At 34.9% G+C, this 144,179-nt stretch overlaps 1 protein-coding gene across 5 annotated transcripts; it reads left to right on the top strand.

The window, feature by feature from the left end:
* Positions 1-28,978: 28,978 nt before the first annotated feature.
* Positions 28,979-117,788, top strand: Ano5 (anoctamin 5). Of its 5 annotated transcripts, XM_047517493.1 has the most exons (23): positions 29,338-29,475; positions 33,542-33,656; positions 36,600-36,646; positions 49,564-49,611; positions 52,189-52,230; positions 55,365-55,478; positions 65,840-65,908; positions 67,430-67,714; positions 72,072-72,185; positions 74,964-75,079; positions 81,666-81,800; positions 82,162-82,267; positions 82,373-82,433; positions 89,332-89,483; positions 92,653-92,727; positions 94,337-94,559; positions 96,408-96,577; positions 97,219-97,316; positions 105,827-105,957; positions 107,904-108,109; positions 109,669-109,847; positions 111,365-111,473; positions 114,943-117,788. In XM_047517493.1, exons 3-23 carry the CDS (start codon positions 36,638-36,640, stop codon positions 115,162-115,164), a joined length of 2,664 nt encoding a protein of 887 aa, XP_047373449.1. In that variant the 5' UTR covers positions 29,338-29,475; positions 33,542-33,656; positions 36,600-36,637; the 3' UTR covers positions 115,165-117,788. The 5 variants fall into 5 exon arrangements, with proteins under 5 accessions (XP_047373446.1, XP_047373447.1, XP_047373448.1 ...); XM_047517490.1 differs by lacking the exon at positions 33,542-33,656 and having other exon boundaries at positions 28,979-29,475; XM_047517494.1 differs by lacking the exon at positions 52,189-52,230.
* The last annotated feature ends 26,391 nt before the right edge of the window (positions 117,789-144,179 follow it).

The following is a 144,179-nucleotide window of genomic DNA, read 5'->3' as shown; positions in this document are numbered from 1 at the left end:
TATTCATTCACCTATTTTTATTGGTATGAGCTCATAGCTTCTTTCAGTGATTGGAATATAACCTGCAAGTATCATTTATTTTAATATTCCGATCTCAGATTCGGGCTCTGGGAGGCCTTTCAGGCCAGCCCCATTGCACTGTGCAAATAGGCTGTTATGTTTTTCTTTGAGCACTTTGAGCACTTATTAAGTGCTCTGTGCTCATCTTGCATTTTTCCTTTTTTCCAAAATGCTTTGGAAAATTCCCATACAACAGTACTAGGTTCCTCCTCTACTTTGTGTTCACATGATAACTCCACGTGTACACATGCCAGTGTCTTTACTCATTTGCTCAATCCTGCAACATACAGAAAGCAGTTTCACAACTGCTGCTAACATACTACTGAGAAATACAAACATACCAAGCAGCGTTTTTAGTTTGTAGTTTATTTTATCCTTGAACTAAGGCACTAAACTGTCCAAAATTTATTTGGTTTTAAATAATACATTTAAAAGTTATTTTGTTAGTACTTTTATCCCCTTCAGTGAAGTTATGCTGCTGAAAGTTTCTTTTTTTACAAAGATAATTATATTTGATTAAATTTAATTTATTTTAAAAAGTCCAATTAAAAGTTCTTATGTGCTTGTTAATGCATTTTCATTTGATTCCAAATAATAAATATTCAATCTTTTTTTCTAATAAAAAGGATCATATAACCCAAGCATAAAATATCCATGAGTCTAGACTGATAAAAATACATTATTAGATAAATAAATCAGAGAAGAGACAAACGTTCTATGCTGAACAATTCTGAATAATTTATGTAGGCACTTTGTCTTCAACGAAGATAGTACAACTCCCCATTCTCTGAAGTATGAGCTGTATGTATATAGTGGCTTGCTTTTATATTGCACGAAAAGTATAATAATGGATTAAAAAGAGTAACATCACATTAGAGAAATCCAACAGGCCCTATCAGCCAGGTCCTCAAGGTCAATATCCACAGTGACTGTCAGGTTCTATTTGTTCTTTTTTTCTTTCTTTCTTTTTTTTTTTTTTTTTTTTGAGACAACAATTTAATGCATTTTTCCAAGACACAAGATAAATCAACAATCCAACCTCCAAGTAGGCAGTTCATCTGACAATGAGTTCAGAAATATCCCCCAAATTCTTAATTATTAAGAATAGAGAACTAGGCACTCAAGGCACTCAAATACGTGTGTCACAAGTAAACAAGTTTGTGACTCAAGTTCACCTTTTACGTGAACCCTCCTATGAGGACAGATTTTTTTTTGGGGGGGCGGGGGGTGCTTACTGGGATTGAACTCAGGGGCACCCGACTACTGAGGTTCTATTTACTCTTGATAAGCTGTGAAGAAAATGACTTTTACCTCTGTGATTTTCTTCCCCCAAATATAGTGCCTCAATTTAACCGTAAGAAAATCATCAAGTAATCCCAATTGAAAGAAATTCTACAAAATGTCATACTAGTACTCCTCAAAACTATAGAGGTTGTCAAAAAAATGAGGAAAACCTGAGGAAGCGCCACAGACTCAAGTTGGCTAACTAGGAAAACCAACTACATTTACTTGTAGCACTCTGGATAGCATCCTAGAACAGAAATAAGTCACTGGGAAAAATGTAAAGAAATTTGAATAAACAAAGTATGAACTAGCTATTGAAAATATATCAATTTTGGTTAATTAATTATAATAATGTACTCTACTGATATAAGATGTGAATCATAGAACATAATGGTTGTAGGATATTGGAGGAATCTTCCGGCTATTTTTGCAATCTCCCTGTGAATCCCAAATTATTCTAAACTACAATTTTTATTTTAAAAATCATTGTAAAATACTTGGAAGATTCGAAATGTATAAAGAGAAAAATATAAATCATCTTTTCCACCAATAATAAATACTTATTTTAAAAACATTTGTAGCACACTTTGGCCTCTCTCTCTCTCTCTCTCTCTCCCTCCTTCCCACCACCCTTCTTTTTTTCTCCCTCCTTATCATAATCCCTCTACTTCTATTTCCATTGTTAATATTTTTAGGAGACTTCTGTTTCTTCCTCACACTCACTGGCCCTCTTTGGGTATGTGCCTGTGTTGTGACCAGACACCCAACATAAAATAGATGTGAAATTTTAACTGAGTATTAAAATCTCTACCAAATCAAGAATACAGAAGGACTGGAGAGTAGACAGAAAAATTAACAGAGAGATTTCCTTGGAGAAAGCTGTTTCTACAGTGTGAATTCTTACCTACTCCACCCCAGACCTGGATAAACTGTCTACTTCAGGTTTTCTGAGGCAGGAGAATGCTCCTAGGACCACCTTGCAGGACTCAAAATGTGTTCCTTCAATTGTGAAATCTTGAGGACTGTTAGTTGATTTGGATCAGATTGCCACCATAGGTCGTGGCAACATAATTGAGGGGATTGCATTGGTATAGTCTTGAGTTCTCAGACTTGGCTGGAGCAAGAAAATAGAGAGATTTCCCATTGACCAAACGTAAACTCCCCAGGAGCAAATGTCAGTATGGAGTTACCCTTGGTCCTGACTAATAAAGCTAACTAGAAAGGCGGAGGGCCTGAACTGCAAGAAGTTAGATACAGCCAGATGGTGGTAGGAGTCTAAGAAAATGATCCACAAGCAGTCACTTGAAATAAGGACAGGTCAAGAGAATTGCTGGAGAGAGGTGAACTCATTCCTGGTGATCACTAATGTATTTTGATGATTAAGGTAATCACTTAAACATTTACTGAAGCCTGAGAGCACAGAGTTGTCCAGACCAATGAGCCAGGACACCTCTGTGCCTTTCCTTACCTCTACTTCCTTTCTTCACTCTTTGCCTCAGAAGCAGAAACAGTAGTTAGCAGGTAGCTTAAAATAGGGCAAACAGGTGAAGAGACCTATCACACACTCTTCTCTAAAGATAGACAGCTGCCATGTATCAACCTTAGCACAGAGGGAGGACATAGAAAATCCTGACCTCTAATGAGTATTGAATCACTCAATTAATATTTGCAAATGGGCACAACCTAATTACTGAATTGAAACAATGTTTTGTGCACTCAAATGATCTTTTTAACTCTCTGAAAGCTAGAAAATTCTTGGACTCTTTCCAAATGCCTTTTTGGCTCAGGAATGTTTACTCCATTAAATAAATGTTTAAGGGACAGCAGAAAACTAACATGAATTAGCATTTATATTGTACTGAAAGCATGTTTGTTCATTTTATTGAAATTGTATCTATTATGGGCTGAATTGTATCCTAATCTTCAAATTCATATGTTGAAGCCCTGGTGCTTCAGAATGTGTATTTGAAGATATGAACTTTAAGAAGGTAATTAAGATTAAATGAAGCCAAAGGGTGTAGTCCTAATGCCACAAAACTGATCTCTTTATAAGAAGAGAAAATTTGGACACACAAAAAGACACCAGGGATGTGCAAACACAGATGTGCAAAACCACAAAGAAAGTAGCCAGCTAACTGCTTCCCAAGGGAAAGGCCTTGGGAAAAAGCAAACCTTGATCTTGGATTTTAGCTTCCAGAACTGTAAGAAAATAATGTGTTCTCAAGCCACCCAGTGAGTGGCATCTTATTACAGCCACCCTAGCACACTGTCACCAGAATCAAATGTCTGAGTTACCAGCTGCTAGCACACCCATACTTGAAGAAAGGAGAGTTGGTGGGAAGGAATCAGATTTATTCAATGGGAACCTTGAAGACCATAGAGGGCTAGTTCCTCAAGGCTGTCCCTTTCTGGACTAGGTGGCAGGGAGACTGTGGAGGGGAGGAGGGTTCATGGAGAGAGAAGGAGACAATGAGCACTGTGTCTTCTCCAGACGATCACAATGGATTTCCACTTCCTGCACTAGTTACTAAAGAAGGGTGTTTAAAAGTCTATCTGATTTCTGTGACTCTAAAGAAAGGTTTAACAGTTAACATCTGGGGTAGGGGTGGTGCTTCTCTTCAGCTGAAAAATTAGGGAAGAATAAAAGAGCTAAAGGAAAGGGGGAAGGAAGGACAATTTAAAAGAGTCCCTTTGTAAAATGAATACAGTATCACCTATTTTGGTTTGCAATATGTCTTAGTCCATTTATGCTGCTATATCAAAATGTCAGAGACTATATAATTCACAAAGCACAAGGTTATATTTCTCATAGTTCTGGAAGCTGGGTAGGTCAATGTAAAGGTATCAGCGAGTTTGGCGCATATTGAATGCTCATTTCTCACTGAAGGCATTCTAGGTGTCCTCTCATGGCAGAAGAACAAAATAGACCAAACTCCTTCCCTTAAGTCCTTTTATAAGGATGCTAATCCATTCATGAGGGTGGAATCTTCACAGCCTAATGGCTTCCTAAAAATCTCACCTCTTAGTTAGTACTGTTGCATTAGGGGAATTAAGATTCAATCTGGGTTATAGGAAGGAAACAAATGTTCAAGCTAGCACAACACATTGCACTTAATTTCCTAACACATGCCTATTATCTGTTTCTGACTTTGAACTCATTCTTTAAACTTAACTCAGTATCATTTTTTCTCACTGTCCTTTTTGTTTTTCTGCTGTTTTTCTTGTTTTCTTTCTTGAGCTGCAATTGGTATTCATCTGTTCTCTCACATCAGGCCTGCTTTTAGCCTCTATAGATAAAATTGATCTAAATGGGTGCTGGCACCTTTCCTAAGGCCTCTTTCATAGGGCTAAAGCAATGACCAAATTCCATCATTTTCGTTTTCAACCTGAAACCTGTGGTTGTTTGAGCCGAAGTCCAGAAAATATATCTTATGAACTTCTCATCAATTAACAATCTTCCATCAAGACTTAAGAGTAGTTTACTTTCTCCTGAGCATTGAAAATAGCAACAACTCACACCAAGCATCAAAGTCTTTGATGGTTCATCAACACAAACAGGATTGATGATAGGAAAAGAGTAGTTTATCTCTGAGAACCTTATACTTGCTCTGTACCAACAATCCTTTTGTTTCTTTTTTTAAGATTTTTATTATTATTTGGTTCATTGTACACAAATTGGGTACAACTTTCATTTCTCTGGTTGTACATGAAGCAGAATCATACTGTTTGTGAAATCATAAATGTACATAGGGTAATGATGTTTGTCTCATTCCATTATCTTTCCTTCTCCCACCCCTCCCCACCCCTCATTTCCCTCTACAGAATCCATCCTTTCTCCATTCTTCCCTTCCTCCCTTCCCCCCACCCCTTGTTATGTTTCATCATCCACTTATCAGAGAAAACATTTAGCCTTTGGTTTTTTGGGGGATTGACTTATCTCATTTAGCATGATAATTGCCTTATGTAATGATTGTTTTCTGGAGTGGAGCTGGGTGTGGGTAGAGAACATTCCTCCCTTTTTTCTAGAATTCCCTTTACATACATGTTTTTTTACAGGATATATATTTACTATATATGTAAGGAGATACATATATATATGTACATATATATATTTATATATCCTTATTGAAGGATATATGTGTTTGTGTGTGCATATATATATGTAAATATGTGTAATATGTGTGTGTCTGTGTGTGTGTGTGTGTGTTATGGCTTGGATGTGAGATGTCCCCCAAAAGCTCACATGTGAGACAATGCAAGAAGCTTTGGAGGAGAAATGATTTGGGTTATAGCCTTCAGCTAATCAGCACATTAATCCCTGATGGGATTAGCTGAGTGGTAACTGGAGGCAGGTAGGGTGTGTCTGGAGGAAGTGATTCATTGGGGCATGGCTATGGGTATGGGGTATATATTTGTATCTGGCAAGTTGAGACCTCTCTCTCTCTCTCTCTCTCTCTCTCTCTCTCTCTCTCTGCTCCCTAATCATCATGTGAGCTGCTTCCCAATGCCACATTCTTCTGCCATGATGTTCTGCCTCACTTAGAGAAACGGAGCCAGCCTTCTGTGAACTAAGACCTCTGAAACCATGAGTCCTCAAATATACAGTTCCTCCTCTACAATTGTTCTGGTCAGGTCTTTTAAGTCACAGCAACAAAAAAGCTGACTAAAACAGAAATTGGTTCCAAAAAGTGGGGTCATTGCTGTGACTATCCTGACCACGTATTTCAGAAGCTTTTTGTGCTTTTTTGGATTTGGTGGGAGAAATTTTGAGATTCTTAGCAGTATAAGCTGGAAATGCTTTAAATTGTTGTAAGTGGTGCTTAATGACCAAATCCCGTGGTAACTCAGAAGACCAGAATGCCAGAAGAATAGCGGACAGTGAAGAGAGGACTCAAGAGGGTTTAGAAGAAAAGGAGGACATTGTTGGTAATTGTACTAGAGGTAAACAATGTTATGCTCTGGCTAAGACGTTGTCTGCATTTTGCCCCATTCAGAGACTTTCTTTGAGGCTGATTTTAAAAGGAATGGACTTCTTAATCTGGTGGAAGAAATGTCTAGGCATCATAACATTCAGTAAGTGGCATGGGTATTGCTGGCACCTTTTAGCCAAGTTTATTGTGATATTCAGGAGCAGAAAGCAGAGCAGTAATATTTGAAAAACTTGAACTTGAAAGGCAGAAGTAAAACTGAAAGGAGCAGACTTGGATGTCTGATGAATAAATGGCAAGCCCCTAGTGGACAGCAAGTCAGAAAGACCTAAGTGTCATGAGAGCGCTGCACCAGGGAGATAAGACACCATCTGGACCAGAATTGGAAACAAGCCAAGAAGAAGGATATATAAACTCACCCCTCAGACAGCTCCTCGGCTCAGCCCAGATCTCCTGATGAATCCACGTCAGCCAGGTTCGGGAGCCCCACCGATCACCCGTCGAGACTGCCGAGACTCCGCTGCTCTGACGGCTTCACGACCAGCGAAGCCTGCCTGTCCTCGATCCTCTGACCATCGGCCCCCCGAGACCAGTCGTCGTCTCTCCGACTAAGATACGTCGCATTCGAGGTCGTCAGAACCGACAAGACAGAGAGGACTTTGGACTATTTGATTGAGGTGTGTTTATTTGCCATACGATTTGATTGAAGTGTGATATTAGGGATATTAAGGTTAAGATACAGATTGTGTTGTCCGGAGTGTATCAAATAAAGCCAACTTGTTTGGAACCAAATTCTAGTCACTTGCCTCTCTGCCGCTCACGACAAAACTGGAGCTAAGGAAGTTGCAATTGTTAAGACATTACCTCCACTAGAGAAATGTTAAAGACTTTGCCCAAAACCAATAAAAAAAGATGAGTTGAGGGCATCTCAGGAGCTGGCAAGACAACACCCATCTCAGGTTCTAGGGAGTAAAAGTGAAAATTCTCTTGAGAAGAGACCAGTGGGGAATCCTTCTTGCACAAGGGGCCTGGGAAGTTTTTTCAAGTTGCTCAACCATTCAGACACTCAGAGGCTGCTGCAGTCAGGGTCCCTGGAGGCTTGGCTACTGCTCAAGTTACTGCTCAGCAGACTTTGGCATCAACCATATGGTCTGGCTCTGCAGGAATACAGGATGCTGAAGGTAGCGGGTAATGAAGGCTTCCATTAAGATTTCAAAGGAAGGTCTTGGAGCCCAGGCAATGTGTATTAGGGTCAGAGTCCCTGAGGGCACCCCCTGAGAAGGCAAAGTGTAGAGATTTGAACAGGAAGCTGAAGCTGCAGTAGAGACCCCTGAGATTAAGAAATGCCACTAATGGGGGATATCATCCTAGGAAAGATGCAGAAATTGAGCAGAGAGAAGCCAACAGAAAGACCACTTGGGCTGCAACCAGCGGCCACAGATGCAGAATGCACAGTTGCCATGTGTTCCAGATGCCAGACACAGAGCTATGGGACTTGTTGACCCAGTTGGATTTTGGTCTTGCCTTGGTCCTATCCTTTCTTTCTGTGCCCCTAATTTTGTGAAATGAAATATTTACTCTGTACCATTATGTACTGGATACTTGTAAATTGCTTTTGATTTTTACAGGAGCTCACAATGTGAATTTGCCCCAAGTTTCAGAAAAGACATTGGACTTGAACTTTTGGCCAGACTTGGAACTGTTGAGACTATGGGGACTCTTGGAAATGGACAAAATGTATTTTGCATTGTGACATGATTGTGAACTTTTAGGGGACAGGGGCAGAATGTTATGGTTTGGATATGAGATGTCCCCCAAAAACTCACACGTGAGACAATGCAAGAAGCTTTGGAGGAGAAATGATTGGGTTATAGTCTTCACCTAATCAGCAAATTAATTCCTAATGGGATTAACTGAGTGGTAACTGGAGGCAGGTGGAGTGTGGCTGGAGGAAGTGATTCATTGGGGCCTGGCTATGGGGTATATATTTGTATCTGGCAAGTTGATCAGCATGTGACTCTGTTGCCATGATGTTCTGCCTCACTTAGAGCCCTGAAGAATAGAGCCAGCCTTCTGTGGACTAAGACCTCTGAAATGATGAACCCTCAAATAAACTGTCCCTCCTCTACAGTTGTTCTGGTCAGGTATTTAAGTCACAGCAGCTAAAAAGTTGACTAAAACTAAATGTGTGTTACACACACACACACACACACACACACACACACACCAAGTCAATGAATGAGATTAGAGCAGAGGAATTGAGGCAGTGGGATTGTGCTTGCTGCTTGCTGCCCACAGAGTGCTTGTGTGAGAGATGTCCTGGGGGAGAGAGGAGATAAGACTAGCGCATGAGGGAGACTCTGACATGATGAACTTAGGAGCTGGCACTGCTACTGTGCCATGGTTGCCAGAAATTTGAGACGATCATTCCCTTCCCTTCCTTAAATACCCTGCTTTGGGCTCCAGCGACATCAGTGATTTGACTTGACTTCTTGTGTATACTGTTACAAGTGTGCTGAGGTTGCCTCACTTCTGACTCTCAAGGTTCTGAATCAAGACAAGGGAGTGCTGAACAAGAGGCAGCAGAGGATATATACTGGCCGTGGCTGAACCAAGAACCTGCATTTTGAGCATGTTCTACAGATGCTCTTTGAGGATCTCTAGACATGGCAAGAGGAGACACTTTACTGGAAGAAGGAATATGGGGGGAAATGGGAAGTGATGACTGAAGACAATGTAAGGTGGGGAATCTTTTTAATTTTTTCCCCATGTTTCCACATAGAGGGACCTATGATCTCATCTCAAGATCCTCAACTGAGTTTTATCTGCAAATATCCTATTTCCAAATAATGTCACATTCACAGGTCCCAAGGATTAGGATTTAGGCATATATTTGGGGGAAATACACTATTCAACTCTCTATACCCCATTATGGAAGTATTCCTTCAGTTCAGAAGCAATGTATTTTCCATGAATTTCTTCCCTAGAAGGTACCCAGAGTAATGGGGAAATAATAACATTTAAATATGAGGTCAGAAATGATTTTAAATCCATCCTCAGCTGTTTAACATCTGTGTGACTATGGGGAAATTCCTAACCTCTCTGCTCGTTAGTTTACTCATTCACAAACTAGGGCACATAGTAACTATCTCAGTGTTGTAAGAGTTCAATCTGATAGAAAAGCCTGTTTTTCCCCCGCTCTATCTTCCCCTTATCAAGGCACCAGATCCAGCCCCAACTTCCTAGCAGTTCTCTAATAGGATTTATTTTCTATCTTATTTCCAACCCTTAGATTCTGGTCTAGCCTAATGTTCTCATCCACCATATCTATCTAAAATGAAGCAACTTGAGCTGAAGCAATAGCTCGTGTTGGAGAGCGCTCGCTTAGTGTGCACAAAGACCCGGTTTGAATCCCTGGCCACTCAGAGGGGGAAAAATGAGCCAACTTGTTATCTGTCATAGTTTGGAGCCATAATGTCCTCAAAGGCGCAGGTGGTGAAGACTTTATCCCTAATACAGCAATGCTCAGTTGTGGGAATAGTGGGAAATGATCAGATCATGAGGGATCTAACCTCATCAGTGGATTAATCCATTGATAGATTTGTAATTTGATAGCACTATTGGGAAATAATGGAAACGTAAGAGATGGAACCTAGTAGAAGGGAGTAGGTCCTTGGGGAAGGGCTTCGGGGGACTACCTCTTATCCCTTCCTCTTGTCTCTTTGCTTTCCAGCTACCATGAAGTGATCAGCTCTACTCTGCCCCATGTTCTCTGTCATGATTGTCCATCTCACTTCAGGCCCACAGCAATGGAGCCAGATGAAGACAGAATCTGTAAAAAACAAACAAAACTTTCCTCCTTTAGGCTGATTTTCTATTATTCTGATGCAGTGATGAAAAGCTGACTAATATGATACCATCGTTTACCTGTGACCAGTTCTGCTCCCTCTAATGTTGAAGTTTAAACACTAGAGAAGCATGCCAAGGCAAGCACATTAAGCAAGTTTTATTTAAATGTAATAATATAGACTTCTCCCGGGAGGGAGAAGGGGGCCATGACTGATGTTCTAAAGTCCCAAGAAGTGAGCACACCCTACCTCTTTTATAGGCTAAGGTCTCTTTTGTTCTCCAGTTCTCTCCCCGCTTATCTCTCCTTCCTGCCTACATGACTAGGCCTGGTTTTGCAGGTGAGGTAAAAAGTAAGAAAGTGGATGGGGCAGGGGGAGGGCCAAAGTGATTCAGCCAGGCAAGGACCCAGGGGGCATTAACTAGCAGCTCCTTGCTTGCAGTCCTTGATAAGGGCAGGTAAATTTGGCAATCAATGGGCTCTGGAGATCCTTGACATTCCATTCTCCCGGGGGCAGTCTCCAACTTCCAGAGGCAGATGGCTTTCATGGCCTCCATTTCCTCGATTTGACCTGATCCCCTATTTCTACACTAACTGCCTGTCCCCAATTCTGGCTTCAAATACATGATACAAATGAATGACACCCTAATGGTACGATTAGAGGCAGTTAGTGAGTTATATTATTCCCAGTAGTCAGGGGATCCCCAATGGTAATTCTAAAATGTTAACTGGCAATCACTTAGGTGTAAGAATGCTTCTCCTTGATAGCAGTAGTCTTCAGCTAATAAAGTATAGAATTAATAATTTTTTAAGACATTAAGAAACAGAGTTGCACAAAAAAGAACAGTGTAATTTTCTGGAACCTATCTACCTTTGTGAAATGTAGGAATCATGTGTTCTTGAGAAAGTTACTAAGACCATCTATGCCTCAGTTTCCTCAACTGAAAAATAAAGAGAATAGCATGGCTATGATTTGAATATGGTTTAATTGTGTCTGCCCCACAGAGGTTCATGTAATTGAAGACTTGGTCCCCAGAGCAGTGATATTGGGAAGTGGTGAAATCTTTAAGAGGGAGAGGGAGATCCTTGAGTCACTGGAGACATGAAGTGGCTCCCTTGCAACCCCTTGATAATTCTTATTTGATTTTTGGTATTTCTCATGAGAGGGTTGTTCTAAAAGGAGTAAGGCTGGCCCTATCCTGTTCTCTGCTCCTGGTTCCAGTTGTAGTTTCTTGTTCTTGAACATACTCCTGTCATTGCTGCCCGTGCCACAAGGTGATACAGCCAAGAAGCAATCCTTGATGAGCCTGAGCTGTGCTGCTTGAATTTTTACCCTCCCAAACTGTAAGTTAAAGAAACCTCTTTTTCTTATAAATAGCCTATGTCACATATTTTGTTGTAGTGGTAAAGTGCAGACAAGAGAAGCATCTATTTTTTGAGGTTGCTGTAAAAATTTGATGAGTCAATATATTAAAGTCCTTAGAATACTATCAGAATCAGAATTGAAATCAGTTGATTAAAGTTATTAAGGGAATCAGATTCAGTGGCACTTGCCTGTAATTTCAGAGGCAGAAGGATCCCAAGTTCCAACCTAGCCTAGGTAACATAGTGGTACCCCAATTCAAAAAAAAAAGAAAGTTAAGGGAGAGAGCTTTGAAAAATCAAGAAGATGAGGGAAAGGAGCATATAGGAATATTGCTGTATGATAGAGTGCTTGCCTAGCATGTGTGAGGCCCTGGGTTTACTCCCCAGGCTGAGAGAGAGAGAGAGAGAGAGAGAGAGAGAGAGAGAGATAGGAGAGAGAGAAAGGGAAAAAATAATATATACTATATTCGTGGACTATTATCCTTCTTTTATTCAAAACAGCTAAACCTACTAGGTAAGCAGATTTGCAAACTAACTCAGAGATTAATGCACCACCCTCTCCATGCTCCTACCAAATGAAGGGTTAGGACCACAAAGATTTATCAAGTATGGCACATACTTGTCTCTCATGCATGCATTAAGAAGAAAAATAGATGGTCCAAGTCAGACGAAGACATCTTTAGCCTCTCCCTCTCACACTCACGCAAGCACCATCATTCTTTTTCCTTTCTCCTTTACTAGTTCTATATCCTGTTGTCCGAAGACTGTAAATTTTTCTGCAAATTGATTTTATAGCTGATATAAAAACTGTAGTATACTGTAGCAGTTATAAGCATGAGTTTTGGGCCACATTTATGTCTCCTTGTCTGTAAAATAGGAATGGTAATAACCATATCTGCCTCATATAATTATTAGGGAGATTAAATAATGCAGCAAAAAGCTTTAAATTGATTCATATAAACACCTATCACAGTTATTTTGCCTGTTTTGAAGATGAGTGGATTGAGATAAAGAAGTGTTAAGATACTTACATAGGTGATTGGGAGGAAGAACTCCTTTTATTGTTTGCAATGGGCTAGAGATTGTAGAGATCTCTGCTCACCCAACCTTCATGCCAATACTCCAAAATGGGCATCAGACCCTTTTTACTACTGAGGAATCTGAGGACCAACTAAACTTGCAAGTTCATACAAGATTGTAAAACTAGTAAGGGCTTTGATTTAGACTTGGTTAAGGGCACCGAATGTCATGCTTTTCCCCATGGTGTCTCAACATTTAGATGGAATCATGTGAGACTGATGCAAAATAGGTAAAAAATGGTCAAATCTGCCAACTGTGTGTAGCTCAATGTACACTTAGAAATATTTTGCAGAAATCATCCCAATTCCTTTTTACCACTTTTACTTCTATATCTTTTGTTTTACTTTCTTTCCCAAATTCAGGACTTAATATCCTACAGGTATTATAGCAGGAAATGAGGGTCAGGACACTGAGATCTGGAAGCAACACTTTATTACTGGTGCCATAGCTCAGAGGGATAATTCCCATAGTCTGAGCCCCAAGCAGGGCTTTTACTTTCATACATAAGCAAGTTTGGGGTACATCAAGGCAAGGAGTTGGTGCAATTCTATTGGAGGATGCATTCAACATTTCTTATAGGAACTCAAGCTTGTCAACAATGGAGGGACTCTCAACTCATATTGCTTAGGGACTTTAACTGCACTAAGCCTAAAGCGGGATTGTTCTGTCGCCATTGCTTTGTTTCCTCCTTCTGCTACTGTGGTTATCTTTTAAAGGTACCTGTTAGCCACTACAAACCTCTATGGTTAAATGTCAGTAAGCAGTGCTACTGTGTGTCACATGCAAAACCACAGCCTGTTAGCTCCTAAACTATTAAAGTTCTCATTTTGCTCTCCCACGCTATCAACAATGATTTGGAAAGAAGATCAGTAGGAAGATTTTTGGGGGAATGTAAGATGTGGTCTCAACTCTCAAATGATTACAATCTACTTGGGAAGATAAGAAATCACATAAGAAAATACCAGAGAGCAAAACAAGGAAGGGAAGATTCAATTGGTCATCAGTTGATGGATATTCCTATATTTTCCCCATGCTTGTCTATGGAGAATGCAGGGATTAGTAAAAATGACATAGTTCTTGCCCTCATAAAACATGGTCAAGAGAATAGCAACCAAATAACTAAATAATTGTAGATGTTAACTTTTTTTTTTTTTTTTTTTTTTTTTTAGCGTACCCTGGTTGTTTTCTGGTTCAATTTCTTACCTGGACAAATCCGGTCATTCAAACCCTGCCCTGAGTTTAATCTGCAGGGCTGTTACAGTGAGGTGGATGGTGACTGGCTAATGTTAGGAGTGGCCTGTATTGTTTTTCAAGATTCCCATTCCTTGTTTTTTTTGGCAATTCTGACTTAGAGTCATTCCCTCAATGTAAAGCAAGTATATAATCAGGCTGGGTGGGCTCATCTCCCAAGGAAAGACTGCTTGCTTACAAATAACTAGCTTGGGGGAACTAAATAAAGAACATGATCAACAATTTTCTCCTCAAAATATGAGATTACAAAGCACTGCAGGCTCAGTTACAAATGTATCATCATTTGGGAGGAATCGAATATATTCTTGATGCTTGATATTACACTGGTAAAGACCATGTAGCCCCTGGGTGGAGCACATACAAGATTTAATTAGGAGGCTTAAACCTCAGATTTCACCACTGAGGCAATGACACTCTTTAATTTCACTTTCTTTCTACCACACGGTGATATTGTGTATAAATTAGACACTTTGAAAATAGATTGTGTTTTTTAAACATATTTTATAAATGGCCTGACCAGTTTTAGTGCACATAAATTTATGCTTTCACTAATTTGAAGCTTCTATATTTCAATCAAGTTTGTTTTTCTATTTAACCCAAGTTGTTTCAGGGACGTTTTTAGAACATTAGTAGTAGCTATAATGTATTTTTGGGAACATGAATTGGCTAAGAGCATATTTGAATTTTAGCATGAAGTCATTTTTTAATGGGAACCTGCTCTATTTTTCAGGAGTCTTTATTTCATTTCCACAGCACTAAAACTCATCTGAACACTGCTTAATGGAGCACTTCAATCAATATGTGATTCCATTGGGTCTTAAGAGTTACTTCCATTGCTTCAAGAAATATTTGTATTGACATTTTTTATGCATTATGTACTTACAATGTTAAAGTTCAGAAATCTTTGGTTTTGCTCCACAGATTACTAGAAGCATTACAGACTAAAAAACCCTTTCATGAAAATGAATGGAATTAATATACATTAAACAATAAAGTTCCAACTTCTCCCACACTCTACCATTTAAATTCAACAACAATGAACACAGTGAAATAAAAATGGCATCCTGTGTTTTAATATTTGAAGAAATGAAGACATGAATTATTATATTAATTCACCAAACAACCTTGCAAGAGAGGGTTTTTCTTCTTTATATAAATAAGAAAACTGGGGCTCAGAGAAAATATGAGGCACAACAAATATCACACAGTTAAAAAGTGAGTGAGTTAGGATTTGCTATTAGTTTCATAAAGCTATTAAATGATTAAATTTCCAATATCACCTCCATTAAACTATATTGCTTGGTTAGAAGAATAAAAAATCAACTAACAGGCTATTGTAGGAATCAGAGAGGGAGGCAGAAAAGTGACAACAGCAGAAAAGGTGAAGCAGTAATTGGTTCTGGATGTTCCCCCAAATTATGCACTATGGCTTCCAACTAGATCAAATTATGTTCAATAATTGATGAGTGAGAGTTTTTTTTGTTTGTTTTTTGGGGGATTTTTTGATGCTGGAGATTGAACCCTGGGGTGCTTTGCTACTGAGTTACATTCTCAGTCCTTTTTTATATTTTATTTTGGAATGTGGTCTTGCTAATTTGCTTAGGGTTTTGCTAAACTGTTGAGGCTGGCCTTGAATTTGCAATCCATATGCCTTGCCTCTGGAGTTGCTGGGATTATAGGTATATACCACTGTCACCTGGTGCATGAGACATTTTTAAAAAAATGGCAAAAACTCTGAGAGTTTAGATATAACTTTTTCAAATGTTGAACAAGATCAAAATTAACTTTTTTCCCCATTGAAAAGCAATATGGTGATTAAACCACAAAGAGGGTGGTTAGTTTATCCTGGGATTCAGGATCTTGCTCTGTTTTTCAATAGCAATGTTTATTTGGGAAGTTATTTAACCTCTTTTTAGCCTTGGTTTCCTAAATGATTTTTAAAGGGATATAATTGTAATGCTATTAAGCCTGAATTTCCCCTCATCTGAGAACCAGAGATAGACTTGTGTAGATAAAATTTATTTGGGGGAAATGACCCTTTGGAAGAGGAGTTGGAGGCAGGAGCATGGAAGAATCCAACATAAAAAGAAAGCCAAAGACTGTACTATTGAACTGGCTACTACTGAGAGCAGATAGGAACCAGTCATTCTGAGGAACCCTTAGAGCTGTGTGAAATACATTTCATAACTGCCCCTCCAAAGAATGGAAAAGAGGAATACTTACCCATCATGTTCCTTGTTCGGAGTTGCCACACATTGTACTTTTTCCTGCTTATAGGTTTGCATATGTCAGAGCTGAGGCATGGACATACACAGGAACCCCACATTGTGGTAATGAAGAAGCCCTGGGACAGGAAGTACAGGGTATCAACAGAGTTGAGGAAAGGACTAGCCAGGTTATATGTGTTCACACCTAGCCATGATAGTAAAAACTGAAGTAAAAAATTAAGCCTAAAAACACTGATACCTATTAGCTATTATAATTACAAATAACTAGCTGATGCTACTCCTGGTACTAGGGATTGAACTCAGGGCCCTTTACCACTAAGCTACATCCCCAGCCCTTTTTATTTTGAGGTAGGGTCTTACTAAGTTTCCCAGGCTGACCTTGAACTTGCAATCCTCCTACCTCAGGATTCCAGGTCTGTGAGATTAAAGGATGAAACACCAAAACTGGCTCTCCTGGTGACTGAGAGAAGTGGAAGAGTTGGGAATCTCAGCTAGTTTGGAGTATGCTTGATGGAGCCTTAGATATTCTTGTATTAGGTTAAGAATATTTAAGTAACTTTCAAATCATGTTAGGAATTGAGAAATCTTCAATGAGAAATTAGTGGGGAGATGAATGTTTGAGAGATTCAATAAATGATAGTTAATGGAAAAGAGTAAATGATAAAAAAAATAGAGACTTTGGTGGAAGAAACAAGGAAATCATAGCAGCTACAAAAGAAGGGTAAAAACTAATATTCAGTTAATATCTGCTGAGGCCAAAGAGAAGATTATTGTTTAATTTTAATAACCATATTCTTTGGTGGATACAATTGTTTCTGTTATATAGATTAACAAGTTAGAATTTAGAGACATTAACCCACTACCTCAAGGTTACGCAGCCATGATGTGGCTGAGAGAAGATTCAAGACTGAGGTAAATTTACCTGATCCACAATTGTCTGACTTTAAAGTGCATGCTGTATCTTCCATGTGACCCTGTCTGAAATGGAAGGGTAAGAGTTATCGGAGAAGATTGAAAAAGGTGCAGGCCTTGAAAGCCATTGTGGAGGGTTTGGAAAGAGGCATTGAATTTAATGACTGTTACAGGACAATAAAGAATGACTTTTGGTAATAATAGTCTCTTCCAATGTCATGGTACAGTTTTTTTCTTAAAAAGAAAAAGATAGAACTTCTCAGAGGAGGGCAACCCAGCGAGAGACTTCCTCACAGGGTGAAGCTCCCTGGCCCAGATGGTAGTTCTGGACCCCAGGAAACGTCGCAGAGGTGCGCTGCCCAGCGAGAGACTCACTCACAGGGCGAGGTTCCCTGGCCCAGGCAGTAGGTCTGGATCCTAGGGAACATTGCAGAGGAGGGCTGCCCAGTAAGAGACTTCCTCACAGGGTGAGGCTCCCTGGCCCAGGTGGTAGTTCCAGACCAAAGGGAACTTCTCGGAGGAGAGCTGCCCAGCAAGAATTCCCCACTGGGTGATTCTTCCCTGCTGGGCGAGGCTTTCCCACCAGGGAGATAGAACCAGAGACCCACTACCACACCAGCCGTGCCCCAGCCCACAGTCCAGTCCCCTTTGCCTGACCTGACCATTGGTGTGGCAAGCGAGACCTGGGGCCCAAGGTTATGCCACATGCATCCAAGATGGCGACTGACAGAGAGCCAAAGGTGTGCTGAATGCGCCTTGAGAAAAACAGGAAGCGTTTACCATTGGCTGTATGATAATTAGTTCAGCCGCCTAGCGCGTGGACAGATATATCTTACATGTATGCTTGAGCTCGTGATTGCTTGACCTTTAATAGGATTGGATGGACATATCTGGTTACATTTGCATATGCATGAGACTGCTTATATATTGAGGGTGTTATCCGAATAAAGCGGAAGTTGCTTCATGAACTTCTGAAGAGTATGTGTCATTTGTCCCGCTGGTCGGTGGCAAGCGGCGGCAAGCGGCAAGGGGCAGCCGGCGAGCGGCACCTTGGTCAACAAGTGGAGGCGCCTCTGACCACTAGCAGGGAATATACCCCACATGAAGGCCACCACCCCTAGAGGAGCAGCTTCCTTGTGGATCACTGCATTATCAAGTTCCTCCACGACTTCAGGCTACTGAAGGCTAGGAGGTGAGTTATTAGAAATCTACAGGGACACTCTAAGTCAACAGGGGAAATCTGCAGTATCTCAGAGTTTCACTACTAGAGTGGAAGATTCCTGAGCAATATGAGAACAAAAGAGAAGAAAATGTCCCAAACAAACCTAGATGCAAACCTCGATGGACAAATCCAAAGACAGCATGGCAGAAGAAATGTAAGAAAGTGAGTTCAGAATGTACACAATTAAAATGACCAGAGAAGCAAGCAATGAGATTAAAGAGCAAATGCAGGATTTGAATGTTCACACCAATCAAGAGTTAAAAGAGCAAATGTGGGAAGCAAAAGATCATTTCAATAAAGAGTTAGAGATACTGAAAAAAAAAAAAAAAAAAAAAAAAAAAAAAAAAAACAAAGGGCAAACAGAAATCCTTGAAATGAAGGAAAAAATAAACCAAATTAAAAACTCCATAGAAACCATAACCAATAGGATAGAACACCTGGAAGACAGAACCTCAAACATTGAAGAAAAAATATTTAATCTTGAAAACAAAGTTGATCAAACAGAGAAGATGGTAAGAAATCATGAACAGAACATACAAGAATGATGGGATATCATGAAAAGGCCAAATTTAAGAATTATTGGGATTGAGGAAGGCTTAGAGAAACAAACCAAAGGAATGAACAATCTATTCAATGAAATAATATCAGAAAATTTCCCAAATCTGAAGAATGAAATGGAAAATCAAGTACAAGAGTCTTAAAGGACTCAAAATATACAAAATTACAACAGACCCACAACAAGGCACATTATAATGAAAATACCTAACATACAAAATAAAGACAGAATTGTAAAGACTAAGAGAGAAAAAAATCAAATTAAATTCAGGGGGAAACCAATACAGATATCAGCAGATTTTTCAACCCAGACCCTAAAAGCTAGAAGGGCCTGGAACAACATTTTTCAAGTTCTGAAAGAAAACGAATGCCATCCAAGAATCTAATACCCAGCAAAACTTACCTTCAGATTTGGTGATGAAATAAAATTCTTCCATGATGAAAAAAAAGCTAAAAGAATTTATAAAAAGAAAGCTGGCACTACAGAACATTCTCAGCAAAATATTCCATGAGGAAGAGATGAAAAACAACAATGTAAATCAGCAAAGGGAGGAATGACCCTAAAGGAATAGCCGAATAAAGGAGAAATCAAGTCATGTTAAAAAACAAAAATGAGTCAAATGACCGGGAATACAAATCATATCTCAATAATAAACCTGAAGGTTCATGACCTGAACTCATCAATCAAAAGACATAGACTGGCAGATTGGATTCTAAAAAAAGATCCAACAATATGCTGCCTGCAAGAGAATCATCTCATAGAAAGAGATACCCACAGACTAAAAGTGAAAGGATGGGAAAAAACATACCATGCACATGGACTCAGCAAAATAGTTGGATTATCTATCCTCATAACAGATAATGTGGACTTCAAGCCAAAGTTAGTCAGAAGGGATAAGAAGGACATTTCATACTGCTTAAGGGAAACATAAATCAGCAAGACATAACAATCATAAATATCTATGCCCCAAACAGTGGCTCATCCATGTACGTCAAACAAATCCTCCACAATTCCAGGAATCAAATAGATCAGAACACAATACTAGTTGATTTTAACATACCTCTCTCACCACTGGACAATCTTCCAAACAAAAACTGAACAAAGAGGGTTGGGGAGATAGCTCAGTTGGTAAAGTCCTCGCCTTACAAACACTGGGCCCTGGGTTCAATCCCCAGCACCGGGAAAAAAAAAAAAAAAAATTGAACAAAGAAACCATGGATCTCAATAACACATTCAATGATTTAGACTTAACGGACATATATAGAATATGCCATCCAACAAAGAGTGAATACACTTTCTTCTCAGCAGCACATGGATCCTTCTCTAAAATAGACCATGTTATGCCACAAAGATACTGTTAGCAAATTCAAGAAGATAGAGATACTACCTTGTATTCTATCAGATCATAATGGATTGAAATTAGAAATAATAAATGAAGGAATAAAAAACAGAAACTACTCCATCAACTGGATATTAAATAATATGCTATCAAATGATGAATGGCTAACAGAAAACATCAAGGGGGAAATAAAAAAAATTATTAGAGGTAAACGAGAACAAAGATACATCATATCAAAATCTCTGGGACACTATGAAAGCAGTTCCTAGAGGAAAATTTATTTCATGGAGCACATTCAATAAAAGAAAAAAAATCAACAAATAATGACCTAAAACTACAGCTCAAATCACTAGAAAAATAACAAAGCAACACCAAAAGTAGTAGAAGACAGGAAATAATTAAAATCTGAGCTGAAAACAATGAAATTGAAACAAAAGAAACAATCAGAAAAATTAACAAAATAAAAGTTGGTTCTTTGAAAAAATAAACAAAATTGATAAACCTTTAGTCACACTAACAAAGAGAAGGAGAGAGAAAACTCACATTACTAAAATCCGGAATGAACAAGGAAATATCTCGAGAGACACGATTGAAATACAAAACATAATTAGAAGCTATTTTGAAAATCTATACTCCAACAAAATAAAAAATCTCGAAGACATCAACAGGTTTCTAGAGACATAAGAATTACCTAAGCTGAACCAGGAGGACATACACAATTTAAATAGATCAATTTCAAGTAATGAAATAGAAGAAGTCATCAAAAGCCTACCAACAAAGAAAAGTCCAGGACCAGTTGGGTTCTCAGCCGAGTTCTACAAAACCTTTAAAGAACTCATTCCAAAATTCCTCAAAGTATTCCATGAAATAGAAGAGGAGGGAACCCTTCCAAACTCATTCTATGAAGTCAATATCACCATGATACCTAAACCAGACAGAGACACATCGCGGAAAGAAAATTTCAGACCAATGTCCTTAATGAACATCTATGCAAAAATTCTCAACGAAATTTTAGCAAATTGCAAACAAAAATATATTAAAAAGATAGTGTACACGGTCAAGTGGGTTTTATCCCAGGGATGCAAAGTTGGTTCAACATCCGGAAATCAATAAATGTAATTCACCATATCAACAGACTTAAAGTCAAGAATCACAGATTATTTAAATAGACACAGAAAAAGCATTTGATAAAATAGCACCCCTTCATGCTCAAAACACTAGAAAAAATAAGGACAGTAGGAACATTCCTTAACATTTTAAAGGGTATCTGTGCTAAGCCCATGGCCAATATCATTCTAAATGGTGAAAAACTGAAAGCATTCCCCCTAAAAACTGGAACAAGGCAGGGATGCCCTCTTTCACCACTTCTCTTCAACATTGTCCTTGAAACTGTAGCCAGAGCAATTAGACAGACCAAAGAAATTAAAGGGATATGAATAGGAAAAGAAGTACTCAAACTATCCCTATTTGCTGATGGCATGATTATATATTTAGAGGAACTGGGAAATTCCTCCAGAAAACTTTTAGATCTCATAAGTGAATTCAGTAAAGTAGCAGGTTACAAGATCAATGCTCATAAATCTAATGCATTTTTATACATAACTTCTCAGATAGAGAAGTTAGGAAAACTACCCCATTCACAATAGCCTCAATAAAAATAAAATACTTGGGAATCAATCTAACAAAAGAGGTGAAAGACTACAATGAGAACTACAGAACACTAAAGAAATAAATTAAAAAAAAAAAAAAACCTTAGAAGATGGAAAGATCTCCCATCTTCTTGGATAGGAAGAATTAATATTGTCAAAATGGCCATACTACCAAAAGTGCTATACAGATTCAATGCAATTCCAATTAAAATCCCAATGATGTACCTCACAGAAATAGAGCAAACAATCATGAAATTCATCTGGAAGAATAAGAAACCCAGAATAGCTAAAGCAATCCTTAGTAGGAAGAATGAAGCAGTGGGTATCGCAATACCAGAACTTCAACTATACTACAAAGCAACAGTAACAAAAACGGCATGGTATTGGCACCAAAATCAAAGGTAGATCAATGGTACAGAATAGAGGACACAGAAACAAACCCAAATAAATACAATTTTCTCATACTAGACAAAGTTGCCAAAAACATGCAATGGAGAAAAGACAGCCTGTTCAGCAAATGGTGCTGGGAAAACTGGAAATCCATATGGAACAGAATGAAACTAAACCCCTACCTCTCACCCTCCAGAAAACTCAACTGAAAATGGATCAAGGACCTTGAATCAGACCAGAGACCCTGCATCTTATAGAAGAAAAAGTAGGTCCAGAGCTTCAACATTTTGGCTTAGGATCAGACTTCCTTAACACGACTCCCATAGCACAAGAAATAAAAGCAAGAATCAACAACTGGGATAGATTCAAACTAAAAAGCTTTCTCTCAGCAAAGAAAACTATCAGCAATGTGAAGAGAGAGCCTACAGAGTGGGAGAAAATCTTTGCTACTCATACTTCAGATAGAGCACTAATTTCCAGAATATATAAAGAACTCAAAAAACTTTACTCCAAGAATACAAATAACCCAAGCAACAAATGGGCTAAGGAAGTGAATAGACACTTCACAGAAGAAGATCTATAAGCAATCAACAGATATATGAAAAAACGTTCAACATCTCTAGTAATAAGAGAAATGCAAATCAAAACTACCCTAAGATTCCATCTCATCCCAACTGAATGGCAATAATAGGTGTTGGAGAGGATGTGGGGAAAAAGGTACACTCATACATTGCTGATGGGGTTGCAAATTGGTGCAGCCACTGTGGAAAGCAGTGTGGAGATTCCCTAGAAAACTTGGAATGGAACCACCATTTGACCCAGCTATCCCACTCCTTGGCCTATACCCAAAGGACTTAAAATCAGCATACTACAGAGATGCAACCACATCAATGTTCATAGCTGCTCAATTCACAATAGCTAGACTGTGGAACCAACCTAGATGCCCTTCAGTTGATGAATGGATAAAGAAACTGTGGTATATATATTCAATGGAATATTACTCAGTCATAAAGAATAATAAAATTATTGCATTTGCAGGCAAATGGATGAAATTGGAATATATCATGCTAAGTGTGATAAGTCAATCTTAAAAAACTAAAGGAGGAGTGATTTCGCTGATATGCGGATGATGATACATAATGGGGGGTGGGAGGGAGGTAAGAATGGAGGAAGAAGGGACTGTTTAGAGGGAAAAAGAGGGTGCAAGGGGTGGGGGGAAGGAAAAAACAGAATGAATCAGACACCATTTCCCTATGTAAATGTATGATTACACAAATGGTACGCCTCTACTTCATGTACAACCAGAGAAACAATTTGTACCCCATTTGGTTACAATAAAAAAATAAATAAGTAAATTTAAAATACTAAACAAATAAAGTGTCCCCCAAAAACTAAAAATAGAAGTACCATATGATCCAGCTATACCACCGCTGGGAATTTATCCAAAGGAAATGACGTCAGCATGCAAAAAGCTATCTGTATATCCACATTTATTCTAGCACTATCTGCAACAGCCAAGATATAGAATCAACCTATCAATAGAAGAATTGATGAAGAAAATATCACTCACACATGTGCACCTACACACAGAGAGAGAAGATTATTATTTAGTTGTAAATGATAATTAAATCTGTCATTTTTAGGAAAATGGACAGAGCTGGGGGACATCATGTTGAGTGAAATAAATCAGACATAAAAAAACAAAACAAAAAACCAAAAAAAATCAAAAACAAACAAACAAAAAACCACATTAAGTGTTTGTATTTTACAATTGCATAGAAATTGTTTCTATTTGGCAGTATTTTCTTATTAAATGTTCATTTGCAAAAATTAAAAAACAATGCAAAAGAAAAAGAAAAAGACATAGTGGTAAAGAAAATATTTAGCCATTGGGAATAGATTCTTGATGGAAGTTTATTCATGAAAAATCAAAGGGAATTTGTAATAGAGATGCATCCACTCAGAACCTAAAGTCCAGATACTTGCTTTTTGATGCAACCAGCATAGATTATTTGAACTCACTTTTGGAGTCCTGTTTATGTGTCTGACAAAGAAATATAACAATTCTAAGTGTTTCCCATTTAAACAAGAGGGGGTAATCATACTAAAGCAAACTTATTGCTTCAGAAATAGAGCATCACTAACGGTGAGATAGTATTAGTTTACCTCCTCCTGTCATTTGCTCCCATTGCTTGCTTCCTTCACAGGGAAGTGGAGTTTGGTCCCCAGATGGTGAAGTGAATTCCCAATTTACTGTCTCTAACTCTGCTGAGTCTAGTAGTTCCCTTAAGTGCACGTTATAGTTATTTAGCACTTTCGGAGCCAGTCCAAGTATGTAATATGATTACTCTCCCAGCTGTTTGAAAGCAAGGGACATTGGAGAAGTCAACCCTTAGCCAGACTGAGGCAATGGGAAATTTGATGATATCATGGGGTCAAATCATTCCTTTAATAGATATTCACTGAGAACCTTTTTTTGTCACTACCATTCCAGGTGTCACCGATATAAAAGTGAAGAGAAAAATTCAACCTTCATGGAGTTTATACACAAATAAATAAGCATAAACAAATATAAAAAGATAGGAAGTGTTAAGTGGCATGAACAAAATTGACACAGAGTAAACAGATAGTGATGTGGGATTGTTTTCTCCAGGTGGTTAGCAAAGTTCTTTGCAGAAAGTGACATTTGCTTAAGAAACTAAGTGCTGTCAGAGTGAACCATCAAGTGTCTTCGTGAAAATCTTTGTGAGGGAGAGAGAGGAGGAAAATAATGATGGAGACTAAACCAAGCCCAGATTATGTGATGTATAGCATTTGCAAACCTACTGACAAGAAATGTGTTTGGATTTTTCCCTATTTGTGATAAAAAGCCATTAGAAGACTGAAAGCAAAGAAGTTTATTTGTAACTTCAGTCACATAGAGACATGGGAGAGCACAATGCCTCCTTGCTGAGAAGGTCCCCTTTATCTCTTTAGTCAGGAAACATATGTCATTTTGCATTCTAGTTACAATGCAGAAGGACCATACCATCTTAAGGCATTTAGACTGGCAAATATCAAGCATGTATGTGAATGCTAAGTACTAAAGTTTTTTCTAGGAGAGGGAAGAATGCCAGGTGTTAGTGATGAAGGCACTAGTAAATAAAACTAGGCTCACAGTAAAGAACCAGGACCTAAAAAGCCAGAATTCAGCATGATGAATTCTGCAAATAAAGAAACTTGGTCCCTGCTCTAAAGCCAGGAGTTAGTAAATGTATGCAGTCAGAAAGTACCTACATATTTCAGAGAAATAGTGAAGTTGCATTTTTTGAAGGGAAGCAATACCCCATCTAGTATTTCTATCTAGTGGTAAATCTATTATTTTACCTCTGGAAGTTGATAAAACTTTCTCATGTTTGTTACATTTTTATTGTTTCCAAAATACTTTAATGCATATAATTCATTTGACTTTCACAACAATGTCAGAAGAAAATTGAACCAAATAAGAACCTTTATATTTCAGAGATGAGACCTGGGCTTCAAAGAAGCCAAGTCAACTGTCCATTGTCATTGTACTGCTCACATTCTTGTGGGGCAAAAATGGGTTTGCAGGTCTTTTGAGTCCTTTCACAAAGCTCCATACATTAGAGTATACTATTTTTTTGTGGGCTACAGTGATGTTGAAAATACATGAAGTAAATGATACTTTTAGGGGTTAAAAAAATTGCATGACAAATAATTCAAAAGGAGGAAACTTATTCTAGGAGTCAAAGTTTGACATGTAGAGAAATTGAGATTGATCCAGACCAGACTAGAGGTGCTGTATCTTTGTTTTAAGTATCAGAAGGAAGAAGGATTCATTAGTTGGCTTCCTGAGTCTTTTTTTGGCATTCAAATTCTACCTCATGAACTTACACTCTTCAAAATAAGTCCACTGATCCAATTGACTGGTAGAATTAAAAAAAAAAATCCACATGTAGATGTTGTTTAAGTACATACCAGTGACTATTATATACTCAAACTTTCTTTCATACACTATATGTTGAGAACCCAAAGGTGCCTTTCCTTTAGCAAATTCATACTTTTCCACATCAGTTGGCAAACGAGTATTTTAAGTGGTCACTAAGTAGCTTAGTTTCCAAAGTGTCACTATTTATAGCTTTGTAGATGTTTGTATAATAATTAATAATTTTGCATACTTTAGAGGACCTAACAAGAAAGTTAAATAAAGGTGTTACCAGATGCTTGTAATAATTTAAACAAAAAGTGAAATCATTTGGGGTGGGGGAACCAAGCCAAGCCAAGTCTTTTGGATCCCAATACAGTACTTAACTGTGTATTCAACTACATTCAAGGAACATGTATTCAGTATTTAGAATATTGTTCTGGAAATGAATGATTGAAGTCTGTGTGCAAAGAGGCAAGGTGCAGTGATGGAGGAAATTGTAAAATTTTGTTGGATAAGCAACAAAAATATTTCAGTGATTCAAATACAGAGAATATGTCTCAAGATTTAAAGAGTTATGGTTAACATACAGAACTTTGTGAAAAGAACACAGCTGGTTTTCAACATTTTATTAACAAAGTTTAAAGAAAGTTGACAAAATATGAGCAAATTTGGTTTCAAAAAATATTTTATTGAATTTTGGGCAAAATATCAGTACCTAATATCTTTCCTATATGTCACTTCAAATATTCTGCAGAATCAAGAAATATAAAACAATTATACAAATTATAGAAAAATAATTTTGTCTTTACATTTATTTAATCTATGTAAAGCAAAGATTCTACCCACCTGTTACTCACAACATCCACAGCATCTATATGTAGAATACTTATCATATAGGAAGAACATTTGAAATATTCACGTTATCAAACATTGATTAGAATGAAACAAAGTTTAAAAATAAAGAGATAAAGAACATTTTGGTCATCATTAGCCATTTATTATAATTACATGTAATTCTATTTCTTGACTTGCATATATTCACCTTTCAAACACAATTCCAGAACACATCAACTAGGGAATTGCGCATAGTCTTGAATCACTTGGCAAGAACTGATATATTCCTAGAAGTTTAAGTAGGGAAGACACAGGTGAAAAGTGATTTCAGTTCTGTAGTAAACCATGACCTTCGCAAATTTTAAAACACCTCTCTCTAGGCCAGTTCCTCATCTGCAAAAGGTGATTCTGAGTTTGAAAATATCAGTGGAATGGGGGGAAAGTACAATGAATAAAGACCAAATTTTCTTGGGTCACTTCATCCTTATTCTCAAATCAGTTCAAAACTCAGGACCTCCTTAACATTCACAAGGCTCTCCCAGTGAAACCAGAATTGGGGACAGGCAGTTAGTGTAGAAATTGGGGATCAGGTCAAATCGAGGAAATGGAGGCCATGAAAGCCATCTGCCTCTGGAAGTTGGAGATTGCCCCTGGGAGAATGGAAAGTCAAGGATCTCCAGAACCCATTGATTACCAAATTTACCTGCCCTTATCAAGGACTGCAAGCAAGGAGCTGCTAATTAATGCCCCCTGGGCCCCTGCCTGGTTGAATGAATCACTTTGGCCCTCCCCCTGCCCAATTGCTTCTCACTTTATGTATCTCACCTGCAAAACCAGGCCTAGTCATGTAGGCAGGAAGGAGAGATAAGGGGAGAGAGAACTGGAGAACAGAAGAGACCTTAACCTATAAAAGAGGTAGGGGTGTGCTCACTTCTTGGGACTTTAGAACATCAGCCATGGTCCCCTTCTCCCCCGCCCCCCCCAAAAGTCTGTATTATTACCTTTAAATAAAACTTGCTTAATATGCTTGCCTTAGCGTGCTTCTCTAGTGTTGGAACTTCAAGATTAGAGGGAGCAGAACTGGTCACTGGTAAACCGCAGTATCACCAGTGAGCTCAGATGTCTGCCTCACCTTTGGGTTCATCACCTCTCATCTGTCCTCCACTCCCCATTGGACCTTAATTCTTATCTCCCGACTACAGTGGAGCTGGCAGTTGACAGGGTCTCAACAACACAGAACCAATTCAGAGAGGTCTGTAAGCAGTGGGGCCCACTCACTCTGCATCAGGTTAAAGTTCTCGGGGCACTAAGGGATTGAGGTAGAGCAGGGCTCAAAATGATACGGGCTGATTTGAATAATAGCCAAATTTATAACACTTTCTGTGCCAAATACTCTGCTCCTCACAACACCCCTTCAGGTGGATACTATTATTCTCATCTAAAAATGTGGAAACTGATGCTTATAGAAATTTGTCCAAAGCTATTCAACTTTTAAGGAGCAGAGGCTGACCTCAATCTCTGGCCTTTCAACTAGAAAAGATTCTGTTCAGCGTTGGGGCAGCTGGAAGTGCTCAGAGAAAAGTGCTCAGACTTAGGCGGGCAGGGTCTGCTGAAATCTGGGCGACCCGGGCCTTAATGGGGTGGGGTCTCTTTAAGGGACGGGGACTTTTCTCACCCTACAAAAAATAACTCCCGAAGCGGGAGGGGGTTCTCTCCCGGTGGCACCCACGGAGGGTGAGGGCCAGACGGATGAATGAGGACCTGGCCAACTGGCTGAGGCAGTGTTTCGCCCACCTGTGGGGCTCAGAGGAAGGTTCAGAGAGGAGGGCGATCGTCGCCGAGAGCCAGGAGTCAGGGACTAGGGTGGCCCGGGGAGAGGACGAGCGGAGCCTGTTGAGAATGGAGCAGGAGGATCCAGAGGGTCGGAGGCTGGAGGGCCAGGAGGCGGGCGGCAGGCAGGAGGGCAGGGAGGCGGCTGGCCGCGGGCAGGGCCCGCAGGTGGAGGAGCCCCGGCCGCAGCTGGCCGGCTGGCGGGGTGGAGAACAGGAGGGGGCCGGCGCCCGGCCAGAAAGGCAAGAGCCCTGGGAGATGGCGGTTCCGGAGGGTGGGGCGCCGGCGGGTCCTGAGGTTGGGCTGCAGAGAATGGGGCGGGGAAAGAGCGACCGAGTGCAAAGGAGGCGTCTGGCGAGCAGGAGCGGAAAGGACCCGAAGAGGCAAGGCAGGCCCAGGGACTGGTACTGGGAGGCGTACTTGGAGAGGGCGCAGAAGCGCTACCGGGAGAGGTCGGTGAAGCGCAGGGTCAAGGGCGAGGAGTCGGAGTCCCCGGACGAAGCCGAGTGGACGTTCCCGCTGGAGAGGAAAGCCAAATTGCACTCGATCCCGAGGGCGGAGGAGAAGGGGGACAGCGACGGAGAGACGTCCGGAATTTTCAAGGTACCCAAACAGCAATCGCGGCGGCCCAAGATCCGTTTCAGCCTCGCCCCCAAATTGTCTCGCCGCTGGTCGCAGTGGTCTGCCACTGGCACCCGCCCCCGGAGCAGTGTGATCAACGAGCTGGCGAAGATGGGCGATCCCGACCTCCTGGAAATGGTGGAGCAGGAAGGTAGGACCCCTTGGAGAGGCGCCGTGGAGGGCGGGCTGCGCGCGAGGACCCCTCCATCCCCAGCACATGGACCCCGGGGGACGTTGGCGGCCCTGCCGCCGGAGAACCGGGGACGTTCGCAGAGTGGCGAGCCCTGCGCGAGACAGACAGCAGTACAGACATTCCGTGCTTGAGCTGGGTGGGGTGGGTTTCTGCGTCCCACTATATCCCGTGCCATCCTCCTTGCTTCCCTGGACTCTCCTGAGACGCCTAGCAATTCTGGGGTCCTAGAGCGTGCCCTGGGGTCTGTTTGCCTACCTCTCTGCTGATTACAAGTCATGTGTGGAGACGCTCAATTATGGGAGGCGTAGACCTTAAAGTTTATCTGCTTGAGATTCGCGTGTTCTTGGGGACACTACTGTTTTAACAGAACAGCTTTAGTTGAAGGCTTAGTTCTGTAGAGAACTATTTGTCCCTTCTTTGCACAGACCTATGCTCTGTGGATCTGTTTTAGTAAACACATTCTCTTTAAAATGCACTTATTTTTCTGAGGCTGTTTCCGAGACAATAATTTCATGTCCTGTTTAGAATTTGAGCTAAACCTGAAAGCAGCTTTTTTAAAGTAATAAAATACATGAGGATAGTCTTACTATTCAGTTTTCATAGGCCAAGAAATAGTGTATTATTGCATCCTTCTCCCCTTTTGAAACAGCTTTAAGTATAATCTACATACCATAAAATTCACCCATTTAAAGAGGAAATCTCAATTGTTTTACAAAGTTTTGTAATCATCACCGTAAAGTAATTTTAGAACACCTTCATCACTCCAAATAGAAACTGCCTATGCAGTCATTCCCCACCCTCCTCAGTTTCCATCCCTAGTTTCAGGCAGCCAATAATCTATTTACTGTCTCTACAGATTTACCTATTCCAGACACTTCATATAAGCAGAATCATGCAATACATGGTCTGTTGCAATTGACCTCAGTCTCTTGGCATGTTTTTGAAGTTCATCCATTTCTCAGTTCATCATTACTGTTAATTGCTTAGTAATATTCCATTATAGAGATGTATCACACTGATCCAGTCATCAGATAGTGGTCATATAGGTTATTTCCACTTATTTTTTTTTTTTTTTTTTTTTTGCTACCATGAGTAGTGCTGCTATGAATGTCTATCTACAAGTTTTTATGTGAACATATGTTTTCAATTTGAGGAGTTATACTCCTCGGAAGGGGATTTCTGGATCATGTAGCTGCTCTGTGTTGAACATTTTCCAGGTGTCTGTACACCAGTAATGTATAAGGGTTTCAATTGCTCCACATCCTAACACTTGTAATTGTCTGCTTTTATTATAATTATTCTAGTGGTTGTGAAGTGGTGTCTTAATATGATTTTGATTTGCATTTTCCCAATGACTAATGTGTCAAATATTTTATATGCTTATTTGTCATATATATGTATATATATTTATATATGCTTATATATATTCTTGGGAGACATGTTTATTCAAATCTTTTGCCCATTTTAAAATCCGAGTCACTTTTCCTTTCATTATTTATTGCTAAGAGTTCTTTATATATTCTAGATACCAGTCCTCTTATTATTCTTTCACTCTGTTATCTTCTTTTGTTCTCGTTTTAGTTCATTTGAACCTTATGCCCCCCTTTTTAAAAATAAAAAAATAATTTGAGGATAGAAGAAAATAAAGTTATTAAAAACTCTTAAACTTTGGATAATGGCTCTGATAAATTATATAATGTATTTATTAGGAAAAATGATTGTTCAGTGGTGCAAAAAAACAGTCAAATAGCTTTTATCAGTATAAAACTGAAAGTCTTTTTCCATATTGATTTGAAGGAAGGTTTAGGCTTTTGTTGAGAGTTATTTCCTGTTGTAATTCTAGTAATTGAAGAGTCTAAATGGACTTGTTTTTTCATTCACAGCATTCAGTAGTTTCTTAAAACTGGTCCTTCTCAGATAAAACTATGAGAGACAAAAATTGTATTCATTATTGAAGGAAGAGTGGAGGGAACAAATGTATACGATGAAATGTTCTCTGTATAATGATTTTATTTATTTATTTATTTATTTATTTATTTATTTATTTATTTGGTGCTGGGAATTAAACCCAGGGCCTCATATGGACCAGGCAAGCACTCTATCCCTGATCTATGTCCCCAACCTTCTCTATATAATGAAAAAAAGATATTTCAGTGTAATATTACAGAGATTAACTAATACTGTGTTTTGGTTGTTTGAAATCTGATTTTACTTACTAGAATCTATACTTAGAAGTACTATCACTTTAACATGAAGTTATTATGCAGCATTAAGTTCATTCTATGAAGGTTTTACTACTTTTCAAAAATGACTTGGGTTTTCCCTTTTCTTTTCTTTGTAAAACTCTTTGTAATATTTCTTTATTTATTTACTAGTTCTGGGGATTGAACCCAGTGATACTGTACCATATAGACAGTCCCAGTCCTTTTATTTACCCCTCGATAAGTTGCTGAGCTGATCTTGAACTTGACAACCTCCTGCCTTAGCCTACTGAGTTGTTGGAATTATAAGCATGCACCAAAGCCTTTGTAATTTATTTATGCTCCCTTATCTGATTTTGATGTAGGTGGGAGAATAGGACATTGATGAGGAATACATATATTTGATCAATGGGCCCATGACTTTATTCTGCCCAATTATCTGTGCCCAGATTTGTTCACAGATCTAGAATCCACGTTGTGGAGAGGTGTAGCATTGGTGAGAGCAGGGCCTAAGGAGCAGGGTGGACAAGGCCACTCAGATAACTCTTATATTCTAGATGTTAAATCAAAATGTCAATTACTTTGCTGGATTGGCTTTGTTGCCCATTTTTTTCCTATTATTTACTAGGGTCTTATGAAAGTGCATTGTGATGAAGATGTTTATTTTAATATCAACAATTCAATGGACTTTTAGAAATTCCTTTTCAGATTATATATATATATTTTTTCATATATATATACATATATAGCTGGAGTTAACTGACACAGTTATAAAATCGAAAGTGCTAGCCAAAGAAGGTTATATATTTCTAGGTTCTGCAGCATCAATTTTTAGAAGCCACTTTCATTTTTACATTTTAAAGTAATAAAGGATTTCTTAGAGTGAGTTCATTTCCCTGCATGTAAACCACAGTCTTATATGTTATGTGTTACCTAAATCACCTTTGTAGATTAAACATGGGAGAATTAAGCTATTGATTTACATGTAATAAGATTTCTTTCTAGAGAAACAGTTAACATCTGGCCTGTTAAATATAAGAATGAGACATTCCTGGAATTTGTTGCATTTTCTCAGTCTGTTTTTATTCAGATATTTCCAATTAGCCATTTTTCTACTGCTACTAATTTTTAAAATGAAATTCTGCTAGAAATTTGTAATAATACACTTAAATAGTTATGTAACCAAACACTGTAAAATGTCAATGTCGCTGGAATTGAACTGTTAACTAGTTGACATTATAAGGAATCTGATTTGCAGTGTTCATGCTTTGATTTATGAACAGTTAGCATTGAAAGAGGCAGTTTGAAAGTTGAAGGTAAAAGTTGCTTGTACCTCTGCATGTACATTAAGCATCAGGCTTAATAAAACCATCTATCATTTAAGAATGTGGATATTTGATTGTGTATACAGTCATGAGCTGTTTAACTTCAGTGATACATTCTGAGAAATACATTGTTAGGTGATTTCACTTTGTGGGAACATTATAGATTGTACTTAAGCAAAAATGGATGGTATAGCCTACTATACATCTAGGTATATTATAATCTTACAGACACTGTCTTATGTGTTGTCTCTTGTAGATAGAAACATCGTTATGTTAGCACAAAACTCTATTTTATTTTATGTTGCTGGTAGGGGTGTAAGCTGAGAAGACCATTTGGTAAATGTAAGAGCTATTTTTGGGCTCTGGGTTTGCTGGAGAGTATATTCTTAGTAATGTGCGTTCAGTGAAAACTCAAAGCTTGGTCTTTGAGCTGGTTTTACTTTTAGCACCCATTCATTAATTCTTTATAATCATTGGTACCAAACCTTCATATCTCAGGTTTCTAGTCCACAAGAAGAGTACAGCCATTTAAAATTTGGAGAAGTAACAAGAAGTTGACTTGGAGTTGTTGGCTTCAAATCCTGTCTCTTCAGCTGGACCTGTTTTGACAGAGGTTTGGTGATGATGCATTGTTAATACATTTTTATACTCCACCAGTGAGTGTGAAAGTTTGTGTAAATCTATGGCATGTGTGAACATCTAGCAATGTGTATGAGGACATAAATCTATCTTGAATTTTTCTGCTTTTCACAAAAGGATCCACCTTACATGGTGTGTGCTCCTATGAAAAAGGTTCACCTTACAAACTGTACTCCTGAGGCAGTTTCAGGCAAGACCTGAAAGGAGAATGTTAAAACTGACATAATGTGAATTATAAGCAGATGTCAGCAAGGGAAGAGAATAGTTATTAATTTCAGTGAAAGAAAGCAGTGAGTTTAAATGTTAAGTGTGAGAGGAGGACTAGAAGTGATGGGAGGTTTTCTAGAAGATTCTTATTTTCTCTTTTCTAAATGCTCAAATAAATGTGTTGTATCAAGTTTAGACAGGAGTTTGAAAACTTTTTTTTAACTTAGTTGTTTTCCGTTAAGTGGAGCAAAAATAATTAGAGAAAAGAGGGATTAGTGTCTGCATCTTTTCAATTTTCTTTCCATAAAAATAGTATTATAAAATATTCTATAAGCCTAGCCTAAGACTTGTACTCATTTGATTGTTCTGTCCTTGGAATGATATTTTGTTTGATGCATTCTTCTTCAGTATAATAGTGACTGTTTTTTTTTTTCACCAAGAAAATAAAAGCCTCCTCATATCAATGTTCAAATATGGTACCTTGAGAGTCAAAAAATGTATTTCTTAAAATATTATTCTTTATTCATTATAAGGTATAGTTCATTTTGTGTTGCTATAACAAAATAGCTGAGACTGGATACTTTATAAAGAAAAAGTATTTAATTAGTTCATAGTTTTTGGAGATTGTAAGACCAAGATTAGATGATCCCATCTATTTATCCTGAGGACCTTATGGGTATATCAAAGCATTGTGAATGGCATTATGGCAGTTTTGTATGAGAGGGAGGCAAGACAGGAAATAAGAAAAATTCAGGGGCAAGACTTGCTCTTTTTTATAAAAAACTTGCATTTGTTTTAATTGGGTTCACTGAGTACCACATTAGTCTCTTCCAAGAGTGTTGCTCCAGTGACCTAATTATCTCCTACTGGGCTCTCCCTTTTAAGAGTTCCACCCTCTCTCAAAGCTGCCACAGTGGGGACTAAGCCTTCAGAAGCTGAACCTTTGGGGGATGCCCTTAAATCACATCCAGATCGTAACACAAGAACATTAGATTAGTATGCAGTTCATGTTCGAATACAGTGAGAGGTGTTCTGAACATTGTGAAATTTTGAGTTGTGTTTCAAGGTAGTATTCATGGGAAAACATTTCTTTTGATGGCACTGTATGACATATTTTCAGAGTATTTTAATTTATATTATTCTCTTTTACGTGATAAAGTCTCCACTCAGAGAAGTTCAGCTCTAGTTGGTTAGTTTTCACCTTTGCTATAATAACAGCGTTTTAAGAGCAGATCCTTCTACAGCAACAACAACAACAAAATAAATGCAAATAGAAATTATTTAAACTCCATTTGACACTTTGAAACTTAACCCAAAGGAGTTTATAATAGTTTTTAAAATTAATGAGAAACAGAACATATCTTAAGAGTAACAGCAGTATCAAAAAATATTATTTGTTGGCCTCTTGTTAATACTCACACAAACCTTATGAGATAGACATTATGCCATTTACATGATAGTTGAGAGCTTTGAACTTTGATGTACTCTTCTAAGGGAGGATAGGGAATGTTTTGTTTAGCTTGGTAGAGCACATCCTACATCTCCAACAGTAGTCCCCCCTTATTTGTGGGGAATACATTTTAAGACCCTGGGAGGATTCCAGAAACCTCAGAAACCAAGTCCTATATATAGGTATATTGTGGATTTTTTCTTATGATATTATATCTTTGATAAAGTTTAACTTATAAAATAGGCAAAGTAAGAGATTAATAATATTAACTAGTGAGTTAGAACAGGTATAACAATATACTATATTTTGAATATAGACTTTATTTCTCAAAACATTTATGATACTGTACTTCTTGTGATTCTTACCAATCATTAGTGATTTGAATAATCTGTAAAAATGAATTGGACTGTTGTAAATTAAATCCTTTTCATGTAACACATTTAATATTTTGTGAAATGAATTGTTTCTTGGATGCTGGAAAGTATACAAATGGTAGATTTGTATTTTCTCTTTTCTCAAAACATATACTAACTCTTCCTAAAATTTTAGTTATTATGGATGGCTTTTAAGTGGTACCAGCATTTGATTTCATTCACATTGTGATATTTACTTTAAAACTTTTTATGTAGGAATTTTTTGAGTTTTAAGTATTTCATAGTATTTGTCCAAGTTGGAGTCACTAGAGAGTAAAAATAAGAATTCTATATGTAATATTTCTCAGTTTTAGAAACTTACTTGAACATGTATATCAGTCCAAATGAATGAGCACATACCTGCTATGAAGATATCTATATGTTGGGAAAGAAATCTGACCTGCTTAGAACTGGTATGCTCTTATAGTGTTTCCCCTGAAACCAGTCTGGTTCAGTTCCAAGAAAGAGGTGGAGAAAGTATTTAATGTTTCATGCTAAGAACTAGAAGATACCAATGGACATTCTATTGGATGTTTTCTTCTTAGTGGTTTTTACCTATGGTTTGATAACTCCATTGATCAAAGTTAAGTTTATTTCTTAGTGGGTGAGATTATATCCTATATATCAGTAATTGACATTTTCCCTTAGATCATAAACAGGTTTCAGCAAATGTCTTTTGTAGGCTGTTTTCAACAGTTTATACCCAGAATGATCTTGCAGGTATTCTCCCAGTATTTTTGTTTTGAATTTCATTTGTTGAATTCCAGTTTTATCTTTGTGTAAGCTTTTGAAAGTAGTCAACCAGCTGACCAATGAAACATGTTTTTCTGTTTCTTTTTTTATCTAGGGAAAAGCAGCAATAGAGATATCACCTATAGTATCCAAATGAGTGAAGTAAGTGAAATATATATGTATTAACCCCTTGTATGTAAGAGATAAAATTTACCAAGGCAAAGTTAGCAGTGTCCTTCCTATGAACAGTTAAGTCTTTGCATTTCAGTTATTTACTCATGCTACGTTTTATTTTGTCCTCCAACCTATTTATTTTTTCATTAGTAAACCAAAGTCCATGTCTTTCATGCAGAATTAGTATTAGATTTTTCTAATACTAGAAAATTAGAAATTAGAAAATGTTATGAGGAACAAACCTAAGTTGAATATGTTTTAAGGTTTTTTGTGAAATGAACTCAGATATTCTTGATTTTAATACACAAAGTAATAGTATTCAGCCAAACACTCTGCGACAGCTTAATACAAGCTTATTCGTGACAACATTTTATGTTAAGAATTATTAATATGTTATGTGTTTTAATCTGTCACTCTGCTGGAGTTCAAGTGACTCAACCTTAGTTAAAAAAAACGTTATTGAATGGCACAATAAATAATAAAGTGAGACAGAGTTGACCCTTTTTTTGTTTGGGCTTCATGTCTATGACTTTAATCAACTGAAGATCAAAAATATTCAGAAAAGATAATTGTGTCTGTATTGAACATATGTGTTTTTTCTTTGTCATTATCCTCTAAACAATGCAATAAATTCTACTTACATAGCATTTACATTATATTATATGTTATAAGTAATTTAGAGATGTTTTATGGTATGCAGAAAATTGGTTGTACTCTATATGCAAATTTCATGCCATTTTATTTAATGGACTTGGGCATTGATGGATTTTGGTATCTATAGGGGATACTGGAACCAATCCCTGCATATACTGAGGAATAACTATACAACTTGTAAAAACTCCCAGAATTATTTCAACCAGAGGTCTTATTTTATTTATATAAGCTTTCAAAAAACACTACAATTTAGTTTATTTCTATGCCAAGCATAAACATTCTAAAAGTGTTTCAATAAAATAAACTTTCTGTGCTGGGGTTGTGGCTCAGTGGTAGAGCGCTTGCCCAGCATGTGTGAGGTAATGTGTTCGATTCTCAGCACCACATATAAATAAATAAAATAAATGTCCATTGACACTAAAAATAATTTAAAAAATTAATCTTTCTGGTAGACTGTAGTTGATTTAGAACTCTGTGAGTAGTGCTTACAGAGGTAGATGCACTGAAGTTCGGTTAGAGGTATCTAGTCGGATATAATCAGTCTTTTTAAAATGGATTTCTAGTGTAATCCCAGTTACTCAGGAGGGTCAAATGGGAGGATTGCAAGCTTGAGATACATTTGGGCAAAGTAAAAAGAGCTGGGGATGTAACTCAGTGATAGAACACTTCCCCAGTAAGTATAATGTGCCCTGGGTTCTATCCTGGCATTGCGGGGGCGGGAACTCTAGGAATAACAAGAAATTACCACCTGAGGAAACACATTCTTTCAGGATATGTTGGCTGTGGGTTGGTTGACTGGATAAATTGGCCAAATAATAAATAAGCTGGTTGACTTAAATTTCCCAGAAGTTCCTCTAGAAGCTCAGTGAGCATAATACTAAGAGAAGCAATATGAGAAATGGAAGGTACTATGAAGATATTACAGTCCAGTGATTTTTTTTTTATAGTGTATTTTGAAGATCCCCTGAATAAAAATTTCTTTAAAATGCAGATTCCTGGACTCAATCTCATATGACTACTAATCTTTGGGAATAAGGCTAAAGTGGTCAAATTTTTTTAAAAAGTACTTATGGTTCTTATTGCCACTAAGATTTGAAAATCACCATTATAAAGCAGGGTCTCCACAACTAAAGTGATATAATGTAACAAAAGAACATATTGCATAAGTGAATAAATCAGTCAATATAATTGTTTAGAAAATATAGATCATGAAACCTAAGTTTTCCTGTCTTTAGACAAAGATTTATCTTATGAGATTGACTAATCCAATTCAATAATAACAAATACATTATTATTTTCTTTTTGTTCATATTGACATAGTCATAACTGCAAGTTACTGCTTTCAGGAAGATGTAGAAATTTCTTTTTTCCTGTTTATTCTGCTAAGTACAGCTAAAACTTCTGGACATCATATATAAAACAAACATAATGGTACTTGAAAGTTAGAAGAAGACAGACCAATCGGCAGCCTTGAAGCACAAGAGAAAAACACAAAGTTAGTTCTTGGGTTTACTCTTTCCTTTGTATGTTGCAGACAGGGTGTTGGAGAAGCCAGTAACCTGGAAATGCTGACACAGTAACAGAAAGCCTCAAGAAGTGCTTACTCTGCATAGGAAAAAGCTGACCTAGGAATACAGAAAAGTTATAGCCAATAAATAAAGTATTTATTGACTATAAAAGGAGTGGGGGGAATCATGCCTATGACCATCCCCTCTACCAGAGCTCACAAGTGGAGGCTAGACTTTTACCCCCACCTGGCGGTGATGAAGTACTCCACCTCCCTGTAGGGTTGGTGCCAGGGAATTTTGAATAGAGAGCTGGGACTTTCATTCCCTCTGGGTTGACACAAGTCTCTTTGACAACCTGTCCCTTCATGATGTTAGTGGAGACCATGTGAGGAGCCTGGACTTCCACATCCAGTAGTGATAAAACAGTGCAGAAACCCTTCCTTGCTGGGTAGGTATCAGAGGTTGCCTGGTGGTAAGTCAGAAGCTTCATCACTGCCCACAGGAAGAGAAGCTACCTCTGCCCTTCCCCCACCACAGTGACAGTGAGGCCATTTGGGGAGCAATAATGAGGCATCCTTGTTCTTGGAATCAGGGAGGGCCTAGGGTTGAGATTGGATTCCCACCCCAACTAAGCAATAATGAGAAACCCTTTTTCACTGCTGCCTTCTTCCAGGACCATAGAGGCTGAGTGGAAAACCTGGACTTCTGTTACCACTTAGAAGTGAGGCATCACCCTACTTACTCACCTGCAATTAGCATCAGCAGATTTAAATAAAATCAATAGTTTAAAGACATTAAATCCCTAAATCTATGTTTCTATAGGAAATGACTCACAATACCAAGAAATGGAAGTGTCTCAGCAAGAATGAGAAAAGATGAATAACATATGCCAATGCTGAGATGACATCAAAAATTAGAAGTATAAAGAATAAAATAGAAACTTTAGAAAATACTTATTAGGAAAATCAAAGGTATAGAGGAAGGAATCCCTAATGGTGAAGATAAAAGAGTTGCCCAATGTGACTAGCAAAGGAACCTGTGGAGCTTAACAAAAGGCATAACATTCAGGATAGTAGAGTCCTAAGAGAGGAGACAGAAAGTGAACTACAGACATAATCAAGAAAATCATCACTGGAAATACCAGACTGTCAAAAGACATAAGGACCAACAGATTAAAGAACTGAGGGAACCACAAACAGGATGAATCCAAAATAATTCAGATGAATCAAATTAAAACTAACTCTTAAAATTGAAAATTAGGAAAAAAAAATTTTGAAAGCAGTGAAGAAAACAACACTTTAACTCTAGGAGAATAATTAAAATGATAGTAGATTTCTTATAAGAATTCACAAAGTCTAAAGGAAATGGTACAGAAATTTTCAAGGGCTCATAAAACTATAAATGCAGAAATCTAGAGCCAGTGAAATACACTTGGAGAATGAAAAGAAAATCCAGGCCTAATTAAATCAAGGAAGGTTTAAGGATATTCATGAAAAATAAAATGGAGATTCACAAAACCAAAAATAATATCCCTCATGACATAAACAAAATATACTTAGTAAAATATTAGCAAATAAAGTTCAGTAATGTATAAAAAGAACTATATACCATGACCAAGTGGAGTTTATTCCAGTGATGGAAATGTCCTTTATTATTTGAAAAATATCATATTAATAAGCTAAGGAATAAAAATCTTATTTTATTAGAAAAAATTATTAAAATTCAATGCCCAGGCATTAAAGATAAAGAACAAAACCTATACAAACTCTCAGAAAAGTAGGAATAGAGTGTTATTTTCTCAATCTGATAAAGAATATCCACAAAATACCTGCAATAACATTATGTTTTATAGTAAAGGATTGAAAACTTTCTCCATAAGATCAGGAACAAAGCAAGGATATCCTCACTTTCCATTTCTATTAAAGAAAGTACTGACAGTCTTGTTATAAGACAAGAAAATAAAAGGTATACAGGACAGAAAGGAACAAATAAAACTTTCCCTATTTGCAGAAAATATGATGGTATATAGAAAATATGATGGTATATTGAAACTCCTAAGAAATAAGTAAAAACAAAACCAAATAAACCTGCAACTAGTATGTGAGGTGAGTAAGGTCATGGAATACAAGAGAATCATGTAGAACTCAATTGTATTTATATATACTAGCAATGAACATATGAAAATCCCAGTTGGCATATAGGTTAATGCAATTCTAGTCAAAATTTCTGCATGACATTTTATAGATATAGACAAGATTATTCTTAAAAAATATGGAAATGACAAGGAAGTAAGAGATAAACCAATTTCTGGAAAGAAGAATAAAGTAGAAACAATCACTAATACATTCTATTTCTAGGTGTATTTTTTTTTTTTTTAGCTGTATTCTGGAGAGGGAAAGCCATATAGATTAGTGAAAAATAAAAAGATCTTAAAATAGCCTCACACATATTCTGCAAAATGATTTTTGGCAAATGTACAAAAACCAGTTGATTGGAGGAAAGATAATCTTTTCACCAAATGGTGCTGGAGCATTTGTGTACTCACGGCAACCTTGGGAACGTCAACCTAAATTTCATACCTCATACAGAATTAATTCAGTGCTGAATATAGGTTTAAATGTAAAACACAAAACTATAAAACTTATTGAAGAAAAAGTAAGTTAAACTCTCTGGAAACCAAGTCATGTCAAAGAGATTTTAAATGTGACAGAAAAGCATGATCTATAAGAGAAAAAAATTGATGCATTGGGGTTTGTCATATTAAGTATATCTTTTCCTGTGAAAGATCCTAGGAAAATTTACAGAGTTGTTAGTACAAGTTACACACCGGGAGAAATATTTACATATGATTTATCTGACAAAGTACTTGTATCTATGGTATAGGGATGGTCCCCTACTTATAGGCCAATTTATGTTTTTCTGTATGTTATCATATGAGAATAATATACGTTCAGTATAAATTATACCCTAAATTTTGAAGTCTTGTCTTTTCTTGAAGTGGTAATATGTGGCATGATATTCTGTTTGTATACTAGGTAGCAGCAGCAGCAAAATACAGTCACCCACACATTCATAAGGGGAAACAAACAATCCTTTAGAGTATACTGTGTTGCTGAACTATGATGCTTGGTAGGTTAGGTTGATTAAATGCACTTTCATCTTGGAACATATTCAACTTGTGATGAACTTATTTAAACATAACCCCATAGTAAGTTGAGGATCATCTATATAATAAAAATATTTAATATTAAAAATTAACTCATTTAGAAAATGGATAAAGTATGTGATGAGACATTTTAGTAAAGAGGAAATATAGGTGACAAATAAGCACATGAAAATATATTCATGTTGACAGACAACTGTTAGGCACTTTCCATAACTTGGCTTTTGTGTACTCTGCTGCTGTAAACATTGATATTCTTGTGTCAGTATATATGCGATTTCTGCTATTTTGAATAAATATCAAGGACTAGAATAGTTGGGTCATATGGTGATTCCTTTCCTAATCTTTTGTGGAATCTCCAAAATGTGATATATGTACACAACTTGGCCACAGGGCATTGTGCTGAATAAAACAAAAAATCTCAGAAGTATACACATTTTTCACTTGATTTTTATAACACTCCTGAGACAACATTATACACATGAAGAAAAAATAGTGGTTCCTAGGGGATATTGACATTGAAAAAAGGAAAATGGACATAAATTTAAAAGGGTTGCATGAGGGAGATCTTCATGGATGGAATAGATCTGTATATTGATTGGTATGGTTCTCACACAAATGTACATCTGTGATAAAACAACACAGAACTATACACACATTGTACTCATATCAGTTTCCTGGTTTTGATATTTTTCTGTTATTACATAAGATGCAATCATTAGGGGAAATTGATTGGAGGGTATATAAGATCTCTATGTACTATTTTGGAAAATTCCCATGAAGCTGTTATTTCAAAATATTTTTAAAAATTTCATTCATTTATTTTTATGTGGGTGCTGAGGATTGAACCCAGTGCCTCACACGTGCTATGCACATGCTCTACCACTGAGCCACAACCCCAGCCCTAAAAATATTTTTAAAGTAAGTGCAACCTACATTCTTTAATGCCAGGTTTTCCTACCAATACTCAAGTGCCATAAAAACAAAAGTTCAAGTCAATTGTTAAAAAGAAATATGATAATATAATATTCATCCAAGTATTGGATCGAGACAGAGATGACTAAAATCAATGGACAATTTAGTCCATTAGCAAATGTTGGGCTCATGGACTGATGAATGTTTGGACTATTTCAAGGCAAGTATATATAGAAATTCCAGGTTCATTATTTCAAAATTGTTTTGTACATTGAAAAGATTTTCTATACTTTCATGACTGCTTAAGGAGTTAAAGGTCTGAATTCTAGAGTGTTGAGTTATCTCTGATTTAAAATTAATATAGGTCATCATTGAACATTGTTAGTCTGGAGATAAGAAAATGCATATGAATTGAAAATTTATGATACAAATGACAAATTTATCATATGACCACTGGAAAGTAAATAAAGATTAATTTAAAAAAAACAATATTGAGAACTTAATTTTGCTGTGTGGATGTCATGATGTAGAGAGGTTAACTTGCTCAAGTTTATATATATAGTTAATTTTACATAATTAAGAAAAAGTTTATGAGGAGTCCATGAAGTGAAACTACATAAATTGGTATTTTATGTATGAAATTTAGGAGCTGAGTTTGCTCTTAATCATTCCATATTTCTTTTATTTTTCCCATTTTAGCTTAAGTTTTTATTGGTGCATATTATTTATACACAATAATGGGTTTCATTGTGGAATATTCATATAAGAATGTAACATGAGTCACCTCACACTATTACTTCTTTAAAAATACTATTTTAAGAACACTATGTAAAATTGAGCTATGAATTCATTCTGGTTCTGGGCTTTTCTTTGCTGTTAGGTTATAATTATTTCTTCAATCTCTGGTTTGTTCAAGCTTTCTATTTATTTCTGATTGCATGTTGGTAGCTTAAAATTTTCTAAAAAATTATCCATTTCCTCAAAACTTTCCAATTCGTTGGCATGTAATTGTTTATAATAATCCCTTATGATCCTTTTTATTCCCAGGGCATCTTCTCTTTCATTTCTGATTTTGTCTTCTCTCTCTCTCTCTTTTTTTAATTTAGTATAGGTATTTGTTCAGTTTATTTTTTTTAACAAACAGATCCTTGATTTTATTGATTTTTTTTCCCCCTATGGTTTTACTTTTCTCTATTTGACTTGTCTTCTGATCTCTCTTATTTCCTTCTTTCTACTAACATTTGGTTCAGGTTTTTGAGGTGTACTGTCAGACTAATTGACTCCTTTTTCTTTTAAAATGTAGACATTGATTGCTACAAATTTCCTTCCTCAGTCTGTTTTCACTGCACTCCAAATGTATTGATGTGTTGTTTCCATTGTCATTGCAAGATATTTATATATATATATATGTGTGTGTGTGTATATGCATGTATAAAAATACATATATATACACATATATAAAAATAATTATTTATTTAGTACTGGGAATTGAACCTATGGTCATTCTATAACTGAACTACATCCCCAGCCATCTTTATTTTTTATTTGGGGACCGGGTCTCAGTAAGTGGCCCATACTGGCCTCAAACTTGTGATCTTCTTGCCTCACCACCCATGGAGCAGGGAATATGATTATACACCATTGTGCCTACCATATTTTTAAATTTTATTTTTGGTGTCATTTTTCTCCCACTGGTTGTTCAGGAGTATGTATAATTTCCAGATATTTGTGAACTTACCAAGATTCCTCTAGTTCCATACTGTAGGGATTAGAAACTATACCAATTACAATTTCAATTTTCATAGATTTGTTAAGTCTTATTTTGTGGCCTAATGTATTGTCTCTTATTGAGAAAGTTCCATGTCCTCTAGAGAAGGATGTGTATTCTATTGACATTGGGTAGAAAATTCTATATATGTATATTAGGTCTATTTGATCTAAGTGCTATCTAAGCCCATTATGTCCTTGTTAATTTCCTGTCTACTTGATCTTTCCATTGTTGAAAGAGGTGAATTGCAGTCCCATAGTATTATTGTATTACTATTTATTCTCCCATATCTATTAATATTTGCTTTATATATTTATAAAGTCTACCAAAATTTAGTCAGAAAGAATCAAAAACCTTGAAGAGACAAATAACAAAGAGTTGAAGAAGCAATTGAAATCTTCTAACAAAGAAAGAAGACCAGGTGGCCTCATCCCTGAACTCTACTGAATAATCAAAAAATAAGTCATTAACAGTATTTCTTTAAACCTTCCAAAAAATGAAGATAAAAGAAATACTGTCAAATACATTTTGTGAAGCCAGCATCACCCTGACCCCAAACCAAGCAAAGACATAGGAAAGAAAAGGAAAGGAAGAAAGAACAAAGAAAGGAAGAAAATGAGGAGGGGAGGAAGAAAGGAAAGGAAGATACAGGCCACTGTCTCATGAACATCAATGCAAAAATCTTCAGTAAAACATTAGAAAATGAAACAACAACACATCCAAAGATTATATATTATGCTCAAGTGGGATTTATTTCTGGCACATAAGACTGGTTTAACATATGAAAATAATTCAAAGGCCAGGCGTGGTGGCACACGTCTGTATTCCCAGTGACTTGGGAGGCTGAGGCAGAAGGATCAACAGTTCAAAGCCAGCCTTAACAAAAGGGAGGTGTTATGCAACTCATTGAGACCCTGTCTCAATAAAATGCAAAATAGGGCTAGGGATGTGGCTCAGTGATCGAATGTCTCAGAGTTCAGTCCTCAATACCAAATAATAATAATAATAATAATAATAATAATAATAATAATAATTCAATATGATGTATGACTTGATCAGAAAAAATACAAAGCTATATAATCATTTTAGTGCTGCATAAAAAGTATTTGAAAAAAACTCAGCATCCTTTCTTGATAAAAACTCTAAAATGGTTAGGTACAAGAGGAGGTCTTTTATTAAAAATTCCATGGCTGACACCACACTCAGAACAACTGAAAGCTTTTCCACTAAGATCCAGTACAAGACAAAGATACCCCACCTGGACTGCTTCTGTTCAATGTGGGATTGGAAGTAGTAGTAAGAGCAATTAGAAAAAAAAAAATAAGAAAGAAATAAAAGGTATGCTAGTTTTAGGAAAAGAAGTAAAATTAATCCCTATTTGCAGGTGAAATGATCCTAAAGATTCTACACAAACACACACACACACACACACACACACACACACACACAAATCTTTTAGAACTATTAAATGAATTCTGTAAAGATGTTTGATACAAAATCAATGTACAAAAATCAGTAGCATTTCTATACACAAATAATGACCAAACTGAAAAGAAATCAAGAAAACAATCCTATTTACCATAGAATAAAAAAAAAAAGCATAAATAAAATTAACCAAAGAGTTAAAGATTGGAAAATCTAAAGCATTAATGAAAGAAATTGAAGATACAGATAAGGGAAGGATACCTGTATATATGAATGAGAAGAATTAACATTGTCAAAATGTTTATACTACCCAAACCAATATAGAGACTTAACACAATCCTGTTGAATTCTAATGCCATTCTTCAAAGAAATAGTAAATGAATCCTAAAGTTCAAATGTAAATACATATAAACACACACACACATAGTGGAACAGAATACAGAACCCAGAAACAAATCCAAAAAGTATGGTCAAACAAATTTTAACAAGGACTCAGTCTAAGTGGTCTCAGTGGCAAATGGATAGTTTCTTCAATAAGTGATGCTGGGAATATGTAGATATTTGGAGACGGGGGTCCCCTGAGGGTGAGGATGTAGGATGCCTACCTAGTGCACTGAGATATCAGAGATAGGGCTCTGAAGGCACAGATCTAATTTTACTTAGGATTGTACTGGACATATATAGGCACATCATCCAATCAGGTTAACACTCTTGTTAAAGCATAACAGAATCAGCCTATAGGTGAACTATACATTGAGTTAATATAAACAAACCAAGGAAGCCTAAGTAATTCTGCCTAACAACAAGTCTGAGACAAACGACTGGGGGGATGGTAAGCTCCAGCACCCAGCATGAAGCAAGGCGAGCTCACATCACAGCTTGCTGGGATGCTTGATAAGCAAGGTCTTCCTTCAGCTCCAAACTCAGCCTCAGCAACTGCAAAGACCTTCATTCCATGGTGAGTCTTTGCCATTACCTCAGTTTGTCTGTCCAGACTGTTTGGCTTACTTAGATCATGGTGTGTGTTAGCGAGTGCTGTCAGATAAGCTCGAGGAATGTTCCCTACAGGAATACTGGATTTCCATGTAGAAAAATGAATTTGAACCTTTATCTTACATCCCATGCTAGCTACTCAAAATGGATAAAACAGATGAAATACTTAAATGTAAGATCTGAAACCACTGAACGTAGGAAAAAACCTCCTGGAAATTGTCCTTGGTAAATTTTTGGGTATCACAGTAAAAATCTCAGATTACATAAATAAATGAATGGTACTACATCAAACTAGAAACTTCTTCACAGGAAAGGAAATAACAAAAGTGAAAAGGCAATCTGTGAACTAGGAAAATAATTACAAACCACAGGTTTGAAAATGTGGTAATACTCTAAGTTTTACTCTTATGATGCAATAGTAGAAAATTTTGTAACCCAGTTAAAAAAATGGGCAAAGGACCTGAATGTCTGTTTCTTCAAAGACGTAAGAATGGCCAAAAGTTATGAGTAAAGGTGTTCAACATCACTAATTATTAGGAAAATTAAAATTAAAACCACTGTGAGATCACATTATGTTGAATACCTTAAATATACTCAATGAAATATGCATAATGAAATTTATTCAAAACCAGAAAATTCCTGTATAGAATTTTTGATATTTTTTTTTCTGAATTTCAGTCTCCAAATCTTTCCCATTTAATATTTCAAATATTCAGAATGACTTCAGTGTCTATGATGATTTATAGATCCTCTTAATAGTATCCCATTTTGCTACTAAAGTTTGTGTTATTTATCCATTTATTCATTTCATTTCATTTTGTACTATTTCACTAAATCTTTTGGTGGCTGGGGTCAGGAAAGAAAGCACCTGAGATGTGAAAGCTATTGCCACTGTTGAGGGAAATGTAGAATTAATAACAGTATGGATTCTCTTTCTGCCAAATAATGAGGTCAGTAAGAAGGGAGATAATGAAATACTCAGCAAAAAGAAAAACCTTTATTATTTTGTTTCACATTTTTTGAAAACTGGATATATAACCATAGTTTTTGATTGGAAATCATACCAAACTTATTTTTCCTAAAGTGACAGATTGTGATACTACACTGATGACTTTTGGAACATTTCTTCTTCTTCTTTTTTTTTTTTTTTTTTTTTTTTGGTACCATTTTATCCGCAAAGTAACTGACTTTTCTGTAGAATAATTGAAAAACAATGTTATGAGAAATCAACATAAAATGAAAATATACTATGGAGCTATACAATTTATTTGTAGAGATTTCTCCTTCAGAGTTGACTGATTAAGATATTCCTTAGCTTTATTCCTTAGCTGATATATTTAGATTCACTAGTGAAATTCATTCACAGTCCATAAGTAAGAATCACAGATAAGTGGAATAGGATTTTAGCAAGTCATGAATCATTTCCACTTGGTTCAACATTACTTTACTACCATAGATGATATGCAACTTTTTGTATAAGTTAAGTGGTATGATAATTGGCATGTGTTCAAAATTTTCTCTTCATCCTCTTTAAGAACACAAAGAAATTACCACTTCCTCCTGGCACATTTTGCCACTTTACTCCTCCAGAATGCCCTACGAATACTTTATCTAGGATGCATCATGAGTATTTTTAAAATTCATCTATAGTGCCTTTTATTTGCTTTTGCAAAATTGGTTCTTGGTCATAATGAGATGCTGGTTGTGATTTTCCAAGAACAAGATGGGTGAATTCCCAGTCTAGATATGAATTGTGGGTTATTTATTATCTACTCTCTCTTCATAATTCTTACTGTACCTGACCCTAAAGACTACTGAGGAGTGAATGTGTGTGATTTCAGGAGTAGGTTGCATGGTATGCTGGCCATATGTAACATGAGGACCTTAAAATCCATCACCCTCAGGGAGGCATCATTATTACTCTAATTACAAGTGGTGCAGGTATATTTATATACACATATGAACCTTTTCTTGAGTATAAAGTCTTAAGAATCCTGATGATGACTTTTTTTAAGATATTCATTTTAATAATTTGAAGCCAATGTTGAAAGGCATAAAACAGCTAATTAATTCTGCTCTTCTAGTTGATTCTGTTCAAAATTCAGTCTCATTAATAGAATAAAGCTCCTTGTTATTTCCCTGCAGTTTTTATCACATTCTTAACTATTTCTCATGTCATGTATTATTTAATAAAGGTACTTCCCAAATTATCACTCTCTCTCACATATCCTCTCTCTTTATACACACACAGAAACTTGCACACACACAGACACATACACAGTTACATAGATCCATACATGGATACATATGAATATACAAAATTTGGGGCAACTTTCGGGAGTTTCATAGTTCCCTTGAGTAGTTTAGTATCTGTGCATAGGAAACCTTAATAATTTTGTTAATGAAACTTAAAGGTTCCACTTGTTTGATTGACACTATTATTGACAGCCTTATGTCTTCCCCCCAATGCTACTAACAGAGCATGAGCAGCAGAGAATCCAGTTTTCTCATCAAGGAAGAACGAATGGTAAGCAGCAATTGGTACTACCAATGGGCATACATGGGATACCTTTTTGCAGACTGTAGGGTGATGCTGTCTTTCCCAATGCAGTTTTTTGAAGACCCTCACACATGGTATTTGATAATTTATTATGTTTATGTTAATCAGTTATGCTGCATAGAATAACATATGAAGTGTAGCAATTTGCTTGCATTTTAATAATTCCTAGTTTGCAAATGAGAAAATGAAAAGTCCAGTGAGTTGAGGACTTGATCAAAACCATTAGTATGGATAGTTAAACAATAGATCCTAGACTAGAGCTAAGAATTTTTTTTTCTTTTTTTTTCTTTTTTCTTTCTGTTACTAGGGATTGAACCTAGGTGCGCTTAGCCACTGAGCCACATCCCCATCTTTTAAAAATATTTTACTTAGAGACAATGTCTTGCTAAGTTTCTTAGGGATTCACTCAGTTGCTGAGGCTTGCTTTGAACTCACAATCCTCCCGTCTCAGCCTCCTGAGCCACTGGGATTACAGGTGTGTGCTAACACGCCTGATTGGGGCTAAGTTTCTGAGACCTAGTTTGGATTTTTTTCCATACATCATTCTTGTTTATAAAGAGATGCCAAATAATATTTATGAAGAAGAACAATTCATTTAAAAATTAAATTTGAATGCCAATTAAAAGGTCAGTAGACCTCTTAATTTTTCACTCTTTGCTAATAACAAATGCCATTTTGGAAGGTGGGAAAATAGTTTCAGCATAGATGATGGTTTGTTTTTCACCAGGGAACTAACTAGTATTCTGAATGAGGATGTGGAGATGATCAAATTAAAATAATTGAAATTTTGTTGGTTTGGTATTTATTTATTTTTATTTTGATCATGTAAAGCATTCACATGATTCCAAAGTTGAAAACCATAGATTAAATAAGGTGTAGTGATGCCTAAATCTTAAAAAAATTGGATTTTTCTCCTTAAGAGAAACCAGTTGAAAATTATTTTACCATGAGAATATATTGCTAGGGTCTTTCCTAAATCCCAAGAAGGGGCAGGTGCAAGAAAAGTACCCTGAGGTTTAGACTTTATTGGCTTGAAGGTAAATCTATCTCAGTTGAAACTGAGAAATAAAGCATTTTCAGACAAAGTTTCTTCCTTCTTTGGCCTCTCAGTAACCATTTATTTTTATTTGGTCTAATTCTTCCAAGGCAGTCATAAATATGGCAATGATGAATACCCTTGGGAGTTAGTTTTAAGCTACTTTGACCAGTATCTCTTTCTACATGGGATTTCTCTATTAGAAAACAAAGACACATGTAGTCCTTCCCTATATTGCTAAATTCCGCCCCATCTGTTCTAATGAATGTGTGAGAGTGCCTGTCCCCCCACAGCTTGGTCAACTGGACCGTCATGCCTTTAGATCTTTGCCCATTCAATAGCCTCTTCAGAGCTATTTCAGTTTTTTCAGTATCCTTAGTTTAGTTTAAATTTGTATTTCTCTCTATGTGAGTGAGATCCTAATTTTTTCAACATTGAAATGTCATTTTAATTTATTTTGCTCTATCACTCTGTTTGTATATGTTTTCCATTTTCCTGTTTGGCAGTTAGACTTTTCATTTTGTTTTCTCATTTTTTACATATAGCAATGGCTTTAAATTTGTATTTCTCTCTATGTGAGTGAGATACTAATTTTTTTCAACATTGAAATGTCATTTTAATTAATTTTACTCTATCACTCTGTTTGTATATGTTTTCCATTTTCCTGTTTGGCAGTCAGACTTTTCATTTTGTTTTCTCATTTTTTACATATAGAAATGGCTTATTACAGAACAGGAATTTTTACCCCAACAATCACCAGTTGCTTAGGCCTCCTCAGTCTGTTCCAGAAAGAGAATAGTTGATGCAAAACTTGTTATGTTAAGAACTGAGCTCCTTCATTGGTAATTTTGCTGGATTATTTATTCTTTCATGATACAATAAAGTATGCACAGTATGGACTTTTTTGTGCTATTGATTTTGTTTTCTTTCAGATATCTTTCAAATATCAGATATTTTAAAGACATTTCCTTGGTATTTTACATATTAGTATTTTAGCCATGACAATAGAAACTAGGAGACAATTCAGTGTTTCAATAATTGAATGATGTTCTTTTTCTCAGTGTGTTAGAAAGTCATGAAATATTTAAGAAATAAGCCCTGGGTAAACTTTCCACATTATATGTCTTCCCAGAATATATAATGGTGGCAATTTTGCTTTCTCTGTCTGATGTATAGAGGCATATGTAAAGAATATCTATTTTGCTTTATATTTCCATTATTCCCATGTTTTAATTCATTATGCCTCTCTTTCTTCCATAATTTAACAAATATTTTCCATTTGAATTTACATTACAAAAAATTTAGGGAAATTTACTTTGAAGTAAATTTTTTTTTATTATTCTTTCCCATTTTTTCTTCTTTATTACTTGTTAACTTTTTCTGTCCTTCAGCTTTAAATATCACACACACAGAGTGATCACACTGACTGTGTTTCATACTGATTATCTGTTTTTTAAACTGTTTAATCCTGAGTAGGGTTTGCTAACTCCCTATTGGTTGCTTCACAGCCTGCAAAACGATTCAATCTGTTCCTGAGGCGGCGTCTTATGGTAAAATAGTGCTAAATGTTGTTGGCTTATGCTCTGGATGGCTTAATAATAGCCTGGATCAGTTTCTTCCAATGAATACTATTAATATGGGGGGTTTTGTTGCCAATTTCTACTTCCCTGGAAATTGACATTTAAGAATGGTGATTTTTAATCATTATTGGTTATAATGAGATCTGTGTACCCTCTTCCTAAAAATGTATAAACACACACACATACACACACACATTAATGCAAATAGAATTCACATAGTTCAGGGGTTTATTAACTCCTATCAGGAATATAGGTTATGAATCTCAGAATAACCCCATTATTCAAAGAGAAGTCACTCAAATGTTTGCTTAGTTATAAATTGGCATTTCTCAGAACAGATCAAATATAAACACTAACATATGCATGTATTATAAAATATGGTCTTTGTGTTACGTTTTGAGCAAAACAAAAACATGATGTGTTTTAAAAGTATTCTGTGTAACAAAATTATGCATTTTTCTGCCCCAGTAAGCTTTTTTAAAATTATTATTTTACTTTTACAGACTACATTTTGATTCATTGTACACAAATGGGGTACATGTTTTCATTTCTATGCTTGTACAAGATATAGAGTCATACCATTTGTGTAATCATAAATGTACATAGGGTAATACTGTCTGTCTCATTCTGCCATCTTTCATAACCCACCCATTCCCTGCTCTCATTTCCCTGTAAGTAATCCAAAGTTCCTCCATTCTTCTCTTAACCCCATCCCACACACCCGTTATATATCATCATCCACTTATCAGGGAAAAAACATTCAACTTTTGTTTTTTTGGGATTGGTTTATTTCACTTAGCATGATATTCTCCAGTCCCATCCATTTATGGGCAAATGCCATAATATTATTATTCTTTATGGCTGAATAATATTTCATTGTGTGTATATACCACAGTTTCTTTATCCATTCATCTGTCAAAGGACATCTGGGTTGGTTCCACAATCTAGCTATAGTGAATTGAGCTGCTGTAAACATTGATATGACAAGAAATCAAAGCAAGAATCAATAAATGGGGTGGATTCAAACTAAAAAGCTTTTTCTCAGCAAAGGATACAATCAATAATGTGAAAAGAGAGCCTACAGAGTAGGAGAAAATCTTTTCCACATGCACTTCAGATAGAGCACTAATCTCCAAAATTTATGAAGAACTTACGAAACTTTACACCAAAAATACAAAGAACCCAATCAATAAATGGGCCAAGGAACTAGACACTTTTCAGAAGAAGATATACAGGTGATTAATAAATATATGAAAAAGTGTTCAGCATCTCTAGTAATTTGAGAAATGCAAATTAAAACAACTCTAAGATTTCATCTTACTTCAATTAGGATGGCTATTATCAAGAACCCAATAAGCTTTAATCAGTTTTGTTAACAATATTAAAACATGTGCCTAATGGTGATTGCAAAGATACCAGTGATTTTTTTTCTATATTAAAAAAAGTTATAGTTTATAATCAGGGTTGCAGTATGATAGAAGTTTGGATTTTCCTGTTCTTTGTGAACTTAGATTTAGCTTGTCTAAACAATATGATCACTTGTAAAAATATTAGTCATTTAACAAACCTAACATGTAAAATATGACTGTCACAGAATCAGAGAAAGAGGAGTGTTTTGTTTTTTTTTTCCTCTCTCTCTAATTTTGTACTTAGATTATACTTGGTTTAGTTTTTTCTTCCATTTAGCTTTCATAAACTTGTGGGAATTTCATAAGATAGGCTAATATGATGATTTGTAAGAGTGCCAATGACTTTTGTTTTATTTCCATTCTTTTCCTTCTTGACTGATTTATAATCAAGGTATAACATATGACATACAGCAGTTTGAGTTTTCTCTGGTTATTTTATTTTCTTATAGGAAAGAATAACCAATTATTCAGTTCTTCACATGGTGTGCCAAAAACTCAGACGTAACTTTTGAGTTTCTAAATTTTGATTCTTAATCTCTGTACTCCCTAGATTTTTTGGTGGATGTTTTTGTTCATTTTTTCATTAATTTCCTCCTGTGCATTGGAAATTTATTCTTTCTGGGACACATCAGCTGTTCACTCATTATGTACAGTAACTCTGTTCATATACCACAGATAAAACACGAAATTTTTGTCTTACTTGAACATAACTGATCTACACCCATTCCTTTATATTGGAGACTCATCTGGCCTGACTTGGGTGAATAAAAGAGCACAGAGTACTATAAAAGAAACTCAAACTAATAAAACCACCACTTGTGAAATACAGACATCTAGTTCCCCGTTCACAAAAGTTTGCTTAAGCAAGTGGAGAATAATTGCACTGGCATTCACTGCATTATCTATTTGCATAATTCTAAATATTACAGGTGAACTATTAAAAGTGTCAAGTATTACATATTACATGTGAATTGTAAAGACCAAATAAGTCAAACATGAAATCTCTTTTTTATAAGCTCTCTAGTACTTCTTTGCTGTTTTGAAAGGAAAGGGATGAATGAACTATACAACATATGAAACCTAAACTTGCAAGTTTGATTATAATAGTGAAATAATTCCACAAATTTAAACAGAAGATTGACTGTGACTCACCCAAGATCAGTGGTAGAAGAGATTTGCATGAGAACTTACTTACAGTGAGACCAGCTAGCAAGCCACCAGCTTTCTAATTTTTAATTGTGCCTTGATTTTATTCTAACATTTCAAAGGTTGAAATAGAAAGTGATAATTACATGAAAAGATCTGTAACTATTAATCACATCCTAAAAGAAGTGTGTAATCATGGGTTATCTAATGAACTAATTGCTATGTTTAATAAATATAACAAAACTCTCTGTGCATTTTGGGATTAATGTATACATATGTTCATTTTATAATTTGATACAATTGAAGCATTGTTTTGTGTGGATTTCTTAACTTCCTCCTGAGTTTTTATTATTTAACCCCTCAATGAAATTTCATGTCATAAAATAAACATCCTCTTCTGCTAATGAGAACTCTGGCTACTTGTCCTGACATGCCATTCCAAGGTCAAAGAAAATAAGGTTGTAATCAAATTTTAAATAATGTCCTCTATAGTTTTTGCTATTTGAGAATAAACAGTAATTTTGAATATGTCATTTATGTCTCCTGCAGTTTCAAAAAAGAGAACAAAGCAAAGATTCTGTCTTCTTCCGTGATGGAATTAGGCAAATTGATTTTGTGCTTTCCTACGTTGATGACATAAAGAAAGATTCAGACTTAAAAGCGGTAAGTGCTTATCTTAGAGAAACAGGAAGAAAAAGATGCACATTCTGTATTTTGACATAGGTGTCCACCTTGAATAATATTGCAAATGTGAAAGTGCTCTGAAGTTTTCTTGAAAGCTGACACTTAGTGAGAAGACTGCAAAATTAGAAGCCTACAAATGGGTATTTAAGTCAATTTTATTTTGAGCGTATTTTGAGACTACTTCTTTATCTTCCTTCAAATGATTGATAGTTTTTTATATAGCTCACCTTAGATATTAAATGTGACATTTAAAATATGAGGTTTGAAAACAAGGGAAGAAAATGTCCCAAACAAACCTAGATACTACATCAATAAAACCCAATGACAGCACAGCAGAAGAAATGTCAGAAAGGGAGTTCAGAATGTACGTAATTAAAACGATCAGGGAAGCTAATGAGGAGATGAAAGAGCAAATGCAGGCATTGAAGGAGGATATGAAAGAGCAAATGCAGGCATTAAATGATCGCACCAATCAACAGTTAAAAGACCAAATACGGGAAGCAAGAGATCATTTCAATAAAGAGTTAGAGATACTGAAAAAAAAAAAAAAAAAAAAAAACTGAAATACTTGAAATGAAGGAAACAATAAACCAAGTTAAAAACTCCATAGAAAGCATAACCAATAGGATAGAACACCTGGAAGACAGAACCTCAGACATTGAAGGCAAATTATTTAATCGTGAAAACAAAGTTGGCCAAACAGAAAAGATGGTAAGAAATCATGAACAGAATCTACAAGAATTATGGGATATCATGAAAAGGCCAAATTTAAGAATTATTCGGATTGAGGAAGGCTTAGAGAAACAAACCAAAGGAATGAACAATCTATTCAATGAAATAATATCAGAAAATTTCCCAAATCTGAAGAATGAAATGGAAAACCAAGTGCAAGAGGCTTATAGGACTCCAAACATACAAAATTACAACAGACCCACACCAAGGCACATTATTATGAAAATACCTAACATACAAAATAAAGACAGAATTTTAAAGGCCACGAGAGAAAAGAATCAAATTACATTCAGAGGGAAACCAATAAGAATATCAGCAGATTTTTCAATCCAGACCCTAAAAGCTAGAAGGGCCTGGAACAACATATACCAAGCCCTGAAAGAAAAGGGATGCCAACCAAGAATCTTATACCCAGCAAAACTTACCTTCAAATTTGACGATGAAATAAGATCCTTCCATGATAAACAAAAACTAAAGGAATTTACAAAAAGAAAGCCAACATTACAGAACATTCTCAGCAAAATATTCCATGAGGAAGAGACGAAAAACAACAATGGAAATCAGCAACAGGAGGTGCTAGCCTAAAGGAATAGCCAAATAAAGGAGAAACCAAATCATGTCAAAAACAAATATGAGTCAATTGGGAATACAAATCATATCACAATAATAACCCTGAATGTTAATGGCCTGAATTTATCAATCAAAAGACACAGACTGGCAGATTGGACTAAAAAGAAAAATCCAACAATATGCTGCCTGCAAGAGACTCATCTCATAGAGACACCCATAGACTAAAGGTGAAAGGATGGGGAAAAACATACCATGCACACAGACACAGCAAAAAAGCTGGAGTATCCATCCTCATTTCAGATAATGTGGACTTCAAGCCCAAACTAGTCAGAAGGGATAAAGAAGGACATTACATGCTGCTTAAGGGAAGCATAAATCAGCAAGACATAACAATCATAAATATCTATGCCCCGAACATTGGCTCATCCACATACATCAAACAAATCCTTCTCAATTCCAGAAATCAAATAGACCACAACACAATAATACTAGGCGATTTTAATACACCTCTCTCACTACTGGATAGATCGTCCAAACAAAAATTGAATAAAGAAACTATAGATCTCAACAACACAATCAACAATTTAGACTTAACAGACATATATAGAATATACCATCCAACAAAGAACGAATACACTTTCTTCTCAGCAGCACATGGATCCTTCTCTAAAATAGACCATATTTTATGCCACAAAGCTACTGTTAGCAAATACAAGAAGATAGAGATACTACCTTGTACTCTATCAGATCATAATGGATTGAAATTAGAAATAAATGACAGAATAAAAAACAGAAACTTCTCCAATACCTGGAGATTAAGTAATACACTATTATATGATAGATGGATAACAGAAGACATCAGGAGAGAAATAAAAAAATTCTTAGAAGTAAACGAGAACAAAGACACATCATATCAAAATCTCTGGGACACTATGAAAGCAGTACTTAGAGGAAGATTCATTTCATGGGGCACATTCAAAAAAAGAAGTAAAAATCAACAAATAAACGACTTAGCACTACAGCTCAAAGCGCTAGAAAAAGAAGAGCAGACCAATACCAAAAGTAGTAGAAGATAGAAAATAGTTAAAATCAGAGCCGAAATCAATGAAATTGAAACAAAAGAAACAATTGGAAAAATTAACAAAATAAATAGTTGGTTCTTTGAAAAAATAAATAAAATTGATAAACCCTTAGCCACACTAACAAAGAGAAAGAGGGAGAAAACTCAAATTACTAAAATTTGGAATGAACAAGGAAACATCACAACAGACACGAGTGAAATACAAAACATAATTAGAAGCTATTTCGAAAATCTATACTCCAACAAAACAGAAAACCTCGAAGACATCAACAAATTTCTAGAGACATATGAATTACCTAAACTGAACGGGAAGGACATACACAACTTAAATAAACCAATTTCAAGCAATGAAATAGAAGAGGTCATCAAAAGCCTACCAACAAAGAAAAGTCCAGGACCAGATGGGTTCTCAGCCGAGTTCTACAAAACCTTTAAAGAAGAGCTCATTCCAATACTCCTCAAACTATTCCATGAAATAGAAGAGGAGGGAACCCTCCCAAACTCGTTCTATGAAGCCAATATCACCCTGATACCTAAACCAGACAGAGACACATCGAGGAAAGAAAATTTCAGACCAATATCCTTAATGAACATCGACGCAAAAATTCTCAACAAAATTTTAGCAAATCGCATACAAATATATATTAAAAAGATAGTGCACCACGATCAAGTGGGTTTTATCCCAGGGATGCCAGGTTGGTTCAACATTCGGAAATCAATAAATGTCATTCACCATATCAACAGACTTAAAGTTAAGAATCACATGATTATTTCGATAGATGCAGAAAAAGCATTCGATAAAATACAGCATCCCTTCATGCTCAAAACACTAGAAAAAATTGGGGTAGTGTGAACATTCCTTAACATTATAAAGGCCATCTACGCTAAGCCCATGGCTAATATCATTCTAAATGGTGAAAAACGGAAAGCGTTCCCCCTAAAAACTGGAACAAGGGAGGGATGCCCTTTTCACCACTTCTATTCAACATCGTCCTTGAGACTCTAGCCAGAGCAATCAGACAAACCAAAGAAATTAAAGGGATACGAATAGGAAAAGAAGAACTCAAACTATCCCTGTTCGCTGATGACATGATTATATATTTAGAGGAACCTGGAAATTCCACCAGAAAACTTTTAGAACTCATAAGTGAATTCAGTAAAGTAGCAGGTTACAAGATCAATGCTCATAAATCCAATGCATTTTTATACATAAGTGATGAATCTTCAGAAAGAGAAATTAGGAAAACTACCCCATTCACAATAGCATCGAAAAAAATAAAATACTTGGGAATCAATCTCACAAAAGAGGTGAAAGACCTCTACAATGAGAACTACAGAACACTAAAGAAAGAAATTCAAGAAAACCTTAGAAGATGGAAAGATCTCCCATGTTCCTGGATAGGCAGAATTAATATTGTCAAAATGGCTATACTACCTAAAGTGCTATACAGATTCAATGCAATTCCAATTAAAATCCCAATGATGTACCTTGCAGAAATAGAGCAAGCAATTATGAAATTCATCTGGAAGAATAAAAAACCTAGAATAGCTAAAGCAATCCTCAGTAACAAGAGCGAAGCAGAGGGTATTGCAATACCAGACCTTCAACTCTACTACAAAGCAATAGTAACAAAAACGGCATGGTATTGGTACCAAAATAGACAGGTAGATCAATGGTACAGAATAGAGGACATGGACACAAACCCAAATAAATACAATTTTCTCATACTAGACAAAGGTTCCAACAATATGCAATGGAGAAAAGATAGCCTCTTCAACAAGTGGTGCTGGGAAAACTGGAAAACCATATGCAATAGAATGAAATTAAACCCCTATCTCTCACCCTACACAAAACTCAACTCAAAATGGATGAAGGACCTCGGAATCAGACCAGAGACCCTGCATCTTATAGAAGAAAAAGTAGGTCCAAATCTTCAACTTGTTGGCTTAGGATCAGACTTCCTTAACAGGACTCCCATAGCACAAGAAATAAAAGCAAGAATCAACAACTGGGATAGATTCAAACTAAAAAGCTTTCTCTCAGCAAAGGAAACTATCAGTATTGTGAAGAGAGAGCCTACAGAGTGGGAGAATATCTTTGCCAACCATACCTCAGATAGAGCGCTAATTTCCAGAATCTATAAAGAACTCAAAAAACTCTACACAAAGAATACAAATAATCTAATCAACAAATGGGCTATGGAAGTGAACAGACACTTCACATAAGAAGACGTACAAGTAATCAACAGCTATGTGAAAAAATGTTCAACATCCCTAGTAATAAGGGAAATGCAAATCAAAACTACCCTAAGATTTCATCTCACCCCAATTAGAATGGCGATTATCAAGGATACAAGCAAGAATAGGTGTTGGCGAGGATGTGGTGAAAAAGGAACACTCATACATTGCTGGTGGGGTTGCAAATTAGTGCAGCCACTCTGGAAAGCAGTGTGGAGATTCCTCAGAAAACTTGGAATGGAACCACCATTTGACCCAGCTATCCCACTCCTTGGCCTATACCCAAAGGACTTAAAATCAGCATACTACAGAGATACAGCCACATCAATGTTCATTGCTGCTCAATTCACGATAGCCAGATTGTGGAACCAACCTAGATGCCCTTCAGTTGATGAATGGATAAAGAAACTGTGGCATATATATACAATGGAATATTACTCTGCAATGAAGAATGATAAAATTATGGCATTTGTAGGCAAATGGATGAAACTGGAGAATATCATGCTAAGTGATTTAAGCCAATCTCAAAAAACTAAAGGACGAATGATCTCGCTGATAAGTGGATGAGGACATATAATGGGGGGTGGGAGGGGTTAGCATTAGGTTTAGGGTTAGGTTTAGGGTTAGGGATAAGGACAGCGGTAAGAATGAAGGAAAGAAGGACTGTATAGAGGGAAAAGAGGGGTAAGACGGTGGGAGGGGTGGGAGGGGTGGGGGGAAGGAAAAAAAATAAACACCATTGCCCTATGTAAACCTATGATTACACAAATGGTATGCCTTGACTCTATGTACAAATAGAGAAACATCATGTATCCCATTTGTATACAATAAAAAAAAAGAAAGAAATCATAAGTGGATTATAAAGCAGGAAAATGACTATGTGAAAATATTTTGTATGACTGGTCCTCTCCTGGAATCATGACTGCAAATGAAAGAATGATCCTAGGAGTTCCATGACTAGGACTCCTATTTCCTTCTCACTCAAGAGGTACAGACAAGTTGGCCAGGAAACTGTACTTAATTCCCCTTGTTTGATTTTATCAAGAGCCACTATTTATTATTCATGATTATTCATCATTATTTTCCCATCAAAACCATCAATAAAATAATCTCAATTAATGGAGAAGTTTTAAAAGGTGAATAAAATGTTTGTCTTAAAAAAATAAAAAAAATAAAATAGGTTTGTTTTTGAAAATAATATTTACTTTTTATATGAATTTTTCATTTTGAAAATGTATGACTAATCCATCTGATCTGAAATAATCTTCATGTTGTGCTCTATTCCCCACCCTGTTATTTTTGTTGTAACACCTATCATATTCTAAGTTATTTATTCATTTTTATTTTTACTTGTTTACTGCCTGTGATACCATAAATTAGATTTTTAAGGCCAAGTACTTTGTCTTGTTCATTGCTATATAATGTGTGATGAACATGTATATATACATATATATATGGATGTATTTGTATACACTCACATTTATTTACATACTTACAAAAAAGTAAATATCATATAATTAAAAGTGAAAACCATAAAACTAGAGCTATTATACCTACCCACAAGATCATGTGACTATCCAGTCCTGTCTCTTTCTTTTACTCTTTCCTGGTTTCTGGTCCAGCAGGTCTCTGAAATTTATATACCATTATCTTTTTCATTTTTTCTCTGAATGTTCTCTTCACTCTTGGCTCTTCATTGGGGTGTTCTGCTTCCCCACCAGTCCTCTTAAGTGCAGGCACTTTTCCTTACTTTCCCTGGAGATAAGGTAAAATATCTTTTGTCTTGTTAATTACACTGTATTCTCCCTCCCTTGTCCCTGAAATTCCTGAGTTGTGAATCTCAGTGACTGGTACCCTGTACTGCTGTTGTCAATTTTTTGGACGCTGGTTCTTCCCTTTTATTTTTCTACAATTTTAGCTCCTGCTCACTGTCAGTATTTCCACCAGTACTCTTTTTTTTTCAATCACTTTTGATCTCAGTGCATGCATGGAAGATTATTTTGGCCCTCCAACCCTTCTGTTCCTTGAAGTCCCTTCTCCAATGATCCATTACTCTCTTACTCACTTCCCTGAAAGTTGCCATTGCTGATAACTGTAGTTCTTTTTAATTATATTTCATTGGCCAAACCTTTTTTTTTTTTTTTTTTTGTTATTTTGTTTGTTTTTGTGGTACTAGGGATTTGAACCCAGGGCTTTGTGCTTGCAAGGCAAGCACTCAACCAACTGAGCTATATCCCCAGCCCCTTGGCCAAACTTTTTAACCAACTCTTCAGATCTTTCCTATACACTTCTCTTTCAATCCCACCAGGACTAGATGAAATATAATTATTTTTCTACCTTTTTACTGTTCTTTATCCCCCTCTTTCTGATCTTTTTCTAGCTTAATTCTGATGGTCAACAACTGTGATCACTCTATTACATATGACATCAAGTCCCTTGCTCCTCTTTCAAACATACTCAGTTAACAAAGCAACCTTAATTAAATCCAGCTCTTCACTTTCTACATGCCTACACCCATGCAGAAAGAAAACTGTACAACCTCAATTTCACTTTATAAGGTGCCCATGGACCACTAGTTGGCCCTTACTGCTCTGTGGCAATCATATCTGACTTCTTTATTCTTTTGTCTCCCACTCTTCTGCTTAAGAACCTATTCTTTTTTATCATACCTTTACTACCTCCTTCCCCATTTCAATCTAAGCTAATGACACTTTTATACTTTGCTGAGAAAACTGGCAAGAAGAGAAATTCTGTAAGTTTCTATCATCACATCTCTCTATCCACTAGAATTACCACCTATACAGTCTGCCTACCTTCCTGTTATCATAGAAGAACTACTCATCCTTCTATCTAAAGCCAACCTTTCCATGTGTGCCCTATAGTTTATTTCTTCTCACCTACTATTCAGAAGTCACCATGACCACCCTTAGGTTTTTCAATCATTAGAAAGACTCACAAGACTTAGCATACAGTCATGTTCATGCAAAGCAAAAGCAGCAAAGAGAAAAGGTTCATGGAATAATGTCCAAGATAAAGCAGGAACAAGCCTACAAGAGTCCTCAGGACATGCTTCTCCAGTAACAATATGTGATAACACATATAAAGTGTTGTGTACTGGGCAAGATCATTAGAGACTCAGTGCCCTAGGCTTTAATTGTGAGATGTTCACCTCCTCATGTTTTGCCTAGGGCATGTCCAAATCCCTTACTCCTAGAATAAAAGTAGGAGTTTAGCATAAACTACTAGTGGCAAAGTGAGCCACTCTTATCAGTTCTGGTGTTGAAGAGAAACCTCCAGAAAGTCAAGTTCCCACATGCCAAAGATGATCTTGCCATGGCTGCAGGCTGGATAGCACTTACCTGTCTGTTATGTAAACTCTTTTCTTTGTACCTAATTAAGAGTACTGTTCCTGCAGTTCTTTCCTCTCTCTCCAAAATGAGATCTTGTGTTTTTTTCCTGAATTAGTTCCTTAAAAAATAAGCAGTTAACTTTTCTACTTTGAGAAAACAGCAAGCAAAAGCAAGACAAAAACTTTCTTGATCCAAGTTTCCTTACCAACTGCTCTCCAGTTCTCAAATTCCTTTTTGCCCAATCTTATTAAACTTGTTCCTTTCAGGGCCTCACCCCAACCACTCTGCTCATCTCCACATAGAGCCAGTGTTGAAGTCTTTCAGCCCTCATCATACTGGACCTATTAAAATTTGACATACTTGATCATACCCTTTCTTGTGTATGTTCTTCATTCGGCTTCAAAGAACACATTTGTATTTTTCCCTTCTTTCACTAAATGTTCCTTCTCAATCTTTTCTTCTGCTTAAACCTTACTCTTGTGGTGCCTCAAGGCATAGTTTTTAATCCTTACCTTTTTTTCTTAACTTACATTGATTTCTCTAATGATATTATTCTGTCTCCTAGTTTTAAAACTGTATTTTTACCAAATCCAGAGTTTCCTTTTCCTGTTCAGAATTCTCTCCCAATAATACCCAACTCTATGACTGTTCTGCATCTTTATTTGGAGGTCTCATAGACATCTGAAACTCAACAGTTCGATTCCTCTACTTCCTCCAAAGGCTGATCCATCTACAAGTCTTCTCCATCTCTACTTACTCAGCATACCCTTCAATATTGAAAATGATATAACTTAAAATATGTTGTAAATGCCCCAGTTCAATTACTTTTCCAGTGTGTTTCCACTGAAAGAAAATACTGTGGAAATTCAATATCAACCATCATTCATTTTTTTTTAAATTTGAAGGAACACTTTAACAGCTAAAATTTTGTACCATTTATTTTTTTCTTCACCTAAAATGTCCATTCTACTTCCCCACATAATTTTATCCTTATATGCATATTTTATTCTTCAGTCTTTTTTATTATTCAGTTAATCATTACTTTGCTACAAGAAACATATATATTAATTGAAATTTCTTTACTGTCTTTATAACATTCTAAGTCTTAAACCTTTTGTATTGAATTATTTCGTAATTGTATTAGTGCTTAATTGAAAATGAGTATATTGCAAAATTTGACAGTTATTTAAAAAGTAATCATGTCATAAATGTATTGATTAATGAGATCGATATTTTCTATATTCATGCATAAATAAAAATTAATCTTAGGATGAGGTGGTTCAGCTTGGATTATGTCCTTTTTTCATTTTATGTGTTTTACAGTAAAGGAAAGTTGGTCAGATAAGCAAGTAGATTTATTGAAAGTGTTATTGTAACAGTATCAATGTTTTTTGAACTCCTGCAAAGTGATTTGGTGTTTAAAATAATGTTTTATGATTTGTCAGATAATGATTGTATGAGCGATGTTACAAGATTTGTTGAACTCAGGGAATGATTAACCATGTGATTTACAAAGTGTTCCTGCAATTAGAAGAATTATTCACTTTCTCAATACTGAAAGCAATATTTTGAATCCCCCTACCTGATTTTTGATTTTCTGGAAGTTGCATATGCCTTACTTTGCAAAGCAGAAATGATGAAAATTTATCTGAGAAAGGAGAACTTTCAGTGTTATCACAGGCCTAGTCCATCAACATAGAAAGTGTGGAAGAATATCATATTAAATTACCTGTTATTCTTTGAAAAGTTTATAGAAACTTCAAGGTAGACATGTCCTAGAATATCCTAGTAAAGCTTTTATAAATTTTTTCTCTCTGAAATTCTTCTCACTTAAATAATAATTAAGGCCAAAAAATTTGGACCATCAATACATGGTTTTAAACCCCACAGTAATGTTCATTTATAGTAATGAACTATAGTAAAATTTAGCTGCACTTTTTTCTAAGTGAAGAAGCCATTCTGTTCTTTAAGATTAAAAAGTCGTGAACATATTGTGTGTTATAATTTGATTAAATTCGCAATTTATTTCAAGAGCACTCACCTTTGTAATATTGAGTCTTTCCAACTAGGAATATGATATGTCTCTCTGTTTGTGAGGGTTTTTTAAACTTTTGTGTTATTCAGTAAAGTTTTGTACAGCTCTTCAAATAGAGGTCCCACATATTTCTTAGATAATTCTTTCACGTATTGTATTTTGTGTTTGCTGTTAATTATGGTACAGGACAAGGCAACACATGACATTAAGATGGGGGTATTACATTGAATATTTTACAGGCAAACCTGAGAGGGACAAGAACATCTGGAGGCACAACCTTTGTGTATTGAGTCTGCCTATAAAACAAAGTATTCATTTATTTGTTTTGCTATAGGAAAGAAGAAAAGAGTTTGAACTAAATCTGAGAAAAACAGGTCTTGAGTTGGAAGTGGAAGACAAAAGGGTAAATTTAATTGATAATTTATATAAGAATCTTATGTTTTAAGTGTTGTTTTCTCCTATTCTAGCCTTCGAGTGGATAGTTTTGTGTTTAGATCACTATGTATCAGATATCTGTACTGGGCATGGTAGGGTCTATGGTCTTACGGGTCAGTAGTGTAAAGGAAGATTGTTCACATAAGTAAGCAGATTAGATTAGTAGTAGTATTGTAACAGTTTGAACTCCTAAGTTGTATTAGAAAGACTCAGAAGTCAGCAAATAGTTATGTGATTTAATGTTTAAAATAGTATTTTATGATTTGTCACATGGTGGTCGTATTAACTTTATTATCATTTTTGTTGAATTTAGAGAATGGGTAACCATTTGGTTTACAAAATCTTATGTTCCTACAACTAGAAGTAGAATTACTTTCTCAATTCTGGAAAAAAAAAATTGTTTGAATGCCCTCTAGAATTTTAAAAGACCCGTGGAACACTTTAAAAATGAGCATACATAATAGCTATTCAGGATACAAAAGAAGTGAAGACATGGTCTTAGTTTCATTCTTATTTTGAAAACTGCCTATAATCTGGTATCCTAAGTAGTTAACGTGGCTGTCTTACAGCATAATGTACTATTTAAGTCAAGATGCTCTTTTCATGAATATACCAAGTTCTTTAATTTTTAATTTTTGTCTTTAACCATTTCTCTGAAATAACTTTCAAAATTGTTTTTAAAGACATATTTAGGATCCTACCCTGTCTATATATATTTCTAATGCTTTCTAAATTTAATATTCTCTAGTTCTTATTTCTTCTCTACTTTTACTAACTAAAAATGTATATTATACCACAAATCTATAACTTATTCTGCTATATGATGAACCTTTATTAGTTCTTCCTCTTCAAGTAGGCTTTATACAAAAGCTGGATAAGAAAAGTGAGACCATCTTATAGTTTGTATATATCCTTTATATAACCTAAGCAAAATTCTGAGCTTATAGCTAGCCATTTCAGCTGAGTACATGGCACACTCCTGTAATCCCAGTGACTAGGGAGGCTGAGCCTAAGAATCACGAGTTCAAAGCCAGCTTCAGCAATTTAGCAAGGCCCTAAGTAACTTAATGAGAATCTGTGCCAGATAAAAAATAGAAAGGGCTAGGGATGTGACTTAGTGGTAAAGTGCCCCCAAAAATTGTTTTTCAGAGATTGTTCATAACCATATATGACTATGTATTTAGGGCCGTGTGTTGATTGACCCTGAAATATATTTTTAAAAACATTTCACTGTGTGTCTCTTTCTCTCTCACATGTGCATATATATATATATATGTATATATACATATACATATATAACAAACATTTATACGTGTATAAAAATTTTATATCTTTTCAGAATTTATTTTTTTTTTAAATTTTGCTGTGGTTTTTCAGTAAATTATAAATGCTTTGAATCTTTGAGTTTTTTTTTTTAAAGTTTTGTTTCTTTAATCACTCAATAACAAATAATCAGTAGGCTTACTGATTTTGCCGTTGTTTTATTCAGGACTCAGAAGATGGAAGAACTTATTTTGTCAAGATCCATGCACCTTGGGAGGTACTAGTTACTTACGCCGAAGTGTTGGGAATCAAAATGCCTATTAAGGAAAGTGATATTCCCCGACCTGAGAACAGCCCTTTACGTTATATGCTTGGGCCTGTGAAGCTCCCACAGGATGTGATGTTTCCTCGTCCTGAATATTTCACTGCCCAATTCAGCAGACATCGGCAGGAGCTCTTCCTCATTGAAGATGAAGCAACCTTCTTTCCATCCTCATCAAGAAACAGAATTGTAGGTAGAGAAGACTTTGCACATCTCTACAATTATGGCACGTGTACCTATGTGTGCTTCTATATATGTGCATATAAAATACTATGTGTAGAGCTTAAGCATTTGGTGGTGTTGGGCAGGTTGGAAAATCTGTTTGGCTCACTTAAACCTGTTATCCGGGGCTGGGGAGATAGCTCAGTTGGTAGAGTGCTTGCCTCCTAAGCACAAGGCCCTGGGTCCGATCCCCAGCACCAAAAAAAAAAAAAAAAAAACCAAAAAAACCTGTTATCCTCTATGCCTCTCAAATTGTTGTTTAAAAGCGTCATTGACACTGTGGATACAATAGCAAAAGCATCTATCCTGGAAAAACCCTTAACTGAGAGTCAGAGAACTTTGATTTTATAAGCTCTTTGTAAATTGATCTTATAATCTTCAAGTTTGGTTTTATAAATTCACTGAAAAGAATATTGATCATTTTAAGTTAAATTTGAATGTTTTGATTTCTTTATGTATATGTAGAATTAGAAATCTCAGATTTTCTCCCCCAATTTAAGGCTTTAAATGTTCACATACTTTCAGCCTTTTAAATCAGTATTTCCTCTCCATTTGTAGTATGAAGATCTTTTATGTTTCCCATTAAAGACCTCTCTCCTGAAGTATCAAAAGTTCTGTGCCACCATTTCTTTGTGTTTAGATTAGAACAGTATCCACTTCATAGGTTACCCTAAAAATTAAAGGAACTAAGATATGAAAAGGTTTGAACAGTGCATGGCACATGCCAAATGCTCAACAAATATTAGATATTATCCTTCAGAAGAAAATTTCAGGTTTTGTGATGCCCTTATACATTGTTGTATATTAGTTCAATCATCTGGTTTCTAAAAACCTTAAGACCCTTGTACCCTTTAGGTGATGGCTCTCTTTTTCTAAGGAGAGGAAAAGATTGATTCCATTTTATTCCTAGTTCCTAAGTAAATATTTTAAAATTTCATTGACAGGAATATTAAAATGTAATTCTGAGGATTTTGGTATGAAAACATGAATTCATAAACTGAAAGTTTTCTCCCTTTTCATACCAATATTAAAAATTAGCAACAAAAACTTAAAGAGGCAACCACTAAGGGAGTAAAGAGCATGAGACATGGAATCACGTGGCCTGGTTTTAGTCATAATTCAGCTACTTTCTAAATAAGATAACTTCTTGAAACAGTGACAGTGTGTTATAGTGAGAACCAATTGAAGGAAAATATGCAAAACCCTCTGAAAACTGTAATCTAGTAATACTTGTCCCATTAAAAGTGAACACACAAGAATGAAATAGGAGCTTTATTAGGCATAGAAATGTTACTATTTCTTTATGTCTTCTTGATCCATGTAAACAGTGTCAATACAGAGTAACTCAACATTAAATTACATTCCCCTCCTTCAGAAGGGATGACTACTATTCTTGCTTTGTTGTGCAAGTCATTTGGAAGATTAATATAAAAAAAGTCACAGAATCACACACTTGCAGAAAGGCCATCACTACCTTACACAAAAAGCACTTCTACAAGGGAATTGCCTGCCCAGCAACTGTGTGTTCAACCTTAGACAGATGCCACTTTTGATAATAATTATGGTGGCCAGGGATTATTGTTTCAAAATATCTTAAGTAATCTTCTTCATTTTTCTCATTAGAAATATGCCCTTACCTCCACCAGGAAAGAGATTATGACTCAACTGAAGGCACATATGATTATTCACATATTTTAAAAATAAAGTGTTTTAATTAAGGTATAGACATTGCTTTTTTGGAGATACTGGTATTGCATATTAATAGACTATAGTATACTATAAAGATACTTTTATATGCACTGGGAAACTGTAAAATTTGTATAACTTGCTTTATTGCAGTGGTCTGCTCTTTATTATGCAATATCTCTGAGGCATGCCTGTATTATTTCACTTTTCACATTGAGAAACACACTCTACCTAGAATTAATTTTTTGTGCATGGTAGAAAATGGAAATTGGTTTTCCCCATTATATATGGTCAGCTAACTTGTAGCAATTATTAAAAACACTCAACTTTTCTTACTATTTTGTAGTGCTTCCTTTGTCATGACTTAAGTATCCACTGTCAACCTAGATTAAATAATCAGAGAGACCTTCTCCAAAGAATAAGATATTTATTTGGTAATATGCATGCCGTTCTAAACTACAAGTGTAACCAAAGAGATTGAGGCAAGGGCAAGTTTCTAAAGAGAAATGATTCTGATAGTCTTTTGTGGCAGTATCAGGCAATCATGCAGAAGAATCCTTCCTATATGTTTTATTTGGAGTTTGTTGTTAGGGTTGACATAGTGACTCCATTTTGATTCTGACAACTTTCATATTTCTTTCACACTACAAATGCATAGGTTACTTTTGGACCCTAATTTCTTTCTTTCATCTTTGTATCTATTTTTGTCTCAATACTGAAAATGAATTTACCAGCATTGTGTAGCCTTGGAAAGCAGGGACAGTTAAAGAAATCCCCTATGCTTTTCTTTCTGGGAACAAGCTCGCTGTAAAGAACCACTCTTCCCCATGTAATCATTGGGGGAGATGATACCCAGAGATACCTCTACCACCTCATCAGTTTGATTCCACAGCACCATTTATCCAACACTTTATCCAAAATTTACCTGGAAATTGAAGTGTCAAATTATGCTAGCAAATTGCCTTTATGAAAAGAAAAAATGAAACTCTCTTTGTCAAGTAGTAGTTATAGTTTGGAGTTAGGTGTCCAGGCTAAACTCCACAGAGACTCAGAGATAAATATGTCAGTTTTGTTGCTGTTTACATTTAAAATAGTTCCAAGAAAACTTATGAAAGACACTGCTAGCTTGTAAAACTGCAGAGAGGCCTATTGGCTTTAAAAGGATTTACATTCATCACAAAGGAAGGGAGAAGGGAAGTGGGGGCATTTCCCTTCTGGGACCAGGGAAAATTCAGTTCTTTTAGAATTTGGCTTAACCTCACCATTTATCCCTTTCATTATTACTTTGTAGTAACAAAAGCTGACACACTCCTTCCAGATTCTCAGTCTTTGTTTCATAAAGGGTTAGTTTAACTGTTTGTCACCATTGGTCCCTCAGAACAAAGACCCTGTTAGTTGACATGAAGGAACTTTAAACTTTTCTCATTCTCACAGGAACCAGAACCTTGACCTGTGATGTTCCCTATTCTCACATTTCTATTAGGATATATCCTAATAGAACTGAAGTGTGTTCTGCCTGGTCTTGCAAATGTTTGAGGTTTTCATGGTTAAAATATTCTTTCTATTGTCATAGTTCCCATCTCTCTCATGCAATAATCTTTTGATAAAATCTTTTCTTAGCTTAAGTCCAGATTTGGTTTTGTTTGACAGTACTGTACTTATTACCATAGCTTTGTAATATATCTTAATATCTGGTAAAGCAAAATTTTTCACTCAAGACAAACTTCTTATTTTGATGACTGTTATTTCCTAAGGAAATAATCCAAAGTATATAAAATAGTTTTATCATACTGTTGGTTAAAATGCAAACTACCTTACATAAATTATGATTTCTTTACTAAGATGGAATATTAAACTTCCCTTGACATACATGGCAGACTAGATAATGATGATTCAAGGACAATCATCATTCTAATCAGCAAGTCCTTGAATGATGAAATGTAAAAGAAAGGGGTGGGAAATGTATTTAAAATAGTGTTGAGGGATCAAATCAAACAATCATTGAAGCAGAAATTATGAAAAGTTCCTGAAGACAAAAAGCAGATGAAATTGAATTGATAGAGATAAAGAGCAGGGAAAACCAAAACCCAAGTTCTAAACAGGAAAAAAACTGATATAAAGATGTAAGTGATCACAAAGTTATAGAGGTATGATAATCTTGAGTCAATAAATTCATCTCAAGATAATATTAAGTAAAGGTCCAGCATAAATAATCACGTGACTAAGTGAAGAAATATCCAAAAGAGCTTGACTAAGTATTGATTCTACTTTGTATTTCTCCAAGTGAACTGTTGGTGATATTAAGACTCTATCTTGAAACCTTGACTATACTAGGAATTCTGCACAAAAGACTCCCAAAGGAGCTTGGGATGAAAGAACCAAAGTACATTATGATCAATCCACCCATACCCTCCACTGCAGGAGTGGGGGTCTCTTAGAACCAGGAACTGAAATACCTGCAGATGCCTCGCAACCCCATATCCTGTCTTTTCTCCCAGACAACCAAGGGAAGCTTCTTTCTGTAATCTCAGCCTGTGTCCACATTTAGACAGAATGGACATTGTTAAATTGTGATTGAAAAATGTGAAAAGTATAAAGTTCTGAAATGTGCTAAAGTCTGTTTGTATTTACCTCGTAGGTATATTATATTCTCTCACGGTGTCCTTTTGGCATAGAAGATGGGAAGAAAAGGTTTGGGATTGAAAGACTGCTGACTTCCAACACTTATTCATCTGCCTACCCTCTCCATGATGTAAGTACAGATTTGGCTTTGAAATGCAAGGCTCATTTCCTCTCACATTTGGAGATTGTTTTGTTGTGAGATAGAACCGTCCTCTTGCTTTCCTTTTTCTTATAATTTGCCTAATTCTCTCTCATGATGGGAAAATTCCTGAAGACCCCAATCTAAGAACTTCCCCAACTATGCTGAAACATTGTTTATGACTCTTGACACTGAGATTTTCAATGGAAGTTCATTTTTAAAAAGTATTTACATTTTCGTGTGAATTTTTTAAAATCCATTTTGAAAACAGTCACATTAGAAAACATTTTAGAAGATAATATTTGGAAATTTCTATCTGAACCCATCAAGTCTTTTCTCTTAAAGTTTTTATTTTATTTTTACAGTCCTTGAGATTGAATGCAGGACCATTCATATGCTCAAATACTCTACCACTGAGCCACAGTCTCAACTCTTTTTCAAAAATTTTATTGTGATACAGGTTAAGTTCACCAGGCTGGCCTCTAACTAGTGATCCTCTGTCCTTGGCCTTTTTAGTAACTGGGATTACAGGTGTGTGCTACCATGCCTGTCTTCTCAGAAAGTTTTGACTTAAAGACTTAAGTTACATGCATTCATATATTCATTAATCAAATACATAATTGGTTTTAATTACATGGAAACATTCTGCTAGGTGTAATTGGAACATAACCAGGAATCCAAGCTCACAGATTAGGCAGTCCCTAGAAATAAAGCTTGTGTACTAACTCCACTACATGCTAGAGGTTTCACTCTGTAAGACATTCAGACTAATAATTGAGATTAAGAATTTTTCTCTGGGACTGGCAAATCAAAAAATACTGAGTCTCATAGCTTCAAGAAGGAAGTGACTTTTTACATGATTGACCCATTGACTAAAACTTGAATACAGCCTGGCAACCAAGAACTAGTTTCTGGGGTTTCTGAGGGAAATCTGCTGATTTGGATAGTCAGTGTACGCATTTCACCATCTGCTAGCAGTAGGAATCATGTGACTGAATGCATTTAATTTAGTTTGGGATCATCTCTTGGATCTTTTCTTTTATTCCACCTTAATCTTCCATACTTAAAGACTTTTTGATGATAGGCTCTTTGCATGAAATATACTCTTCAGCAATATAGAAGAAACAAATATTTCCACTGAAAGAAGTAGTAGATAAATCATTGCCCATTTTCTGAAGGTGGTGTTACAATTTCCAAAATCCCAAAGCAAAAAACTCTTTCCCAAGCTTCTGTGCCTTGCTCTATTAATCAATAGTATGAGAATTAACTCCAGGCCAGTTCAACACTGATTAGTTTGTTAATTTTCATGTTGTATATAAGGATAGAGTAGAATTTTCCAAAATGCCTGGTATCTTCAATAAGAAGATTCTTATCTTCAGTTGCACCTAATTTAAGTTTTAGAAATCTCAACCATCCTCTTCCCTCCTATAATGACCATCCCCCCGACACAAACACACTGCACCAAGACACAAATATTTTTCCTCCAGGGCAAAAACATTCCTTGGAGATTATGAATTCTAAATGCCAAAGGCATTTTGTAAAGTAGAGAAATCTAAAGTAAATTAATCAATATGCTTCAACACATTCTATGTCAGTCTTTCTTCACAAAAGGGCTTATTGTTTTATGGGATTTTTTTTGTTTGTATGTTCATTTTTAGGGCATTAATTCTCTTCTTCAATGTTATGTCGTAAGGCCAAACTAACATCCTCACTCACCAGCAAATTTAATCTATACATCTAACTTTTTAGCAGAGCCATGCTCATAGGAAATTTAGTGACTTGTCAGTGAAATACTGACTTTTCCTTAGAAATACCTATAACTTACTGTCAATTGTACCTTTCTTACCTTCACTTCTGAATGCAAGTTGAGGTACTGGATTTTCCATTTTCTGCTATACAGAATCATTTATACAAGATTCCCACATAAGCCACATTTTTTCTTTTCTTTTTCATTTTATTTCTCAAAATTCAGTAGAGTTAGCTACAGAAAAGGAAAGAAGTTGGAATCTATACAATACAAAATTTTTACATTATACATGTCAATTTTCACATGTGCTAAATTTTAAACTAGGTGTTCATTCAATGTGGTCTTCAGAAGTTCTGTTATCTACACAAATAGTAGAAGAGAATGTATTAAACAGCTACTCTGTACTCAGTTCTTTATTTGCTAGGCCAGGAAGGGATCTTATCAAAGCTACTTATTATCTAACAATGGGTGGGGAACTTATACATGAAATAATATTGAGGTTCTTAAATGCTAAAATTTGAAATAATATTTTACCTTTGTTGGCAAGTGGTTATTGGTGATAACCAAAGAGAACAGGACAAGAATCTTTTCTTGGCATAGCAGTGTGATTTAGATCATTCACTTAACTTTGCTTTGGGTTTAATTTTTCCATCTGTAAAATAAAAGCATTGGCCTATCTCTTAATTCCGAGCTAGCTACATAGCAATTGAATCTCTAAGCTCAGACTTAAGAGAACTTGAATAGAGAAGGCAGGGCATTCTAGGTGAAGGGAATAGCTTGAGCAGAGGTTAAGCCTCAAATTCTAACTCCTATTTTTAGATAACTGGGTAAAAACTTAGTAAATAATTGCTCTTATTATGTTTTTTGACGGGTTTTAGTAATTAGTTTTATATCAGTGGAATGTTAAACATAAATCTAAAACTAAAAGAGAGCATTAATCTTGTCCACTAGCCTCCTGGAGATAAAAAGACATTCATTTGCTTTTCTCTTGTCTTTTATTTCCCTCTTTTGAATATTTGTAGGGCCAATATTGGAAGCCAGCAGAACCTCCCAATACTGTCAATGAAAGGTATAGCCTTTATCAAAATTGGGCACGGTTTTCCTATTTTTACAAGGAGCAGCCTTTAGATTTGATTAAGTAAGTATCTTTCAATGAATAATATGCTATTGTATTTTGCTACCATTTTCATCCAGTACATTTTGCATGTTCTCTGTCTCATAATTTTCACTATCAAGTAATTCATTTGGGAACAGAACATTGTTGCCAAAATCTGTGATATTTAACATCAACCTGGTGGTTGATTAAGCCTTGCAATTTACCTAGGCTGGATTCATCTTCAAGTTAAAAGAGGTTCATCTGTAGAAGAAAAATAACAACAGTACTTTCTCTTAAAATTACTTGATAATTAAATAGACACATTTTGCTAACCTAGGAACCAGCACTTATTCTCAGTTCATATTAGTTTAGATTTTCTTGTACAGTATAAGAATTTAGAAGATAGGAGGAAGATAACAAATGGATTTTTGTGTGAATGTTGATCTTAGAGATCTGTAAGTCTTTGCTCAATAACCTCAACTGTCTGCAGTTTTATTAACTGAGCAAGAAGAATATGGTTGCAGGTTCTCAAGTTGAAAGATAACAGGCCATTAAGAGACCTGCTATGATATCAGTAAAGGAACAATCAGATTACAGACCCTTGTGCCACTAGAGGCAGTATTTTTTATATAATTTATGCTTGTACTATGATGTTTGCACATAGCCAATTAGTCAGTCATTACTCAAACTCATTCTTGGATGATGATTTTAAGTGTTGAATAAAGGTCACTTAACTTTTTAAGTAACAGAATAGCATATTTGTGAGAAAAATTAAGTAATAAAGATGTGAAAAGTTTTAAGTGGAAATTCCATTTCTAGCAAACTCCACAGAAGGAATTTCTCTTGCTTTGTGATGTCTATTTAGTTCTATTTTTATGTGTTTGCAAGAGAACATACATAAATACATTTTTCACCTATGATATTTTTTGATGTACTTGTTAGCTATCCATAAGCAATTTTTGGTAAAGTGTCTGTTACAGCCTTTTGGCATTTTTATCTCTTCTATTGTACTGAGAATTTCTTTTTCTCCACTAAGTAATATATCACTGATATCCTTTTTTGTAGATGTACAAAGGTCTTTCTCTCTTTAACAGAATGTAAAAGCTTTATTATGCATTTTCATAGGGAATTTATGAGTTTTTCTGTTAAAAAGCATTAGATTGTTTCACATTTTTCCCTGTTTCAGTGTTGTCAGAAACATCTGCTGTTGAATATATTAGTAGGATATATTTTAAGAAACAAAATTGTGAGAATGAAGGTTTCCATGTTTTACATTATTCAAAATGTGCTTATTCACTTAACATTATTCAGCTGTCTACCATATGTAAATAGGGCGATAAGTATTCCCCAAGGTTGGTTTTCACATCCCTGAATCCATGGACACATTATGTTACAGATCATTGCTGGTGTGTTTACAATACTTTGCTGACACCTGCTAATTTCCTTTTACAACTGGAAGGAAGTTCAGATATTTCACTGGATACAGTGTGTATCTTAAATTCGATAACTATAAAAATTTTCATCCTATAACTGAATCATTTCCCACAGATAGTAAGTTTCAGTGTGTTTCATTTTCAACAATGGAATAATTTTTAAATAAATTTAAAATTTTAGCAAAAAATTTATTGTCAGTAATTGAAAGCTGAGTATAAAGGTGTTTAGTAGATAACCAAAAAGGCAAAAGAAAAAATACTGTGTTATCACAGAAGTAGCAACTGCAGGAAAGAACCATTATCCCTAGAATTTGTCACAGTGATTGTGTAAAGGAATCTTCATTCTTAAGAATGGACAATGAAGTATGTAGTGGTAAGGGATGACAATGTATTCACCTTATTTTCAAATGGTTCAGGTAAAGTTATATGTGTGCACACTCATGTACACTCACAAAAAGAGAGAGAGAAAATGCATGTGGAGCAAAATGTTTACAATGAAAGAATCAAAGCGTTCTGTGAATTGTACTTCCAACTTTTTTTGTGTTTGAATCATTTCCAAATAAAAACTTTAGTAAAAGGAGAGTCCAGACAGACTCATACCTTTATGATCAATTTATTTTCTACAAAGGTGCCTGAAAATTCAATGGGGATGATGCTGGTACAAATGGATACGTGCATGTGCATCCAAAACATGAATCTTGATACTTTACCATAGGAAGATTTAAATTAACTTGAAGTGGATCAGAGAACTAAGTTTAAAAGCAAAAACTGCAAAGTCTTTTTTTTTTTTTTTTTGATCCCAGGGATTGAACCCAGGGGTGCATAACCAGAGCAACATTCCTAGGCCTTTTTATTTTTTAATTTTGAGACAGGGTCTCACTAAGTTGCTTAGGACCTCACTAAGTTGTTGAGGCTGGCTTTGAACTTGCAGTCCTCCTGCCTCAGCCTCTGGAGCTGCTGGGATTACAGGTGTGTGACACCATGCCCAGCAAAATACTGAGAGTGTTTTCAAAAGAATATAGAGAAAAATCTATATGATTTTGGTTTAGACAAGAATTAAGATAAGACACAAAAATAGCATAAGAAAATGATGTTTGATTTAATCAAAATTGAAAATATTATCTCCTTAACAATTACAAAAATCAAAAGACTAATAGAAAACCTTTATAATAGACATATCAATAGAAGACTTTACCCTACAGTACTTAAGGAACTCTTACAACTCATTAATAAGGCAAAATAATTTTCAGTGACAAAATATTGTGGTTTACAGGAGGAATGAAAATTAAAATGTTATTGAGATACCTCTTCTTACCTACTACTAGTTCAGCTAAAATCAAAAAGACTCATAAGAAACACTGGTGGGGCTGCAGTATCATGTGAAATCTCAAACACTGCTGGTGGGAATACATTGTGGTACTGCACCTTTATAAACCAGTGTGAAGGTTTCTTTAAATGCATACTTTCAGTGTTAACAGTTTCACATATGAAGAACTGGAGAAAAGGAAGCAAATGTTCACAGAAGCATCACTATGTGAATATTCAGGGCAGCTTAACTAGTGATAATGAAAATGTGGAAACAACTTAACTATCTATGTACTGATGAATGTATAAACAAATGATCATACATTCATACAATGAATATTTTCCCTCAGAAATAAACAGAAACAATGCATGCAACATATTCCTTTGATCCCTGGGGTTGCATTAACATTGCAGACCACTGAAAAATACATACTCTGCCTTTCCATTTAAAAACATAATTATTTAAAAGGCACAGCTGTTGGGACTGTCTTCAGAATAGTGGTTACCTAGAGCTGGGTATTGGGGAAGGGTTAACTACAAAGGGCACAAGGAAACATTTTAGTTGATAGAAGTGCTGTGTATGTAATCGGAATTGGACTTGTAGTTACATGAAATGAAGGCCTGCATTTGAACCAAGTGTACTTATTATATGTGAATTATACTGTTAGTCAACTTTTCATTGTTGTGACCAAAATATCTGACAAAAATGAGTTTGAAGAGAAGAAAATTTTATTTGGCTTTAAGGTTCCAGAGGTCTCAGTTCCTGGTTGCCTGTTTCATTGATTTGGGCCTGGGATAGAGCAGAAATCATGGCAGAAGGGCACGGTGGAGGGAAGCTGCTCAACACAAGTCAGCCAGGAAGCACACATACACAGAGAGAGGCACCAGGGACATGATTTAATTTCCAAGGACATGTCCCTCCAATGTCCTACTTTCTGCAGCCATTTTCACCTTTCTACAGATACTACCCAGTGGTCTATTCAAATGATTAATCCATCAAATGAGATAATATTTCACATGATTCAGTCTTTTCCTGAAATCCCTTCCTCTGAACCTTGCTGCATTGGGAACAGTGGTTTCAAACAATATGGGGACAATCCCAGATCTAAACCATAACATACTCTATTTGGTTTGATTGAAAACAAACAAACAAACAACAAAAAACTCCTCTTAAGATTTACCTTTGGGATAAAAGAGTAATTTTGGTTGGGGTGCAATGGGAAAACCCAGAGGGGGAGAAAGACTGAAGTCAGGTAAGTAAGTGCTATTGAAATTGTCCAGCAATGAATATTGAAGATCTATCCAAAACATTGGAAACAGAATAGAGGAGAGACCATGGATTAGAAAACTATTTTATGACAGTTTTTGTGGGATCTAGTGGGTGACTACACATGGAGAATAATAGAGAAGTCAGGATGACTGTGGTGCCTAGAAAGAGATTCAGAATACAGGAATCTAAATTCCTAAATTTCAGATGTTTTATGTTATCTCCATACCAAATTTCAATTCCAGTGTCTGAATATTTGTAAGTGATTTTTCTGTCACTAGGGCAATGATCATTTTGTTGGATTAAATAATATATTGGGGGGGGGATTGTAATACCAGAATTTCTGTCATTGCCATACATTTCTACACTCTTATAGTTTAAGTCCAAAGTTTAGTAAAATATTTGCTAGACTTCCAGATATAATAAACTCTCATGATTTCCTCTAATAAGTGTTTTAACTATTTTTCTCCTTAAAATATTCATGAAATCTGGAAAGTAGTTTGTCCTTTAAAAATAAGGTTGTTGAAATAATCAATTTTCTTTTGAATTTCTGAGAAATTCTTAAGTCTATGAGGGTAACATAACATTATGCCTCCTAAGATTTTTGCTTCTATAATTGTTAAAACATCAAAGGAGAAGAAGCATAGTGAATATGATCTTCCACAAATAAAATATTTCAGACCTTTTTTCCCTGACTTTGATGTTATGTAGTATTATAGTAATTATTACACGTCAGTAAAATACTGGGATAGCCTGATGCAGTGGTGCACACCTGTAATCCCAGAGGCTGGGGAGGCTGAGACAGGAGGATTTCAAGTTCAAAGCAAGCCTCAGCAGTGGTGAGGTGCTAAGCAACTCAATGAGACCCTGTCTCTAAATAAAATACAAAATCGGACTGGGGATGTGGCTGTGGTTGAGTGCCCCTGAGTTGAATCCCCAAAACTGCTCCTCCCAAAATAAAGCAAGTTCATTCACCCTAATTGAGAGTAACTATAAGGAAGTTATGAATGGTGGATTAACTAGTAGAGTGTTATAGCTTAATTTCACATCATGGTGATTTGAAAAACAGGAAGGGAAAAGAAAAATACAAAAGGTTTATCATTACTGAAAGCAATGAAGGAAGATAATAGAAACAGATGCATATTTAGAAAACAGTTTTGAAAAATAAAGAACGGGGAGTTCAGTAAAACTAATATTGAATATGAGAGATATATTTGAAATTCTCATTGGGAAATGATGCTTATAACCTTTATAGACCTGGATGCATGTATGGGAACAGAAATTTACATGCTTCCATAGAACATGCTCTTGAACTCAAAACTAATCACATCTACTTGTCTAGGAAGCTGTTGAAAGGCTCACAGATTTGGTGAGCTAGTCTCTATACGAATAAGGAGGAGGAATAAGCAGTTAAGAAGCAACAATAAAACCTGGTTTTCTGAATCAGAGAAAACTATGCTCTTAGGTTCCTAAAGGAAGACTCAGTTAAAAGAAAATGAACTTGAATCTGAGACTTGAATATTTATGCTTAATAATACTGTCACATATCAACCTTTTGTGAAGCAAGAACTGAACTACATATTTTGTGGACTTTTTAATTAAACAGTCATTTTAAGTTCCTTGATCAGCTACCTATGTCACAATCCTATGTGCCTCCCTCAGAGATTCAAACTAGGAAGAAGATGAAAATGTATACCTACAGTGTGTTCAAAGTATTTTTGTCCATATCAGAAATTAGGTAAAATCATTCTAATTGGAGTAAGAGAAAATCTTAGCGTTGTTTTAATTTGCATTTCTCTAATTACTAGAGATGTTGAACACTTTTTCATATATTTATTAATCGCCTGTATGTCTTCTTTTGTGAAGTGTCTGTCCAGTTCCTTGGCCCATTTATTGACTGGGTTCTTTGTATTTTGGGTGTAAAGTTTTGTAAGTTTTTTATAAATTTTGGAGATAAGTGCTCTTTCTGAAGTGGGTGTGGAAAAGATTTTCTCCCACTCTGTGGGCTTTCTTTTCACATTATTGATTGTATCCTCTGCTGAGAAAAAGCTTTTTAGTTTGGTATGAATCTACATCATGTACAACCATAGAAACAAAATGATGTATACCATTTGTGTACAATGAATCAAAATACAGTTTATGAAAAATAAAAAAAATAAAGAAATAAAGAAAAAAATTAAGTAAAGCAAAAACCCATGCAGATTATGATTATGATTTTAATTTGTCAGATTATTTGCTAGAAGTTGCATTGCAGAGTACCTTGTAATTTATTTAAAAAATGTTTACTACAAACAGAGAAACAACATGTATCTCATTTGTTTAAATAAAAAAAAAATTACTATCTAAAATTTAGAAGCTCTTCAAAAATTTAAATTTATATTACATTCCAGCAACTCCATCTATGTGCTGCTTCTTTTAATCCCTTATACAATGGAATAAACATTTTCCTGTGTTTTATCATGTGGAAAGGAAGTTTAGAGAGTTGGGGAACTCTACCAAAATTACACATTTAGAAAGTAGTGGTGCCAAAATTAGAATGCCTGCCTGTCTGAATACAAAACCAAGACTCCCCAGACTATAATCTTCTTCTAATTTCTGATTTTCTTTTCATTCTTTTTCATAGGGACTATTTTGGAGAAAAAATTGGTATCTATTTTGTTTTTCTTGGATATTATACTGAAATGCTCCTAATTGCAGCTGTAGTTGGCTTAGCCTGTCTTATTTATGGGATATTATCAATGGATGCTAATGAAAGCAGGTAAAGTACAGCTGAGTTCCTCAGAGAAAACATCTTCTCTTATTTTAACTGAAACAATTATTATTTCCCTGCACTTTGTCCCTGAATGTTTCCATATGGTGGAAGTTAATTGATTTTTTCCTAGAGAGGACCCAAACACAGCAGCTGCCCCTCACTACGAGCTTTCTTGAAAATATGTTTTTAATGTGTGCTCTAAAAAGTTTGCTGTTCAAAATGTAACTTGACCCATTATAGAAACTGCTACTTCATTGCTCCTTCTGTTCTATGTGATAAGCTATATAAACAATTGTTCTAATAATAGTAACTTAGACTTTCATTCCAAAACATGGCCTTCAAAATAATTTGACTGTTCTCTGGGTAGTACTGAAATCTGTGACCCTGAAATTGGAGGTCAGATGATCATGTGCCCACTTTGTGATCAAGTATGTGATTATTGGAGACTAAATAGTACCTGCTTGACTTCAAAGGTATGTAGACATTGTGGTATATTGAGAAAGCTTGGAATTTTCCTCCTTTTGTATTGCATTTGATACTAAGTGGTCCTTGTGATGTTGTTGTTATTATTTTTGCAGTTGTCCCATTTATTTGATAATGAATCTACCGTATTCTTTGCAATATTCATGGGAATTTGGGGTGAGTACATAGTCCCATTAAAACAAAACAGTTTTCTTTCTATGATATGTTCTACAGCTTATCCATATAAGATATTCAGATGGCATATCTTAGATACTAAAGGTGGTTTCAGACCACTGTTTCTTCACTCAAATCAGTACACAGATGAACTCATTACCCCTTAGTCCTTCAGAAATAAAGGTGCCTATTAAATATCTGTTTGTTTCTCTAAGAAGTGGTATAATTTTTTAGCTCAATGGGGTGACTCTCACCTGTAATCCCAGCAGCTCTGGAGGTTGAGGCAGGAGGATCCTGAGTTCAAAGCCAGCCTCAGCAACTTTGCAATGCTTTAAGTGACTCAGCAAGATCCTATCTCAAAATAAAATATAAAAAGGACTGGGGATATGGCTCAGAGGTTAAACATCCCTGGGTTCAATCCCTGGCACCCGCCCCAAAGTATAATTTTTGAGGTATCAGATATATTAGACTCCCACTATATCCCAGTGCTGTAGTACAGATAACCTCATTAAGCACTTAATTCAGAAGTGACTTAGCTTAAATACATGATAGCTGGAAGTTATGGATTCATGGATCCAAGTTGCAACACAGATCAAAAACTGTGCAAAGCTACGAAACAGTGTTTGAGTCTGATTGTGTCTTGTTCTAGTTTTGGTTTAGAGTTCCATTTGTTTAAAATTGTCCACATAAAGTGGAGTTCCTTTAACTTTGGAAATGTCCCACCCAGTGCATTCTTTCAATTTCAGATGGGAAGCTGACATGACATAGAGTTGTTCCTATCATCAGAAAAGGAATTTTTTTTTTTTTCTGTAAGAATAACTCATCAAAAGGGATCTTAAAGATTTGTCTAAACTATATATCAAAACTTGGGGATTCTAGGGGAAAATAGACTTCTTTTCTTTACTATTAATAGAAAAATCTAGCCAACATAAGTATGTGCATTTCAAAGTTGGGCAAGGATTACTTTATCCATCACCCCCCCAAAAAAATCAATGAGATGGATTTGTCCATCAGAAGGATTTATGGGTTTCTAACATTTCTTTAGCTATTGTGTTCTGAAGAGAGCAGTTCTAGTTTCAAAGAGAGAACAGAGGATCAAGAAATCTCATTAAAAGTTTACCACAATCCCAGGTTTATAAAGTTAACATATGGACATCTCTTCAATATAGGGCTGCCAAATCTTGTTGCTATCATTACTTGAAGTAAAAAGCGAATGGCATGCATCTGCAAACCCCAACAAACTGGGAACTTTATGAGGGCAAGAACTGTGCCTTATTCCTCTTTGAAAAATCTTGCTTTTTGTTTATCTCAAATCAGACACTGAGATGAAGACTTGATCACAGATAGTTTATGCCAGGAAGCACATGTGACAGGTGAGGAAAGTGAAACAGGGAAGAAGGAAAGGATAGAAGGGGTTCATGAATGTGTTGCCATTTGTGGGCATTTGAAACTCAGTCTTGTTAGGGGTCTTCATCCTCTTAATAATTATATAAAAAGCATCTCAAAATTGCCTCTTGAGAGATGGGAAGCTGGAGTATTTACCCACTAATTCTCAACCCACATTGGATAAGGGATTCCCTTGGACGTGAAAACCCTGTTCGCTTCACGTGTCCTTCTCAGGTTATAAGGTAACTTTGATAGCTTGAATAGGTTTCTCAGGCAGAGAAGTGCAGGATTCGGATGCTTTATGTAGGAAGTGACTGCAGAGGACACAGAGGTAGGTCAAGCTTACACTAGCGGGAGCATCAACAGCAATGGTTATAACCCTACTACTTAGCTTGGTGCCTGGTACAAGGTTGTGGCTCAAGATATATTCTGTGCACCAAAGTAAATGCAGTTAAACTACACTAAGTCTGGAGAGTTAATCTGAAAAATAATTTTTTTTGGATATTATTTTGTTAGAAAAGGTATTATATATTCCAAAAATCTTACAAATAAACTGTTAGAATACAACATAAGCAAAATCTGGAAAGTACTTTGTACACATTTTGGAATTTTTTTTTCTTCTTTGGACTTTAAAGACTTTGTTTTGTAAAGATAAAGTGAATGACAGATTTCAACAAATACATTGTAAGAGTTTTCAGTTGCCTCCTGGGAGAGAATGTGCACCATCAACAAGAAGAAACACACTGGGAAATATTTCAGAGATGTCACCATCAGTTTTTCCTCAGAAAAGTTTGATGTAGTGAATAATATACCTTTGACTTTTGAAGATCTTGGACAAATACTATGAAAACAAAAGTCCATACTACTTCTGATGAAGAGTCAAGCTAAGCTAAATGATATGTCTTTGTGGAGTAGATGTGAAAAACAGACAGTTCAGGTTAAAGGACTAGCACTATAGTTATTTAGTTGAAACCTCAAAATAAAGATGCTTTGTGGTTGAAGGTAGGGAGTGTTTTCTTTCAATGTTTTGGTTTGTTGATAATGAAAACACATGACCTTCATAGGAAATTCGAGCAGTATATAGAAATAGGAAAAATGTTAAAATCACTCAAAATGTGATAAATATTTTGGCCATAATTTTCCATAATCTTTCACTCTGAGTATGTGGGACTTATGTTCATGTAATTTTACATAAATGCCAATATTATATAAAGTTTTAAGCATGCTTTTATCATTCAACAAACAATGAATAATGGGACTCCATTCATATCAAAGAATGTATGGCACAGTGCAAATGCATATGTATGTACGTGTGCACGTGTAGAAATCTGTATTTATGAGTAAAATTGCCTTTTAAGAATTTATCACATTTTATGTAATCAGTTTTCCATTAGTACATGCTTAGGTTATTATCACTTTTAGAACTTCCATTCTGTTACATAGTCATGGTAACCAAATACTACTTTAGAAATTTATGGTAGTTGTTGCCTTGTAGTTTAAACAAACAAATGTTAAAGCACTGCTTACTTGTATCAGACTTTTGAAAGATTTTTATCCCTAAATGTGTCTAGTATATGCAAGAGAAAGAAATGAATAGAGTAAAAATATGTGCCTCATGAAATTGAAAATCAGCACTACATGATAAAATGAATCAATGTCTGTGTAAAATATAACATGTTATGGAAGAAAACCATGGTCTAATTTGGGACATAATCTATAAAGACTACTTTCATAGAAGTACATTTCTGGTGTAAAGTGTCAGACGAGGACTGAATTACTTTTTGAATGTTTATTATTGCATTATAGTTATACTTAATACTGGTATTAAATTTGACATACCCATACAAGTTTGAAATATAATTTGCTCCATTTCTGTCCCCAGTATTTCCTCTTTCCTTCCCTCCTCCTTCTTCTCTCCCCCTTCCTCTATTCTACTAGTCTTCCATTTATTTGTAGTTTAAAAACCTACAAATGTATCAGTCTGCATTTTTCTCCACACACTCACCAGCATTTATTATTATTTGTGTTCTTGATTGCCATTCTGACTGGAGTCAGATGAAATCTCAGTGGTAGTTTTGATTTGTATTTACTTGTTTTCCAGGGTGTTCAACAATTTTCATATATTTGTTGCATTTATATTTCTTCTTTTGAGAACTAATTCTTTTGCTCATTTATTAATTGGATTTTGTTCATATTGTTAATGTTGTTTTGTTTTGGTATCATTTTTTGAGTTCTTCATATATTCTGAATATTAACCCCTGTTGGAAGTGCAGCTGGCAAAGATTTTCTCCCGTTCTGTAGGACTACTCTTTATCCTCTTAACCATTCCCTTTTTTTATGTAGAATTTGTAAATTTTGATGCCATTCCACTTATTGATTCTTTGTTTTATTTCTTGTACTTTAGGAATCTTGTTAAAACAAAGTTACTGCCTTCACCAATGTTTTGAAGTATTCAGTCTGTTTTCTTCTGCAGTTGCAAATTTTCTGGTAAAATTCCTAGGTTTTTGATCCACTGAGTTGACTGTTGTGCACTGTGAGAAATAAGGGTCAAGTTTCATTCTACATATGTATACCCAGTTTTCCCAGCTCCATTTGTTAAAAAAAAAGTTTATCTTTTCTTCCACATGTTTTTAGCACCTTTGTTGAATATCAGATGACTGTATCTATGTGGATTTGTCTCTGTGTCTTCTATTTCATTGGCCTTCATGTCTGTTTTGATCCTAATACCATGCTGAATTTTTTTTTTTTTTAAACTGTAACTATGTAGTATAATTTGAGATCTGATTGTGACCCAGCATCACTCTTTTTGCTCAGGATTGCTTTGGCTATCTTGGGTCTCTTATTCTTCTAAATGAATTATTCTTTCTTTTAAATTGATAGACAAAATAGTATAGATTTGTCATGTGTGGTATGATGTTTGGAAGTACACTTTGCAATGGTCAATAAATGGGAAAGAATACAGAACCCAAAAATTAACTCACCTGTACACAGTCAACCTGTCTTCAGGATCCATTCCAAGAATGCACAATGGGGAAGTAATAGTGAGACAAATCCCATCAACAAATGGTGTTGGGAATCCTAGTTATCTACATGTAAAACCATGAAATTGAACCCTTAAACTATAACAACAATCAAATGAAAATGGGTTTAAGACTTAAACATAAGACCAGAGCCTGCAAAACTCCTAGAATAAAATGCAGGGGAAATGCTTCATGACACTCGACACATAATAACTGTGAGCAGTTGTTTCATAGACATGACACCAAATGCACAGGCAGTAATGTTCAAAATAAACAAGTGGGTCTGTACCAAACTAAGGAGCTTCTATAGTAAAGGTAAACACAATGTAATTAAACCTGTGGAAAGGGAGAATATTTGCAAACCATTTATCTGATAAGAGTTTAATATCCAAACTATATAAAGAACTCCTTTACTCAATCCTGCAAAGAAAAAGAAAAACCCTAGCAACCTAATTAAAAATGGGTTAAGAACTTGAGTAAAAAGTTCTCCAAAAAAGATATACAAATGGTCAAAGAAGACATACAAACATCCAATGGCCAACACATATGTGGGAAAGTGCCTGATGTCACCAGTTTTCAGGAAAATTACAGTCTAAACCATAGTGAGATATCAACTCATACCTCTCAAGCTGGATTTATATAATGCATGGGTGAGAATAGAATTTGGAACCCTTTCATACTGTTGTTAGGATTGCAAGATGATGCAGTAAATATGAAAATAGTATGAAGTTTCCTCAAAAACTTAAAGATTGAACTACTATATGTCAGTATTCCTATTTCTGCATATTTACCCAAAAGAGTTAACTCAGGACCTCGAAGAAATGCTACATTGAAGCATTATCCATAACGATAAGATGTTGAAACAATCAAAATGTCCATAGGTAGATGAATGGATTAAAAAACACTATATATACATGTAATGGAATATTACTAAACCTTGAAAAGCAAGGACATTCTACAATATGTAACAATATGGAAGAAACTTAGGGACATTTTTCCCAGTGAAATAAGACAGTGACAGAAAGATAAACAGAGCATTTCAAATATATAGAATCAAATAGTATAATGGTGGTTGATAGGACTGGGAGATTGGGAATTGGGGTGTTAGTAATCAGTAGTCAATGGGCATGAAATTTTGGTTAAGAAAGATAAATAAGCTCTAGAGATACACACAACATTGTACCTGTGGTTCACAATGATGCACTGTACTCTTAAAATTAGTTAAGATGGTAGATATGATATTAAGCTTTCTTGATGCAAATAAAAATGTATTTTATAATTAGCAAAAGAGCATATAAGCAAATGTATATATGAGCAAATGAACAACAAAAAACTGGCATTTGGGTGATAGATATCTTTGCATTGAAAAGAACATATATTAGAGGTAGAGAGAGCAGTTAAATGAGAATAGTGACATTTCGAAAAGATATAATTAGGACTTTAAAAATGTTCAGATATAATCCACAGTTATTATTTAAAAGGTAGAGATTGAGTCAGAAGAAACTTTAAAAGTTGAGTCTTTCACAAATGATAAAGTAACAAACTGATTTTATTGTAGTATTCTGTTCCCAGATATATATCCCATAAAAGGTACATATATACCCACCTTGTATGCTAGAATGTTCAAAGAAGAAACATTGTCAGTAGTGAACAACTGTAAACAGCTCAAATGTTCATCAAGCCAAGAATAGATAAATGAATTTGTAGTTTAATTAAAAGATGACATACTCAACAAAAATTCTTTGTCGTACGACACCATTTATATAAAGTTTGAAGACAGTAAAACTATCCTGTGATTTAGAAGCTATTCTAGTTACTTCTACATTTTAGAAGATTTAGAAGGAGAGTTTCTGTGGTATTGCTCATTTTCCATTTTTTTAATATATTGGTGCTGATAAATGGATGAGTGTTTTTTGTGAAAAATTCTTCTAACTGTATAATTATGTTTTATGTACTTTTCCATAAATACATTATTCGTCCATTGAAATTTGAAGGTACACATATGTGATTGTATTTCTGTGTGTGTAAGAGAGAGAGGAAGCAAGAGAGATTACACTATGCTGGAAAGTAGCTGTTATGTTTTTTCTTAAATATTCTTAGGTAACATTTCCCTAAACTTGATAAAATGTTACATTAACTTGAATGATTTCAGTAAAAAACACATTAAAAGAAATCTTAGTGTTTGTTAAAATGTTAAGTTTAAATATTACATAAAATTATGTGAATGAAGAAACAGTATGATAAGCCTGAATAAAATTTCTTGTTGAACTAAGAAATTAGCTTGATTTTTTGTGTATGAATTATTTGAATGTTATTACTTGATTTTATGTCAATCATTGGTAATTTCATAGTCTAACAATGACAGAAGATAGCCACTTGAAAAATATGAACCACCTTGCAACCAAAATAATTAAAAGTGATAGAAAATCATTTTCTTATTAATTTTGTTTCTTTTATTATTATGGATTTTAAAAAGTACTTCTCTTTACCTGTAGTCACACTGTTTTTGGAGTTTTGGAAACAACGACAGGCCAGACTGGAATATGAGTGGGACTTAGTGGACTTTGAAGAGGAGCAGCAGCAGCTTCAGCTGAGACCTGAATTTGAAGCTATGTGTAAACACAGGAAAATGAACCCAGTGACAAAGGTACATTAGGAGACTGTGAAATGGACAGCTCCTCTCAGTGGTCACTCTGCTTTAGGTTGCTTCTTAACTAATAATTGTATCTAATTTGCTTTGAAAATACTCCCTAAAATATAAATCATGTAAACTTCTTTATTTCTAATATGTACATATTATTCATATGTGTGTGTGTGTGTGTGTCTGTATGAAAATTTTCAAATACTTTCAAAGTAGATGGAAACCTTTAACGACCCAATGGGTGGAACTATTATCCAGTTTCAATGATTTTTCTAATTTTTATTAGAGCTTCATTGTTATACATAGTAGTTGAATTCATCCCCTCAAACTAATTCATGCATGGAATTCAGTTTCGATTGTTGATCCCCTTTTTATTTCTCTCCCTCTTCCTTTCTGTTCTCCTATGTTCCTTCCTCTATTCTACTAGATTTCCTTTCACTCATCTATTTATTTATACTTGATTACATAAAGGTGAAGATCCCTGTGATATATTTATATGTGCATATAACATGGGTTTTTAAGAAGTCTTTCTGCTTTGCCTCCCCTTACCCATCCCTTTACTCTGCCTTTCAATCTCCTTCTACATTACTGATCTTCCCTTAATCCTTATATTACTTTACCTTCCCTCCCTCTTTCCTTTAGTTTACTCTAGTTTCTGCATTTGAGAGAACACATTTGACCTTTGAATTTCTTAGTTTGACTTATTTCACTTAGCATGATATTCTCCACTTCCATTCATTTACTGACAAATACCATAATTTTATTTATTTATTTTTTAATGACTGAATAAGACTCCGTAATTTCTTAAACCACTCATCTGTTGTCCAGCACCGAGGTTGATTCCATAATTTAACTATTGTGAATTGTGCTGCATTAAACATTGAGGTAGCTGTATTGTTGTAGTATTCTGATTTTAGATCTTTTGGGAAGATACCAAGGAGTGGAATAGCTAGATCATATGGTGGTTTTATCCCTAGTTTTTTGAGAATTCTCCGTACTGCTTTCCAGGGCAGTTGTACTAGTCTGCAGTCCTACCAACAATATACTAATGTACCCTTTTACTCACAATCTTGCCAACAATTATTATTGTTTGTATTCTCAATCATGTCATTCTGACTGGAGTAAGATGAAATTGTAGTGTGGTTTTGATTTGCATTTACCTACAGCTTCAATCATTTTTAATTTGTGCAATTTTTTCATTTATATCCTTAAACCTTTCTGCTACTAGATTATTTTAAAGCAAGCCCAAAGCATTAAATATGAAATATGTAATTTTAATACTAGGCAAGTAAAAGGAAAATGAAAAACAATGTATATACTTTGGGCTTTGTCTATAAATACATAGAAATAGAAATGATAGTTAATGTCCAACAGTTAGAATAATGGTTGTATTAAGATATTGGGCTTATGAGTGAATGGTTCATTAGACCAGATTTTCTTCACATAGTCTCTTTCAGTTGAGTATAGTGGAATCATTACATTGATGTGAGGAGGAGACTGGCCAGTAAGGGAATTTATATTATAGATCCTTAACTGGCAAACAGGCTGTGTTTTTTTTTTTTTTTTTTCCAGCAGTAGGGGTTGAACCCAAGGGTGCTCTACCACTGAAATATATATCTACTCCTTTTATATTTTTATTTTGAGATAGGGTTTACGTTGCTCAAGGCCAAAGTTAAGGGATTAAGTTGCCCAGGCTGGCATTGCACTTCTCCTCTTTCTGCTTAAAATTCCTGGTTCTGGGATTATAGACATGTGCCCCTATGCCTGACAGGCTTTATGTACTTGACAGAGTCATTCAACTTCTTAGTCTCTCACTTTTTTCATGGGAAAGTGGAAGATGATTGCCTTCAGAGACCAGAATTTTGGTCATATATTTGTCCATTACCTGCTATTTGAAAGAGAGTATTGAATAAGTCTCAAACACAACCTATTTAGTACAATTCCATCCCCTCTTCAGGACACTATTCTTTCAGTATAACACTGAAAATTCTTTTCACGATATAGGTGTTCACCAAATCACATATTTCATTGAAAGATCACAAAAGTTTAGTAAATGAAAAAAGGATAAAAAGCACCTCAGAAAATATATGAATAATTTAGTAGTTTAAAATTAATATATAGGCTTGATATTTATTCCTATTGTATGTTCATGTTATTTAAAAAACAAAGGCAAGCCTTTCAGATTTGCCAAAATTAATATCACCACCAACAAAAGATATATTGAATACAACACTTGGAACTGAAGCAGTATGTATTGATTCACATTGACTCATCCGCTTGGTTTTCTAATCAAGAGGCAGAATTTCTTTTCTTTTACTTGTGGGTTTTCTTTGGTGTTTGAGCAAACCAGAGCTCTCACATTGACAACAACACACATGCATGGGCACACACAGGCACACTCGCAAATATGCACAAGAATACATTAGCACACATATTGAATGTACACACAAGAATGTACTTAAAACAAATCACACATATGCACACAGGCACACACATTCTAAACTTCTGCAGAGTTTGTGGATGATCTGCTCAGCCCATTGAGAATTGTTTGCCTTCAGTCCATCCTGAAAATACATAAAATGTGAAATCTTGTATTTCTCTCAACAACTATTTTTTTACTGCATGACACTAGTCTTTAGTAAAGTCTAGCTACATTTGAATATAGCTAAGAATGTTAGCTATGTAATCTTTCATTGGTGACTTTGAAGATTGCAGGTAGGAAATCTGAACTATGTGGAAGAACACAGCTTACGCTATGAAGTACTTACACTATGAAGAACACATCAAATTTAATATGATACAGAGCAATTACAGAGCAATGCCATTCATTTCAATTCAATGGGAATAAAAATAAATTCATTAAATCTTGTCCACTTAAGAGTACCTTTGAGGTTTTGACTTTGTCTCCTCTCTATCAGGACCTGAATACAACTCTTAACTTAGCTAATATGTGTCCATTTTGTCCCTTACCCTGTGTAAAATATCTAAGAGACCAGATGGTTTCTGCTTCATAGGAGGGAACCATTGCTAGAAGGTAACTTTCCCTAGCTATATGGTGAGCCCTTGGGTGGGGGCAATTCTACTTTAACCATGCTGTATGATTTTCACTGCTCTTTGGATTACCAACTTCGAAGGCAGATTTTGAAATTTTCTCTGATTTTTTTTGACAATACAGGAGATGGAACCTTACATGCCTCTGTGGAATCGTATTCCGTGGTACTTTTTATCAGGAGCCACAGTGACATTTTGGGTAAGCATTTCCTTAAAAAGCATTATGTTTGGACTTTCATAAATAGATGTGATAATTTTAATTTGATAATTAAATAAATAATGTTCCCATATTTAAAAAAAAATAAAAAAAGAAATAAAAATATTTTAAAAAGTGAGGAAAAGATGCAAAAAAAAAAAAAAAAAAACATTATCCTGTCTTTAACAGGCATCATCAAGATTATTCCAACATTTTCATCTGAGGTGACTCTGGAATCCCTCCTGCTCTTCCTGTTCCTGGTCTTTTTATCTTGTTTATATCTCTTATGTAAAATAAACTATAATTAACATGGATTTTCCAAAATTGGACTTTGGAAAAAGACCTAGGGGAATAAAGAGAAACTTTATCTTACAGCCTATCTCTATCTCATAATTCATTAATTAAGTGATAACTTGAAATCAGAACAGAATAACATCAGATATTTTGATTGCAGACTCTGGTTAGTTTTAGAAAAATCATTAATGTATCTTTAGCTACACTTAAAATAGTTACATAAAATGAATAAGGAACTCATTAAATGTCTTTCTCTTGCTGAAAAAAAAAAACAAGAAAATAAGCCTTTATGTACTCAAAAATTTTAACTAATATATCTCATATGTGGGAGTCAATTTTTCTCCATATTTTTTTAGTTAACAAATTTCTCTATCGCCATAATCTAGTTCATTTCCTTCCCTTTCTACATTTGTGCCTTCTTAATAGTTGGTCTTTTAATTTGGGAAAGGAGGTGATGTTACCCTTGGAGGGATTAGTATATTGAAGTGTAAGTAAATTAACAATTATTGACTGTAGTTTAACTTCCCAATGCATATATACTGTATTTTTTAACAGTTCTTGTTAAAGTTATTTTTTTTTTCTTAAAAAAGTTAGCAGAAATGTTTTTTTTTTTCTTAGCTATCCAACAAATATGGTAGAAATGTGGTAAATGAGGAGGAGGCAATTCAGGACACTCTTTGAGAAACATTTTGGAGTATGGTTCCAGATAGATTATTCTGTTTTGCTTTCTAGTTCTCATTCAATTTGACTTCTTCCTCAATGCTTAGAATAAAGTTTTCTAACCACTGATATTAAGGCTATCTTTATGCTTTTACAATATAGAAAGTGTACAAAATTTATGAGTAGTCTCTGTAACTAAACCTAGCGCATGAATCAGTAAATTTGTTCTCTAAAGGGAATACACATACTTTGAGGCTTTATGGCCACATACAATCTCTGACACATAATTGTCTTCATTTTTTCCTTACAACCTTTAAACCTGTGGGGAAAAATTATTAACTGAAGGGACATAAAAAGATAGGCTGTAAGATAAATAGGTTTGGTCTTCTGGCTGTTGTTTCCTAAATGCTATCAGGAAATAAGCCTAGAGGAAGAGCAGTGAATACATTTTCTTTTCTATTTTATACTTAACCAGTTGCTATCCAATGATTTTCCTTTTACCCTTTACCTTGCCACTATTTGTTTCTTGCCATCCATAGGAGAGATGGGTTTGGTTTGGTTTGAATATGAGAGTTGCTAAACTGAATAATGCCATAAGAGATATGTATGTATCACAGATAGAGACCAGAGTGATGAATTATTTACTTCCCTTCCACAGATGGCTCTTGTTGTCAGCAGCATGGTCGCTGTGCTTGTATACCGCCTGTCCGTCTTTGCTACATTTGCTAGCTTCATGGAAAGTGAAGCATCCTTTCAGCACGTCAAAGTTTACTTTACTCCTCAGATAGCCACATCACTTTCAGGATCATGCTTGAACTTTATGGTCATCTTGATGTTGAATTTCTTTTATGAAAAGATATCTGCCTGGATTACAAAAATGGGTAAGCTGGCCAGATCATTACTGTAATTGAAAATGGGTCCCGACAAATGCCACACATCCATTTTTTATCATCTTTCAGGGAGTTCATTTCCTCATGTACCATGTCTAAGGCAGTTCTGCTCTCTAAGTAGACCCACTCCTGGTAGTACAGAATCCCCTAATAACTACATTCAGGCCTATCGTAATGCAAGCAGGATAAACAGAAGAAGAAGAAGGAGAAGAAAAGGAAGAAAAGGACAGGAAGAAGAATAAGAAAAGAAAGGAGGAGGAGAAGAAGGGGAAAAGGAAGGGGAAAGGGAAGGGAAAGGAGCAGGGGAGGAGAAGGAAGGAAGGAAGAAGAAAGAAAGAAAGAAAGAATTAAGACTCTAGATCATTTTTAGTATTATTTTTTTAATCCTCCCTTGATGGATCTAATTCAATCCTGACTAAAATCCTCACTATACTCAAGACACAGAAAATTTGACTTCATGTGTATGGTTCTTTGAAAATATTTGGTTTTGGAAAACATCATGAGAAAATGAACATTATCTTCTCCTAAATCTCAAATTTAGCCATTTTCTCTTCAATTGTCATCACTTAGAACCTATATTATTTTCTTGTTTGTATTTGAAATTTTTAAAACCATGAGGGAATGTGAAGGGGGGTTAAAGCAAAGCATTCAATCAAGGATGGTAGCACAGAGTGTAGTTGTCATGACAAGTTATAGATAAGATCCAAGATATAAGATCCAAGGTGTCTCTTCCTGGAATACTACTCACCTCAGGATCTCATGTTCCCCTTCCCCCATCTGCACACTGACACCATGCCCCATGCAGACAAGAAGACCACCATCTTCACCCCCCACTGACATGAGCAATGTAAGTTAGCTTTACTTACACATTGTCTTCAGATTTGAAATTCTCTTTCAATTTTACTTCTTTTCTCTGCTAGCAACAGCAAGAAAACAATGGCAGATAATCTGCTTTTAGAAGTTCCTTTCAAGTCATAGCTTTTTTCATGGAGAAAAATCATTGAGTTCATATTAGAGATTTTTGGAGGGCAATTGAATTTTGCTAAAATGGAGGAGTTATCTGTATCTTCAGAATAACTTGTTATTATTGCATTATTTCTAAAAGTATCATGGATATAGGGGGGATCAGCTAGGCCGTTGGGAGATTATTAGCTCAAAAACACGTTCCCTTACATTTTTGCTTCATTATATTCCAGGTGATGTGAACATAATTTAATATTTTCTTATATTTGAATATGTTAAATATAAAATCATGATCATGCATTTTAAGTAAAGGAGAGGAAAAATATGTACCATTTATGCTACTTTTTGCCTTCACATTGTTTTCAAAATTGATAAAGCAGTTTAATTCTTAAGGAGAAACAGTTCAGTTGAAATCATCTCTGCTCTTGATGTAGAATCACTTTGTTTAAACGTAGTTGAAAAGAGATGCGGGAGGGAGTTCTGGCAAGTTTACAGGAATATGGGATCTGGGGATGATCACATAGTTCTTCAGTCTTAAAGGGATTTGAATTCCACATTCTGACTATGTGACCCCCCGCAAACCCACCCCCAGACAAGTATTCACCCTTGAAATGTGAAAATGGAGCTTTCTGGGCTTTCATAGTGATTAGATTAACAGCAAGGGTTCAACAGAGAGCCTAGACAAATCATATTTACTCAATATTATTCTACTGTGATCAGAGTGGGGAGCATTTTATTTGACTCTCAAAATAATATGGCTAGGTGTTCACTTATTCCAGTGAGTATATCATTCAAGGAAAACCAGGAAATTGTTTTAAACCTTGACTTTCTTTCTTTTCTTTCTTTCTTTCTTTCTTTTTTTTTTTTATTTACCAGAAATTCCTCGAACTTACCAGGAGTATGAGAGTAGTCTTACTTTGAAAATGTTCCTGTTTCAGTTTGTAAATTATTACTCATCCTGCTTCTACGTAGCTTTCTTTAAAGGGAAGTTTGTGGGCTATCCTGGAAAATACACATATTTGTTTAATGTGTGGAGAAGTGAAGAGGTAAGTGTTCTCTTGAAAGTTGAGGTCTGTGACTTAACTAGCATTAACTAAGAATTTTCTTCAGGCTCAGCAGTAACTCAGATGTTACCAAATTGCAAGAGAAATCTGACAACTGACTACACAGATTAATTCGGCCATTTGCTAGACTTTTGAGTTCTTTTTAGGCAAGAATTTATATGATGAATTTATGTGACTTTGATAGTGAAATATGAAGTACAAAATAAATAAGATCTTGATTCCTGAGACTTCATGGAAAAGACCAATTATTACTTTTTGGAGAAATGACTCCACTGTGGGCTACAGAGTTAGACAAGATCAGTGGTTTCTGAACCTCAGTGATCATGCAAATCACATGGAAAATAAAATAGTCAACTAACCCAGGCATAAAGATTCAGAATTTTCTGAGACTAGACCCAGAAATTTGTGTTTTAAACGGAGTCCACAGGTTAATGTAATAGAGTTAACTTGGCACTGATCTGTGACCATGCTTGGAATTATTGGGCTAATATTTCTTTTATCCCCTTAATAGACTTTCCAACTAAACTTTTGAGTTTCTCATCTTCTAATTAGGGTTTCTTTAAATTGTTGCTAAATTCTATCTTTCATCATTCACTTCTTTCTCTCCACTTGTTTCCAACTAGTGTGATCCTGGAGGCTGTCTAATAGAGTTGACAACCCAGCTGACCATCATAATGACTGGGAAACAGATTTTTGGAAACATTAAAGAAGCCATTTATCCGTATGTATGACTTATAAGTTTTTGTGTGACAATTTTCCATAAGAAATTTTTCTCTTGAAGAAAATGGAATATTTTTATTATCATGGTGCCTTTGTTACAAAGCATTTAAGCATAAAACAAAAAACAAAAAAAAGTCTTAATTTTATATCAACTCTAAAGGATGCTTTAAAGTAATGTAGACTTTTATTTATTTATTTGATTATTTATTTTACTGCATAGCTAACAAAGTTTTTTATTTACTTTTATTTTCAACTGACATAATAATTTTGTATACTAGTGGAATACAGGGTAATGTTTTATATACAGGCTTTTAAATATGCATTTCTCTTGCATGAATAAGGTTGAGGGAAAAGTAATTGTTCTTATATTTCACTGGGAAATTTAAAAGTTATGTCCTCATAAATTATTTTACATTTTACATATTATTTCTTAAGATTACTGAAAGTTGAACTTCTAAATATATTCATATTTAATGTAATCTAGGCATTAAAAACTGGTTGTGAATAAAATGCTGGAAAACTTCAGGTCAAAGGATTACTCTCTGATTCAAAAACAGTAATAATGAATATATAATAAAAAGAGAAAAATAAATGGCAGTTGTTTTCAATTATTAGATGAATATTCTCTTGGACGGAAAAGGAAAGAATTATAAAATCATGTTTCCTACCTTGCAGAGCTCCTAGTTGGGAAATGTCAATGTCAGGGTTTAGCACTTGCTGGATATAATAGACTAATAGTGCCCCATTCAAGACCGGACTGGTCAGGTTAACTGCACTCAAAGTCAGGGACTGAGTTTTTTCTCTTACTTGTTTTCTCTTATTTTTGAAGGAACTTTACAAGTACTGTCTTGAACTCCCTCTACCCCAAATACCCACAGTCATAGTGCCAAGTAGAATTCTATTTGATTAGCTTATGAAGGATAAACATAAACTTATTTTTAAACAGTAATAGGCGCTAATCTCCAGAATCTATAAAGAACTCAAAAAACTCTACACCAAGAATGTAAATAATCCAACTGACAAATGGGCTAAGGAAATGAATAGACACTTCACAGAAGAAGATATACAAGCAATCAACAAACATATGGAAAAATGTTCAACATCTCTAGTAATAAGAGAAATGCAAATCAAAACCACCCTAAGATTCCATCTCACCCCAATTAGAATGGCAATTATCAAGAATACAAGCAACAACAGGTGTTGGCGAGGATGTGGGGAGAAAGGTACACTCTTACATTGCTGGTGGGGCTGCAAATTAGTGCAGCCACTCTGGAAAGCAGTGTGGAGATTCCTTAGAAAACTTGGAATGGAAACACCATTTGACCCAGCTATCCCACTCCTTGGCCTATACCCAAAGGACTTAAAATCAGCATATTACAGAGATACAGCCACATCAATATTCATAGCTGCTCAGTTCACAATAGCCACATTGTGGAACCAACCTAGATGTCCTTCAATTGATGAATGGATAAAGAAAATGTGGTATATATATACAATGGAATATTACTCAGCCATAAAGAACGATAAAATTATGGCATTTGCAGGCAAATGGATGAAACTGGAGAATATCATGCTAAGTGAGATAAGCCAATCTCAAAAAACCAAAGGAAGAATGATATCGCTAATAAGTGGATGATGACACATAATGGGGGGTGGGAAGGGTTAGTGTTGGGGTTGGAGTTGGGTTTAGGGAGGGGGGCAGGAATGGAGGAAGGAAGGACTGTATAGATGGAGGGGAAGGGTGGGAGGGGAGGGGGGGAAGGGAAAAAATGGCAGAATGAATCAAACAACATTACCCTATGTAAATTTATGATTACACAAATGGTATGCCTTTACGCCATGTACAGACAGAGAAACAACATGTATCCCATTTGTTTAAAATAAAAAAACAAACAAACAAACAAAAAAAAAAAACAGTAATAGGGTTAGCCACACTCTCTTCTGGGTTCATGATTGAATGCATCACATCCCTATAGAGAATAACTCAAAATTGTTATTTTGTGTCCTAGCTCTGGATTGAGAATCCAAGGGAACAGAACAGAGGTAACCCCTAAACTAAATACAAGAAGGATTATAAACATGTACAGAGGAGGAGAGAGAGAGAGATGGGGAAGGAAAATGAATGAAAAAATAAATAAAACAAGAATTTTTTAAATACCAAATATTATATCAGATTTAATGCTACAAATATTGTAAAGAGAATGATTTTTTAGAAAGTGAACTTAGTTTAAATGATTGTTTTAGTTAGTAACTCTTGGCAATGCTCATAAAATTTACATTGATTTACTATAAACTAAGGGGAAGTGATACTGTCATTAAAAAGAATCAGGAAGTAATTGCATATAAACTGAAATAAATAAGAAAAACTAAATGTGAAAGGGAATCAATTATATATGACTGGAAAATGATACCTTAAAATAACAAATATAGTAGATGTGACAATTCCAGAGTACAATTTCAGACTAAACATGATTTAAGAATAAATTTGTGAATTTTACAGAGAAACTTTGACATTATATAGTGAAAGATGAGATTTTCAAAAAACTGAAGGACTAAGAGTGTAGCTCATTAGTAGAATGCTTACCTAGCATGTACAAGGCCCTGGGACTGATCCTTGGCACAGCCCAAAACAAAAAGTTTTAGCAGTAGGATTAAGAGGCTTCCCTCTTAATCTACCAGTAGTTCCAGAAAAAGGTGATTTAGTAAAGTGATACAGGGAAAGACTCTTTGAATAGGTAAAATAGGTGGTAGTAGCTGAATATAATACAAATATGAAAAAAATGACATTTAGAAATAAATTCTGAAAATGATGCAAGATAAATAGAATTAAATTCACACCCAGATTTATTATGGAATGTATAGAACATTAAAGACAGTCTCAAAATCTATTCAAAGATAAAATACTTTAAAGAGGTGTCATTGCACTATCAACAGATTTCTTCTCAATAGCATTAGATGTAAAAGACAATATTTTCAAGTTTCCAAGTAAAGATAATATTCACTTTAGTTTCCTGGAACCAGGTTTACTATCATTTAAAGTGTAGGTGAAAGGACCCATTTTTTTTAAACATATAAAAATATTAGAAGCCGAGCACGGTGGTGCACACCTGTAATTCAGGCTGAGGCAGGAGGATGGCAAGTTCAAAGCCAGCCTCAGTAAAAGGGAGGTGCTAAGCAACTCAGTGAGACCCTGTCTCTAAATAAAATACAAAATAGGACTGGGTATGTGGCTCAGTGGCAGAGTGTCACTAAGTTCAATCCTCTCGGTATCCAAAAAAAATACCAGTAGAGCTTAGTATTCATGGAACCTCATGGAAAGAACTACTAAAACATATACTTGAACAGAAAGAACACAGTAAAAGTTGGGATGCAAGAAACATTGGTTAGCACAGAATTTATTGCTCCAAAAAATGTAATATGTTGTTTGAATCTCAAAGTCATACAAGATTTGTTTGCTGAAAAATACATAACCCTGATGAAAGAAAAATTATGTAAATGCAGAGAAATATCCTGTTTATGGATTAGAAGATTTAACATACTAAAAATGTGAGTACCTCTCCAAATTGATATATACATTTATGTTGTTTTAATCAAAATATCAGCAGGGATTTTGTAGATATGGACAAGCACATTCTAAAATTTATATGGAAGACCAGAAAATTGGCATAGCTCAAAAAATGTGATATAGAAGAATCAAGTTGGAGGAATTATCCTACTCACTTTAAAAAGATTATTTTAACATTTCATTAATCAGAACAGTGTGGAATTGATGAAGGAATGATTGTATACATCAATGGAACAGAATAGGAATCCCAAGAGTAGAGATTGGAGAGAGTGCAGAAATTTTGGATCTACACAAATATGGTCATTTTATTTTTGAAGATGTGCAAAAACTTGAGTAAAGAAAATAGTTTTTCAGCAACAATGTTGAAATAATTGGGCATCTGTATGCAAAATATCAAATTCCTTATTAACTTTTTTCAAAGACCAACGTGAAACAGATCACAGATAATAAAAATTATAAGAAAGCAAGGGAAGTGATTACTACAGAATTTAAGATAATTGTTGCTGCTCTGGGGATTGAGGGGTTTGAGTGGTATGAAGCACAGGGAAGAGTTTCTGGAATTTCTCACAAGCTTTTTTATTGAACCTGATGGTCTCCTTTTCACTGGACTCTAGTTATACATATGTGCATCTGTTTGGTTTTGTCTCAAAAAAATCTCAAGTTTGCTGTTCCCTCTCATCATTCTTTGTCTCTTTGTTTTTCAGTTTGTATATATGCAGTGTATACATGTTGCTTTTAATCCACAGTTGCTACAATACTTCATGTTGTCTTATTTATTTTTGTCAACTGTGAGAGTAAAAATGAGATATCATTTTGGTCTTATTTTGCTTTTCACCCACTTAATAACATGAAAGAAAATATCTTGGCCATGGGTGCTTCCTTATCTTGTTTTAAATTTGTTTGAATTAGTTGTACATGACAATAGAATGCATTCATACATTTTGATAGATCATACATAAATGGAGTGTAATCTCTCATTTTTCTTATTAGAAATGTTGTAGGATTTGGCCTTTGGTTTTTTGGTTTTGGCTTATTTCACTTAGCATGATATTCTCTAACTCTGTCCATTTACCATCAAATGCTAGAATTTCATTCTTCTTTTAAAGTTGAGTAATATTCATTGTGTATATATACCACATTTTCTTTATCCATTCATCCATTGAAGGGCATCTAGGTTGATTCCATAGTTTAGCTATTATGATTTGAGCTACTATAATGAAGTACTTATTTATGTTTTTTAACGATTTTCTACTTTTTTTTTTTTTTTTACCCTAACATCTGTAAGAAAACTTCAGAAGTTCTGGTTTCTGAATTTTTAAAATTTTTTTTGTCATTGTTTCTTTTATTCTTTCTTGGTTAAATGTGTTGAAAATATTTTCTCCTAACATATTTTATCTTTGTATTTTTTAATAGTATTCATAGGTACCAGTCTTTCAGTCTCAGTACTATTTTCAGTTACGGCCAGATAATCCTTTGTTTTAGTGGGATAGCCTTTGCATTGTAGATTTTTGTTGTTGTTATTGCTGTTCTCCTGAATTGAATCCAAGTTGGTTTATCACTAAGCCACATCATCAGTCCATTTTGTTTTTTTTATTTCGAGGCAGGTTTTTGCTAAGTTACTGAGAGTCTCACTAAGTGGCTAAGGCTGGCCTCAAAGTTGCAATCCTCCTGCCTCAGCCCCTCGAGTTAACTGGGATTGCAGAACTGAAGCACTGGGTCAGGCTTGCATTGCAGAGTTTTAGAAATGTCCTTGGTCTGTACCACCTAGATGCCTTCAGGCCACCTACTCCATAGTTGTGACAGACAAAAATGTCTGTAGATAGTGAAAATGTGCTCTTGTTAGCAAATTCACTCATTTGGGAGTCAATGCTTTATCTAGATGAAAGCACATAATTTTAGTACAGATTGGGCATCCCTGATCCAAAATTCAAAATCTGAAAGGCTTCAAACCCTGAAACTTTTTGAACTCCTACATTAGCCTGCCATAAATGGAAAATTCCACACTTGACCTCCTGTGACAATTTCAATCAACATGCAGTCTCTAATACCTGGTCTATTTAGTGTCACCCAGAAAAAATGCCTCCCAGCCCCCTTCAGCTACAATATATCTTTTCCACACATTCCCAGATTTCCCTACACAAACACACTCACAAATGTTAATCAAAGCACAGGTCAGATGCACCAACAACAGTTTCTCCATGATACTTTACATGGGATCAAAATGTATATGCATTATTCATTCTGCATTGTTTGCTTATTCTTTTCCTGGGTGTGAAGATATTGTTGGAAATTTCAGAAGACTGCAGATACTAGTATGGGTAATAGTAGTAAGAAAAAAGGAAGCACTTAAATTTATCTGTAGCACAGAAAGTTAAGCTATTGGAGAAAATGGTCAGCTGTGTAAGTGCAGAATATCCTTACAGATGAGTATGGGGCTGGAATGACCACTATATATGACCTGGAGAAACAGAGAGATAGACCTTCATTAGGTTGCTGAACAGGATTTACAGAATTAATGAAAAAAAGAAAAACTACAAAAAGTTAAAATTTAAAATCTGTTTTGTGTATTGGAAGAAAGGAACCTTCAGCATCACAGTGAACAGGCCCCTTCATAGCATGCTGATAAGGAAACAAGCAAAATTCTTTCATGATGAACTGAAAATTGAAGAATATTCAGCAGTCTGTTTGTAGAAATTTAAGAAAAGACTTGTTAAGTTTTTAATATTTGTAGTAATATTTTGATCTATGATCTTCTGATTTATGTCATGCAAAAATCACATAAGGTAGTATATCAAATTACCACCAGGCTATGTATTTTGTGTGTATTTGAAACATACATGAATTTCATGTTTTCACTTGGATTCTATCCCCAAAACACCTCACTATGTACATATAAATATTCCAAAATCCAGAAACACTTCTGGTTCCACACTTTTCAGATAAGGGATACTCAACAGCTACAGTAGAATTTATCAGTCCTTTCTAGGTTAAACATTTTTAACATCTTGTTTAAAAGATTCTTCCCTATGCCAAGATTTAAAAAACTACTGTTACTTACTTACTTCTAAATTTTAAAATATATTTTAATATTATTCTTCTATATTTTAAAATATATTTTAATATTATTATATTTTACTGTCAAGTTCTTAATATGTAGAAACAGTTTTTACATTTGATAGGAGGTGAAAATCCAATTTTTATGTATATGTATATATGTATATGTAAATTACATATTTGTATATATAAATTGTCATATTACTATTTACTGCGAGTCCTCTTCCCTTTACTCCATAATCTACAATACCATTTTTTTAAAATACAAAGTACAAAACTATTTCTAGGTCACCATTCTATTCCAGAATTTGTTTATCCCTGCACTAATACTATAGTCTTTTAATTAACATATGCTTATAATTGGTCTTGATATCTAAAGGGGCAAATTTTACCAAATTTTTCATCTATAGAACTGTATTGACTATCCCTTGGTCTTTTATCTTTCTCTATAAAGCTTAAAGAAATATATTGTTAATTTTACATGGAAAATGTTTTGGGTTTTTACTGAAATTCCATTTCAATTATTTCAATATAAATAATCGACATTTTTACAATTTTGTGGAGAGTGATTTATTTATTTATTTATTTATTTGTTTATTTCAGTACTGGGAGATTGAACCAGGGGTGCTCTACCTCTGAGCTACATCCCCAGACCTGTTTTGTATTTTATTTATAGACAGTCTCACTGAGTTGCTTAGCATCTCACTTTTGCTAAGGCTGGCTTTGAACTCAGGATCCTCCTGCCTCAACCTCTTGGGTCTCTGGGGATTACAGGCATGCACCACTGCTCCCAGCTCATGGAGATTTGTTTTGGACTTTAATGAATTTAACTGCAGATTTTAACCTTGTGCATACAGGTTTTATAAATCTTTTGTCAAATCCATTTCTAAGTACTTTTAATTTTAGTTGCTATTTGTAAATGATATCTTCTTAAAAGTTATATTGTCCCTTTGTGTTGGGGGTATATAGGAATGAAACATATTAATAAATGCCATTACCTCTTTGAATAGTTTTTGTCTAACTTCATATGGGTTTTCTATGTTGACAGTCATATCATTGTTAATCACAGCTTTCTCTTTCACTTGTCGCATATCCTATTGTACTGGCTCAGATTCTACACTACAATCTTAAATATGATCATGCACACTCTCACTTTGTTCTTGATTCTAAAGGGAACAGTTCTCATTTTTTCACTATTAAGAATGAAGTTTGCGTGAGGTTTTTGTTAGACACTTTTGGTCAGATTAAGATAATTTCTTGTTATACCTTCTCTTCCGTTCTTAGTAGGTTTTAAAAGCTGTTTGAAATGTACCAAATGATTGTATATTTTTATACTTCAGTCTGTCATTATGGTCTATTTCATAGATATGTTACTTTAAAAGAAAAATATTTATTATTCACTTTATCATCCAACTTTATCACAGTACATTTTTATAAAGTACAGAATTTATTTGGTTAAAGTTTATAGTATTATTACATCTATTTCTATGTGTTAGATATGCTTTTGCATTTCCCTTCATAAACACTCTGTATTTCTCATTTCCTTGAATGTCCTTCTGAGAATTGCAATAATATAAAATTTAGTAAATTGTTCTAGTGGTAATCTACTTCTTCACATACTCTTCAATGAACCTGTATCTGAGCAAATATATTTCCATGATCAGTCTCAGAATGGTCTTGTTTTCTTAATCACCCTAATAAGGAAATCTTGATCTCCACATTTGTGGTGAAAAGAACAATAGATTTTGATTTGGAATTTAGTCATAAAACTTCTTGTTCTGTAACCTTAAGTTATTTATCCTTTCTGCCATTTTCCAGATTAAACACACTACCTCTCTGATCTCTTCCTTTTTAGCTTTCTTTCATGTGTTTACTTCTGTCATTTCCAACAGCTTGGTTTTTAATTGGTGGAGACGCCGGAAAGCTCGGACCAACTCTGAGAAATTGTACAGTCGCTGGGAACAGGATCATGACCTTGAAACTTTTGGACAACTTGGGTTATTCTATGAGTACTTAGAAACAGGTAATTTCTAGCCCGCATTCTGAAAGAGTCGGCTTGAATAAAATGAGTGGTTTTTCAGCTCTTATTATTTTTCTTTCTGTCTTGCTGCATGTGCAAGTTGGATGGAGGGTGAAAAGATGAATGGATGGAGATGGAAAAGTTAATCCACCATTTTCCTTCTCACCAAACAGAATGTAGATTAAAGTTTAGTTTCAAAACAAAAATCTTAGAAATATTTTTCCTTTCAATTGAATGTTAATATTGTTGAAACTAGTTAAGTCAGAATCACATTTTAACCTTTTTTTTGAAATTACTTCAATGGCTATTTTTACTTATTTGTCTCAGTGATAAGTTCAGAGAGAAAATAAGTTGAAAACCATTTCCAAAATTTGACATGCATTTAGTGTATATCCTTGATGTCAGACTGAGAAGAATGCTAAGTGCAGTGATGCAGGGTAGACACAAGCTAAACATAATAAATGTATAATATATTCAAGGGTTGAATAGAGATGAAACTTTGAGAGATAATTTTAGGAAAGTTAATGCTGAAGACTGTTCTATAATCTGCTTTGAGTATTCCACCCAAGTGATTATCTCTCCTTTTATAGTGGAATTATAAATGACAATTTTTTTCATTTATTTCCAAGGCCCATAAAATTATGGAGTAATGCATGAGATACTCTTTATTGAGACCCTTTGAGAATTAATTTATTCTGGAAACTTTCATACATTATCTCTAATCTTGAAATTATGTAGACTAGTCATTATTTGACATTTTACTTTTGAGGATACTGAAACTTAGGCTAATTAATTTTCTCTGAATCAAATATTCTAGGTAGATATCTGAGATTCGATCCTAGAAATATCGTGCTGCTTCAACCACATACTTCCTCTTAATTTTCTGTTAAGTCAGTAAAGAAAGCAGGAGAGGAGAGAGTATGTATCCACTTAATAATAAGCCTGATTCATTATTATGAAAAAAGGTGACATCCAGAAACATTCAGGGTTAATTTAAAAATTGGTGAAAGATTCTTTCTTTCCTCTTAATGGAAAGTCATTCTTTTATCTCTCATTATATTTTATTCACTCATGTGAAGAAAAGCTCAGTCTGTCAACTGCATGGTTTCAAGCCTTGTTAGAATAAAAAGAGCAAAAATGAGAAGAGAAGCCCACTTGCACAGGTATAGTCCTCCGTTAAGTCTTAATGAGGGGAGAGAGTAAAACTCAGAAAGGTAACTAAGGTAGTACATAGATCAGGACTTTAGCAACCTTATTCCAGAAATTTTGCAATTTCTTTGCCTACATATAAGGGATGTGTTTATGTTTGTGTATGTTAGAAGCATCCAGATGTCATTGATCTCAAAATGTATGTAGATTAACAAAGCAGAAAGAAAACTCAGTTTACCCCAACACAATGTAAATGCCAATACAAATGTGAAGACTAGCATAAACCTAAACTTAACATAAAAGGCAAAGAATGCCAGTTGAGGTGGCACATGCCTATGATCTCAGCAACTGGGAGGCTGAGGTAGGAGAATTGCAAGTTTGAGACCAGCTTCAGCTACTTAGTGAGGCCCTAAGTAACTTAGTGGGACACTTTCTCAAAATTAAAAATTTAATAAAAAGTAAATTAAAAGATCTAGGGATGTGACGTAGTGGCAAAGCACCCCTGGGTTCAATCCCTAGTACCAAAATGAAAGAAAGAAAGACAAAGAGAATAGATTCTTTCTTCAGACAAGCAGATCTCTAAAGAAAGCAAGAAAAGATCTGTGCATCTGAGTTCTTTCCAATTCTAGCAGGAAGTAACTCATTCTGCCTCCTATGTGAAGGATGCAGTGGGCAGATGGAAAGAGGTCTGGATTGTTTTACTGGTGTATGTCCCTTCAAATGAAAGAAGTGGCAGGGATTTGACAGAATGTTCCTCTTTCCTTCTAATGAATTAATCTTTCTTTTTTAAATCTCTACAGTTATCCAGTTTGGATTTGTCACACTATTTGTGGCTTCTTTTCCTTTGGCTCCTCTTCTTGCCCTTCTGAATAACATCATAGAGATCCGAGTGGATGCCTGGAAACTTACTACTCAGTATAGGAGACCTGTAGCTGCCAAAGCTCATAGCATAGGTGTTTGGCAAGATATTCTTTATGGGATGGCCGTTGTTTCTGTTGCAACTAATGTAAGTGGACCTACTTTGGTGGGGTGACTGTATCCTATTTTGTTTTTATAGGAATGGGGTCATGTGAATGATGCTTTATTTACATGGATTTCATCATGGCAGTAGGCCAAAAAGATAAAATATCCTAAAGTTTCATGACTAAGCCATAAAGGAAAAAATTATGTCATTCAAGCACTTAAAAATACAAGAAAAATTGTACACTCATTAAAATTTCATGACATTCCAAGATACAGTTTCATAGCATGTGACAAATTTACAAAATAAATAATGATATGGAGAACACACATTTGCTTATGGTTATAGAGCATTTATGGAAAATTAATAGGAAGACTAAATTCTCAAAAGCATAAATTTTACAGTGCGTAGTTACCCATAATATACTTTAAAACTGAAGGTGATACTAACATTATCAAAGAAGAAAATCTAACCACTGAATATTTATACTTCTAAGTAAGCTTTGTATAATAGGAAATAGAGCTGAAATTATAGACAGAGCATAATTAATAGAAGAACATATGGGAATGAACTAAAACCACACAGAGAAAACTTTCATACCTGTACATGTTTTTATTTTTTTTAAATAAAACTGGAAAACATGAGCTGAGTATGTGACTGAAGATACTAATTTATGAAACAAATCAGTAGAAGATATGTAAAAAAAGTACATAAAAATATAATCACAAATAACCAAATTAGAAAACAAACAAAAGTAACATAATTGCTAAGTAAACCAAGAGTTGTTTTATTGGAATAACAAATCAAAACACAAAATTCTGAAAAAAATAAGAGACTGCTATGTAGCCATTTGTTCTAAAAAAGAAAATCTATTTGAAACTAGGACTTTCTTAGAAAATAAAAATATGTCAAATTTATTCAATAAGTGGTAGAAAACCTAAATGGATTAGTAGCCAAAAAAGTAATAACCATGGCTTGAAAAAAGAAAATCTACTGCTAATAATGAAGATGCCAGAGCCAGATGAATTTAAATTGACTCGTGTATTCTCAAGGAAACATGCTGTCTGTGTAATTCAAGCACTTAAGAAAGAATGGAAGGCTTATGTTCACATGAAATCGAATGCTGAGATTAACCATACTGAGCAATTAATTAAATATGGTTAACCAGCACATGGTCTGTTTTTCCATCTCCTCCTCATCTGTCACAGGTAAACACACACATGTGCACACTCCTAGTTTACGGAGTTGGTCTAGTCACAAGAATTTGGATTACAGACAGTAGTGAAAGGAAGCAATCAGAAAAGTGAGAAAGAGCAAGGCATGGTTGGAAGGGCATGGTTGGAAGGGCATGGTTGGAGACAGATACTTTTAGGTCCGGTTATTTCAGCCACTTTGTAGTTGTAAAATCTTGGACTACTAATCCCTCACTATAGAAGAGCTGTTTCGTGTTTCAAAGCAAAGACTAGCATATAAGTAGTATGATTTATAATAATGTTTTAATTATTTTGCATCCATATGTCTCATGGGGACTGAGAGATATACAGATAGTACATTTTTAAAATGAGATTGACAGCTCACTATCTTCCTCTTGCTTTTTCCTTCAGGCTTTTATTGTTGCATTTACATCAGACATCATCCCCCGTTTGGTGTACTACTACGCCTACTCAACCAATGCCACACATCCTTTCAAAGGATATGTCAATAACAGTCTGTCGGTATTCCTGATAGCTGATTTTCCAAACCACACTGCACCTTCAGAAAAACGAGACTACACCACTTGCAGGTTTCTTTTTGTCTAATTTTAATTTTGCCCTTTAACTGTGTTTCTTACTTTATCCATTTCCTTCTCATCTTATAATTTAAAGGATTTACTGGAGTCAACAAAAACCCTTGATAAATAATGTGTGTTAATTCTAGAATTTGCACATTGTATGATTCCAATTTGGAAAAGTAGACTGTGCAAAAACTAATAATTTATGGGTAAATATCATGTTGATATCAGATAGTTTCTTATTTTGGTTAAGGATAGTAGAACTGTTAAATAATCAGAAAAATAAGAAAGAGCACGGTGTGAGAGAAAGAGCATGCTTGGTGGGAGACATATGCATGTAGGTTCAAGTCCCATCTCAGCCACTTTACAGTTATAAAATCTTGGAATACTAATCCCCACTATCATCTTTTTCATGTTTTAGTCCAAAGATTGGTTTTTTTTTTTTCAAAAATATTGATTACCAACAAATGCCCCTTGGTCTCAATGTGTAATATCTGTCTGTCACACAGCATGATCATATTTATATATGTATTTCACTTACTTGAATTTAGCTATGAGTATTCAGAAAAAAGGTAGAATGAGAAAGAGCTAATATTATAATAAACTGAGAGTCATTCCATTTAAGGATTTTCTGTATGGGGAGTGTGAAATGGGGTATGTGAACTTTTTTTTCCACATTCATTAAATCAGGTACTGTGAGGATCTTTATATTATTTGAATTTAAAGATAATATATAGGTAGGTAGATACCCATATATACCAAGATTCCTTAACCTTAATTTAAGCCTTAAACCAGCTCCTCCTTTGGGATTCCAACAAAGAATGAGAAAAATGTTGCAAGGCAAATAGACCAAAACATTATAGTATTCCATATTTAGACATCAAGGAATCATAGCATAATGTTTAAGAACATGGCACTGAATTTTTGTTTTCATCACTTTCTACCATCAGTAGATATGCATCAGTATGTAGTGACTTTGTAGAAGAGAATGAGATCTCACAAAGTTGAACATCTAGAAAAGTCTAGAAATTAGTAAGAAACAAGGATCAATGCTATGTCAGTACACATTAAGAGAAAACAGAGTTTCAGGAAAACAGAAATGGTCAACAATATCAAATCCTGTTCTTCAAAGGTCAAATAAAATGAAGATTAAAATATTCTTTAAATTTAATGACAATACAAGCAGTTTTGGTGGAGAGAGGGATGGAAGTAAGTACTGGTGAAAAGGAAGAGAGAAAAATGGAAATGGCAGAGTTTAGTAATGGAAGTTTATCTTGAAGGACAGAAGTGATGTTTCAATTGTATGTTTTCTTTAGAGATTTATGCATATAAGTAGCATATAGCCATAGTTTTATATAAACAAGAAAATGTTTTGTATTATCAAAAAATAGAATATTTGTTTTATCTTCCTGTGGCCTGACTTTTGTGGTCAATGAACAGGGTCTCTTAAGAGAAATAATAAGAACTTATGCCAAGTCTTTTTAGTTGAAGCTATAGCTAATTTTTCGTATTTATTTCTACTTTTTCAGGTACAGAGATTATAGACATCCTCCTGAAGATGATGAGAATAAATACCTTCATAATATGCAATTCTGGCATGTCCTTGCTGCTAAAATGACCTTCATTATAGTTATGGAAGTAAGCTATTCTTAACTTTCCTTCCAGTTACTCTTTCTTCTCATTTTAGGTAGATATTTTTAAAGGTACTTGCTCATCAGAAAGTTAGAATTATCTCTTTTTTATAATTATTTCAAAATGAATCCTAATGTTATATGTAATTAAAAAGAATCAATTAAAAGGAAGTTAGCTTTTTCTCAATGAGTTATTGTGAAGGAAGAATTTGTCATAAGAGGCAGTTTAGGGATGTTTTCAGTGCAGATGAAGTTGCCTGCTCTTTACTTACTCTTGTTAAAGAGACCATGGTGACAGAAAAGGTAATGAAAAATGTTGCCGTATTTCCCTGAGATGAGAAAAGGAAAGTGACCATTGATTTTATAGAATACCTTTTATGTCCTGGTGCTAGAGGCAATTTTAAGTCACAGCAGTCTTGTAAATTGAACTTTTTCACCTTTGATAAATAAATTGATGCCCCCCCCAAAAAAATAGGTAATTGACTTAAGGTTAATCAACTAAACATTATTGGTAGGTTTCCATGCCACTTATCTCTCACTCTGTTCATTATATTATGAATCCCCTCTTGTGGAATATCTAGCATATTTACAGAGACAAGACATTCATGAAAGAATAACCAATACAGAGGGAGTATTTGACTATGTTACAAATCCTACACTTGGTTGCTATAAATCCTTAGGAAGACCATTGAGAGAGAGAAAACAAAGGATGTCATCTTTACACTCTATATGAAAACCACAACATTGACAATTATATCCCATAGACATGCAATTCCATTCAGGTTCTTTTGAATTTCGTATTTATTTTCATCAAGGTTATACATGGAGGTTAAAAAATGAAATAGTTCTACATGGCTGTAAAAGAGCATCTCACACATTTCTCCTCATCCTCATCTTAATCGCCAAAGGAAAATATTTCAACTTTTTAAAACCATTTTTCTGATATCTTATCTCTAGCAAAACAACATACCTATGCAGTCGCTTTTTGTGCTTTACTTTTAGATATTAATTGTTGACTTCCTACTATGGCAGATCTCACACGCATACCCACAAGATGCACTCACATGTACACAGAGCAACTTCACCTTGGGCTGGGGATACAGCTCAGTTTGTAGAGTGCTTATCTGTAAAGCACAAGGTCCTGGGTTCAATCCCCAGCACCGTGAAAAAAGAAAAAGAAAAAGAAGTTTCATCTTACTCCTACCTTTCAATATAATTATGGTATAATATTTTGTTTATATGGATCCATAGTTTCTTATTCTGAAGTCAAAATTCTCAAAAAACAGCTTTTTGATAACTTACTAGGCATTTATATTTGATCTTTATTCATTTCCTTTATGGAGACTATTTATTTTGCTACAGATATACATGTGTTTGCTACAGAGTGACATGTCAAACCCTAGTGATAAATGGCTTACACACTTAATTATATATTTTTAAACATTTAATCCCTCTCAACTCTGAAATACTGTTCATCAGAGTATTGAGTAAGAAATTGTAAATGAGTGTCAAGAGGAAGGTTTATAAATTGTGACTTTATAAATATTAGTCACATCTGCTTCTTGGATTATGTTCTGAATACATTTATTTTACTATAATTTTGTTTTCCCTCTTTCACACTTTTTCCCTCCCAGCTTAGTTCATTAATTTATCATTCTTTCACTTCTACCTTTTCTATCAGAAGCTTAGATCACCTTTCTATCCAGTAAATTGTACTTGGAATTCTTTTTTGTTTGATAGTTTCATATGTTGAAACACATCTTTCAGTAATTTTCTGAGGAAAAGTTTTGGATGGTCAATTTTTGCGATCTTAAATATTCTGGAAGGGCTTTTTGTTTGCACATTATTACTTGTTACAGAATTCAAGATTGAAAGTTATTTCCTTAAGAATTGTTCCATCACCTTTAGGTATTCTTAAAATGTTTTAAGAGTTTTCTTCATCTTCTTTCACCTTCCCATGTTGTGAAATTCAGTGCCATTCTGATTTCCTGGGCTTTGTTTACAGTCTCCTTTAAAGATCAATAAGCTTTAGAAATTCTCTTAATAACCCTCTTTCATGATTTTTGACAACACAGTTCCTTGCTATTTGACAATAGTCCTTGTGGATACTCACAGAGCCGCTTAGGTCTGAAAAAATACTTACCTCTCAAGTTGAGAACATTTACTTGTATCGTTTTTTTTAAATCAATGTTTCCTTTTCTTTGTTGTACTTCTCTGTTTCTAACTTATTGTTCAGGTAATATGCTTCATATTTTGAAATTCTAATAACCATTTATTTTCTCTTCTATAATACGATAGATTGATACTCTTTTTTATTCTATATTTTTTGCTCCCTACATTACCTCTTTTTGCTTTTAGTTCCTGTTTGTATAATTTTGTCTGTTTCTTTTACATTAGAGACTCTTACATAGTTGGTAGTTTTGCTCATACTTAAAAATGAGGCAATGAAAAGGTGATTCTAAGCTTTATATTACTATAGTTGAATTTCACTTGAGAGGTTTCATGGTAGAGTGACAAGGAGGTAAACCAAAAATTTCATTGGAAAACCACAAAATTTTGTAAATGTAGTTCTACTTTCATCAGTGGGTTATTTTACCCAGGGAAAAAAAGTCCTCCAACCTCTGGTTCATTGAAAATTTTATGGCTGCCTGTGTTCTGAGAGCTGAGCAAGGCAAGTGAATTTGGGGGTCTCATAGTATGTTATGCTGAATTTTACTTCTTATAAACTTTTGTTTTCAGCATGTGCCACACCACCATTCTTGGTTATGTCTTGTGTCTCTAAGTTCATAGCTGACTTCTGTTAAAGTAAACTGTTCACCTGCTACATGGGTGGAGTATGAAGAGGGAGAGAGGGCCTGAATGTTCTGTTGCACCTTAATTTTTTTTTTTTTTTTTTTTTGTATCACGGATTAAACCCAGTGGTGCTTCATCTGTGAGCCACATCCTCGGCCCTTTTTTATATTTTATTTAGAAACAGGTCCTCACTGAATTGATTTAGGACCTCAATAAGTTGCTGAGGCTGTTTTTGAACTGGTGATCCTCCTGCCTCAGCCTCCCGACCTACTGGGATTACAGGCATGAGCCATTGTTAATTAATACGCTTGTTTTCAAGTCCAACCTATATAATACTTTCTTTCATGAACTTTTCTTAAGATCTAAAATAAAATTGCTTGTGTCTTTTTGGTTTCTACTCTCAACCACCATATCACTAATTGCAGGTTTAAATGTTTGCTTTATTCTTGTCACTAATTCTTTCACAAGCATTTTACTAGGTCTTCAGGAAGGAACAGAAATAAAATGTATATTCAGTAATTATATTCAATTGAAATTTCTGTAATTATTTATTTAAATTATCTATTTGTTAAATGCCAGTGTAGGGATGACAATAGTGTGACAGGGTTGAATGAGTGAAATGATCTGTGAGGATTTTCTGCCAAATGGTTAACAATTCTAACAGTGTCTCTGGTTTCCTCTAGCACATTGTGTTCTTGGTTAAATTTTTGTTGGCCTGGATGATCCCTGATGTTCCAAAAGATGTTGAGGAGAGACTCAAAAGAGAAAAGTTAATGACTGTCAAGATTCTCCATGACTTCGAACTCAAGAAATTAAAAGAGAACTTGGGAATTAATTCAGAAGCATTTTCCAAGCAGGTCTTGATGGAAGAAAGCAAAGTACAGCTGGCTAAATCAACAATCTAATCAGCACAATGAAAAAACAGCTGGTTGCCTGTCTCACTTCCCTTTTTTTCTCTGGGTTTAGGGCCAGAGGCCGAAAGCCATGTGTCAATTTTATTCCTTTTTTTTTTTAACTCAATTTTATATACTCTCATAGAAGCCAACTTTGTGTTATTGGCTGAGTACCACTTGTTCGCATAATCCACTGGGCCCTCCCCAGATACTGTTTTCTGGGATCCTATAAATGATTGTTGAAAGCACATGTGGAATCAGCTTATGGGAAATCATGGAGTGTTGCAGTTCAGAATGAAACACTGGACTGGGGCTGTCCCTTCTCTTTGCTGTGCATCTGCACATTTTTATGGTCTTTTGGGTTGCTTATATCTCCTCCCCATCAAGAAAAATGTTACAAAAAGAAACGGAGCAAAGAGGCCTCCTGAGTCACATAAATCCTGCCATTTTAAAATCTGCAAATGAAACACCAAAATCAGATGACATAATAAACCTCACATATTAAAGAATATTGGTTATATATCATAGCAGGTGTTTATTCCTGAAATTGTCCAATACAAATTAAACTCCGTCAAACTCCCAGGTAGTTCTTCCAGGCAAATGCAGAATTCATTTTCTTCTAAAGACTGAATGTTTCAACAAGAGACTAACAAGTTTCTTAATGATAACACTTTGGTAACTATAATTTCTAGATTATCTTATCTGGGAAACCACATTACAAAGTTGTTAGGTCTTCAAATGAATGAAAGGTATTGAAGAAAAGTACATGTGTTTTCTTAGCAGTTAAAGAATGCAAGGCAATGCATATTGATTTATTCATTTCAATCTAGAAAATTGTTAAAAGTTTTTAAAATTACTTTTTTTCTGGAATGCCTATTTTGCATCATGAAGTCTTTTTGAGCATAAGCTATTTATATAAGCTAGGTAAAGTTATTTATGAAATGTAATCTATTTGCTTAAAGGAATTTTTACTCTTAATAAGTTTACAGTCTTTTCATATTGATGTATCATCATAAACAATGCTCAGTGCCTTGTTACTATCCTTTGACACATGAGAGATCATACTGTTGGCTGTTGATTTGACATGATGTAATATATCAAATGTAGAGAAATAACAAAAAGTTTAACACCAAGGAAAATTCAACCAAGTAAGAATAAGGTAAACTTGATAGTTAAATGAACAATATTTGTTAAATTATTCCGCTCAAATTTAGGCCTGTGTATGTGCAAAACAATTTTAGTTCTCATTCCATTTAACAAAATATTGTGTGTGTTTGTTACCACTAGAAACAGAGAGATGCAGTCCACTTATACACCATATGAATCTCTAGTTTCAAATTATAATTCAGTTCCAAAGGAACAGTGTTTATCACACACCAAGAAACTTTATCACAGGATTTTTTAAAGTAGTATTTATTAATCTAATATTAACAAATTTTATAGCATTGCCAATATTAAATATATGACAGATGGACAAAATTAACTACTGATTAATATTAAGCATTTAGACCTGGGGATTATGGAATTTATAAAACTATAAGACAGTTACCCCAGTATTGGGAGAACTAATTTGTCATCCACTGGGTATATTTCATGAACATTTTTGGGTAATTTGAAATGCACTCATAATTTAAAGATGATTTTTATATGTAGAGGAGACATATTTCTTGCTTGAGAAAATCAGTCAAGGTTACCATGAAATAAGCCCCAGACACAATATTATTATTACCTTGTCAAATCAAACTATATTATTACAATGTACATTGCTTCCTTCCTGGGTGCTGATGAAAATAAGGAAGAGCATAGACTTTAGTTTCTTGGATATACACTTTAATTTTTATTGCTTAAAGTATTTAGAAGAGCTAGTTAGTAAGATAAAGATAAATTTAACTCACAAAATTATCTGTCCACTACAGCTTTAAAACAAACTAACCCAAGTGTTGGGTTAAGAGTATATATGGAGAAACCAGCAAAAAAAGAAATTGTTTTAAGATAATTAATTCTTATGATTGATGGATATTTTCCTTTTAAAATATATTGATAAATGCTTTGTATTCACCTTGTGATTTACTGAGAAGTTTCTTCTTGTTTTACAGATTTTAAAATGAACTATTGGTATCACTTTTCCTGATAGTTTGCTAACTAAAATCAGAAGCCAAATGTATTCAAATATATTTGTTTCATTTAACCAAATCCATTGGTTTTTATTGGAGGGCTGAATTAAGAGCACCTGAACACCAAATATAACTTCATATTTATCAGCATGGGAGTTATTTTTGTCCCTTAATCAAGCTGATACTCATTTTTTTCTTTTCAGAAATGTTCCAGGGAACATTTGAGATCTTATGTGAAATAAAATGTTTAAGTGTTGAAGACAAAAAAAAAAAACATAACTTTTCAAATGTTCTCTCTCATTCTTGCTTTCATCAATTTTTGTTTGCGTACAAGAAGTAGAATCCTTTAAAACGTTTATTTTAGATGAATCCATCAAAAAGGAAGGGTCCTAATTAAATGCTCTCTTAATTTTGCTGCATCTCATGAATCCTCATGGCTTTAATGGTCTTATTTTGTCCAAACTATTAAGCAAGTTCTCAAAGAGAAGATGTAGAAAAAGAAGCTGAGGAAAGGAGGAAGAAGAAAGAGTTCTTTCCTTTGGATTCTGCTTGTGTTCCTTTGGGAGAGAGAGGTGCTATGCAGATGCATAGCCACTGTGGGTGGGAAGAGGCACCTCTCTCTCAGGCCATCTCGTAAGGGTTAGGAGAAAAACTAGAGAAATTTCAAGGAGACAACTATTATATATCAAAAGTAAAAGTTGGTTCCAAAGTCATGTTAGTTCCTATGAGTAGCTATGGATTTCTGTGGACATACTCCTTTTGAAGGTGAGGGATTTGTACTGTCCATTCATAAAGGGAATCTATTGTTTTGAAAGAATCTCTCAGCCTGGTCCTGGTGGTACACACCTGTAATCCCAGCTGCACTGTAGACAGGCAAGAGGATGGCAAGTTCAAAGCCAGCCTCAGCAACTTGGGCCCTAAGCAACTTAGAAAAACCCTGTTTCAAAATAACAAAAGCCTCAGTGATTAAGAGCCCCTGGGTTCAATCCTTGGTACTGAAAAGAAAGAAGAAAGAAAGAAAGAACCTCTCTAGTCTGCGTTTTAAGTAAGTAATAGTTCATATGTAACTGAAGAAGGTTATAAAGCAATGGCCTCGCAGAAGGACCATTAGTCGGGTTGGAAGTATGTAATGAGGAATCCTGTGACTACTGTGTTGCTCTTTTTCTAGGCACAGTTTTAATGTTTCATTTTCTGTGTCATAATCTCCAAGTGTAACTATTCCGTCATTATGTAAAACTTGATGAGAATACTCAAAAGTATTTGTGTGAGATGCCTGCTTCCAGTCTCCCAAAATGTTTGATTAGACATATCTGTGTGTGTGAGGTTGTGTGCCCTGGGACTAACCCCCAAAATAAGTGCTCCTTTTTGTTTTCTCTCTTTTCTCTTTTCAGGAAGGGGATACACAGGTATGCAAGGAAATGTCTCTTAAGTGATATGTACATAAATTTCAAGAGACTTGCTCAGTGAATAAAATAATATTTAAAACAAACTTTTCACAATCTCAATTTATTTTTCAAGTAAAACTCAGATACACATTTTCTGAGTTTGAGTGCTTTTAAGATTTTTAACTCATGTTATTTAGAGACATTAAAATCCACACATACAGTGTGGTTCATTCAGGAAATTACACACTAGCATATCTTGAGTAAGAAACTGAAGGGTCTAGAAAAATTGGAGAATGTGGTAGTTTTTATTTTACTGTCTCTAGTTTTTCTACTTTGGAAGATGATAAGCGTGAACAGAAAGGCCCACAAGGAAAAACAGTGTGTTGAAATAATTTCCATTTTTTTCCAGTCTCATTTTTCCCAAAAAGAAGTCCCCAACAACTTCCATTGGAATCATCTGTCTGCATGTTGGAAGTGAGACCTCTCAGGCCTATCCCAGATCTCTAAAAGCAGAGTCTCTGGGGAAGCAGATTTTTAAAAATCTCTTAACTCCCATGTATTGTCTCACAAATGAGCATTTGGGGGACACCTAATATCTAAACCATAACAATACTGTAGGGGGTAAAGGAAATTTTTATTAACAATTATGACCTTTTGGTAATTGTAGAAAGACAGGGGAGTAAGGACCTAGAAGGAAGATCAGAAAAAATCTCACAAAAGGCACCATTCAGCTCTCCTGAAACACTGTCATGGGATGACAAATTGGAGCTTGCAGGGACACCTCAGTGCTGAAGAGTAACTGGAAAGGAGAGCTTGTGAATTCCATGAGAAGGGTTGTTCCTGTGTAGCTGCCGCTGCTGTGAATCTGCAGCCAAGTTTCACTCATGGCCCTGGGGCCCATTGCTGTTCAGGAAGAGCTGGGCATCAAGAAAAAGAGAGTGCAAGAGGCTAGAGCCTTCTGGACCCCTTTCCATGTGTCCTTTACCATGTTGATACTCAAAGACCTTCAGGAAAAAATGGCTCTTGCTTGACTTCTAACCACCTTTTCGGCAAAGGTTATCTGATATCACATAAGGAAACATTTGAGGAAATAAAACTCCAGCTTCACTAACTTGACATAGTACAAACTGCCATGGAGACCAAAAATGAAAAACAGAAAGCCTATTGATCATGTGAACAGTATGATTAGAAATAGACTTAATTTACCTTCATTAGTACTCAGTAACTGAAGAACAGGATTTACATACTTTTCAATCACAAACACTTAAAAATCTGATCAAATACCAGATCATAAAAACAAGCAAAAACACAACAAATTTCAAAGGACAGAAATCAACCAGATAGCTTTCTTTGTACATGATAATATGAAATTAGAAGAGATAATTAAAATATAACTAGGAAAATTATGTCCCCAAATTTTGAAATACCCTCCATCAAAAGAGAAATTAAACTGGAATTTAGAAGATAAGTTTAATTACATGGTCCCCAAAATAATGCACAGTTAATTTTTGTGTGATAGATTAATTATATCTGGTGGGCATTTTTTTCAGGGAAATGCATACTATTAAGCTAGGCAACTCATAAAGGCAAAAAGCAAGCGAAGTCTGTAATGAAAAGAGAACAGTAATATTAGAAAAAAGAAGAAAAACATCTTAATTGGAGAAATTCAGGGAAAGTATACAGAAAATATTATCGGTAACATATTAAACTATTCCCTTTATAATCTGTAATAAAAAGTCACACTTCCAGCAATAATAGCCTGGATTTCTTTAGATTAAAGAAAAGAAAAACCTGAAAAAATTACATAAAATACTTCAAAATTGATTGAAATCACTGGAAAAATATAAGACAAAGAGGCCTGTAGAACCAATAACTAGGAGGAGAGGGAAGAACAGAAGGAGAAGGGGGCCTTCTTTGTGGTGATTTTCCCCTTTGAGGAAATTAGAGATTCCAAACACAAAAATGATAGTTGAAAAGAAGCAAAGTTCAGCTGAATTTTCAACAGATTTAGTGCCTAGGGAAAATATATGGTGTCTATTAAGAACAAGAAGCCCTATTAAAATCCCAGCACTGTCTGTTGGAATATTCCATATATTAGGACACAGAAAGGTTAAAAGAGAAAGAATGGAAAAAGATATTCCTTGCAAACACTGAAATAAAGTATATCTACACTAATATCAGACAAAACCAACCATGAGACAAGATGTAATGCTAGAAATTGAGCTATTTTATAATTAAAAGGTACTTCTAAGAATTATAACTATTCTAAGTATGTATTCATCTAATTATAAGTTGGAATAAATATAAAAGACATGTTGACAAAAGGGAATAGTAAACCCACAACTTTGAAGAAGTTAGCAAACTTTTAGTGATCAATGTACCAAACAAGGAGGGAAACACAATCAAAATACCGAACATTTGAAGGATGCAATCAATCAACTTGATCACTAATGTTATATCTCATAATGGAAGCACAAACATTCTTTTCAACGTTCATGGGATGTTTTTCAAAAGGTAGCATATTGTGGACCAAAATCTCTGAGGACTAAAACCATTCAGAAGATTTTTCTGATTGTAGTGAACTCAAGTCAAACACAGTAAGAGATAATTAGACAATCAACAAAATGTTTGGAAATTAAGCAAGAGACACAGTTCTCAGTACCATATGGATCAGAGAAGAAATTTCAATGAATATTGGAATGAATTTGAATGTAAAAATAAATGTTAACATTTCAAAGTTTGTGGGAAGTAGCTAAATCACTGTTCTGAGGGCAATATCTAGAGATCTTAATACATATATTAGTAAACTAGGAATTTTGAAGTAAAGCTTATGCCTCAAACATATAAAGAGAAAATGAACAAAATAAATTCCCAATGTAGAAAAAAATAATATAGTTAGAAATCAATGAAGTGGAAAGCAAACTTACTTGGAGAAAAGTAAAGAATACAAAGTTTAATTCTTTGAAATGGTTAAAAATTTTATATACATATAGCAAGAAACAATCAAGAAGAGAGAGAAATAAAAAGTGTCAAAATCTGGAGGATATAGTCACTGAACCTGTAGCCAGAGCAATCAGGCAAGAAGAAAATGAAGGGATACAAATAGGAAAAGAAAAAATCAAATTATATCTGTTGCTGACGACATAATCCTATATTTAGAACACCCAAAACACTCCTACAGAAGACTTCTAGAACTGATAAATTAAGCAAAGTCGCAGGATACAAGATCATACCTTATATCAAACACTTTTCCTATACTTTAATAGCACATCTATTGAAAAAGAAATCAGGAAAACTATCCCATTCACAATAACTTCAAAATATCAAATAAAAAAATATTTGTAATGAATCTAATCAAGGAGGTAAAAAAATCTCTAAAATGAAAACTATAAAGCACTAAAGAAAGAAATTGAAGAAAAACTTAGCCACTAGAAAGATCTCCTATGTTCTTAGGCAGAATTAATATCAAAATGACCATACTACAAAAAGCACTATACAGATTCAATGCAATCCCATCAAATACTAGTAACATTATTATTATTATTATTATTATTATTATTATTATTATTACTATTATTTTGGTACAGGGATTGAATTCAGCCCTATTTTGTATTTTATTTTTATTTAGATACAGGGTCTCACTGAGTTGCTTAGTCCTGCTCACAACCTGCTTGGAGAGGGAGTAGGTAATCATTGGAGGTGTGGACCAACTGGAAATAAAGGCTAGGAAATTAATATTAAGAAATAAATATAAGACATGAGAATTATATATATATTCAAAGCTGGGCATTGACAGGTAGAAGAGACCTGATGAGTCTGATCCTAACAAAGGGAAAAGTCCATGAATGCTTTATTTATAGTGAAACACATCAAAGGGATTCATGAAAGAGCTGCTTCAGAAAAACAGGATAAGTGTGGGGAAAACAGTTCATTTGGGGCTTGGCAGGTTATGCCCATCTCCAGGTGGCTGCATTTGAACCTAGGGCTGTGAGCTGAGGTAGGACACCAGCATGAACTGGGCTTTCTTGAACCAGGGAATTTCACCCAGGAGTTCCCAGAAAAGCAGACTTCTGGACTTATGATGGCTCAAACAAATCCATAGTTCATACATAGCTTCCAATAGCTCAGCACCTCGCTTCGCTGAGTCTGGCTTTGAAATCCCGTTCCTCCTGCCTCAGCCTCCTGAACTGCTGTGATTATAGGCGTATCCCACCTGCCTGGCAGTGACATTCTTCATAGAACTAGAAAACCACTTCTAAATTTCATTTTGAAGAATAAAAGACCCAGAAGAGGGACTGGGGTTGTAGCTCAGTGATGGAGCGCTTGCCTTGCACTGGGTTCGATCCTCAGCACCACATATACATAAATAAATAAATAAATAAATAAATAAATAAATAAATAAATAAATAAATAAAATAAAGGTGGTGTGTTCATCTGCAACTAAAAAAATATTTTAAAAAAATTTAAAAAAAAAAGACCCAGAATTGCCAAAGCAATTCTGAGCAAGAGCGATGCTAGAGGCATCACAATATTGTACTCACCTCAAATTATACATCACAATATTATACATCACCTCACATCATACTACAGAGGTATGGTAACAGAAAACAGAAAAACAGCATAATATAGAACCAAAAACGGACAAATACTAGTGGGATATAAGAAGATTAAGAGAAAAATCCTCATAGGTACAGTCATCTGATACTTAAATATATCTGGAAGAAAAGAAGTCTTTTTAACAAAAAGTGCTGGGAAAACAGTTTATCTATATATAGAAGAATGAAACTTGGTCCCATTTTTCACCCTGCACAGCAGTCAACTTGAAGTGGATCAAAAACCTAGGAATTAGACCAGAAACTGCAACTGCTAGGAAAAAAATAAACAGGCTCAACACTACTACTGCAATATCAATACCTATGTTGACATTGTCAAAGCAGCTGATTTCCTCAGTAAGACTCCTAAAGCACAAGAAATAAAACCAAAAATCAATGCAGGACAATATCAAATTAAAAAGTTTCTGCACAGTAAAGGAAACAATTAGGAATGTGGTGAGTGAGCCTATAGAATGGAAAATGATTCTGCCACCTATCCTCAGATGGGATGAATATCCAGAATATATAAAGAACTCAAAACACACACACACACACACACACACACACACACACATACGCACACGCACACGTACACACAAATATCTCATTTAATAAAGGGAAAAAGAATGAAACAAACACGTCTCAAAGAATGAAACACAAATGGCCAACAATCATGAAAAAATGTTCAACATCCATCTCAATCAGGTAAATGAAAATCAAAACTGCATTGAGATTTCATCTCACTCCAGTCAGAATGCAATCATCACACATACAAATAATATTAAATCTGGCAAGAATGTGAGAAAAAAGAGACTCATACACTGTTGGTAGGACTACACATTATTGCAACCACTCTGGAAAGAAGAATGGAGATTCCTCAAAAAACTAGGAATAGAACCACCATATGACCCAGCTATCCCACTATTCAATATTTACCCAAAAGAACTAAACTCAGCATATTATAGTGATAACAGCCACATCAATGTTTATAGTAGCACAACCACAATAGCCAAGTTATGGAACAAGCCCAGCTGCCTGTTGACAGATGAATGGATAAAGAAAATATGGTTATATAAATGATGGAGTTCTATTCAGTCATAAAGAAGAATGAAATTATGTCATTTGCTGGTAAATGGATGAGTCGAGAACATAATGCCAAGTGAAATAAGCAAGATTCAGAAAGTCAAGGATCAAATGTTTTCTATTATATGTAGATATATTAAGGAAAAAAGGTGAGGGTATCTCATGAAAGTAGAAGGGTAATCAGTGGAGCAGATGAAGGGGACTGAAGGGGTGGGAAGAAAGACAGAAAAATGGAGGAATGGTGGAATGAAATTGACCAAACTATCCTATGTAGATATATGAATATACCACAGTAAATCTCACCTTTATATAGATCTATAAAGTGCTAATTTAAAAAAAAGGTAAGTAAATAGAAGGAAGACTAGTAGATTAGAGAAAAAGAGACTGAGGGAGAGAGAAGGACTGGGGACTGAATTTGAGAAAATCATATTCTATGCATGTATAATTGTCAAAATGAACCCTAATGTTATTTATAACTAAAATGCACTAGTAAAAAAAATATTTATAAAAAATACATATGTACAGTATACCTGCTAATTTCTTTATTCCTCCCCTGACACCTTTCTTTCCCCTTTTGTCTCTAGTTTCCATATGAGATATCTGCTAATTTTTTCAAGAAACAAGAAGGATAAATTGGACACTAATGATATTAGTTACCCATAGAGGATGGACTGGAACAGAATGGAATAGGGTAGTAGGAAGGACAGGACTACCATATTCCTCTAAGCATACCTTTTTAGTAACTCTGCTATAACCATAATATTTCACAAACCTTGAAATAAGAAAAAAAAATCAGGATAGGGGAGGGAACTCCAATTTATACAAATTAAAAAATAAACACCTATATTAAAATTAAACAGTATACCCCCATGAAGGGTGTGGAAGAAGGATATAACTTTAATAACTCTAAAAGACTAAATCGACTCTATATTATAAGGGTAAATCCAGAGGTTTTTTGTTTGTTTGTTTGTTTTGTGTTGTTTTTGTTGTTTGGTACCAAGAATTGAACTCAGGGACACTTAACCACTGAGCCATATCTCCAGCCCTTTTTTATATGTTATTTTATCTTGTTGAGTTGTTTAGTGCTTTGCTAAGTTGCTGAGGCTGGGTTTGAATTTGAAATCCTCCTCCCTCAACCTCCAAAGCCACTAGGATTACAGCATGCTAACATGCTATACTTCACATGTTGTACATTAGCTAGTAAATTTGTTTTTCATGGGAATATGAGATAACGATACTTAATCTCATGTATACTAGAACTGAAAAAATTATTAAATACAATGTGGATAATGAAACAAGGTTACCCCCGTCTGAAAAATTACAAATCAAGAGGGAAGGGCAACAATGAACTCTATGGCATTAATTTAGAATTGAAAGTAGCAAAATAATTATGTGATAGAGACATAATAGAAAAAATATAGAAATAGGAATACATATTCTTACACACATGCACATATTTTCCAGTTGTCTCCTAAGAGTGTAGAATCTGTGACACACCAGTAATACTAAAATGATATCTCAGTGGACTCTGGGAGAATAAAGGTTGCAGCAGAGAGAACACAAAAGGAGTTTTGAACATTTTGTGGTAATAGAAAATAAGTGTACGATGTTATACTCCATGTGTGTTTAATATGTCAAAATATACCTCACTGTCATGTATGTCTAAAAAGAACAAATAAATTTTTTAAAAATGAAGGAAAATTATATTGTTCAACAAATACTGGGACATGCCAAAGGACACAGAAGACAATCTGGAGGAATACTCACTGGTCAAAATTGGGATAATTTGAGCAATAAAATAAAGAACAATAATATCTCGTCATTCATACTAGAACAAATAGATAGTTGAACAAATAAACAAATGAGAGAAAGATTACTAAAGACTTTTAATTAATCAATGCAGAAGGAATGAGAGACCATATTGTTATAGACTAAAATTAAACCTGGTTTAAAAAAAAAAAGTAGGATATTTGCAAAAACTTACAAAATCATTACCCCAAAGGTATATTCTGATTACTAAGGTAAAAATAATAACTTCACAACATAGAAACCGGGTATACATGGCCTTTACTAAGAAATCAGGGTTAATCATCAATAACAACACATATTGCTACCATGTACCCCCAACAGGATGCACTGAGATGGGCACAACACCAGTCTTTGGTGTTTGGTTTGGTTAAGTTTGGTTTGGTTTGAGTTGGCACTCTTGCCAGAATGCATAACTTCAATCTAATCCTGACAGAATATCAGGCAACCTCAAATTGAGCTTCCACATTCTACCACAGAATCAAGATCATTGAAAATAAAGAATAAACATTCTGGGACTGGGGCTGTAGCTCAGTGGTAGAGCACTTGCCTCGCATGTGTGAGGCACTGGATTTGATCCTCAGCACCACATAAAAATAAATAAACAAACAAACAAACCAATTTTAAAAAAGCATAAACATGTAACTCAGAACAGAGGAAATAGACTTGGCAAGTAAATGCAATATGGGGTCCTGAATTGGTTTGTAGGTGAGAAAAAAATGATTTTAGTGGGAAACTCCCAAAATTAAATAAGGTCAGTAGTTTAGTTGATTGTATGAATATTAGCTTCTGAAAATTATATTACAGTTGTGTAAGGTTTTAATATTGCAGGAAGCTGAGTAACAGCAGATAGAACTCTCAGTACTGTATTTTCAACTCTTCTGTAAGTCTGAAATTATTTCAAAATATAAAGTTTCAAAAAAACTAATAAAATTTTGTCAACAATTGCAAGTGTTTGTATATAGATATTATATTGTAACAATGTTAGTTCTGATAAGGGTGTTTTTGATTAAAGAGGAGTAGTGCCTTCATTCTTAACAGTTGTCACAGGTAAAGTGACATGACATCCTCAACGAAATTTCAAATTGTCCCTCAAATGCATGCATGGATAAGAACAAAGGATTCAAATTATTAAAAACTTGAATCTAGGTAGTAAGTATACTGTGCCACTTCATTATACTCTTTTGAACTCTTTGTATATTTGAAAATGGTCAAAATAAGAAGTTGGTTATGAAAAAAATCCACAATTATCTCTCCAATTCCATATGCATGTTCTAATCTGAAAAAAAGGAAAAGAAATCTGTAATTCCCCATTATAGCGAGAAATAAAACTGTTATTGCATCTAAAATATCTCAATTTATTAGAAACATAGAGGAACATATTAAACATGGTGAAATCCCCAAAATCCAAATAACCTCCATAGGACCAGTTAAGAAAACTGGCTTTCTTTTACAAATTAATTGACAACAAAAGGAAAGCAGCCAAGGAGAATTTATGTATTAAAGCAAAATAAAGAAACCTCTCATTCACTTGCACATCCTCTATAGAGTCTGACTAAACAAACAATCAGTAAGAAAAAAGAATGAGGAGATTCAGAATCAGCTGCAGAAGAATGGTGATAGAAAGAAATCTTAGTAGCAATTTCCCAGTGTTTATCTTCAAAGGAATGATGCGTGGTTTTAATCCGGGTATGGTAATGGCTGTGATTTTGAGAGTACATTTCTTTTAGAGATACATCCTGAATGCTTGCAGGTGAAATGACATGATGCCTAGAATATTCTTCAAACGACTCAGGGTGGGGGAAGGGAGATTAAATCAGAAGGAAATCCAAATAAAACATGATTACCAGGTATTTTGCTGAGGTTCAGTGAGTGGGACATGGAAATTTTGAAAGTCATTGTTTTTGACTTTGTCCAAAAAAATGTCACCACAAATAAAATACACAAACACAAAACTTTACACTGTCTGACCATTTATTTCTCTCTAGAAATCTAATCAAAATGCCCTTATCTTCAGAAGTAAAAATTTGTTAATTATCAGTGAAAAGATTTGGGTGGAAAGTTAACAGTGCAAGTATAAGAATGTATTGCTGCATTGTTTTAATAAGCAAATTCATTCAAAATTAATATGGGAGTTCTACTGTACTTGTTTAGAAAAGCAATTCAAAACAGCATGTATAGTGGATGATGTATACCTTTGTGTAAAATTGAGTTCCTACATTAACTCACACTAGAAATGGAGATGAGCAACAAACAATATTTTGTCTGCATTTACAATATTCTCATCTTGATCTCCCCCTGCTGGTTAACAGGGAGAAATAAATTTTAACATTTCTAGGTTTCCCACTTAACTGGATCCAAAGAAATAATCTGTCCTTATAGGTGGGTTTCAGAAATTTTTGGATAAAAGTGCTCAGTTTCTTGGAAAGCCTGACTCCCTTCATGCTTCTGTTGCAAATATGGAATCTTAGTTTATTGGCACAAAGAAATATGACATAGGTAAAGAGGGTGTCTGGTTCCCAATTTTGTAATGTGTCCCAACTGCAATTCACTATTTCTTGGCAAAATAGAACTTATATGTCTGATCACTGGGAGCCATGTTGGCATCCTCTAGCAAGTGAGTCTGACAGATAGTCTTTTGAATTGGATGATACTTCTGCGGAGGAACAACTGTATTCCACTGGCTCATTCTACTCTCACTTAGATTTTGCTAGCTAAAAATCCCCTAGTTTTATGTTATTTCCCCTCAAAACACCCTGATCCAGTGTTCTGCTATCAGTCTATGCTCTATAGCACCCCATTTCTTCCCCCGTGCACTCAGTGGCAACTTCACAGATTCACTGCTTAGTATACATTATACATAAAAATTAAGGGAGGCTTGAAAAACAATTAGATATTCTGCCTGATCAGAGCCACCCACTCCTTGTTATTATGTGAGGGGGCCTATGTAAATGTAGACTTCTCTGTGCAGCTTCCTGATTTCCTACTAGAAAGGTAAGCAAGTACTTCCTGCCCCCACCCACCAGCATTTTCAGGATTCCCCTGCTCGTTATAGAAAATTGCAATAAGGATGTGAACAAGATATTGTGTTTAGGATGAGATCCCAAAGAGTGAGGAAATAAGGGGAAAACATGTGTTTATCAGCAGGCTACCATTATGGGAAAGTAGAGTTCAGTTCCACTGAGAAACCCACTGAGAGGCTGTTTAAATCAAAGTTCAGAATCATGACACTCAGAGAGGCAGAAGACAGGGTCATTGTCTACTGACCTCTATCCCCGGGGGACTGAGTGAATTGCTTCTAGGAATGATCATTCTTCAGCAGTCCCAGCAGCCAACCCGGTCAAGCACATTCCAGCACCCAGGGAAAAAAGTTATTAAGGTAGAGAGATACTAGTACTTCAGGTATAATACCATCAGTCTTTATAGATATTATCCGCAGAATCCACAGGCAAACCCTAGGCAAAGAAGGGACAACAGGTGGGACAATGATGGCGTCTATTTATAGCCCCTCGTGTTATTATGATGCATAACCCCAGCTGGATTGAAGCCCTGAAGGAGAAAATGGAGACCCACATCTGATCAAAAATCTTTTCCCCTGACTTCATCTTTTTATCATCATCCCCCAGAGCTATAAGCAGTAAGACTTTTTTTTCCATGTCTTTTTTCTTCCTAAATATAAATCCAGTCTTGCTTCAGCTTTAATGAACAACTAAAGTTTCTTTCTCTACATGCTGAAGAGCATTATGGATGGCACCTGTAGGCTTAGCTCTTGGTTTAAATTAAATTTGCTTTAAAAATGGTTCTACTGAGATGTACATACATACCATAGAATTTACCCATTCAAAACCCTTTCGATACCTTAAACAATTCTGATTTAAACACTCACGTATAAGTTTTTGTGTGAGCACAATTTTCATTTCTCTTATAATTCCAGGAATGGAATTGCTGAATCATAAGGCAAATCTATGTTTAAGGAACAAAACAAATTTATTAGCAGCTTCTCCTTTCAGTGAATGAATTGTCTGTATTTCAAGATTATTAAACTCCCACAAATTCCATCTTTCATCTTAAAGATTATTAGCTTATAATTTATTGTTATATTCTTTAAAATAAATCTTAATTATTTCATCTGAACCAGTGTCTTATTCTAGGTGAGTGGTGCATTCTTAGAAATACAGAGAAGTACACAAGTGATTTTCAAAACATTATTCTCTGACATATGTAGAATACATAAGTGGTTCTATGAGTCCAAAAAAATTTAATAAGGATGCACCCCACACTGTGAACAGTGGCTTCCTCAGAGTAGCACAAGGGAAGGAGGGAGAACATACTTCTATTTTTCACTTTCAGAAATGTTATTGTTTGAATTTTCTACCATGTGTAAATAAAAATGAGCTAATTTTTTAAAACTTAAATGTCGAAACATGTAATGAAAATTAATGAAAACATTATGAAATCCACATATTCTCCTTGAAGACTTACTTATTTAGATCTGACGAGGTCAACTCTTTGCAGTGTTATCCTAACTCAGTTGCACCTTTGAATGTGAAAGTTAGAAACATTCCAGTGAAATCTACACTGCATTGTGGTAAAACTACTATTGAGGTAATGGATGATTGACTTATTAATCTTCGGAATAATTTCTGCTTATAGTTTTTCCTGAAGTATTTTTAAGCTCTAGGTTAAGGTCACGCCCCTCCTACTATGACAGCTTTGAAACATGGTTTTCTCTTGACCCTCACTAGAGACTGAGGGGCAAATGTGATGGCATAACTCACCAACTCATGTCCCCTTCCTCCTCCTCCTTCAGTCCTTCTTCACTATCACAGCAATCATTCCTTGAAATAGTGCTTCAGACACTAGTCCAGGAACATCACATACATCATTTTACCTTCTCTGCTCAATGAGTCTATAAAATAGGTATAATTAAATTTGCTTCATCCTGGAGAAAACAAAGGCCTGGAAATACTGACTTTCCTGATCAAAATTACATTATTCATGTCAGAACAAGAATTTAACCTAGACCAGACTCACTCCAAAGTACATCTTTTTAATCAATTTGGACCTTTTAAATTGTAAGCAAGAGGAAAGGACAAAGAAGTTGACTTTTATAAAATGTACAATAAAATCCCTTTTTCTATATCCAAGTTGGCAAGAAGCAGTAAAGTGAATGCAGACAAATGAAGGAATTGTGGTACATCTTGGGGCTGTGTGGTACATTCCAGGGCTGTGTGGTACACTGGGGGCTGTGTGGCATATTCCAGGGCTGTGTGTACAACCTGGTGCAGTCTCCTAACATTTCACAGATTCTCTCCAGCATTCATTGTTTGAGCATTGTTCACCTCATATCTCTTTCATTACTATGTAGTTAGACCTACAATACTTCCGTCTCTACTGAATATGTGTTGATGTTTTTTTCTTGTCATTGTTCTCTAAGAAAATACAGTGTAACCATTATTTATATAGTAGTAGCCTTGTACTGAGTATTATAAGTAATCTAGAGACGATTTACATTTTACTTTGAGGCTGTTCATGGATTACATGCAACTACTGTACTATTTCACATAAGGGAAGTGAGCATTCATGGATTTTGGTATCCTTGGGGGATTGTAGGAATCCTGGAATCAATTTCCAGTGAGTAACAAGATAACTATGCACAAGGGAATATAGATAATTAGATTTTAGTTCACATAAATAAAATAACAAAAATATTCAAATAATAAAAAGGACAAAAGAAGAGAAGAAACAAGTTATGAAGAACAAACAGGACTGTGGTTAGACGCCTGTGCTGAGCCTGCCTCCCAACACAGACGGACCTGGTGCTGAGCCCCCCAGCCCACCCCCACACCAAGGACAGAGGCTGGTAGCTGAGCCTGCCCGCCTGCTCCCCTACTGCTGAGGGATACTGCGCTTGCCTCTGTGCTAACTCAGCACACCCTCGCTGGGGCTCCCCAGCTTCTTTGGAGGCTGGTGTAGGCATTTTGAATTATTCCTGAGAGTGTGGCCACCATCATTGGAAGGGCAGCTCCCTTCCTGAGACACCTACAGGAAACTGGAGGCCCTTGGACAGCTACCTCTATTTATTCACTTACATCCTACACTCTTCACCATCCTCTTGTTCACAACTAGAAACACTGTAAATAGTAATTGAACTCATCCTGTTCATTACAATGATGTTAAAAAGTCTTTATAGGGGCTATCTGGTTCAGGGCTGAATTTTTCTGTATTGGGTGCTACTGGTATTGATCTCCCCTTCAAAGGAGAGGTAGTGGAAAACTGCAGGGTCATAATAAGCCTTTGTGTGTCGGGGGTGATTTCAGTATCTCTGATCTTCACTGCTAGAGGGGAATATATAGAAACAATATGAAAAAACAAGGAAAGAAAGTGTCCCTAACAAACCAAGATGCTATTGTGTTAGAATCCAATGACAGCATGGCAGTAGAAATGACAGAAAAAGAATTTAGAATCTTCATAATTAAAATGACCCGTGAAGCAAAAGACGAGATAAGAGAGCAAATGCAGGTAATGCATGACCATTCCAGTAAACACTTAAAAGAGCAAATGCAGGAAGCAAAAGAACACTCAATAAAGAGATAGAGCTTCTGGGAAAAAAAAAAAAAACAGAAATACTTGAAATGAAAGAAACGATAAACCAAATTAAAAACTCAATAGAAAGCATCACCAACAGAATAGATCTCGTGGAAAACAGAATCTCAAACAATGAAGACAAAATAATTAATCTTGAAAATAAAGTTGAACAAACTGAGAAGATATTAAGAAGTCATGAGCAAAACCTCCAAGAATTATGGGATATCATGAAAAGACCGAATTTAAGAATTATTGGGATTGAGGAAGGCACAAAGATACAAACCAAAGGCATGAATAACCTGTTCAACAAAATAACATCAGAAAATTTCCCAAACCTAAAAATGAAATGGAAAATCAAATACAAGAGGCTTACAGAACACCAGGTGCACAAAATTACAACAGATCCACACCAAGATACATTATAATGAAAATATCACACATACAAAATAAAAATAGGATTTTAAAGGTTGTGAAACAAAAGCATCAGATTACATATAAGGGGAAACCAATATGGATATTAGTAGACTCTAAAAGCAAGAAGGGCCTGGAACAATATATTTCAAGCTCTGAAAGAACACAGATGCCAACCATGAATCCTATACCCAGCAAAACTAACCTTCAGATTTGATGATGAAATAAAATCTTTCAATGATAAACAAAAGTTAAAAGAATTTACAAATAGAAAGCCTGCACTACAGAACATTCTCAGCAAAATATTTTGTGAGGAGGAAGTGAAAAGCAACAATACAAGTCAGCATAGGGAGGAACAACCCTAAAGGAAAAACCAATCAAAGGGGAATCTAAGTCAAGTTTAAAAACCAAAAATAAGCCAAAATGACCAGGAATACAAATCATATCACAATAATAACTCTGAATGTCAATGGTCTAAACTCAATAATCAAAAAACACAGACTGGCAGATTGTATTAAAAAGAAAGACTCAACAATATGCTGCCTTCAAAAGACTCATCTCAGAGAAAAGACATCCACAGACTAAAGGTAGAAGGATGGAGAAAAACATACCATGCCCATGGACCCAGTAAAAAGCAGGGGTCTCCATCCTCTTATCAGATAAAATGTACTTCAACCCAAGTTAGTCAGAAGGGATGAAGAAGGACATTCATAAGGCTTAAGGGAAGCATAAAACAGCAAGATATAACAATTTTAAATATTTATGCCCCAAACAATGGCATCTATGTATATCAAAAAATCCTTCTCAATTTTAAGAATCAAATAGACCAAAACACATTAATATTGAAAGACTTTAACACACTGCTTTCACCACTGGATAGATCCTCCAAACAAAAACTGAACAAAGAAAGCACAGAAATAAATAATACAATCAATGATATAGACTTAATAGATATTTACAGAGTATTTTATCCATCATTGAGCAAATATACTTTCTTCTCAGCAGCTCATGGATCCTTCTCCAAAATAGACCATATGTTATGCCACAAAGAAGCCATTATTAAATGCAAAAAATAGAGATCCTACCCTGTATCCTATCAGACCATAATGAAATGCAATTAGAAATGAACGATAAAATAACAAACAAAAACTACTCATACAGTTGAAGACTAAATAATATGCTATTGAATGATGCAATGATAATGGAAGACATCAAGGAAGAAATAAAAAAAATTCTTAGAGGTAAACAAGAACAATGACACAACATAACAAATCTCCAGGATACTCTGAAAGCAGTACTAAGAGGAAAGTTCATTGCATTGAGCTCATACATTAAAAAAATAAAAAGTCAACAACTAAATGACCTAACATTATATCTCAAAGCCCTAGAAAAAGAAGAACAGTTCAACACCAAAAATAGAAGAGAGGAAATAATTAAAATCAGAGTTGAAATCAATGAAATTGAAACAAGAGAAACAATTCAAAAAATTGACAAAGCAAAAAGTTAGTTCTTTGAAAAAGTAAACAAAATTGATAAACCCCTAGCCACACTAACGAAGAGAAGGAGAGCGAAAACTCAAATTACTAGAATTCATGATGAAAAAGGAAAGATCACGACAGACACCACTGAAATACATAACAGAATTAGAAGCTATTTTGAAAATCTATACTCCAACAAATAGAAAATATCAAGACATTGACAAATTTTTAGAGACATACAATCCTCCCATACTGAATCAGGAAGACATACACACTCTAAACAGATCAATTTCAAACACTGAAATAGAAGTAGCCATCAACAGCGTACCAACCAAGAAAAGCCCAAGACCAGATGGATTCTCGGCCGAATTCTACAAGACCTTTAAAGAAGAACTGAAAGCAATACTCCTCAAAGTATTCCAGGAAATAGAAAAGGAGGGAACCCTTCCAAGTTCATTCTATGAGGCTAGTATCACTCTGATGCCAAAACCAGACAAAACACATCAGGGAATGAAAACTTTAGACCAATATCCCTGATGAACACAGATGCAAAATCCTTAACAAAATACTGGCAAATCACATACAAAAATATATTAAAAAGATAGTGTACCACGATCAAGTGGAGTTATCCCAGGGATGCAAGGTTGGTTCAACATCTGGAAATCAATAAATGTAATTCATCCCATCAATAGACTTAAAGTTAAGAATCACATAATTATTGCAATAGATACTGAGAAAGTGTTTGATAAAATATAGCACCCTTTCATGCTTAAACACTAAAAAAACAGGAATAGTAGAAACATACCTCAACATTGTAAAGGCTATCTATGCTAAGCTCATAGTCAACATTATTCTGAATGGAGAAAAACTGAAAACATTCCCTCTAAAAACTGGAACAAGACAGGGATGCCCTCTTTCACCACTTCTATTCAACAGCATCCTTCAAACACTTGCCAGAGCAACTAGACAGACTAAAGAAATTAAAGGGATACAAATAGGAAAAGAAGAACTAAAGCTGTCACTATTTGCTGCTGACATGATCCTATATTTAGAAGATCCAAAAAACTCCACTAGAAAACTTCTAAAACTAATAAATAAATTCAGCAAGTAGCAGGATAGAACATCAATACACGGAAATCTAACACATTTCTATTCATAAGTGATGAATCCTCTGAAAGAGAAATTAGAAAAACCACTCCCTTCACAATAGCCTCAAAAAAAAAAAATACTTGGGAATCAATCAAACAAAAGAAGTAAAAGATCTCTACAATGAAAACTACAAGACATTAAAAAAGAAATTGAAGAAAACGTTAGAAGATGGAAAGATCGCCCTTGTTCTTGGATAGGCAGAAATAACATTGTCAAAATGGCCATACTACCAAAGGCACTATACAGATTCAATGCAATACCAATTAAAATCCCAATGACATTCCTCACAGAAATAGAGAAAGCAATCATGAACTTCTTCTGGAAGAACAAGAGACCTCAAATAGCCAAAACAATCCTGAGTAGAAGAAGTGAAACAGGAGGTATCACAATAGCAGACCTCAAACTATACTACAGAGCAATAATAACAAAAGCAGCATGGTATTGGCACCAAAATAGACAGACAGACCAATGGTACAGAATAGAAGACACAGAGACAAAACCACATAAATAAGTCACCTAATACTAGACCAAGGAGCCAAAACCATACAATGGAGAAAGAGAAAAGATAGTTCAACAAATGGTGCTGGCAAAACTTGGAAATCCACGTGCAGTAAAACGAAATTAAACCTCTGTCTCTCACCCTACACAAAACTCAACTCACAATGGATCAAGGACATATGAATTAGACCAGAGACCCTGCACCTAATAGAGGACAAAGTAGACCCGAATCTTTATCATATTGGCTTAGGATCAGACTTCCTCAATAAGACTCCCAAAGCACAAGAAATCAAAGCAAGAATCAATAAATAGGATGGACTCAAACTAAAAAGCTTTTTCTCAGTAAAGGATACAATCAAAAATGTGAAGAGAGAGCCTACAGAGTGGAAGAAAATCTTTTCCACACGCACTTCAGATAGAGCACTTATCTCCAAAATTTATAAAGAACTTACAAAACTTTACACCAAAAATACAAACAACCCAATCAATAAATGGGCCAAGGAACTGGACAGACACTTTACAGAAGAAGACATACAGCCAATTAATAAATATATGAAAAAGTGTTCAACATCTCTAGTAATTGGAGAAATGCAAATTAAAACAACTCTAAGATTTCATCTTACTCCAATTAGAATGGCGATTATCAAGAACACAAACAATAATAAATGTTGGCATGGATGTGGGGAAAAAGGCACACTTTTACATTGCTGGTAGAGTTGCAAATTGGTGTAGCACTCTGGAAAGCAGTGTGGAGAATCCTCATAAAACTTGGAATGGAACCACCTTTTGACCTAGTTTTCCCATTCCTCGGTTTATACCCAAAGGACTTAAAATCAGCCTACTACATAAACACAGCCACATCAATGTTTATAGCAGCTCAGTTCACAATAACTAGATTTTGGAACCCAACCTAAATGCCATTCAACAGATGAATGGATAAAGAAACTGTGGTATATATACCAATGGAATATTATTTGGCCATAAAGAAGAATAATATTATGGCATTTGCAAATAAATGGATGAAATTGGAGAATATCATGCTAAATGAGGTAAGTCAATCCCCCAATACAAAGGACGATGTTTTCCCTGATAAGTGGAGAATGATATATAATGGGGGTGGGAGGTGGGGAGGGAGAGAAGAATGGGGGAATTTTAGATTATGTAGAAGGGAACGAGAGGGAGGGGGGTATGAAAAATGGTGGAATGAGACAGACATCATTACCCTATGTACATGTATGATTACACAAATGGTATGAATCTACATCGTGTACAACCGTAGAAACAAATGATGTACCCCATTTGTGTACAATGAATCAAAATGTAATCTGTAAAGTTTAAAAGATAAGTAAAAAAGAACAAACAGGACAAATAAGAATAGTAGATTTTAAATATATTTAAATATATCAATAAATAGATTTAAATATATTGATGATTTAAATAGATTTAATATATGATGATTACGTACCTATAGCTGATATATGTATATTAATTAGGAAGCAAAGATTGCAAGATTGCATTGAAGAACAACATGCATATGCTGACTCCAAAAAAAAACCCACATAATTTTAATATAAAATAAAAATATAAAAGGAAGAGGTTGAGAAAATACATATTATGAAAATACCAATCATAAGACAGGGGCTACATTGATATTAGGCAAAGTAGACACCATTACTTCAGGAATATTATTTGTGAAAACAGATACATTTCATCAAGACAAAGAGTTCAATACATCAAGGTGCCATGGCTAGAAATCCTAACAAAGAGGTTATAAAGTGGTATATATCTAATAACAAACACATAAATTTTGAAGAAAACAGAACTGGAATTAAAATTAGAGAAATGGAATGGGAAGTTTTGATACTTGCATCTCAGTAATTATAGAATTATTACACAGAAAGTCAGTTAGAACATAGAAAATATGAAAATTATTACCAACTAATTTAATCTAATTGATAACTTTTAGATAAGTATAACTAGAAATGGCAGAAAAAATGATTCTTTTGAAAAGTGCATGGAATAATTATTAAAATAGACCGAATGCTGGGCTATTAATAAGTCAGTAATTTAAAGCAATTAAGTCTAAACAAAATAGTCTGCCTTAACAATTAGATTGCCAAAGGATTTCTAGAAAATTCACATTAATTCAGAAATTATGCAGCACACTTCTAAATAACTATAAATCAAAACAACACAAGGGAAAGATAAACTTTTTTGAAATGAAAGGCAATGAAGACACAGCATATTAAAATTTGTAGAATAAAACTAGAGACATTTTGAAGGAAATTTAAAGCTGTAAATGCTTAGGAAAAAAATCAATGATTTATAGTTTGCCCTTTGGGTGCTTGAAAATTAACTTAAATCCAGGGGAAGAAGGATTGAATAATAAAAAGAGAAAAAATTCATAAGATATAAAATAAGCAAATAATTGAGGAAATCATTAAGGTTTAAAAAAAAACACCTCATTCTTAGGAATGATTAATAAAAGTGGTACCTTTCTAACTAGAAGAACTTGGGGGAGAAAAGAGGAGGGATGTCTGGCCAGTGTAAGAAACAACAGAGAGAGCATCATCAAGTTTCTAGATATTTAGAAGCAAATGAGGAAATGTTTTGAAGAATTTGTAGCAACAGTTTCATGAATTTAGATGCATTTATTAAAGTGCCTAAAAACACAAATACTAGAACATGCACCAAAAACTCCCAAAGTACTACAATATTATATTGGTAAAGTATTGATTTAGAAATTTAAGTCCTTCACCTTCCCCCCAAAAATAAAAACACAAAACAAAGCCCATATGACTTAGTGGATAATGTCTATGGAGCATTGAATAAAGCAATGGTCTGATTCTTACACAAAGCTTTCAGGAACTGAGAAAGAAGGTTACTTCCAAACCCATTTTGTATGGCAAGAATTATCAAAAACCCAAAGAAAACATTTCAAGGAAATAAAGTATATGTTGATATCCTTCATGAACATTGAATGAAACCCCTGAACTAGATGTTGAACAACCAGCAACATAAATATTATAATGTGACTGAATAGGGTTTACCACAAGAGTGTGAGGATGATTTCATGTTGAATATGTATCAACATAATTAGTCTTTTCAAAAAGTGTGAAAGTAATTCAATGGAGGAATTATCCATTATTAAATCGTGCTGGAACAACTGGATATTCACATGAGAAAAAGTGACCTCAACCCTTACCTCACACTTTACACAAAAAGTAACTTGACATGAATCATATACCTAAATTTAAAACTTACATCTTTAAATTTTTAAGAGAAAAAACATAGGAATAAAATATCTGTATCCTTGGACTAGTCAAAAATTTCCTAGACAGATCACAAAAAAAGAAGAAATCACTAAAGTTTGATAAATTCGAACTTTCTTAACTTAATGCTTACTTTTCCAAAGACATGGTATTAGTCATGGTTCTCCATAGAGACAAAAGCAATGGAAGACAGTGATGATAGTAAGACACAAAAATAGATAGATAGGAGATTATTAGTGAAATTGGTTCACAAGATTATGAAGGATGAGAAATCTCATAATTTGTTTTCTGCAGGATATAAAATCAAGGAAGGTGTGTGCTTCAGTCCAAGTTCTGGGACTTCAGATCCAGCAGAGTTGATGCTGTGATTCTTTATCTGAGATCAGAGCCTAAGACCCTTATGGGCTGCTGGTGCAAGTTATAAGTCCAAAGCCAGGGAATCTGGAACAGGGTAAGGGTGCTCTATCTCCAAAGAAGAGGTGGGGAACAAATTTGCTTTCCCTCTTTTGTTCTATCCATGCCTTCTGAGAGGTTGGATGGTTTCCATACACAGCAGGATAAGGTATATATTCTTTCCTCAGTCTACTGATGCAAACATCTTTTGGATAGACCTCACAAATACCCAGAAGTAGTGTTTATCGATGAGTGTCCTTTAATTCAGCCAATTTGATACACAAAATAACCATAGACTATATTAGGAAAATAAATAGGCAATCCACAGACTGAGAGAAAATATGTATCTGACATGAGATTTATGAAAACTCATAAAGAAGTTTTCAGTAACACTTTAAAACACAATATGCATAATGGTCATTAACATTTGAAAATTTACTAATAATCTTTCATCACAAGTGAAATGCAAATTAAAACCAAATGAGACACATTACCCACTCTCTAGAATGAGTAGAATTGAAAAAAGACAAATAGACTCCCATACAAGTGATGGTAAGAATGTAGAGCAAATGAAACTCTCATAGATGACTGGTGAGAACTTAAAATGGTTCAACTAACATTGTTAAGAGTACATAGCAATTCCAAGAACATAAAAACATATACTTTAGAAACTCAATTATTTACAGTAGTCTTATTTGTAATAATCAAAAACTAAACAACTCCAAGATCCATCAGCAATTAATGGATACACAAATTGTAGTATTACACATAAGGAATATTAAAAACAGTAATAAGTTTCTGATATTTGTAACAACATGGAAAATTATCAAAAACATCATGCAGGAGTAAGAAAAGTCATACACTAGAGCATATACTGTATGATTTTAAAATATAAAATTCTGGAAAAGATCAACTAATTTACAGTTATAGAAAATAAATGAGTAGTTGCCTAGGACTAGGTGCGTAGTTAGGAATGACAAGAAAAGGAAATGAGAAAAGATTGAGGAATGAAGGAACTATTCTACTCTTGATTGTCATTATGATTATATAAGTATATCTCATTTTCCACATTTTTTTTGGTACTGGAGATTGAACCCAGGGGCACTTAACCACTGAGTCACATTCCCAGCCCCCATTTTTAAATATTTTTATTTAGAGATAGAGTCTCACTAAGTACTTAGGGCCTCACTGAGCTGGGGAATTTGGCTCTTGAACTTACAATCCTCCTGCCTCAGTCTCAGAGCTTCTGGGATTACAGGGTGTATCATTGCACCCAGCTATTTTTACACATTTTTAAATTGTTGCATGATAGTTTTACATGTAGATGGGATTTGTTGTTACATATTTATACATGCACACAATATACCAATATAATTTGATCAACACCACTCCCAGGACTTCCCCTCATGGAGTATATTCTTTTGTTAAAACTCATCCAACTAAAAAATCGGGCATGTATACATCATCTATGAATGATCTTAAATAAAAAATGGGGTATATGTTACTATACAACCATTACGTGAAGCATTGAATCATCAATGCTTGGATTTCCTTGGTAGTGTTTGGCAGAACTGGGGTTCAAGTCTGTATTTCTCATTCTCAGTAAACAAAATGATATGATCAATATTAAAGAAAACTCGATGAGTGAAAAACCTCTATAGAACTGAAGTCTCTCAATCTGAATAGGTCCACAGAGTTTGGAGTTTTTGACAAAAGTAGCAATTGATGAGGTTATGCTACAAGATTGCTGCTGAAATGAACAACCTCTACTCCTCTTTCATACCAGACCCTAAGACCAGCAGGATGAAACCATGAAAAGTAGGATCAGGAGACATTTTATTTATACATTTTATTTATCAACATTTGTCAAATGAATGAAAAATAAGTATCATGTAGTCAGTGTTTACCATTGGCCACCATATTTCCCTCTTATGTAATTTCTATATTATATATATGGTATATTTCATATTATTATATATTATATATTTTATATATGTAATGCACATATATATACTATATATATATATGATTTCCCCACTGAACTAATGATGACACATAAACACAGAAGTGAACCCATATAGGTGATGCTAAAAACACTAGACAACAGGATTTGGATTCAAGGACAAGTGAGACTGTTTCTTAACTGCCGGCTTGTACTTTTCATCATGTGCTCACCTTCATATTTTTTATTTTTTTTTTAATTTTAACTAATACTCAAGATGTAAATATTGTACATATTAATGGGGTATAATGTGATATTTTGATACATGTGTACATTGTGTACTGTTTAAATTCCATTAAATGGCATACATTGCCTTAAACATTTATCATTTCTTTATGGTAAAGCATTCAAAATCCTTTCCTATAACTTTTGGAACATACAGTGCATTATGGTTATCTGCAGACATCCTGTGCAACGGCACAACAGAATTTCTTACTCCATTTTAACTGTCACTTGGCAGCCATTTTTCAATCTTTTCCCATCTACTGTCTGTCTGCTCAGTCTATGGTAGCCTCCAACAAACAACCCAATTAAAAAATGGGCAGCAGTTCTAGTTAGACATTTTTCAAAAGAAGACATACCAATGGCCAACCAGTACAGAGAAGAGGGTCCTCACCAGTCATCAGGGAAATGCAAGTACATATCAAAACCACAATGAGGTATCACTTCACCTCATTTAGAATATCTGTTATCAAAAGATAAAGATAAGGCTGGCAAGGATGTGGAGTAAAGGGACCCTTGCACACTGTTAATACAAGAAAAGATCAGTCTAACCATTATGGAAAACAACATTGAAACTCCTCAAAAAAATTTAAATAGAACTATCCTATGATCCAGAAATACTACCACTGGGTATATATTCAAAGGAAATGAAATCAGCATGTCAAAGAGATGTCATTGAAGGACTATACATCATATACCCAAGAAAGGGAAACAACCCCAAGTATCCATGAACTGATGAATGGATAAAGGAACTGGGACATGTATACATGGAATGTTCTTTTACCATAAAAGAATGAATCCTGTCATTTGTAACAACAGGAATAGAACTGGAGATCATTATGCTAAGTGAAATAATCCAGGTCAGATAGACAAGTACCACATGATCTCACTCATAAATAATCTTTAAAAGTGATTTGTGTATTTTTAATACAGAAATTTCTGAAGAATAAGAATCAGTGATAAATTTCCAATATTATCTTCTGATAGAGCAGGCTGTTTTAATGGCTATCACCTCCTATCTCTGGAAATTTTGTCTCCAGACTCAGAATCTTTGAGGTTTTATTACCATATATTTGTCACAAATTTCTCTCGGTATATTTCTGCTTAGACCCACTCCTCTGATCTGGCACAACTTAAGTCTTTCTTGAAACTGCCATCTGAGCATAGTTGGGATCAGGAGGGAAACTCCACATTTGATTATGTGCTGGGCTTTATATTAAGCACTTTAGATATTCTATCTTTTTTATTTGTCAACCCCCACTTAGTAAAATAGGGATTCTTATCTGTATATCATTCATAAAAAACTGAGGCTTGAAGGAAGGAAAGCTTTTCATGTCTACAACAATGAATCACTAGTTCTTGTCAAAAGTTGTCCAAAAATGAACTAGCTGTCTGCTAAAAGTAGTATACATATTTGGGAATTTCAGTTACCTTGAAAATTATTTACAAAAAATAGATTGTAAGATTGTGATGAACTATGACATACTGCATCAGAAATGATTGATTTTTATTCTCCCTAACATTATGCAATCAAGAGGTAGGGAGGGTACTGGGACTGGTGATATAGCTCAGTTGGTAGACTGCTTGCCTCACATGCAAAAGTCCAGGGTTCAATCCCCAGCTCCAAAAAAAAAAAAAAAAAAAAAAAAAGAGAGAGAGAGAGAAAGAGGTAGGTACTGGAGAAAGCAAACTGAGGTTTAAGCACAAGTACCAAAAAGGGGCTCTGGTAAGCATGGCCTCAGACTCAGATATGGAATGCAAAATCCACAACTGTACCACCTCAGCAGCAAGTCTTCGGGTTCTGAGAGATTGTGGTTTCTTCGACTTGGGATTCATATGTGGAAATGAGATCACTCCACACTTGTGTCCTCACTGCAGAAAGTTCCAGGATGAAGAAGACTTGCCTGGAAGCACTCTTTCTTACAGATGGTTTCTTGTTTGGTAAAATGCTTTTTCCTGGAGTAGGGAAGTCACCTTTCATCTTATGGAGTCACTAATATATTGAAAGAAAAAAAATCAAAGGTAACTAAAGAG

Source organism: Sciurus carolinensis, chromosome 11, assembly GCF_902686445.1.
Source record: "Sciurus carolinensis chromosome 11, mSciCar1.2, whole genome shotgun sequence".
Taxonomy (NCBI): Eukaryota; Metazoa; Chordata; class Mammalia; order Rodentia; family Sciuridae; genus Sciurus; species Sciurus carolinensis.
The sequence above is the reverse complement of the archived record's forward strand: the minus strand, read 5'-3'. Positions and strand labels throughout refer to the sequence as shown.

Coding starts and splice junctions, on each gene's coding strand:
- Ano5 (XM_047517490.1), top strand. CDS start 29,016: ATGGGGCGGGGAAAGAGCGACCGAGTGCAAAGGAGGCGTCTGGCGAGC. Junction 52,231..55,364: donor TCCTGAGGCGGCGTCTTATG/GTAAAATAGTGC, acceptor TGTCTCCTGCAG/TTTCAAAAAAGAGAACAAAG. Junction 111,474..114,942: donor CCTTCATTATAGTTATGGAA/GTAAGCTATTCT, acceptor GGTTTCCTCTAG/CACATTGTGTTCTTGGTTAA.